General features: G+C 37.9%; 1 protein-coding gene across 1 annotated transcript; it reads right to left on the reverse strand.

Moving 5' to 3' along the window:
• Positions 1–23,341: 23,341 nt before the first annotated feature.
• Positions 23,342–110,183, reverse strand: EXOC1L (exocyst complex component 1 like). Its single transcript, XM_053700860.1, has 3 exons — positions 110,063–110,183; positions 38,452–38,582; positions 23,342–23,989 (listed from the first exon to the last, which is right to left on the reverse strand). The coding sequence occupies exons 1-3, from the start codon at positions 110,181–110,183 to the stop codon at positions 23,726–23,728; spliced, it is 516 nt and encodes a 171-aa protein (XP_053556835.1). The 3' UTR covers positions 23,342–23,725.
• Between the last annotated feature and the right edge of the window lie 33,996 nt (positions 110,184–144,179).

Here is a 144,179-nt window from a genome sequence, read left to right on the forward strand (position 1 = left end):
CGGGGGGGGAGAAAGAGAAAAAAAAAGGGGGGAGAGGGAGAGGGAAGGGGGTTTAAGGGAAGAGATTATCTACACACCAGAACATACAATTGGCCACCAATGATTGCTACTGTTGGAGTCGTAGAAAAGGGGCAAAGTTCTTTCAGGAGATTGAAGATACGTCTCTAATGTTGACAGGTTGTTGTAAAACATCTTCTTCGATAGAAAGATTTGCAAAGAAAGCCTGGGCATCCGATCCCGGTCAGAAAATAGCTGTCTTGTTATGCCAGGAGGCAATCAAGGACACGGGGAAGCCCCATCGATATGGGACCTTGTGTGCTCTCAATTTTTCCGTGACATGTGACAATTCCCTTCTCTTTAATAAGGTGGTTGGAGAGAGGTCCGAAAAAATCTCTAGCGTTTCACTGGCATGGTGTATTGGCTGTTTGACACGTGCACACCTGAGGATTTCCTCTTTATTCTTAAAGTTTAAAAAAACGGACAATAATGTCTCTAGGAGGCGCCTTAGGGGGAAGCATTGCCCTAGGTGCTCTATGTGCTCGTTCCAACGCTATCTCAGGTGAAGATGGAGTGTCTTTTAGAGTGCAACAATTCAATAGATAACCTTACAGTAACAGGGGGTGTGTAATGGGCAAACTTTATGGGAGGGGGGAGGGGGAAAGAGGGGAAGGGGGAGAAGGAAAAAGGAGGTGGAAGGGGGAGGGAGGAGGAAGGGGGAGGGAGGAGGGGGGGAGAGGGGGAGGGAAGGGGGTTTAAGGGAAGAGATTATCTACACACCAGAACATACAATTGGCCACCAATGATGGCGTTGTTACAAAAGATATTGTAGTGTTGAAATAAGTACGTAGGAATAAGAAAAGATTCAAACATATTATATGTAGTTAGGCATAAACTGTTTCAACAACAATTCAACAGATAACCATACAGTAACAAAGGGTGCGTAGTGGGTAAACTTTATGGGAGGGGGGGAGGGAGGGGGGGATGAAAGAGGGAGAGGGAAGAGAGTTTGAGGGGAGAGATTATCTACACACCAAAACACTCAATTGGCCACCAATGTTGGCATTGTTACAAAAGACATTGTAATGTTGAAATAAGTACGTAGGAATAAGAAAAGATTCAAACATATTATATGTAGTAAGGCATAAACTGTTTCAACAACAATTCAACAGATAACTTTACAGTAACAAGTGGTGCGTAGTGGATAAACTTTATGGGGGAGAAGGGGAGAGGGGATGAGAGAGAAAGGGATGGGAGCATGAGAAGAGAGATCATATGCGCGCACCTGATCCCATAAGTAGCATCAAAATTGACAGTAGTGCAAAGGACATTGTGAAATCCGAGTATTGCACAAGACAATGTGATGTCTAAATAAGTATGCAAAAGTAAGAAAAATACAAACATATTAGATGTAAGTAGACATAAACTGTAACATCAACAATTCAACAGATAACCTTACAATAACAGGGGATGAGTACCGAGCAGACTTTATTTTTCATCAAATGTTATTTAATGTGGAGAACAGGATTAAGCTGGAAGACTATCTGCCAGGTTGGAAGAATAAAATACTGCGTTTGGATTTTAAAGTTTTACGTGGCGCCCATAAAAGGAATATAAGGAACCTCAGGGGGAAGACAACACCCGCAAAAAAAAAAATATTCAGCATCTCAGAGGACTAAGCAATGTTCATATTTCCCCTCAGCATTGGGGGACCACATGTATGTTCAAAGACCCCTATAATGTGAGACCCTTTTGAGAGCGGCCTTATGGTGTAAGCTCTAGTTAAGATAAACTCAAGCCACAAGGGACCCCACCACAAAACGATACCAGATCTTGCAGATTCAGGAAACAGTTCTGTCCATTGCTACTGTTGGAGTCGTAGAAAATGGGCAAAGTTCTTTCAGGAGATTGAAGATACGTCTCTAATGTTGACAGGTTGTTGTGAAACATCTTCTTCAATAGAAACATTTGCAAAGAAAGCCTGGGCATCCGATCCCGGTCGGAAAATAGCTGTCTTGTTATGCCAGGAGGCAATCAAGGACACGGTGAAGCCCCATCGATATGGGACCTTGTGTGCTCTCAATTTTTCCGTGACATGTGACAATTCCCTTCTCTTTAATAAGGTGGTTGGAGAGAGGTCCGAAAAAATCTCTAGCGTTTCACTGGCATGGTGTATTGGCTGTTTGACACGTGCACACCTGAGGATTTCCTCTTTATCCTTAAAGTTTAAAAAACGGACAATAATGTCTCTAGGAGGCGCCTTAGGGGGAGGCTTTGCCCTAAGCGCTCTATGTGCTCATTCCAACGCTATCTCAGGTGAAGATGGAGTGTCTTTTAGAGTGCAAAATAGGCTCTGCAGATAGCCCTCAATCGCCGGGGGTGAATGGATTCAGAAACCCCTCTAATTCTTAGATTATTACGACGGCCTCTATTGTCGAGGTCTTCTATTTTATCAGACATTAGTTGGATAGTGTCTGACTGCTGTTGCATTTCTGATTGCATTTGTAGGATAGAGGTAGAAGTCTCAATGTGTTTTGCTTCAGACTGTGTAACTCTAGTGTCCAAAGAGTTGATGTCTTTCCTCAGCTCATGAAAAAGATTTCTCATCTCCTTGACAGCATTTTTGATATCCTCCTTAGATGACAGGAGCTGCAGATCCTCCTTAGTGATAGGCTGTATAGTTGGCGGATCAGTGTTTTGCAGAATAGGTGGAGAAGCATTTTGGCTGTTATCTATGCTGTTAGATGACTCTAAGCTAGAGTGGTCTATTTGCTTAAAGGGCCATGAAACCCACATTTTTTCTTTCATCATTTAGAAAGAGAATGTAATTTTAAACATCTTTCTAATTTACTTATATAATCTAATTTGTTTTATTCTCTGCTGAAAAGCATATCTAGATATGCTCAATAGCTGCTGATTGGTTGCTGCACATAGAAGCCTCGTGTGATTGGCTCACCATGTGCATTGCTTTTTCTTCAACTAAGGATATCTAAAAAATGAAGCAAAATAAATAATAGAAGTAAATTGTAATGTTATTTAAATTTCTAGTCTCTATCTGAATCATGAAAGAAAGATTTTCGGTTTAGTGGCCCTTTAAGGTATCCACTAAGTGTGCGCACAGGGGTATGTTTATCAGGCTTGGATTGCCTTTTACAAGGCATATCTTTACTGCTAGTGTGGATGTCCAAAAATAGTGAGGCTGAACAAGATTGCAGTAACGTGTTAAAATTTCCCACGTGGGGATTAGTCCTAATCCCAAACAGCAAGTGTTCCTCAGTAAATTTCACACTTTATTTAGTGCATTAAGTTGACTGGAGGATTACCTGTTATAAGGCACCTCGAGGTAACACAAAGGGTGTATATATAGAGAAGTATTAGGAGCGAAGTGTTCTGAAATCTCTCATCAATAGCCCACTGTGTCTGTGATACGCTGTTACAATATGACGCAGCAGAAATATAATAACGCTTCCCTCAATTAATATCCTATGTGCAATGGCATTATAAACAGGCAATTACCCCAAGTCTCCCTCTAGTACCAGCCTTTCCTGTTAGGACTTGTTTGCAGCTATCTAACGAAGACTGGGATGTTAAAGGTCAAAGTGTGCAACATGCTGGAGTCAATAGCGTGACCGGTCGTGTGGGCAGTTAACTGTACCTTTTAGGTGCTGTCCGCAGATGTCCTCTGACCCCTCCGAGCTGGCAATGTAAACAAGATGCGTAGCGTTATCAGGTACGGCACCCGAGTGCTCTCTTACGATACAAGAGGCTTCTGGCCTCCACAGAGGCAACGGCTGTATGCGTCTCCACTTACCCACCGGCCCCAGACGGTCCAAACTGTTCAAATCTTCACACTATAAGCTGATAGACAGGTGGACTATGTGCTCCCACTATAAATTGAGGGGTTTGGGAAAGGAAAAAGCCATTAAGATACAACGTACTGTCTAGGGATTTAGGAGCCTTCTCAAAAGTCAGCCATCTGCCTGCGTGGCTTAGCTCCGCCCCCTTTATTATGGGTTTTTGATAAATTTTATCACGTTGATGGTATCCTGCTTTAATTACTTTGCCTAATATAGCACTATTGGAAATAGAGCATTATAATATATGAGTGTGCTAATGAATAATCTTTGACATTGTCCTGGTATACTCTTTTGATTTATCCTGGAGAGGATCGTAAAAGGGCCTCAAGTTCCTGTATGGCAGAGTTTCAGCAAGCAGGGAGACTTAGGTTCCTGGCCTCCTATACAGCACCAGGTGGTTCACTCCTTTTTTGAGTATATTATATCTGAATCTACAAGATTATTTAATGAAGGAAGACACAATGGGGCCTATCTATCAAGCTCCGAATGGAGCTTGATGCCCCGTGTTTCTGGTGAGCCTGCAGACTCGCCAGAAACAGCAGTTATGAAGCAGCGGTCACAAAGACCGCTGCTCCATAACCTGTCCACCTGCTCTGAGCAGGCGGACAGACATTGCCGGAAATCAACCCGATCAAGTATGATCGGGTTGATTGACACCCCCCTGCTGGCGGCCGATTGGCCGCGAGTGTGCAGGGGGTGGCGTTGCACCAGCAGCTCTTGTGAGCTGCTGTGCAATGCTGAATATGGCGAGCGTATTGCTCGCCGTATTCAGCGAGATCTGGCGGACCTGATCCGCACTGTCGGATCAGGTCCGCCAGACCTTGATAAATAGGGGCCAATTAGTTTTATAAAGATGAGACATTATTTTAAAATAATATATAAAATAATGTCTTGTCTTTATAAAAATAATATTCATGCTATATCATTTGTTAAAGATTAAAGCCTTGCTGAATGATAGACGTTTGCAAGGCAAAAACTATATTTCTTTTAGACATCTAATATAATGTTACTTCTAGTAATATAGTTTCTAAAGAACTTTGCTATACTGTTGCATTAAATAGTATCAAATAACATCAGAGTTAGCGACTATGTATGAAAATACTTAAAGGGACATAATACTCATGCTAAATCAATTGAAACTGATGCAGTATAACTATAGAAAGTTGACAGTAAAATATCCCCTGAGCATCTCTATGTAAAAAAGGAAGATATTTTACCTCACAATTTCCTCAACTCAGCAGAGTAAGTTCTGTGTAAAAAGTTATACTCAGCTGCAGCCCAACTGTAGGTAAAAAAAAAAAAAATGAAGAAATGAACAGCAGCCAATCAGCATCAGCAGTGCTGAGGTCATGAACTCTTTTACTGTGATCTCATGAGATTTCACTTAACTCTCATGAGATTTCATTGTAAACTTCCTTATAATGAATAGGGAAATAAGATGAGTGTGCACGAATGCTCGCTCCTTCCGCTGTCCCGGGACAGACATACTGATTTGCTGCTAAGAAGTCCTTTACAATGGGATGTGGCTACTGAGAAACTTTTGAGGTAAAATATATTTCTTTTTTACATAGAGATGTTTAGGTGATATTTTCTAGTCAGCTTTTTACAGCTATACTGCATCACTTTCAAGTGTTTAAACTTTTGGGTATTATGGCCCTTTAATTATGAGGCTGCTGAGGGATTCCCACTTTACCTAGCAACAAGTGACTAATATCAGGTGTTAATTTATGGTTGGCTTAAGTAAGACGACACATCACCTCTGGTATGAAAAATGAATGAAACAGAGATTGTGTCCAACTAACCATAAAGATTATATTTAATACTCTTGCCATAATGGCAAATGGATGAATGGTGTCGAAGCTATCTCTATGTTTCGAGCATATCAATTACTAAATCCAAATTAGGGTTATTGTAGTTAGTGAGGCGGATAATGTCTCATGTGGGGTCTGGTGATTGGCTAATAAGCTATATGATGTCATGCCTTTACCGGTTTAAATTTGTAGTAACTGACAATTTCTCATAATCTTTGATAAAACGCTTGCTTTGTAGCGCGAAACGCATCAGTGTTCTCTAACTATGGTGTCCTTTTGGAATATTAAATTTAAAAAAATAATAAAAACAAAGCGCTAAAAAGTATTACCATTCCAATTTGAACAACTCCAAAATAATACAGCAATCTGTCTAAATCAATAAAATTTACGTTACTGGTATAATAGCAGCAATCAAATTGTTCATAAAAATATGCCTAAATACCACCTTAAAAAATTGGCATTAGAGAATGATTAAAAAACATTATATATATATACAGGGAGTGCAGAATTATTACGCAAATGAGTATTTTGACCACATCATCCTCTTTATGCATGTTGTCTTACTCCAAGCTGTATAGGCTCGAAAGCCTACTACCAATTAAGCATATTAGGTGATGTGCATCTCTGTAATGAGAAGGGGTGTGGTCTAATGACATCAACACCCTATATCAGGTGTGCATAATTATTAGGCAACTTCCTTTCCTTTGGCAAAATGGGTCAAAAGAAGGACTTGACAGACTCAGAAAAGTCAAAAATAGTGAGATATCTTGCAGAGGGACACAGCACTCTTAAAATTGCAAAGCTTCTGAAGCGTGATCATCGAACAATCAAGCGTTTCATTCAAAATAGTCAACAGGGTCGCAAGAAGCGTGTGGAAAAACCAAGGCGCAAAATAACTGCACATGAACTGAGAAAAGTCAAGCGTGCAGCTGCCAAGATGCCACTTGCCACCAGTTTGGCTATATTTCAGTTTGGAGTGCCCAAAAGCACAAGGTGTGCAATACTCAGAGACATGGCCAAGGTAAGAAAGGCTGAAAGACGACCACCACTGAACAAGACACACAAGCTGAAACGTCAAGATTGGGCCAAGAAATATCTCAAGACTGATTTTTCTAAGGTTTTATGGACTGATGAAATGAGAGTGAGTCTTGATGGGCCAGATGGATGGGCCCGTGGCTGGATTGGTAAAGGGCAGAGAGCTCCAGTCCGACTCAGACGCCAGCAAGGTGGAGGTGGAGTACTGGTTTGGGCTGGTATCATCAAAGATGAGCTTGTGGGGCCTTTTCGGGTTGAGGATGGAGTCAAGCTCAACTCCCAGTCCTACTGCCAGTTTCTGGAAGACACCTTCTTCAAGCAGTGGTACAGGAAGAAGTCTGCATCCTTCAAGAAAAACATGATTTTCATGCAGGACAATGCTCCATCACACGCGTCCAAGTACTCCACAGCGTGGCTGGCAAGAAAGGGTATAAAAGAAGAAAATCTAATGACATGGCCTCCTTGTTCACCTGATCTGAACCCCATTGAGAACCTGTGGTCCATCATCAAATGTGAGATTTACAAGGAGGGAAAACAGTACACCTCTCTGAATAGTCTCTGGGAGGCTGTGGTTGCTCCTGCACGCAATGTTGATGGTGAACAGATCAAAACACTGACAGAATCCATGGATGGCAGGCCTTTGAGTGTCCTTGCAAAGAAAGGTGGCTATATTGGTCACTGATTTGTTTTTGTTTTGTTTTTGAATGTCAGAAATGTATATTTGTGAATGTTGAGATGTTATATTGGTTTCACTGGTAAAAATAAATAATTGAAATGGGTATATATTTGTTTTTTGTTAAGTTGCCTAATAATTATGCACAGTAATAGTCACCTGCACACACAGATATCCCCCTAAAATAGCTAAAACTAAAAACAAACTAAAAACTACTTCCAAAAATATTCAGCTTTGATATTAATGAGTTTTTTGGGTTCATTGAGAACATGGTTGTTGTTCAATAATAAAATTAATCCTCAAAAATACAACTTGCCTAATAATTCTGCACTCCCTGTATATATATATATATATATATATATTAGTTCGTTGAGAAAGTCGTTGAAAAAAGATAGTTCATATGTCCGCAATCAATACTATACACTCCTTGACAAAGTTGTGACAAGTAACAATATACAACTAGCAATTGTTACCTTTGGGTGTCGACTCGCAATGTGATGATACCTTACCGTTCCTGTTGCTGTTGGTGATTGGTAGCCCTTCAAACCAGAACCTCCTATGATAAGTCCGGTATTGGCAGCATTTATAATTACAAAATTATTGTTTTAATCTTGCACTGCGTGTAGTGGTTCATTATCCTCCACTGAATCTGGTCTGTCTGGAGCGTTCACTGGTGTCTCATGTCACTTGTCATGTGACTCAGCTATTGCCAATCCTATACACTCGGAAACTAAAATTGGGGTTGTGGTTAACGTGTATTATTCTTTTTAAGATTGATGTGTAAGTAAAAAAAGGGTCCTTAAAGCATCAACTCAGTGGGGGTTGCTAATAATATATCGGGAATTGGGAAGAGGGGCCACCACTTATGAGCTTTATCCTTATACTCTGCCCAGAGTTATTTTAAGTAAAATCATTGGGTTATGTTGACCTCCAAACTTATCAACGTGTTTCGCCTGTCAAAGGCTTTATTAAGACTGATATTTTGAGGGTCCCATTCAGCTTTAAATACCCTAACGTCCATTATGATTGGATTTTGGTTCTAGTCACATGATCATTCTCAAAAGGTTTAAGGTAGTATTGTTTTTTAAATACCATTTATTATTTTCTCATTTTAAGGTGGTATTGTGGTATTTCTGCATATCTCACAGTCATTATGTTTGACAGAAAACATATTTATATATTACAACAATGGTAGGTTAAAATTTAGCGTATTTCCTACATATTCTAATTTAGTGAAAAAAGAGGTTTAGATCTAACTTTAAAGGGACAGTCAAGTAAAACAAAACTATCATGATTTAAATAGGGCATGTAATTTTAAACAACTTTCCAATTTACTTTTATTACCAACTTTGCTTTGTTCTCTTGGTATTCTTAGTTGAAAACTAAACCTAGGAGGTTCATATGCTAATTTATTAGACCTTGAAAGCTGCCTCTAATCTGAAAGTATTTTGACAGTTTTTCACCACTAGAAGACGTTAGTTCATGTGTTTCTTATACAGGTATACGTCACTTTACAGTGCTTCACTTTACAGTGATTCGCTAATACAGCGCTTTGCTAATACAGAGCTTTGTGGAGTTGAAGTTCAACCTCCAAGGATTTTGAAACAGTGATGTAATCTTCGTAAGATTGCAAGAAAAGTGACTGGCACCATTTTGTGATGCACAGTTCACTCTGCTTAAAGCATTATAGTGCAATCTGTGTCTCAGTGTTATAGTCTGGCAAATTTTACTACAGTAATTGTCACTATTTTACAGGTACAGTATTTATTGAATACTAACTGAATGCTGTGCTAGTGTTAAACTAAATGTAGCACTATTACACCCCTAATATATGTTAGTTCAAACATGTTTTTAAGTTTTTAAACACACTCGCAAGTGAAAAGAATGCTAAAAACGCCTTGTTTCACATTAAGGTGGTTTTCACTTTACAGCGGGGCTCCGCTCCCTAACCCGCTGTATAAGCGGGGTATACCTGTAGATAACATTTAGCTCAGGCACGTGAAGCTCCTAGGAGTCAGCTCTGATTGGCTAAAAATACAAGTCTGTCAAAAGAACTGAAATAAGGGGGCAGTTTGCAGAGGCATAGATACAATGTAATAACAGAGGTAAAAAGTGTATTATTATAACTGTGTTGGTTATGCAAAACTGGGGAATGGGTAATAAAGGGATTATCTACCTTTTTAAACAACAACAATTCTGGTGTTTACTGTCCCTTTAAGATTGGCTGAAAAAAGCATAACAACTGCATATTCACTACATATTTTAATCGAGTAGGAATGGGTTTAGATCTAACGCTGAGTTTAGACCACTTGGGAAAAGAGTCCCCATATAATATATTAGTTCAGCCTCTTTTCTTGATAATTGTTTTTTATAATTTCCTCCCCTCCATTGTTTTTCAACTTTTTGATACCCCAGTAGGAGAGATCTTAAATATTATTATGATTTACTTTCTTAAACTGCTCATACAGGTGGGTATCTTGATCCCCTTTCACTATATTCCATAGATGTTTAAGGATCTTGACAAAGGCTGACATGCCGAAACGCATAGATTACCTGATTACTTGATCGTTCACAGAGGAAAACTAACGGATTCCATACTGAAGGTGAAGCTGGTTGAAACGGAGGTCCTATGGGGAATAATGTAAGCCCTTACATCCCTATCAGAATACTCCACGAGTGGAGTTCACCACGGATGTACAAATCTGCGTTTCTCGCAGCAACTTTTCCACACCAAGAAAAGAACTGCCTGACTCACTACTACAACTACAACTGATGTAACAAGCTACCCCAACCTTATGTCTCTGCACCCTAAACCTGTAGACTGTGAGCTCTCCGGAGCAGGGCCCTCTTCCTCCTGTACCAGATTTGTTTAGTTTTATGTTTTGTATTTTTATCAAAATGTTGTCATTGTATACCCCTATCATTGTACCCAGCGCTACGGAATTTGGCGGCGCTATACAAATAAATGATAATAATAATAATACCAAAGCAGTGCACGGCTTAGAAACAACAAGTATCGCAACTGCAATCGGAAAAAAGAAGAAACAACGGAACACTGCGATCCACGTGAGTAATAGCACATTACGGGGGATCAAGAAGATACTAGCAAACAAGGTAACTTTTTGCTAGCAAACACTGTTTGCAACATAATAAAATTGCCGCTCCATCTCAAACCACACAGGGATCCCTGCTCAAAGACATTTCATATTCCCCTCACTGCTTTATTGATAAAAGACTGTTTAACTTGGATTCTATATGACCGTTAAGGCTCCAGATTATATATATTATATATATATATACAGGGAGTGCAGAATTATTAGGCAAATGAGTATTTTGACCACATCATCCTCTTTATGCATGTTGTCTTACTCCAAGCTGTATAGGCTCAAAAGCCTACTACCAATTAAGCATATTAGGTGATGTGCATCTCTGTAATGAGAAGGGGTGTGGTCTAATGACATCAACACCCTATATCAGGTGTGCATAATTATTAGGCAACTTCCTTTCCTTTGGCAAAATGGGTCAAAAGAAGGACTTGACAGGCTCAGAAAAGTAAAAAATAGTGAGATATCTTGCAGAGGGATGCAGCACTCTTAAAATTGCAAAGCTTCTGAAGCGTGATCATTGAACAATCAAGCGTTTCATTCAAAATAGTCAACAGGGTCGCAAGAAGCGTGTGGAAAAACCAAGGCACAAAATAACTGCCCATGAACTGAGAAAAGTCAAGCGTGCAGCTGCCAAGATGCCACTTGCCACCAGTTTGGCCATATTTCAGAGCTGCAACATCACTGGAGTGCCCAAAAGCACAAGGTGTGCAATACTCAAAGACATGGCCAAGGTAAGAAAGGCTGAAAGACGACCACCACTGAACAAGACACACAAGCTGAAACGTCAAGACTGGGCCAAGAAATATCTCAAGACTGATTTTTCTAAGGTTTTATGTACTGATGAAATGAGAGTGAGTCTTGATGGGCCAGATGGATGGGCCCGTGGCTGGATTGGTAAAGGGCAGAGAGCTCCAGTCTGACTCAGACGCCAGCAAGGTGGAGGTGGAGTACTGGTTTGGGCTGGTATCATCAAAGATGAGCTTGTGGGGCCTTTTCGGGTTGAGGATGGAGTCAAGCTCAACTCCCAGTCCTACTGCCAGTTTCTGGAAGACACCTTCTTCAAGCAGTGGTACAGGAAGAAGTCTGCATCCTTCAAGAAAAACATGATTTTCATGCAGGACAATGCTCCATCACACGCGTCCAAGTACTCCACAGTGTGGCTGGCAAGAAAAGGTATAAAAGAAGAAAATCTAATGACATGGCCTCCTTGTTCACCTGATCTGAACCCCATTGAGAACCTGTGGTCCATCATCAAATGTGAGATTTACAAGGAGGGAAAACAGTACACCTCTCTGAACAGTGTCTGGGAGGCTGTGGTTGCTGCTGCACGCAATGTTGATGGTGAACAGATCAAAACATTGACAGAATCCATGGATGGCAGGCTTTTCAGTGTCCTTGCAAAGAAAGGTGGCTATATTGGCCACTGATTTGATTTTGTTTTGTTTTTGAATGTCAGAAATGTATATTTGTGAATGTTGAGATGTTATATTGGTTTCACTGGTAAAAATAAATAATTTAAATGGGTATATATTTGTTTTTTGTTAAGTTGCCTAATAATTATGCACAGTAATAGTCACCTGCACACACAGATATCCCCCTAAAATAGCTAAAACTAAAAACAAACTAAAAACTACTTCCAAAACTATTCAGCTTTGATATTAATGAGTTTTTTGGGTTCATTGAGAACATGGTTGTTGTTCAATAATAAAATTAATCCTCAAAAATACAACTTGCCTAATAATTCTGCACTCCCTGTATATATATATATATATATATATATATAGCCTAAAAACAGCACGCTATTAGGAATACAGATTTTGTATTATAAATAAGGCCCTTTTTGAGACCAGGAATATATGCTTTTTAAGAAATGTTAAGCTAATGCTTTTTTAGGACACCAGTATCTACTTGTTATATATGATTTCTAACCATTGTGATATTAAATAAATTTGAATATATATATATATATATATATATATATATATATATATTATACATTTGCATTTGGGAGTGATTACTATTAAACAGAGATATATGGAACAAGCAATGCAGTTGCGCCACCTTTTGACATTTTTAGCTTTTACCTTTTTTCTGGTAAGAATAGTTTTTAAGGTATCTCTCTCCAGGACAGATATACCAATTTAGTTTTTACCAAGTTTTTTTTATCTTGTTATGGAATAGCAAAAATATTTATACATATAAAAGTCAACCACTTTTTTTTCTTGTCTGTTTTCTGTTGGTGATATATTAAACTTTTACGTGTAATTTGCCCCATTTTAAACCCCAGTAAAACTGAAAGCATTGGAACACTTTATTTTGTTTTCTTTTTATTTATAAGAAACTCAATAAGTGCCAATAATTTTACATTGCTCTTTAGAACATACATTTTAAAAAATGAGACACATAGAATCAATACATCAGTAAAGTACAATATGGCTCATTACCTGTGTTGTTACTTTAATGCATATCTTTCACATCTTTATCAAGAATACCAGTAGTTTTAGAGGTAACTATATATGAATAAATTAAAGGGACATTATACACTAGATGTTTCTTTGCATAAATGTTTTGTAGATGATCCATTTATATAGACTATACAGCTTTTTTATATATATATATATATATATATATATATATATATATATATATATATATATATATATATATATAGTTTTGCTTATTTTTTAAATAACATTGCACTGATTTTCAGACTCCTTTCCAAACCCCATAGTTTTAGGAGAATACTGGTGTATACCTACTTCAGCTTGCTCCTGTTTGTGTAAAGAGTCTTTTCATATGCAGAGGAAGGGGGGGGGGGTGTCTGCTAAACTGTATCTGTGCATATTCTTTTTTATAGTCATGTCTATTACATACAGTTAAATGAAAATTGGTGTATACTGTCCCTTTAAAGTAACGACATAGACACTTATGATTGCATGTTCTTTAAATAGCATTCACTAATGTAACTTCATAGGTCCATTTGCAATATGCTATCTTTATTAAAGCCTTTTTTACAAATCACAATTATTGGACTTAAATGGTAAAGTATTTTTTTTTCTTTGTTACGTTTAAAAAAAAAAAAAAAAAAAAGGACATTCTAAATGTATTACAGTTTATTGTTTTCTGTAGGGCAAACCATCTGTCCCTAGAGATGAATAGGGCAAACAAAAATGTACTTCTTACTGATTCAGAATAAACGGATTTAACTTTTTTCATGCAAAATAGTTTTAATATATAAATTTGCTACACTTTTATATGGACAACAGAATATTAGATTATAATCAAGAGTCCTTGGTTAGTATGTGCAAAATGTTTGTATTTCAACCAACAAAAAAATCATGCTCAAACAACTTATCTCTACTTCCTTTTATATTGGTATATTACGTGTTGTCTAAAATGTATTGCTTGAATCTTTTTCTACATTAGACTGTAAACTTGACAGCCTGTTATGTACAGCACATCTACGCCTCTCACCGTATAGGTAATGAACCTCTAAATAGTGCTGTGGAATATGTTGCAGGTTATAAAGAAAAATAATAATAATCTACTCTCACACTGTAGCCATATAGTAATAATTTGCACCTCCAATCTCAAGTTAGAAGTTCTCTGAATATCTAACACTATAATGCAAATATTACAGAAATATGAATATATAGACAATAACAGTGATACTTACACTCAGCATAATCAGGGCTGGCTCATTACATTGTGTTGTCTTGGTCTAAGAATTAAATGGTAGCCTTCCAACTCTCTGTCCAATACAATCTAAACGCAACCATAGCCAACAGACTCAAGATTAAAGTCCAACAGATTTAAATTTCACTCAAGAGCATGCTGACACGCAGCTGATTGACTTCATATGAGAATATGTTTTCATAAAGGAGCATTATTAGCCTACTCTTCATATGTGCCATGCTTGTCAAATGCTGCCTGTGGTCCATGGTCCCACCCGGTCCAGTAATGGAGCCAGCCCTGAACAAAATAGATCAATTTCACTTTTCGCATTACCTATTAGTCATCATACATGTGAACAATTCTAATGTAATATCTATGGTAAATCTATTATCCTTACTACCTTATGAGAACACTCCATTAAAATAGTTGACTATCCTCTTTGTGTTGATTTGAGCAAAAGGAGCATTATTTTCACCCTCTTAATGAAAAACATTCATATAGATTTAGTTTTGCCAAGAGATCTAACTTATAGTACAGAAAGCAGAGAAAATGACTGAAAACATTTCCCTCTACTGACCACATCACCTCTTTCACAGCACAACTCAGAATTCTGTTCATCACCCTATTTTTGCATTTCTCCTAATAACATCTTCTGAGCACAAAGTCTGCATCCTATTAGTTTTATTTTTTTCTCTTATGGACAATTATTTTACTGTAGGAACATGTTTTTATTTTTATTTATTTCATAATTTTAGTAGTCCATTAAATAATTTACAAGAGATAAAGCTAATGATAAATATAACACATTGCACTATAAGTAAATTGTTCATAAGAAGCCATACCACCTGCTCCATTGACTTTGTGTTGTGTGCACTCTCCTGGTTACACACAATATAGATACATATGTATGCTAACTTGCTCCATTCCTCCGGGTACAGCTATGCCCTGTGCAAGATCTGTATCTTGTCCATTGTGCCTGTATCTCACTTTGAACGTCCTCTCCTCTCAAACTCTCTGTCATCTGCTGTATCTCTGCCTTTGTTTCACTAATCCAGTCCCCAGGCTTGAGGCCTAATGCACAGTAGCAACATGCTGAAGGAAAAGGGAATGTGAGCTCCACTAACCTATTTGGCGAAAGGTAGGTATTGCAAGCTGATAAAGTTAGAGTGCAGTTATTACCAAAGTTTCTATACTTTGTATTGAATCTCGTCCTGTGTATGTGATTCCGGACATTCTGTGTTTGCTATTTCCCTTGATCCCTATTTGTGTTTGGATCATTGACCCCTGTCTTGGCCATCTGGACTGCTCTATTGCCTTGTCCTTACCTTCTGTGTTTTCTGATTGGACCGATTACTGGCATTGACCCCTGGCTTGGCTATCTGGACTGCTCTTTTGCCTTGTCCTTACCTTCTGTGTTTGCTGAATGGTCTGATTACTGGCATTGACCCCTGGCTTGGCTATCTGGACTGCTCTTTCGCCTTGTCCTTACCTTCTGTGTTTGCTGAATGGTCTGATTACTGGCATTGACCCCTGGCTTGGCTATCTGGACTGCTCTTTTGCCTTGTCCTTACCTTCTGTGTTTGCTGAATGGTCTGATTACTGGAATTGACCCCTGGCTTGGCTATCTGGACTGCTCTTTTGCCTTGTCCTTACCTTCTGTGTTTGCTGAATGGTCTGATTACTGGCATTGACCCCTGGCTTGGCTATCTGGACTGCTCTTTTGCCTTGCCCTTACCTGCTGTATTTGCTAATTAGACAGATTTATGGTTTGGTCCTAACCTGTTCTGTCTTGCTAACTGCAAAAAAAACCTCTCCACTACCTCTGCACATCAGGTCCCACAATAAACAGTACAAGAGATATGTTTACCCCTGACAATTGCAAAGATAAATTGAGGGTGGTATGGCTTTGTGTTGGCAGTACATTCCACTGAAAAAAATAAGAAAATAAAAAACGTTCAGCTGTGGGGCAGTGAGGATGGCCACTTTATAAGGTACTATTTAAAGGCTGCGCTGCATTGCATAGTTACTCTCAGGGATGTGTTCAAGGCACACACACAGCTATTAGTTTTTAGTATCCAGTTTCCCATCTCAAAACATTTCTGATATGGAAAATTTAAAATGTTTTGTTTAAATATGATCTATACCATGCTTGAAAAATCATTACTTGGGGAAAACAAAATTTGTAATTTTGTCTCACCTTAATTCTCAAACTAAACTAAAGTTAAATAGGTAGATAAAGAAAACTAGACTACCTATAAAGTGATGGTAAACTATAAGTGTTGACTTTCTATTCAGAGAATTAGTTTGCAAAATTCTAAGCATTTTTATTTTCGGTGTTAGTGCAGTAAAAGTTGTTATTTACATACTGCTTCCTCATTCCCTTCTTGCGATCCTCCACCTGCCCCCCTTCATACTCTCTTTTTGTTTCCAATAATTGGGTGTGGCATCCAATCAGCATCATAGCCATAAGGTACACTCAGCTAGATTACGAGTTTTGCGTTATGACTCAAAAAGCATCGTTATGGCCCATAACAATGCTTTTCCACTAACGTCGCTATTACAAGTCTTGTCAGAATAGCTGTACCGCACACCTTTTTGGCCGTCACCCAACGTCAGTACCGCACTTTAAGAAAAGTCCTTTTTCAATGGGACTTCCATATCGCTGGTATTACGAGTTTTGTGTTGAGGCCAAAAAGTGAGCGGTACAGCCTAAAATGACAAGATCCGTACATCTAAAGTCAGTAGTTATGAGTTTTATGCTACAAAGCTGTAACATAAAACTCATAACTTAAGTGTCACAAAGTACACTAACACCTATAAACTACCTATTAACCCCTAAACTGAGGCCCTCCCGCATCGCAAACACTAAAATAAAATTATTAACCCCTAATCCGCTGCTTCCCGACATCGTCACCACTATAATAAAATTATTAACCCCTAAACCGCCGCCCTCCCGCATCGCAAACACTATTTAAATATTATTAACCCCTAATCTGCCGTCCGCCCAAACCGCCGCTATAATAAACCTATTAACCCCTAAACCACAAGCCCCCCACAACAAAATATACTAAAATAAATTATTAACCCCTAAACCTCTGGCCTCCCACATCACTACATAAATATATTAACCCCTAAATCTAACCCTAACCCTAAGCATAACCCTAACGTAACCCTAAGTCTAGCCCTAACACCCCCTAACTTAAATATAATTCAAATAAATCTAAATAAAACTTACAATTATTACCTAACTAATTCCTTTTTAAAACTAAATACTTACTCACCTGTAAAATAAAACCTAAGCTAGCTACAATATAATTAATAGTTACATTGTAGCTAGCTTAGGTTTTATTTTTATTTCATAGGTAAATTTGTATTTATTTTAACTAGGTAGTTATTAAATAGTTATTAACTATTTACTAGCTACCTAGTTAAAATAAATACAAAGTTACCTGTAAAATAAAACCTAACCTGACTTACGCTAAAACCTAACATTACAATAAAATAAATTAAATTAATCAAATACATTTATCTAAATTACAAAAACAATAAGCACTAAATTACACAAAATAAAAAAGAAATGATCAAAAATAAAAACGAATTACTCCTAATCTAATAGCCCTATCAAAATAAGAAAGACCCCCAAAATAAAAAAAAAACCTAGCCTACACTAAACTGCCAATGGCAATTAAAAAGCCTTTGGTGGGACATTGCCCCAAAGAAATCAGCTCTTTTACCTATAAAAAAAATACAAACAACCCCCCAACAGTAAAACCCACCACCCACACAACCAAACCCCCCAAATAAAATTCTAAATAAACCTAAGCTAACCATTGCCCTGAAAAGGGCATTTGGATGGGGATTGCCCTTAACCCCTTAATGACAGAGGACGTACCAGGTACGTCATAGGAAAAGCTCCCCTTAATGACAATTGACGTACCTGGTACGTCCTCTGTTGTTTGAAGTGCTGGAAGCGATCATGATCGCTTCCAGCTGCTTACAAGGGATTGTAGTGATGCCTCAACATTGAGCCATCACTGCAATCCTCTCAATTGCGTTGGCTTTTTTTTTTTCTAAGTTCTAGCCCGATCGGCTCAAATGTTGTACTGTCGGCGGTTGCGGCGGGGGGGGGGGGCGGGGGGTGTTTGTGCGCGCGCACTCCTGTTAAAAAAGAAGATGATGCAGTTGAAGGAAGGGATCTCTGTTGTCAAGTAAGGGTTCTGGGAGGGGAAGGGATGTAGATTATTGAGGGGGGCCAGCTACACTACAGAAAACTAATGTTTTAAATAAAAAAGTAAAAAAAAACTATTTTTGGGGGCAAATTGGGTACTGGCAGACAGCTGCCAGTACCCAAGATGGCGGCAAATAGGTAGGGGGGAGGGTTAGAGAGATGTATGGGGGGGATCAGGGAGGTTGTAAGGTAAGGGGGATCCATCACTGCAGACTGTATGAAGAAAATAATAATAATAACAAAAAAATGCTTTTTTTTCAGTACTGGCAGACTTTCTGCCAGTACTTAAGATGGCGGGGACAATTGTGGGGTGGGGGAGGGAAGAGAGCTGTTTGAGGGGGGTCAGGGGGGATCAGGGGGTGGGATTTGTCAGATGGGAGGCTGATCTCTACACTAAAGCTAAAATTTAACCCTACAAGCTACCTAATTAACCCCTTAACTGCTGGGCATATTACAAGTGTGGTGCGCAGCAGCATTTAACGGCCTTATTATTACCAAAAAGCAACACCAAAGCCATATATGTCTGCTATTTCTGAACAAAGGGAATCCTAGAGAAGCATTTGCAACCATTTGTGCCATAATTGCACAAGCTGTTTGTAAATAATTTCAGTGAGAAACCTAAAATTGTGAAAAATGTAACAGTTTTTTTTTATTTGATCGTATTTGGCGGGGAAATGGTGGCATGAAATATACTAAAATGGGCCTAGATCAATAATTTGGGTTGTCTACTACACTACAATAAAGCTAAAATTAAATCTAAAAGCTCCCTACAAGCTCCCTAATTAACCCCTTCACTGCTGGGCATAATACACGCGTGGTGTGCAGTGGCATTTAGCAGCCTTCTAATTACAAAAAAGCAACGCCAAAGCCATATGTCTGCTATTTCTGAACAAAGGGGATCCCAGAGAAGTATTTAACACCATTTATACCATAATTGCACAAGATGTTTGTAAATAAATTCAGCAAGAAACCTAAAGTTGGGAAAAAATTGGTGAAAAAGTCAACAATCATTTTTATTTGATCGCATTTGGCGGTGAAATGGTGGCATGAAATATACCAAAATGGGCCTATATCAATACTTTGGGATGTCTTCTAAAAAGAAATATATACATGTCAAGGGATATTCAGGGATTCCTGACAGATATCAGTGTTCCAATGCAACTAGCGCTAATTTTGAAAAAAGGTGGTTTGGAAATAGCAAAGTGCTACTTGTACTTATTGCCCTATAACTTGCAAAAAAAGCAAAAAACATGTAAACATTGGGTATTTCTAAACTCGGGACAAAATTTAGAAACTATTTAGAATGGGTGTTTTTTGGTGGTTGTAGATGTGTAACAGATTTTAGGGGTCAGAGTTAGAAAAAGTGTGTTTTTTTCAATTTTTTCCTCATATTTTATATTTTTTTTATAGTAAATTATAAGATATGATGAAAATAATGGTATCTTTAGAAAGTCCATTTAATGGCGAGAAAAATGGTATATAATATGTGTGGGTACAGTAAATGAGTAAGAGGAAAATTACAGCTAAACACAAACACTGCAGAAATGTAAAAATAGCCATTGTCATTAAGGATAAGAAAATTGAAAAATGGTCCGGTCATTAAGGGGTTAAAAGGGCATTTAACGCTTTTACATTGCCCAAACCCTAATCTAAAAATAAAACCCACCCAATAAACCCTTAAAAAAACTAAACACTAACCCCTGACAATCCACTTACAGTTTTCGAAGACCGGACATCCATCCTCATCCAATCGGCAGAAGTCCTCATCGAAGCCGGCAGAAGTCTTCATCTAAGTGGGCTGAAGTCCTCATTGAAGCCGGCAGAAGTCTTCATCCAAGCGGGCAGAAGTCCTCATTGAAGCCGGCAGAAGTCTTCATCCAGACGGCATCTTCTATCTTTATCCAGACGGCATCTTCTATCTTCATCCATCTGGCGCGGAGCGGGTCCATCTTTAAGACATCTGGTGCGGAGCCAATGTAGAATGAATCCGATGGCCAATATAGAATGAATTTTCCCTTTAAGGTCGTCATCCAAGATAGCGTCCCTTACATTCCGATTAGCTGATAGAATTCTATCAGCCAATAGAAATTAAAGGGGAAAAAATCATATTGGCTGTTGCAATCAGCCAATAGGATTGAGCTTTCATCCTATTGGCTGATCCAATCAGCCAATAGGATTGAGCTTGCATTCTATTGGCTGATTGGAATAGCCAATAGAATGCAAGCTCAATCCTATTGGCTGATTGCAACAGCCAATAGGATTTTTTCCCCTTTAATTCCTATTGGCTGAAGAGGATGCTCCGCGCCGGATGTCTTGAAGATGGACCCGCTCCGCGCCGGATGGATGAAGATAGAAGATGCTGTCTGGATAAAGATAGAAGATGCCGTCTGGATGAAGACTTCTGCCGGCTTCGATGAGGACTTCTGCCCGCTTGGATGAAGACTTCTGCTGCCTGGATGAGGATGGATGTCCGGTCTTTGAAAACTTTAAGTGGATCGTCGGGGGTTAGTGTTAGGCTTTTTTAAGGGTTTTTTGGGTGTTTTTTTTTTAGCTTAGGGTTTGGGCAGTAAAAGAGCTAAATGCCCTTTTAAGGGCAATGCCCATCAAAATGCCATTTTCAGGGCAATGGTTAACTTAGGTTTATTTAGATAGGTTTTTATTTGGGGGGTTTGGTTGTGTGGGTGGTGGGTTTTACTGTTGGGGGGTTGTTTGTATTTTTTTTTACAGGTAAAAGAGCTGATTTCTTTGTGGCAATGCCCCTCAAAAGGCCCTTTTAAGGGCCATTGGCAGTTTAGTGTAGGCTAGTTTTTTTTTTATTTTGGGTGGCTCTTTATTTTGATAGGGCTATTAGATTAGGAGTAATTCGTTTTTATTTTTGATAATTTCGTTTTTTATTTTGTGTAATTTAGTGTTTTTTTTGTTGTAATTTAGATAAATGTATTTGATTAATTTAATTTATTTTATTGTAATGTTAGGTTTTAGCGTAAGGCAGGTTAGGTTTTATTTTACAGGTAACTTTGTATTTAGTTTAACTAGGTAGCTAGTAAATAGTTAATAACTATTTACTAACTAGTCTACCTAGTTAAAATAAATACAAACTTAGCTGTGAAATAAAAATAAAACCTAAGCTAGCTCCAATATAACTATTAGTTATATTGTAGCTACCTTAGGTTTTATTTTACAGATAAGTATGTATTTAGTTTTAAAAATGAATTATTTAGGTAATAATTGTAAGTTTTATTTAGATTTATTTTAATTATATTTAAGTTAGGGGTTGTTAGGGTTAGGGTTATGCTTTGGGTTAGGGTTACGTTAGGGTTAGGTTAAGTGGTTAATATATTTATTTAGTGTTAGTGATGTTGGAGGCCAGAGGTTTAGTGGTTAATAACTTTAGTATAGTGGCGGCAGATTAGGGGTTAATAACTGTAATGTAGGTGGCGGCGATGTTAAGAGCGGCAGATTAGGGGTTAATAAGTGTATTTAGGTGGCGGCGATGTTAGGGGCAGCAGATTAGGGGTTAATAACTGTATGTAGATGGTGGCGATATCGGGAGCGGCAGATTAGAGGTTAAAGGGACAGTATACACTCATTTTCATATAACTGCATGTAATAGACACTACTATAAAGAATAAGATGCACAGATACTGATATAAAAATCCAGTATAAAACTGTTTAAAAACTTACTTAGAAAAGGCAGCTGGAAAGCCCACTGCAAGTGTCAAATAAGACACTCCCCCCTCCCCCTTCTTTTACATATGAAAAGACCCTTTACACAAACAGGAGCAAGCTGGAGAAGGTAGCTGACAGTATTCACATAAAACTTTGGGGCTTGGTTAGGAGTCTGAAAATCAGAACAATGTTATTTAAAAATAAGCAAAACTATACATTTATTTTTAAAAAAAACTTTATGGGCTATATAAATAGATCATCTACAAAACATTTATGCAAAGAAAAATTGAGTGTATAATGCCCCTTTAATAGTTTTATGTAGGTGGCGGCGATGTTAGGGGCAGCAGATTAAGGGTTAATAACATTATGTAGGTGGCGGCGATGTTGGGGGCAGTAGATTAGGGGTGTTTAGACGTGGTTTTTATGTTAGGGTGTTAGGTTTAAACTTAACTTTTTCTTTCCCCATAGACATCAATGGGGCTGCGTTACAGAGCTTTTATTTCCGTGATTGCAGGTGTTAGACCTTTTTTTGCCGGCTCTCCCCATTGAAGTCTATGGGGAAATCGTGCACGAGCACGTCAAAGCAGCGCTTGTATTTGGGTGAAGCATGGAGCTCCACGCCACCATATCGCCCACACAAGCCTGCTTTTTGCAAACCTGTAATAGCAGCGCTATGAAAGGTGAGCGATGAAAATAACATACACGTTATTAGCGAGCAGCTATAACGCCATAATTTGTAATCTAGCTGGCTGTTTCTAATGTAAACTACACATGCACTTTAGCTATGGAAGTGTATGAAGCGCTCTACATGTGTGGCTATACAGCATTTGGGATCGCTCTACACATCACTACAGTGAATAACAGAGTGGTATAGGGGGTGGTGGAAATTATATTGTGATTGTTAACTTGAAAAACATATTTTAATAAATATATTTAAAATAAGAAATTATATAGTGGTTTACTTTGGGATATTAAGATTAATCATTTCTGATGGTTTGCTGTTGGTATCATTTACCATCACTTTAAGGAACCTGTCCTTGCTCTAGGCTTGATTCTCTAAAGCTCTCTCTTGGGGAATACTCTAAAGTAAATACTCAATTTTTACCTGAGAACTTTTTTTCTATATGAAGAAGAGACACTTTGATTACAATATAAGCTTTGAGGAAGTAAGCTCATGATATCTCTCCGTGCCAGTGAGTTTTTGAGAGCTGAGCTGAAATCCTACAAGATTTCCCTTTGCGCTTATAATTATATTAGCAGCTACATGTATATTAAGGTTGAAGATAAACTTTTTCAAATTATTTCTCAACAGTTTACTTTTTTGTATGTAAAATATGTTATGCCTTTACATAGGAACCAACAGTCCCACAATCCCTAGGCTTTTAAAATGGAAACACAATGTATTCTAATTAAATTTAGCACACAGTGCTACTGGTGTGAAAATATTTAAAAGAACCAGGAAATTACATAACAAAATTACATTGTTTATCACATCATATCAGTCCTGTTAAAATAAAAACAAGTTATTAATTTGTTTTAATATAAAGAATATGATTACATTTGCTGATGAGGTGCCTTTAGCAGCTATGCAAAAATGATTCTGTTTAACAGAAAATCTTACAAGATATCCTGAATCATGACTGATGGGATGCCATCCTCTGATGGAACTTGTGTTAAGGCATAGGGCACAAGGAGAGGCAGAGGAGGTTGGAAGCATAGAAGCAAATCCTCATTAACACCAAGCAGTCTCCATTGTTTGAAGCCCAGATCACACCATCTTCTATATAGGCAGAGTCAAAGTTAAGCACTTTAATGTCCCTTTTGGTGTAGAGTGTATTTAGTTTGATTACACTTCGAGCAAAGGCGTATTTCGAAGCGCAGCTGTAAGCTTCCACATTGCAAACCTCCTCGAACATCATATCAAAATGTGAGTTGTCCTACAGGATGAAATAAAGAATGTTATTTACTGGACATTATTTTTTTTTCAAGTAAAAACGCTAAGTGGTCTACAAGAGACTTATAATTGATAGCACAGATTTATTTTTCTAAAAAAGGAAACAGCATGTATGCTATAATCATGACAATAAACGAGCGGTGACAAATGTATGGCATGAGCACTCAAATGCTGTCACTATGGGGCATATGTATCAAGCTCCGTATGGAGCTTGATAGCCCCTGTTTCTGACGAGTCATCAGACTCGCCAGAAACAGCAGTTATGAAGCAGCGGTCACAAAGACCGCTGCTCCATAACCTGTCCGCCTGCTCTGAGCAGGCGGACACACATTGCCGGAAATCAACCCGATCGAGTACGATCGGGTTGATTGACACCCCCTGTTGGCGGCCCATTGGCCGCGAGTCTGCAGGAGGCGGCATTGCAACAGCATCTCTTGTGAGCTGCTGGCGCAATGCTGAATACGGCAAGCGTATTGCTTGCCGTATTCAGCGAAGTCTGGCGGACCTGATCCGCACTGTCGGATCAGGTCCGCCAGACTTTGATAACTAGAGGCCTCTGCCTTTAGACTAGCACCATACTGCTTGGTTTCATTGGCTATGATTGTAGTATGGATTTATTTTTTTCTTATCAATCCATACTATATATAAGTAATTGAGCTTTATTTATTTATATATATTATGGATTTATAGAAAAAAATAAATGCTTTCTTATGTCTCTTCAAATTTTTAAAAAGGTACCATGGATCTTTCATGAAATAACTTATTTTGAAATTTTCAACTTAGATACCACCCTCTGCCTAAACTGAGCTGTAAAACCTTTCCCACATTCAGCTGCATAGAGTCTATTTTTATAAAACATTGTACAACCTTAAAGTCCAGAACAAAGCTAAAAAAAAACAAATGTTTTGTAAAATGTATTTGTATGTATAATTTATCAGCCCCCCTAAATTATTCTTATTAAGTGTAATAGTTATATTTCTTAGTATAAAAAATATTCTAGCAAAGTAAATATTTTAAATGTTTACTACTATCAGTACTTAAAATACTATATTCAAATTTTAACAAATTAAAACATTTTGGCCCAAATTACAAGTGGCGTGGGTATTATAAGTTGAAAGTACAAAGCTTGTGAGCGAACAATGTGCACTGACTGCAGGATTTAGGATATCGCAGCCACACGAACCCCTACTTCCCATAGACTTATATGGGGCACGCTAAAAAACTGCGCTAGATCAACTGCATATATTTTTAGATGATATACTGTATATATATCTATATAGCTACAGTATATATAAATATATATATATATATATATATATATACACAGATATTTTTAGAAATATATATTTAAAAATAAAAAGAAAATTTTTAGTAAAGAACCAGTGGAGGCTCCTCCATATGTGCACTGTCGCACGTGAACCCCCAGGGGGCAGAGGAGGGGAAAAAAATGAGCAGGAAAAAAAAAATGAGCAGGAAAAAAAAAATATGAAAAATTTTATTTTTTATTTTTTATGTATATTATTTTATATTGTATTTATTATATTTATTGTGCAGTGTGCAGTGTATGCTATCAGTATCATGATCATGATGCCAGGCTGCCAGCTTAAGCTGCTTGCAATGCTATCACATCAGATATTTTCATTTTGGTACCAGGTACATTTGAGTTTATTAGGCAGGAGGCAGGAGCTAGGAACGGGTGGACACTTCAGTGTGTGCTGACGTCTGTGTCGTCACACACACCACAGCACCATGGCGCTCGTCGCACTGCTGCCTGAGGGGGCTGAGAGAGGCTGAGTCTGTGAGTCATAGATTGACAGTCAGGCTCCAGTCTCCACCCCCCACTCACACGTGCGGTAAGGAGCTCTATATGCCTGCACAGTGATCGCAATGCATTCACTGTGCAGGCGTAGCTCCTCCCCAGCTTCATGCCGATAGAGGCTAAATCGCACAGGCTGAACTGTGCGGTCGTTCAGCCTGTGCTCTGTCTCCTCCCCCAGCCTCTCGATCCGGACTGTGTGATAGGCTGAGAGGGCTCCCTGGCTCACGTGATGGTCCCCACGAGGCTCCTCCCGGCTCAACAGCGCGAAAATCTTTGTGGAGATAGCCGTTGAGCTGAGAGGAGGGGTTTTGCATAGCTCTGTTGTGCAAAAATCTGTTAGCAAAAAACGAATTTGTTTTGCTGCCTGCTGGCAGCCATCAACAGTCAACACAGTCATATTTGCTGCTGCTGAGCCTGAGCTGCAGTGTGCAAATAGCCTTAGGGCTCCTTAGGCTAATTAATAAATATAGGCTAATATAGACAGTGAGTGAGTTAGAGTTCAGTTAGCCATTATTACATTTAGCTTAGCTTAGCAATAGAGTTTAGAACTTAACTTTAGATTCAGCTCTGTTGTGCAAAAATCTGTTAACTGCAAAAAATGATTTTGTTTTGCTGCCTGCTGGCAGCCATCAACACAGTCATATTTGCTGCTGCAGTGTGCAAATAGCCTTAGGCTAATAATAGACAGTGAGTGAGTTAGTTAGAGTTAGCCATTATTACATTTAGCTTAGCTTAGCTTAGCAATAGAGTTTAGAACTTAACTTTAGATTCTCAGTCACTAACTACTAGTATTCTATTATCTATCTAGTAGAACATAGTTACTAATTAAATTTTATAATACTATATTATATTAGTTCAGTAAGTTGTTTGACAGTTTGTGGGCAGATATTTTAATGATTTTTGCTGCAGGCCTGCAGTTTTTTATATAGAGTAACTGAGTGAGTTGAGTCTTGAACTACTAGTGTTAAAAAAAAATCTTTTTTTTTTCTACTTGTAATTTAAACAACAAATACAGTCTGAGTCTGAGATTGCTTTTTATATAGAGTAACTTGAGTTGAGTCTTGAACTTGAACTAGTGTTTAAAAAAAAAAATTTTTATTTTTCTACTTGTTATTTAAACAACACATACAGTCTGAGTCTGAGATTGCTTTTTATATAGAGTAACTTGAGTTGAGTCTTGAACTTGAACTAGTGTTAATAAATAAATAAATTCATTTTTCTACTTGTAATTTAAACAACAGATACAGTCTGAGTCTGAGATTGCTTTTGATATAGAGTAACTTGAGTTGAGTCTTGAACTTGAACTAGTGTTAAAAAATAAATTTATTTTTCTACTTGTAATTTAAACAACAGACATAGTCTGAGTCTGAGATTAGCAAGTTTAGGAGTATACTGGACTTTTAGGGAGTTCTTTAACAATTTAGTTCAACTTCTAGTTGATATTTTCTAATAGCTGCAGAGCAGCAGAGCTACCTACCTACAAGTTATATATTAGATAACAACCGCCAAACTATTTAAACTATTACTTCAAGTTGAGTTGTATATTTTCTAACAGCTGCAGAGCGACCTACCTACAAGTTATATATATAATATTAGATAGCAACCGCCAAAATATTAAACTATTACTTCAAGTTGAGTTGTATATTTTATAACAGCTGCAGAGCTACCTACCTACAAGTTATATATATAATATTAGATAACAACCGCCAAAATATTAAACTATTACTTCAAGTTGAGTTGTATATTTTATAACAGCTGCAGAGCTACCTACCTACAAGTTATATATATAATATTAGATAACAACCGCCAAAATATTAAACTATTACTTCAAGTTGAGTTGTATATTTTCTAACAGCTGCAGAGCTACCTACATGCTACCTACAAGTTATATATTACATAAAAACCGCCAAAATATTAAACTATTACTTCAAGTTGAGTTGTATATTTTATAACAGCTACAGAGCTACCTACCTACAAGTTATATATATAATATTAGATAACAACTGCCAAAATATTAAACTATTACTTCAAGTTGAGTTGTATATTTTCTAACAGCTGCAGACTGTTGCAAAGGGGTGTGGCTTTTAAAAATGGGTGTGGCTTGTTAAAAGAGGCGTGGTTTTTAAAAAGGGTCATGTTTTTCAAAGGGGCGTGGCTTTCTAAAAGGGGCAGGGTCTTGTGCACCCCCATTCTAAAACTTCACCAGCCGCCACTGTAAAGAACACAGGAATTTCAAAAATTTCTATGAAAACATATTACAACTGATATTGCATGGGAAGGGCACAAACGTGTGTATATATATATATATATATATATATATATATATAGAAACTTTCATGTAGAGAAGAGGCACACACAGGGCTTAGTTAACATAGCTTTTATTAATAGTTCATTAATTCAGTCAGTCAACGTTTCGGTCCTCGCATGGACCTTTGTCAAGATTGTTCTATGTGAAAAAATGCAAACAAATAAAAGAAAACACAAGTAAATATTAACAATGAAAGAAAAATAGAAAATAACCAGAGAAAATAATTGATTCCCAGATAATACTTAAAAGCATGGTAAATGTAGTCTCATGAGCTATGCATAGGAAACCCCACTTGCGCTAGTAAAGTATATATATACTAAGGTCCAAAGGCTACAAGCACCGGTTGAATATGAGCATGCAATTATAATTAGCAAAAGACATTTCAGTTCATGTATACAGAAGCAATAGAGTATGCAGATCAACCAAGATGAAACCAAGAACAAGGTCATAGGACTCTGCGCTTGGATAGTGCACTTTATATACTACTAGTACCTAAGTACTCATCATAAAGTGAACCAATGCACAACTAGATGCTGATAGAATGCATCACTAAATCTAGCTAAACAGGAGGGGACAGGAACATAGCGCTTAATAAGTAACTTCTGAAAGCAATTTGAGAAAAGAAAAAGAAAAAAAAGAAAAATTCAAAGGAATCAAACAAACGGACCTATAGATTCAATACAAGTTAAACTATTTAAAATCAGACTCCTATCCTCACTAGGGGATGTTCACACATTCTTTCTCAATATATTCACACTGGTATAAGTATATGCATATCCATTAGGTGTAAATCTGCTGTTTCAGACAATATCATACATTTATTTGCTGTACTCAGCATGTAGAAAACCCAATGCGTTTAAGAGTGGCACTTTGTGATATGTGTACCTGTATATCATGTCTTGTGTATCATTACAGGGCCCTGGGAAGTTTATGGGAGCTGTGGCTCCAGAGGTTATCTTGTAAGGCCCAAATATCAGGAACCCATGTGCCCAAAGTCAGGGTGACTATCAGACCAGCTGTCCGCATGTTTTAATGGGTCATGCGCAAGTTTGTACGTGTGGAGTGACCAGGTGGTCACGCATGTGGGTTAACTTACCTCCGTTAGAGGTTGTGTGTAGCTTTCAGCGGTGAGCAGATTGTGGTCTGCGCCGCTCTTAAGTACCGGGTAGGTGCCGACGTATATGACGTCATAGGTCGGGCGATTGAGTCCTGTAGTTGAGGTTGTCATGGTTACAGTTGTAACCAATCTTAACTGTATCGCAGTTTAGAATTACGATACTACAGGCTATTACGAAGGCGAATGTTTCCAAGATATTACACTGGTTATCATAGGTGTAAAAAATGTAGCAATGTGTTTGAAAAATTGTCATAAGGGATAAAGTCAAACCCCAAGAGAAAGCATAACGAGGAGTGTAGGTATGCATAGATGCAGTTTAGAATTGCAAATATCTCTGCATCAAAGTGATTTGTCCCTAATAGGTGATGTGTTCTATGTTACCCAGAGATAATGCTAGCAGGGGTATATCATCAAGGTTATTGTGATAAATGTTACACAAAGCAGGGGCAATCAGAAGATGTGTATGAACAGGGTGGGGAGGGAGTCTGTGAAATGTGTACTGTAGGTGCTATGTGAATGTGTATAGAGGCATCACAAGAGCAAGTATGCATAATGTTGTAGGTGTCTGGCTGTTGTGTGTGACACACTATGTTACAGGTACTATTGGTTTGAGTTACAAGTTAGCATTAGGTATAATAGGGAATGCAAGAGTGGTATATGGCCCAGAGGGAGCGACTGTTGTTCCATATGGGAAACAAGAGGTTCATAATGTTGTGGGAACCCATTCAGGTCCAGGTAGTATAGCAATAGTTAGGAATACAGAGTTACACAGATAATATGTTAGTGCAATATACATTACATTGTTCCATATGGGAAACAAGAGGTTCATAATGTTGTGGGAACCCTCTTAGGTCCAGGTAGTGTAACAATAGTTAGGAATTCAGAGGTACACAGATAGTATGTTAGTGCAATATACATTACATTAGTAAAACAGAGCATAGTCAATGCTGGTGTTCAGTCACTTGGGTAGTAGTGTTTCCAATCGGTGAATCCACCTTGCTTCCCTTTTTAGTAGTTCAAGGTTTCTGTCACCACCTCTTCTTAGTGGTGGTATTCAGTCAATGAGAATTGTTCTTAACATGGCTACTGGGTGTCCCTGTTGCATAAAGTGGCGTGCCACAGGTTGGTCACTCTTTTTGTCTTTGATGGCCTTCCTAATTGCACTGCGATGATTTGCTAGTCGTTCACGGAAGGACGTGCTCGTCTTACCTACATAGTATAGGCCACATGGACAGATGATTAGGTAGACCACAAATTCTGTTGGGCAGGTTAGTCTGTGTTGTATCTGTATGGTCTTTCCGTTATGTGGGTGGTGAAACTTTGCACCTGTTATAAAAGAATTACATGTGATGCAATTCCCACAGCTATAACAGCCTTTCTTGGGTGTTGGTAGCCATCCTTTTCGTATCATATCCAGCTCAAAGGTTGTTTTGACTAGTACATCATGAAGATTATTGGTTCTATTGTACACCATTCTTGGCGGCGGCTGGTTGTAGAAGGGAAGGGTTAGATCTTGGTTCAAAATGAACCAATTCTTCACTATGGTTTGTCGGATGGATCTGCTGCTGGGGTTAAATGTAACCATCATGTTCATGCGTTCTTCTTTCATTTTCTTTCCAGTTCTTCTGTTGAGGAGATCAGTTTGTGTCAGACTCCAGGTATCCTTCATGACTTGTTCAACTTCAGTTTGTTTATATCCTCTTTGTATAAATTTCAGGCTCATAGCTTCTAGTTGTATTTCTTTATTGTTTTTGTTGCTATTGTTGCGGATCACTCTCATCATTTGGGATCTGATGATTCCTTTCTTAAGTGCTGGTAGATGGAATGAGTTGGCCGTCAGTAGAGAATTCCGGTCTGTTGGCTTAGAGTAGAGGGTTGTACCAATTCTGATCTCCGGGTTGGTCAAATCTTTGTATATCTCAATGTCTAGGAAATGGATGGTATGTTTACTGTGTTCCATCTTAAATTTGACATATGGCAGTACATTGTCAATTCTGTTGAAGCATTGTAATAATTCCTCTTCATTTCCATTCCAGATGAGGAAGATGTCATCTATGTATCTGCGGTAAATGTTAATGTTATCCATGTTGCTTGAGTATATGTACTGTTCCTCAAGTCAGGCCATAAATAGATTGGCATAGGCTGGTGCCATGTTCGAGCCCATTGCGGTGCCCATTTGTTGTAGATAATATTTATTTTTAAACTTGAAATAGTTATGAGTCAAGCATAGGTGTATAAGGTCCAGAAGGAATTCTATTGGAGGGCCGCAGTACATGGTGTCTTTCGTGAGAAATTCTTTAGTTGCCTCAATGCCTATATTGTGTGGAATAATGGTGTATAGGCTGCTGACGTCAAGGGTCACAAAGAAGCTATCCTGGTTGATGCTTGGAGTGGAGTTCAATGTTGTGATCAGAGATTTGGAGTCTAAAAGAAAGGATGTAGTCTTGTGCATGACCCATTAAAACATGCGGACAGCTGGTCCGATTGTCACCCTGACTTTGGGCACATGGGTTCCTGATATTTTGGCCTTATAAGATAACCTCTGGAGCCACAGCTCCCATAAACTTACTGGGGCCCTGTAATCATACACAAGACATGATATTCAGGTACACATATCACAAAGTGCCACTCTTAAACGCATTGGGTTTTCTACATGCTGAGTACAGCAAATAAATGTATGATATTGTGTGAAACAGCAGATTTACACCTAATGGATATGCATGTACTTATACCAGTGTGAATATATCGAGAGAGAATGTGTGAACATCCCCTAGTGAGGAAAGGAGTCTGATTTTAAATAGTTTAACTTGTATTGAATCTATAGTTCCATTTGTTTGATTTCTTTGAATTTTTCTTTTTTTTCTTTTTCTTTTCTCAAATTGCTTTCAGAAGTTACTTATTAAGCGCTATGTTCCTGTCCCCTCCTGTTTAGCTAGATTTAGTGATGCATTCTATCAGCATCTAGTTGTGCATTGGTTCACTTTATGATGAGTACTTAGGTACTAGAAGTATATAAAGTGCACTATCCACGCGCAGAATCCTATGACCTTGTTCTTGGTTTCATCTTGGTTGATCTGCATACTCTATTGCTTCTGTATACATGAACTGAAATGTCTTTTGCTAATTATAAATGCATGCTAATGTTCAACCGGTGCTTGTAGGGCTTTGGACCTTAGTATATATATATATATATATACTTTACTAGCGCAAGTGGGGTTTCCTATGCATAGCTCATGAGACTACATTTACTATGCTTTTAAGTATTATTTGGGAATCAATTATTTTCTCTGTTTATTTTCTATTTTTCTTTCATTGTTAATCTTTACTTTGTTTATTTTTCAAAAAATATGTTTTTGTTAGCTAGCCTTGCTTAGTGGTGTGTTTTACACTTAAGTGGAACTAATTGTTTTTTTCTTTTATTTGTTTGCATTTTTTCACATAGAACAGTCTTGTCAAAGGTCCCTGCGAGGACTAAAACGTTGACTGACTGAATTAATGAACTATTAATAAAATATATGTAAACTAAGCCCTGTGCGTGCCTTTTCTCTACATGAAAGTTTCTGCCTATCTACCATAGAGAGCACCCAGGCAATTCAGCATACAGTGCTTGGATCCCAAAACTAGAGTATATATATATATATATATATATATACTGTATATATGTATGTATGTGTGCACATACATATTTACACATATAATCATATAATAACATAACTACACACGTATATATATATATATATATATATATATATATATATATACAGTATATAGATGTATATAATTTCAAAAACTTTTTGTCAATATTATATATTTTTTTTTATTAAAATGGTTTATTTTAATATGTTTTGGATATGCTTTGTGATTTTCTTTTAACCCTTACACTTTACTTCAGGTCTCAAGTCGCGCAACCTACAACTTTCAACTTTTAATATTTAACAGGGTTGCGATATCCATTGAAAGTATAGGTAGCGCTAGAGCAATGTTGGTCGCACTAACTATTCTCTGGTAAATCAGTGTTACTATGGTCTTGAAATAAGTTGTGCATTAATGTTAGCGTGGCCAATCGATACTGTTTATCGCCTCCCACACTATCAGCGTGCCCTTTTTGTTGGTATGCCATAGCAAATGTTATATCAAATGGCAGAGATGGGCTTTACTGGGAATCAGAAGCATGTACAAGCTTACTTTTGGATCATTTGATGTTTCCATGCTCTGCTTGCAGAATCTGACTAATACCTAGTACCTGAGTGGCTCACCTCAGTATCCTATTAAAAAAAATCCATGGAATCTTGGAGCTATAGTTAATTTGACTGTCACTCATTTTTATCAACGCAAATGAGGATTATTACTCCCTGTATACAATAAATAGAACACATTGGAGCCAATCAGATTGCAGAGTTAAGGATCCTGATTTCTAGGCAATACCGACATACTGAAGACTTTTTTTGTTGTTGCTGTGGCTGTAAGGACATCCTGCAGCATGATTTAAAAGTGGTATGTGCTTCCAAGAGGTGACCTTGCAGTTTAGCCTCCTTTGCCTAATGGAAAGTGCAGCCCTGAATTTTACTACTATTAGCAATGAGGCATATGTTAGTGCAACATTTAACCCACCTGACCTCTAAATCCCAGTCTTGTTGGCAAGCCTGTCAGTGCAGTAAAGCTATGAAATATAAGGAACTTCATGAAGGAGAAAACATACAAATTAGTGAAAAGTAGCAAATTTAATAATTATGATTAATGCAATATTCTAATTATACTTTTCCTTTAACCAACAAAAAACTGAGGGTACGTTTACATAGTTAGCCCGTAAAGCATCAATATTTCCTGTTTAATGCTTAACATTCCTCTGCTTTAAAGGGAACACTTTTCATATCCTTCTAACTCTCGATCACAACAAAGCAATTGCTGAGAGAAACTGCTTTTCATTACACACCTGAAAATGTGAGTATGATATAAAGAATAAAATAAGGTTCTATAGATCACGTATATATGTATATTAAATACAAATAAATACATGTATAATTATCAGTTTTGCCCTCTACCTACAGACTATACAAAAGCAATCATGCATTGTGTAACTGAAACAAAGGGGGGAATGTCCAATTTGCTCTTAAAGGGACAGTCTTCCAACATTTTTATTGTTTAAAAAGAAAGATAACGCCTTTACTACCTAGTCCCCAGCCAGTGGTGGACCTAATGAACAAAGGGACCTGGTACAAGAATTTTTTTTTGTCCCTAATACACATTTAGTCATTGAACTTCTTTGATTAAATCATGTCAGACTAGAATTTGAGTGGACTCCTAGCCAGGTTAACTGCTCTCTCCTGATGTTAACTTTTCTTCTCCTGTTAATATTTATCTTCAGTTCACACCAGGAGAGAGCAGATAACCTGGCTAGGAGACTTCCCAAAGTGGCACATTTGACTTATGCTGGCAGCTGGCTTACAGTTACAGGGGGCCCTGATGTTAAAAAGAGACTGCAGTCTAAGTCTTCACTGACTGGTGCCGGCCAAAATCAAGTGACGTTAAGGCACACATTTGATTAGCTTTGGGTGGCTGAGGCTTACAGGGGAGCTTGTTGTCAAGATTAGAACTTAGCCTTCCCAGACTGTTGCTGGGCCAAGCCGACGTTACGTGGCGTTTTGCGGTACACATTTGATTGGCTTTGACTGGCTCACAGGGGGACTTGTCAAGAGCAGAGCTTAGCGTTGAAGGACTGTTGCCGAGCCGATGTCACGGGATGTCGGCTCAACCCAGCAACAGTTTGGGAAGGCTAAGCTCTGCTCTTGACAACAAGCCCCCCTGTGAGCCAGCCAAAGCCAATCAAATGTGTACCGTAAAACGTAGTGGTGACAGACTGGCACCGTGACCCACTGTAACCTCTCTGCCTTGCCTTTCCTGATGCCATTCTGTTGTGTCCTTGGCCTCCTGCAAAAACATTAAAGGGACACTGAACCCAATTTTTTTCTTTTGTGATTCAGATAGAGCATGAAATTTTAAGCAACTTTCTAATTTACTCCTATTGTCAAATTTTCTTCATTCTCTTGGCATCTTTATTTGAAATGCAAGAATGTAAGTTTAGATACTGGCCCATTTTTGGTGAACAACCTGGGTTGTCCTTGCTGATTGGTGGATAAATTCATCCACCAATAAAAAAGTGCGGTCCAAAGTTCTGAACCAAAAAAAAAAAGCTTATATGCCTTTTTTTCAAATAAAGATAGCAAGAGAACAAAGAAAAATTGATAATAGGAGTAAATTAGAAAGTTGCTTAAAATTGCATGCTCTATCTGAATCATGGATTCAGTGTCCCTTTAAGCCTAGTCTGGTCAAGGAATAATATTAATTTTAAAAAAGACACTTTATAAAAAAAACTTTTTTTTTTTTTTTTTGAGTCTCTAAGCTGTTGTTTTTTTTTTTGTTTAGACTGTGTGGGCCCCCTCCCTAGCTTGGGCCCCGGTGCAGTCATACCACTTGCACCAGGAATTGGTCCGCCCTTGTCCCCAGCTTTGCACAACCAACTTTCTTATATTAATATACTTTATAACCTTTAAACCTCTAAATATCTGTCAGTTTCTATGCCCCTGCAGGCTGCCTTTATCTCAGAGCATTTTTAACACTTTTCACATCACACACTGCTAGTTCATGTGTGCCATAGAGATAGCATTGTGCTCACTCCCATGGAGTCATTTATGAGTCAGCACTAGTTAGCTAGAATGCAATTCTGCAAATAGCACTAAAATAAGGGGTCAGTCTGCAGAGGCTTAGATACCAGGTTATCACAGAGTTAAAAAGTAAAAAGTTTTTGCAAGCTGGTAAAAACAAATGCAAACGTATGTAAACTGGGTAGACGATGCAGGATTTAATTAACCCAAAATTATTAGCACTTTACAACTGCGGATTATCAGCAACAATGTAAATACAGCTACAATTAACTGTTAAATAGGAATAATAACATTTTTCTTTGTATTATTATTCCAGATAGTGGCAACAAAAGATATTGTAGCTATTCTAGGGAATAAAAGCACTTCCAACTGAATTTGGATATTGTCATCATAATTTCATAGTAAATCTATTTGGACAGGTCTCTATAAATATATACTATTTATTTCACTCCCACCCAAAAAATGTTATGAAACATATTTAGCAGCGTCACTCACTCGCTACATCATGAATGTTACTAACATCTTTACATTAAGGAATATGGAGCGTTGCAATATATTAAGCTTCAATTCTGCTTGCATTTGTTCGCTACCAATTTAAGTGCATGGTTAATATTTATTGCACAGGCGTTAGTGTGTGCTGAGCTAGGCATGATACATTACTCATGACAGTGCAGATGAGTAATTTCCCACAAGTAATAGATTTATACTAAAGTCATTCATGTGGAATAATGCAAATGTGAAAAGCCTTATGAACATAGAATCTCATTCAGGTAGTGGAGTTTTTTTTATTTATTTCTATAGCATTTTAAGGTTTATATAAATACACAATAGCAAGTGACAAAAGTTAATACCAGGTTTTTAAATGGATTAAAGGGTCATATAGGGCATGTAATTTTAAACAACTTTCCAATTTACTTTTATCATCAAATGTGCTTTGTTCTCTTGGTATTCTTTGTTGAAAGCTTTGCAGACTTTCCCCCTTTATTCAGTTTTTGTAACAGACATATTTTAGAAAATATGAGCCCAACTAGGTTTAGCTTTCAACAAAGAATACCAAAAGAAACAAAGCACATTAAAAGGTAATCACAGAGGTAAAAATGTATTAATATAACAATGTTAGTTATACAAAACTGGGGAATAAGTATTAAAGGATTATCTCTTTTTAACTATACAAATTCTGGAGTAGACTGTCCCTTTAAATAAGAATAGATGAACCATAACGACTTGTAATAGGATTACAATGAGCTTGCTGCTACAGTTTTGCTCGATTCATTAAAAGTATAGGGCAAGTTATAAATTTTATCAGGTGCGATGAAAATGTTCTGGTTAAACATTTTAACCAACATTTAAAATACCTTATCAGGCATTATTGATTGTGTTTGGCCGAGGATAAAATAATGCGCTGATCGTTATTAGTTGTGCTGCACTTGTAATCTAAGTCTATGTGGCCGAATTATCAAGCCCTGAATGGAGCTTGATGCCCCTTTAGGCTCGCCGGAAACTAAAGACCGCGGCTCCATAACTTGTCCGCTGCCTCTGAGGCTGTGGTCTTTAAACCGCCCAATCCTATGCGATCGGGCTGATTGACACTGCCTGGTAGCGGCCGATTGGTCGTGAATCTCCAGGAGGCAGTATTGCACAAGCAGTTCACCAGAACTGCTTGTGCAATGATAAATGCAGACAGCATATGCTGTCTGCATTTATCGATGTACGGCGGATATGATACACTGCATCGTATCATGCCCGTCCGCACCTTAGTAAATCGGCCCCTTTATGTCAACAGTCTCTTCAATTCATGTATTTCCAGTTCATGTCAATTAATTGCCTTAATAGTCTCTCACTCATTTTCAGTTAATAATTTATTACTTGTAATTTACCCTTTCAAAGAGAGTTTATATAAAGTACATTATGTTATTTGTCACCCTTTTGGTTTACACTGTCTATGCTGTATTGATATTGTAAATCTTTCTAAAAGAACTGTTGCAAGTTGAGGGCTACCTGTATAGAAAACTGAAACTTTAAGGAGTGGAAGAAAAATGAACACAGGAGTATATTCCAGTCCTTTAGAAAAGCTTGTCAAATGACAGAGATCAGTCTCGATAATTATTAGTTGTATTTACACTAATGCCGAATTGTATGAATGGGGAATTGAAACTTTGAATGATAAAAAATATCACATAATTAAAATAGCAATAAATACACCTGCTTGACCGCTGACTGTGATGTAATTAAAATAGCAATATATGCATCCGTCTGACCCCTGACTGATGTTATGCGTGCTCCTGCATTCAAATTGCTTATTTCTGTAAAAGTAAAGGCATTATTCTGTAACTTTTCAGATACTCTCTGTTTGTCAATCACCCAGATAGATTCCAATTATAGTAGTGAAATACAAAAAGTCTAAGAATTGTCTAAAGCTACTCAATGAAACACAATGATACTACCATAAATATGGAACATATAAATTAAGTTAAAAAAAAATAGTTCTCTCCATTATTTTTATTATGTTTATTTAGACAAAATAATTTTCAAAACTTACTGTTTCAGCTTCTTTCCCATCAATGAACTCCATATCCTTAAGAAGCCATATCTCTGCCACTTCGTACTTTTCATCTAGACATACTCTGTAGTGCTTTACCAAGGTTATGTGCACTTCCTGTTGTTTCGCCACTGTAAGAGATGTTTCCATTTAGTTACCTGGTAGCTTTAGAGATGATTTACACATTAATCGATTGGTTAAAATGTACACAAGCTTTGATCTCACCCAGGGGGCTCTTTGTAATGTCAGTTTGGAAAAATGACTTGATTATGTATGGATGTTTTCCATTTATAATTTATCTTACTCTGTTGTGGCAATCATGTTTGTGAGGAATGTCTAAAGTATTAAACTGGAGCTTGTAGTTAAGTGAAAGTTCTTACTCCTAATGATCTTGTATATGATATTATACAGTAGATAAACAAAAAGTGATATTTTTCAATACTAACACTAATGGGATGCATATCTAATGTAAATATTCTGTATGCTTGTATAGGATCCAAACATAAATACAAAGGGCTATATTAAATCTGATGAAAGAACATTTGCCAGATTAATACGGTTTTAACATATTTAAAACTGTGTTTACTGTGGACAGGTGAGATGTTCTTTACGACCTTGCATCTTGTCTACACCTTCATATTCACTAAAAATAGTTGTTTGACCTGTAAGTGCTGTCAATATGTAAGATTCTTTTGAAATTAATGTGTCAGTACATACATTGCGCAGGTACTTACTAGTACAGGATTTTGTGATACTGGTACTGTCTGATGCTTTCCATTTGAATAAATGTGTTTTATCTTCTTACACATCCAATATCATGTAGTATAGAGCAATTGTTTTTGCCTTGAATAATGTATGTTTAATTAGTCAATTGTTTCGCAAGCTACTTAATGTTGCCAATGGTGCCACAATTTACAAAATGTAGTGAACGCCAAGTGTAAATTGACAATAAAGAGACATTTAGCAATGTGACCATTATAAAAAACTAGTCATGTATACAGACAAAAAAAATGTTTCATATGATTCAATCGTCACAAAACAAAATGGTTTTGTTTTCTCTGATATTCATTAAGGGAGACATTCAGAATTTGTATGTTAACCCCTTAATGACCACATCACTTTTCCATTTTCTGTCCGTTTGGGACCAAGGCTATTTTTACATTTTTGAGGTGTTTGTGTTTAGCTGTAATTTTCCTCTTACTCATTTACTGTACCCACACATATTATATACCGTTTTTCTCGCCATTAAATGGACTTTCTAAAGATACCATTATTTTCATCATATCTTATAATTTACTATAAAAAAATTTATAAAATATGAGGAAAAAATGGAAAAAAACACACTTTTTCTAACTTTGACCCCCAAAATCTGTTACACATCTACAACCACCAAAAAACACCCATGCTAAATAGTTTCTAAATTTTGTCCTGAGTTTAGAAATACCCAATGTTTACATGTTCTTTGCTTTTTTTGTAAACTATAGGGCCATAAATACAAGTAGCACTTTGCTATTTCCAAACCATTTCTTTTCAAAATTAGCGATAGTTACATTAGAGCACTGATATCTTTCAGGAATCTCTGAATATCCATTGACATGTATATATTTTTTTTTAGTAGACAACCCAAAGTATTGATCTAGGCCCATTTTGGTATATTTCATGCCACCATTTCACCGCCAAATGCAATCAAATAGAAAAAATTGTTCACTTTTCACAAATTTTTTCACAAACTTTTGGTTTCTAACTTAAATTATTTACAAACAGCTTGTGCAATTATGGCATAAATGGTTGTAAATTCTTCTCTGGGATCCCCTTTGTTCAGAAATAGCAGACATATATGACTTTGGTGTTGCTTTTTGGTAATTAGAAGGCCGCTAAATGCCACTGCGCACCACACGTGTATTATGCCCAGCAGTGAAGGGGTTAATTAGGGAGCATGTAGGGAGCTTTTTGGGGTAGTTTTAGCTTTAGTGTAGTGTAGTAGACAACCCCAAGTATTGATCTAGGCCAATTTTGGTATATTTCATGCCACCATTTCACCGCTAAATGCGATCAAATTAAAAGAAACGTTAATTTTTTCTCAATTTTAGGTTTCTCACTGAAATTATTTACAAACACCTTCTGCAATTATGGCACAAATGGTTGTAAATGCTTCTCTGGGATCCCCTTTGTTCAGAAATAGCAGACATATATGGCTTTGGCATTGCTTTTTGGTAATTAGAAGGCCTCTAAATGCCGCTGCGCATCACACGTGTATTATGGCTAGCAGTGAAGGGGTTAATTATGTAGCTTGTAGGGAGCTTGCAGGGTTAATTTTAGCTTTAGTGTAGAGCTCAGCCTCCCACCTGAAACATCAGACCCCCTGATCCCTCCCAAACAGCTCTCTTCCCTCCCCCACCCCACAATTGTCCCCGCCATCTTAAGTACTGGCAGAAACTCTGCCAGTACTAAAATAAAAGGTATTTGGCCCTTTTTAAAAAAAAAAAAAAAGCATATTTACATATGCTGATGTGTAGGATCCCCCCTTAGACCCCAACCTCACTGATCCCCCACCATACTGCTCTCTAACCCTTCCCCTCTGCAATAATGGGCGCCATCTTGGGTACTGGCAGCTGTCTGCCAGTACCCAGTTTTGTAACAAAATGAGCCTTTTTTTTTTTTAAATTCCCTTTTCTGTAGTGTAGCTTTCCCCCCCCACCGAGACCAACCCCCAACCCCTTCCAAAACCCTTAGATTGCATTTAAGTTTTTTTTTTTTTTACTTTTTAACTTTTTTTTTTCTGTAGTGTAGCGGTTCCCACCCGCTCCCGCCCCGTGCACGCGCCCGCCCACCACCCCCGTGCACGCGCGCGCTCCCATGCGCGCCCCCGTAGCTCCCGCCCCCCCCCGATCCCGCCCCCCTCCACTCCACATAGCGCACCGATGGCCGCCACCCGCCTCCCACGTAAGCTCCCACCCACCAACGATACCGGCCATCGATGTCCGGTGCAGAGAGGGCCACAGAGTGGCTCTCTCTGCATCGGATGGCCAAGGGGGGTTATTGCAGGATGCCTCCATATCGAGGCATCACTGCAATAACCGGAAAGCAGCTGGAAGCGAGCAGGATCGCTTCCAGCTGCTTTCCACACCGAGGACGTGCAGGGTACGTTCTCAGGCATTAACTGCCTTTTTTTTGAGGACGTACCCTGCACGTCCTCGGTCGTTAAGGGGTTAACAAAAATTCATGTGACTGTTGTTTTCTATTGAAAACATCTTCAAGGCAGCAGAGAAGCAGTTGTACAGCAGTGTAAACTTAAATAAAGTTAAATCAGTAATTAGTGCTACTGCTACAAGCAAGTAGCAGCACCATTTTTTTTAATGGGGTCAGGACTGACTAAGAGCAAAAGTGAAACTTTTGTACTTATTGGCTGACACCTGAATCAATCAACTGACAATCACTAAATAGTGTTAATTTAAACTCTTTTTAAGCCTTTCCTGTCTTTAGCATAATTGTTTTAACCTCGCAAACAAATCAACTACACTTTTTTCTAGCATGCATTCGGTTCATTCTGGTTTTCTTAAAGGAATGTTTTGTTTATCATTTTCAGATGATTGCAACTAATATGGAAACATTTGTTTTTTTTTACTTCATGAATTCTGAAGCTGAATTTTTGAATGCCTGGTATATCAATAGTTTTGTTTTTGTTTGTTTTTTATAGCAAGATCACATGATAAATACAGAAAGGAAATAGTAAGTAGTGTCTAAAGTTTACCTATAATGTTTTTTTTTTTTTTTTTACAGATCAGCATATATTTGAAATAACAAGTGGTGGTTCTAGGCCATACAGTTTTTGGGTGCTGCCAACTGTATAGGATGCTACTGTTGGGGGACATCATCTACTACTATCAGTTTCTACTTGTATTTTTAAATATAAGTATAATACCTTATACGTGGCTTGATTCATGTGTCCTTCACAAAGATAAATCTGCCCATTTCCAGGTCATTTTCTCTGATGAGTCCAATTTTCAGCTTTGCCCAACACATGGATGCCTAATGGTTAGAGGGACACCTAGAGAGGCCTACAAGCCACAGTGTCTTGCACCCACTGTGAAATTTGGTAGAGGATCTATGATGATCTGAGGGTGCTTCAGCAAGGCTGGAATTGGGCAGATTTATCTTTGTGAAGAATGCATTAATCAAGCCACGTACAAGATTATCCTGGAAGTAAATTTGCTTTCTTCTGCCCTGACAATGATCCTCAACTCTGAGGATTGTTTTTTTCCAGCAGGACAATTCTCTGCACCACACAGCCAGGTCAATCAAGGTGTGGATGGAGGATCACCAAATCAAGATCTTGTTATGGACAGACCAATTACTAGACCTGAACTCCATTGAAAACCTCTGGAATGTGATCAAGAGGAAGATGGATGATCACAAGCCATTAAACAAAGCCGAGCTGCTTGAATTTTTGTGCCAGGAGTGGCATAAAGTCACTCAACATTGATGTCACTGGTGGAGAGCATGTCGTATAGAAACAAATATGTTCATTTTACTCAAATACATACCTATAAATAGTAAAACCAGAGAAACTGATAATTCTGTAGCAGTGGTCTCTAAATTTTATCCAGAGCGGTGTATATATATATATATATATATATATATATATATATATATATATATATATATATATATACACACACACACAAAACACACACCAGAAAATTTCTGGAATACCAGGAAGGGAGGTGCAAGGTGTCTACCTTAGTTTTTAACCTAATCTCATTCTAACCCTTCCCACTATATAATTTGTTCGCAATTCATTAGTGAACACAGCTGTGATTTTATGCCCAGCTGCTAGTAATACACACAGAGCACAAATTTGACTCCATATGACTGTAAATAACACTAAAATGCACATTTTATTTATTGCCTTAGTTCCAGTAACACACAGACCCATGTTAATGGTGCTTACTTATTCTCTGCCTTTTTCTGGTGCCATGTATGTAAAGGAATTAAAAGGAGACATGAAAATTGGACATTTAAATGTTTACTGGATAGCTGGTGGAAATACTGTAGTGTCCAGTTCAATACTGGAGTCCTAGCAACCCTATTCAAAAATGCATTTACAGTGATTATGTAAAAATGGAAAAAAAAGTTATTGTTTTTCTGTAATATTTTAATTACTATGTTTCTGCTTTTGAACAGGTTCATATAGTCCCATCTAATCATCTGATTTTGATAGAATCATTTAAATCCTTTTGAAACCATTCAAATTTTGTGGATGCATAAATTACCCATAACCCCCATGCCAATGTTACTTTGCCTACAGCAATTTTCTTTTAATGGACAGTATTACCTAGATTAGAAAACATATTAAATCAATAAAAGTAAAAGCCCCAGGCGCGCTAACATCTGGAGGTCAGGTAGTGCTGCCTCACTAGGTTCTTGTCCCCATAGACTTCTATGGAGCATGCTACAAACCATGTTCTGGATTTCACTTGAACCCTAACCCAAAGGTGCAATAAATAAGAAATAGTTTAAATAGCATTGTTCTTTACTCAGAAGAAAATGTTATTTGTATTCTATGTATATATACTGTTTTGAAAACTCAAATTGTCTACACTATCTGCTTCTTTCTAATTTCTTACTAGTCTAGGATTAGGGGAAATGTCAAGCTCTGTGTATATATATATATATATATATATATATATATATATATGTGTGTGTGTGTGTGTTTGTGCATTTAAAAAGTGAAGAACAATGTTATTTAAACTGTTTTTATTTTAAAAACAAAATGTGCTCAAATGTGTGTGTGTATATATATATATATATCTATATATATCTATATATATATCTATATATATATATATATATATATATATATATATATATGTGTGTGTGTGTGTGTGTGTGTGTATATATATATATATATATATATATATATATATATATATATAGAAAGGAAAGCAAATTGCCAGCTCTACCTAATTTAATATTGTATTGATTGACCTCTGATATATAAGTAGATGTATCAGGGGGTGCACGGGGGCATAAAAATTAATATTGTATGGGTATCAGAAATTTAAAGAAGAGGACAGACAGAATAAGATAGAAGAAAGTATGCCCTATGCCAGCACAAATCATAAAAATAAAGAATTATGTTAAGTCAAAAAAGCTGGATATCAAACCTGCAGGCACAGAAAGGATAAGCCCCTCTCCTATAAACATGTAAAAAATACTAGTAATGCCATAGTACAGAATTATCAATTTATTACCTTATCATACTGATATATTAAACATCCTAAGAACAAGTAAATTAGTAGCAAAAAAAGCTAAAACCTGACTATCATAAAAACCTGGTTACCAATGGCCATTGGAAAAAACATATATATATATATATATATATATATATATATATATATATATATATATATATATATATATATATATATATATATATAAAAGAGAATGTGCACAATTCACAATGAGGCATTAATTTGATGTAAAGACAAGGGGACTATGTTACAAGTTCAGAGTTAATGCAAGTCTCAAAGGAAAAGCAGTCTCAAGATGCAAACAATCTCCAGGTAGTGACCAAGCAATAGTAGTGGTTAGCAAATAGCAGCAGTTCACGTAAGTAAAGCCAAGCAATGGAGAGAGGCAAGGGCGAAACTACAGGGGGTGCAGAGGTCGCAGGTGCGACTGGGCCCCTGAGGGTGGGGGCCCAGCTTAAAATTTTTTTTTTTTTAATATTTTTTTTTATAATTTTTTTTTAAAATAAAAAACTTTAACCTACCACTGCCTGCACTGATATTATGTGAGTGTGTGTGTATTTATGCATGTATGTGTGTATGTTTGTGGAACCAGCAAATTACAGACCTTGTTACTACAGCAGGGGGTAAACAGTGTCACTATACAGTACCACTATATACAGTATGGGGGATGGACCATGTCACTGACTACTGTGGTCACTTTATAAAGTACTGGGTGGGTAGGGACAGGCCAGCCATCTCACTGGCAGATTACAGACTGTGTCACTAACTTACTATATACAGAACTGGGGGGTTAAACAGTGTCACTATATGCAGTAATAGGGGGTCACATCATCTCACAGACTGTGGGCACAGGGTACCTCCTTTTGCAGACATGTAATCTGATTCACATTTTTTTTCTGTGTTAAATGTAAAATTAAAAAAAATGTATTAAATTCACCTTTTTTTGGAGGGGGGAGGGGCGGTGGGGGGGCCCCTTCTTAGATTCTTGCACCTGGGCCCTGTGGTTTCTAGTTACGCCTCTGGAGAGAGGTAGTTGTACAGTAGTATTTTAGCGGTCAAATAGTTAGCGGGGATATAGTCTATTAATATAGCAGCTGTTAGTAAATACTTCCAGGGATTCCTGGGAATGATCGTTATGGGGTACAACCTTCTGAGGGATATACCCTCGCTCCAAGGGACCCTTACAGCAAAACAGTGTTATAGACTGATCTCACCCGTCTTCAATGACGACCGTAATTCATATATGCAGCCGTATTCCGGTAAAGTGCTGATGCTGACAGTCTCACTCCTCCTCAATGCTATGGCCAAGTCCGATTAGATGGCTGTTACCTCTATGCTTAGGTCACCTCCGTAGATGGAAATTGTATGTATATTTTCTCCAGCGGTCAGTGAATCCAGGACCCTCATCTGGCCTAGCTGGGGTATGCTTGTAAGTAACGCTACAAGTGTTTCGCCGCCAGGGATACTCCGTGCGGCTTCTTCATGGCTTACATTTCCTGTCTGTGTATTGTCCCTGGCGGCAAAACACGTGTAGCGTTACTTACAAGCATACCCCAGCTAGGCCAGCTGAGGGTCCTGGATTCACTGACCGCTGGAGAAAATATACATACAGTTTCCATCTACGGAGGTGACCTAAGCATAGAGGTAACAGCCATCTAATCGGACTTGGCCATAGCATTGAGGAGGAGTGAGACTGTCAGCATCAGCACTTTACCGGAATACGGCTGCATATATGAATTACGGTCGTCATTGAAGACGGGTGAGATCAGTCTATAACACTCTTTTGCTGTAAGGGTCCCTTGGAGCGAGGGTATATCCCTCAGAAGGTTGTACCCCATAACGATCATTCCCAGGAATCCCTGGAAGTATTTACTAACAGCTGCTATATTAATAGACTGTTTCCCCGCTAACTACTTGACCGCTAAAATACTACTGTATAACTACCTCTCTCCCTTACTTGGCTTTACTTACATGAACTGCTGCTATTTGCTAACCACTACTATTGCTTGGTCACTACCTGGAGATTGTTTGCATCTTGAGACTGCTTTTCCTTTGAGACTTGCATTAACTCTGAACATGGAACATAGTCCCCTTGTCTTTACATCAAATTAATGCCTCATTGGGAATTGTGCACATTCTCTTTATATATATATATATATATATATATATATATATATATATATATATATATATATATATATGTTTTTATGATAGTCAGATTTTAGCTTCTTTTGCTACTAATTTACTCGTTCTTAGGATGTTTAATATATCGGTATGATAAGGTAATAAATTGATAATTCTGTACTATGGCATTACTAGTATTTTTTACATGTTTATAGGAGAGGGGCTTATCCTTTCTGTGCCTGCAGGTTTGATATCCAGCTTTTTTGACTTATTAACATAAATCTTTATTTTTATGATTTGTGCTGGCATAGGGCATACTTTCTTCTATCTTATTCTGTCTGTCCGCTTCTTTAAATTTCTGATACCCATACAATATATATATGTGTGTGTGACACTGTGTGGTTGTGTCTGTGTGTGTGTGTGTATATATATATATATATATATATATATATATATGTGTGTGTGTGTATATATATATATATATATATATATAGAGGGGTCAAGCCATACATATATGCATACATACACAAACACACATATACACACACTGTATTTATATGTATAGAATCTATACACTTTGGTTAATGAAAGCAAATTAAAACCAATGAAGGGTTGCATGGTTGCCTTTAGGTCTGAGACTCCTCCTCTGTCACAGAGTCTCACCTACTTAAGGTGCAACAGTCCTATTTCTGCTGAGGGGAGCTAAATAAACCCAGAGCAAGCCACACAGAGATATAAGCACCCTTCCACACTGTGCAGGGTGATCACACAGCAGGGCTGCTGACAGGCTTACATTTAGTGTATTGTAGGAAGTATTACTGGCCATTACTAGAAGATCTCACTATCCCTCTAACCAGACTGTGCTCCAGCTCCTCTCACCAGCAGCAGTGTTTACTGAAGTGTTCCTGTTCTGTGGTAGGTAAAAGAGTTGCATCTTTATCTGCCTCAAAGCAACAATTGTTAAAATCGTTAATGCTCCTTAGAAGGGTAGTATAAATTAAATGTCTGTATATGAGTGTTAAGTGTATGCCACTAAAACAATCCTTTTATGCTGTAATGCAATGTCCGTTTCGCAAGGCGTATTGAATACCTTAAATCGAAGTAAGGGGAGTAATGTGATGATTAAGTCCTGCTTGAGACACAAACGCTGCACGGCTGTACTTTCTCCTGCCATTTCCATGTTGGTCTCCCCGGACTGGAAGTGATCTCACTTTGTGGGCGTGTCCCTTACACATTTCGTAAATTGAATTCACTTCGTCGGAGGGTATGCCCACAATGCATCATCACTCCCTTTACATAGCCAGAAACGCCTTCAGTTGTGTATTAGTTACAATGTGTTCTATGTTTGATTAGAAAGATTTATATCACATTGTACTAATGCTGCCTGACAAAACATTAAAGGGACATTAAACACTAAATAAATGCTAGATAAGAATGCTGCATTCAAAGAAAAGATCAGTCTGAGAATATCATTTTGATGTATTTTTTTAAAGTTTCATTAGCTGTTTAAATATTGAAAAAATAAGTGTAACGTTTTAGTGTCTATAAAATAATGTGAGCTGCCATGTTGTAACTTAGGTTACATTCTCTGCTGTGGCCAGTTAGGGACAGTTATAAATAAGTCACTAGAGTGTGCAGCCAATAGCTGTGTGGAATATAACAGTGTTCTGCACTTTAATTTCTAACAGTAACTGAAAGCTCACAATTTCAGAATGTAAAAACAGAAAATAAATAATGAAAGTATATTGCAGACTTTATTTTATATATACAATTTATCATTTTATATTACCATATCAAACTGTTTAATGTCCCATTAACAGTGACTTAAAACAGTTTTAAAGTTATCTGACTGAAAACATATATGTAACCTTTGTTTAATTAAAACATTTCATTGGAAAGATTTGTATCACATGAAACTATTGGTGTCTGTCAATACATTAACAGCAACTTAACTGACTAAATAAATGTTTAACCCTAATTTAATGAAAACATTATTTTAAGATCCAATACTTTACTGACAATTATAATTATGTAAAAAAATCCTTAACTTTCAAAAAAGGAAATAAAATGAAACTACAATACGATAAAATAAACCACTTGTACAAATATTATTACTCAAAGCTAGGTTAATCAACATTATAAAAACTATCTGGGGTTTTGATTATAAATTCTATACACATTTTTAAAGAGAGTAGTGGAAAAAGAAAAATTCTACTTTGTTTTTAATTGTATTAATCTCAGTGATTTTTGATGTGATGTGTTTATAATACTAGAGGAAAGCTGCTAGGTCAATATCTTTAATTCTAGAGGTTGTAGAGTTTTCAAAAGATTAATCCAATAGGTTTCCCTCTTCCTAAGTTCCAGAAGTCTTTCCCTGCCTTTGGAAGAGGGAATCTGTTCAATTTCTTTAATTATAAAATCATTGCTGTTTTGATTATGAAAACATTAAAAAGAAATCCCTATTCCATACTCTGAATCTTCTTGTTTGAAATTGTTGTGTTCTAAAACTTTTCTTTTGAGACTTCTTTTTGTACGACCGATATAGAATTTCTTGCACAAACATTCTAGCAGATATACAACATATTCGGATTTGCAGTTCAAGAAATCCTCTTTCGGTATTTGTGCTCATTATTTATGACCCATTTGTTCATTGCTCTATTACTGTCTGAGTGACTGCAGCACACACAATTTTTTTTTACCACATTTAAGCCCTTTTATAACTGTTTTTGCTTTCTTTAGGGAAGTTGGCGCTAGAATATTTTTCATACGCCTATTTTTCTTATCAGTGACTTTTGGTGGCTCTGTTAAAGGGACATTAAATACAAAAATGTTCCTTCATGATTCAGATAGAGAATACAATTTTATACAACTTTCCAATTTACTTCTATTTTCTAATTTGCTTCATTTTTCAGATATCCTTTGTTGAACAAATAGCAATGCACATGGATGAGCCAATCACACGAGGCATCTATGTGCAGCCACCAATCAGCAGCTACTGATATGCTGTTCAGCAAAGGATATCAAGAGAATGAAGTGTATTAGATAATAGAAGTAAATTAGGAAGTTGTTAAAAATTGCACCCTCTTTCTAAATCATGAACGAAAAAAAAAATATGGGTTTCATGTCCCTTTAATGTAGTTAGGATTGGATCTTTTTTTCAAAAGAAATCCAGTGAGTGCGACCTTGTTCATGATATGAATATTGGATGGACCGAACCCTGGTTGTTGCAGTTTACTTAAGGTGAGATCTTAAAGGGACATTGAACCCAATTTTTTTCTTTTGTGATTCAGATAGAGCATGCAATTTTCAGCAACTTTCTAATTTACTCCTATTATCAAATTTTCTTCATTCTCTTGGTATCTTTATTTGAAAAGCAAAAATGTAAGTTTAGATGCCGGCCCATTTTTGGTGAACAACCTGGGTTGTTCTTGCTGATTGGTGGATAAATTCACCCACCAATAAACAAAAGCTGTCCAGGGATTTGAACCAAAAATTGCATGGCTCCTTAGCTTGGATGCCTTCTTTTTCAAATAAAGATAGCAAGAGAACAAAGAAAAATTGATAATAGGAATAAATTAGAAAGTTGCTTAAAATTGCATGCTCTATCTGAATCATGAAAGAAAAAAAAAATTATGTTCAGTGTGCCTTTAACACCTTAATGACCGTAGCACTTTTCCATTTTCTGTCCGTTTGGGACCAAGGCTATTTTTAATTTTTTTGCGATGTTTGTGTTTAGCTGTAATTTTCCTCTTACTCATTTACTGTACCCACACATATTATACACAGTTTCCTTGCCATTAAATTGACTTTCTAAAGATACCATTATTTTCAACATATCTTATAATTTACTATAACATTTTTTATAAAATATGAGGAAAAAACTTTGACCCCCAAAATCTGTTACACATCTACAAACACCAAAAAACACCCATGCTAAATAGTTTCTAAATTTTGTCCTGAGTTTAGAAATACCCAATGTTTACATGTTCTTTGCTTTTTTTGCAAGTTATAGGGCAATAAATACAAGTAGCACTTTGCTATTTCCAAACCACTTTTTTTTCAAAATTAGCGCTAGTTACATTGGGACACTGATATCTGTCAGGAATCCCTGAATATCCATTGACATGTATATATTTTTTTTAGAAGACACCCCAAAGTATTGATCTAGGCCCATTTTGGTACATTTCATGCCACCATTTCACCACCAAATGCGATCAAATAAAAACAAAACGTTACATTTTTCACAATTTTAGGTTTCTTACTGAAATTATTTACAAACAGCTTGTGCAATGATGGCACAAAGGGTTGTAAATGCTTCTCTGGGATCCCCTTTGTTCAGATATGGCTTTGGTGTTGCTTTTTGGAATTAGAAGACCACTAAATGCTGCTGCGCACCACACGTATATTATGCCCAGCAATGAAGGGGTTAATTAGGGAGCTTGTAGAGTTAATTTTAGCTTTAGTGTAGTGTAGTAGACAAACCAAAGTATTAATCTAGGCCCATTTTGGTATATTTCATGCCACCATTTCACTGCCAAATGCGATCAAATAAAAAAAATTGTTCACTTTTTCACAAATTTTTAACAAACTTTAGGTTTCTCACTGAAATTATTTACAAACATCTTGTGCAATTATGGCATAAATGGTTGTAAATGCTTCTCTGGGATCCCCTTTGTTCAGAAATAGCAGACATATATGGCTTTGGCGTTGCTTTTTGGTAATTAGAAGGCCGCTAAATGCTGTGGCGCATCACATGTGTATGATGGCTAGCAGTGAAGGGGTTAATTAGGTAGCTTGTAGGGAGCTTGCAGGGTTAATTTTAGCTTTAGTGTAGAGATCAGCCTCCCATCTGACACATCATACCCCCTGATCTGTCCCAAACAGCTCTCTTCCCTCCCCACCCCACAATTGTCCCCGCCATCTTAAGTACTGGCAGAAAGTCTTTTTGGCATATTTACATATGCTGCTGTGTAGGATCCCCCCCTTAGCCCCTAACCTCTCTGATCCCCCCAAAACAGCTCTCTAACCCTCCCCCTCTAACTTATTAGCAGCTATCTTGGGTACTGGCAGCTGTACCCAGTTTACAAAAAAAGATGATTTTCTTGATTTATTTTTTATTTTTTCTGTAGTGTAGCTTCTCCCCCAAGACCAAACTCCCCACCCCCTCCCAGATCCCTTAGATTAATTTTATTTTTATTTCCCTCCCCCCTCTCTCCCACTTTTCTGACCTGCCCATGATCCCACCTCCCACGTCGGCTCCCACCCACCAACAATACCGGCCATCGATGTCCGGTGCAGAGAGGTCCACAAAGTGGCTCTGCATCAGATGGCCAAAGAGGGTTATTGCAGGATGCCTCAATATCGAGGCATCACTGCAATAGACCGCTTTCCAAGACCGACAACGTACAGGGTACGTCCTCAGTCGTTAAGGGTATTTTTTGGAGGACGTACCCTGCACGTCGTCGGTTGTTAAGGGGTTAAGGTGAGAGTGTAGGCCCTTCAGGACTATGTTTTATATATATATATATATATTGGCGAAAAGAGAACTAAATGGAATTTGTGAGCGCTGTTTCTATAGAAACAAATGTTTTTTTACATCAATGGAACCTATATATAACCATTGATAAAAAAATAGAAATGTTTGAATGTGAAACTGGGCACTTTATTTATTTTTATTTTTTCTGTAGTGTAGCTTCCCCCCCCAAGACCAAAACCCCCACCCCCTCCCAGATCCCTTAGATTAATTTTATTTTTATTTCCCTCCCCCCTCTCTCCCACTGAATTAACTTATTCTTCCCATAGACTTCAATGGAGAGCGCAGAAGAAAAAAAACTTTTTGTTCGTGAGCTAACCCAACAGGAGTTGTTAATATTTAACATTCCAATGTTCTTCACATACAGAAAAATTATATTTTTATTGTAAATATATATTTCTAGATTCATTTTTTATACCTATACCTATATAGCTATTCCTATAAATACCTGTTTTACATTAACATTAACAGATATATATAGAAATATATATTTAATAATAACAATTTAAAAAAAATCTATGTGAAGAATAGGAATGTAAAATATGCATAAAGCGATTTGTGTTTAGTGCTTTAGGTATAATGCAATGTTGGGTTAGTGTACGTGAAGAATGAGTGCATTATTGAAATATAAAATATAAAATACAACCCCAATTCTGAAAAAGTTGGGACAGTATGGAAAATACAAAAAAAAACTAATAAAAAGAGGCATTTGAAAATTCAATTAATCATGTACTATACTGGAAACACATCATTAACATTATTTGATGTTTCACTTTGTGCATTTAATGTATTTTTGAAAATATACACTTATTTCAAATCTGATGACTGCAACACACTCCAAAAAAGTTGGGACAGTACTGCGGTAAGCAGGAACACTGTGTCACTGGAACATAGCCATCAACTCGATAATACTGTTTGGTAGCTATTTTAAAAGTTATTAAATGCAAAATAACGGAAAGACCCAGAGAAAATAGCTACCAAACAGTATTATCGAGTTGATAGCTATGTTCCAGTGACACAGTGTTCCTGCTTACCGGAATACAGCTAGCTGGTTTGCTGTCAAATATCTAGCCTGCCTCTAATAGCACATTTGGGTGCTCTTCCGAAATGTGAGTACCCTGTCACCAGATGAGTGTTTGTCAATATCCTCTTCTGTTATTTGTATGTTTGTAGACCTTCTTATTTCAACTTATCACATTGCTATTAGTCCTTAATTGCCCCTGTCCCAACTTTTTTGGAACGTGTTGCAGTCATCAGATTTGAAATGAGTGTATATTTTTAAAAATACATTAAATTCACAAAGTAAAATATCAAATAATGTGTTAATAATGTGTTTTCAATATGGTTCAGGGTGAATTGAATTTTCAAATTACTCTTTTTGTTTGTTTTTTGCATTCTCCATACTGTCCCAACTTTTACAGAATTGGGGTTGTATTAAAAATTAATAATTATTAAAAAAAAATTATTATACATAATGTAACAAAATGAAATATATTCTACGGATATTTAGAATTTTTACAGTATGTGTAATAATTTGTAATACGTATTCCCTAATTGGATCTCCATTTTCCCATAAGAGCACTGTTAACAGAAATGAGTTTATAGGGTTTATGGAGTCCATGTGTGTGTTTTGCATTTGTATAGAGAGGCTTTTTGGGACTTCTTCTTACTTTAAAACTTATGCAAATGATCTTGGTTGCCAATAAATAAGATGGAATGGCAAACAATTAAATCCTGATCATGAAGACCTGATTACAGATATAAATCTCTTTAAGAAGTTGAAGTTACTGTAACTTACATTCATAAAAATGTGAATATGAAATAAAGTAAGAACAGGGTTACCAAATTCCATTTCTAGATGTTGCATTTCGTACAGATCTTGTTAGCTGTACAAGATATCACATATATGTCTATTAAGTACATATACATATTTAAATTGCTATCCTGTCCACTACTAGTGGACTTAATTGAAGTAATGAATATTGATTTAATGAGATTATTCTCTCTTTCTCTTTCTTTCACTCTCTCTTTCTTTCTCTCTCTTGTATTCTACTTGCGTTAGTTGATAAAATTATTCCATATTGTCTTGGGATACTCACAAACATCCTGAAAAGGTGTCTTTGTCCATTTTGTTTTCTTTATTTAGTCAATAACATGTGGTTGGGCAGATTGTGATGGCCAAATTTATTTTATTATTATTATTATTATTATTATTATTATTATTATTATTATTATTATTATTATCAGAGCTTGTGGTACCCCAACAGAAAGTGGTAAAGAGGCAGATGATGCACCAGAGAAAGCTACACTAAAAGTAGGGTTAGACAGGTAGGAAGAGAACCACAAGAGGGCTGTGTTGCAAATGCCGAAAGATTGGAGGGTTTGGAGCAAAAGAGGGTGGTCAACAGTATCAAAGGCTGCAGACAGGTGAAGAAGGATTAGCAGAGAGAAGAGGCCTTTCAATTTTGCTGTAAATATGTCGTTGGTAACCTTAACAATTGCTGTCTGTGTGTTGGGGGCGAAATCCAGATTGCAGTGGGTCAAGAAGGGAGCTTAATGTAAGGATATGTGATAGATGTGTGAATACTAGCTTTTCAAGATTATTGTGATTATCACTTACAGTACTAGTGAACAGAAGGAAGCAGCACCACCAATTCTTTTTAAGCAGGTTTATTCAGCATTCAGCTATCAATAGCCAGACCACAAATGCACTAAAACGTTTCGGACAAAGTCCTTAGTCATGTCTGACTATACCTCTAGAAAACATGCCTTAAATATCTCAACAAACCCCATACCTAGACCAACCCCTCCTAGTAAATGCAAAATAAGATAACCATTTACAGAAATGCACCCTCTTATAGCAATCCAACAATGTATAATATTCTAAAGACAGGAGTATAAAAATATATACAACAATCAAAATCAAAACTCATAAAAATATCAAATGGGATACAATATATATATAAAAGGGAAATCAAAAACAGACAGGTCAAATTCCTTATTCATTCCATTTGGGAGGAGTTGTAAACTTATACTGTCCTGCAAAAGTGAAAAGTAAACAACTGTAGCCGTCCTTTAGGCTAAGGGCATAACCATAAAACACAATACCATGTGCAGGAGCTCATTGTAGTGAAGTAGCTGGTGCCATGCACAGACCAACTAATTGCAAACAACTAATCGATTATGAGAGTTGACAACTATTTTCATAATCGATTATTATCTATTATATTGATTAGTTGTTGAAACTCTTACCCATTCCCCAGTTTTGCATAACCAACTCAGTTATAATAATATACTTTTGACCTCTGTGATTACCTTGTATCTAAGCCTCTGCAAACTGCCCCCTTATTTCAGTTCTTTTGACAGACTTGCATTTTAGCCAATTAGTGCTGACTCCTAGGTAGCTCCACGTGTCTGAGCACAATGTTAACTATATGACACACAGGAACTATGACCTCTAGTAGTGAAAAATTGTCAAAATGCATTCAGATAAGAGGCGGCCTTCAAGGTCTAAGAAATTAGCATATGAGCCTACCTAGGTTTAGCTTTCAACTAAGAATACCAAGAGAACAAAGCAAAATTGGTGATAAATGTAAATTGGAAAGTTTTTTAAAATGACATGCCCTATTTGAATCATGAAAGTTTATTTTGGTCTTGACTGTCCCTTTAAGTTTTCCTATAGCAGTAGTATGATCAGAAGATTGGATGCAATAGTATTAACCATTCAATGAGGGGCATGGAATGGAAAGTGAGGATTTATTAGAAATGCAGTGATATTAATTGTATGTAAGAGAGAGTCTTATCCCATACTGACTTTGGTCAAAGCATTTAAAAGAAAGTGTTTTTATTTGACTTGTGATCAAGGTAGGTCCCATATAAAATAATATATATAAATAAATATATGTATATATATATATATATATATATATATATATATATATATATACATATAATGTGCATGTGTGTGTAGATAGATAGATAGATAGATAGATAATGTGACAGGGTATGTCTATGCGGAGGTTTGCATGATGCAGTCTAACCAAGATAAAGATAAATGGGATTGCCATTAGAGGAGTACAGAATAAATTTGGCTGTATTGAGATGTATAATTGTTAGGAAATGTAATGTTAATGTATTTAGAAAGTTCTATTTCTAGATATAATTTTGGTCAAGCACACATAGTAAGGGGATATCTACTCCACCTGTCTCTGGATGTGGTGAGTAAGAGTTATGGATTTATTTCATTATTATTATTTATATAAATTTACAAGAAAATTGGAAAATAAACCATGTTTTTTTTTTTTTTTTACTAGCGCAGAAATAAATTAATGGAGGAGTTAATGAAAATAGGACATCATATGCAATTGACCTCTACATATGCCTTGGATATTTATATTGCCCATTATTTTTAAGCCAGTATTTCCATATTTAAAACAAAAATCAGGAGGGACAGAGGGCAATCCTATCTTTTACTGTATTAATTAGGGAACAGGTCTGAAAGCTCTGCATTTGTCCTGCCCCTTACTTAGGGGCCCTCAAATAATTTAAAAACTCAAGTGAGAAACTTAAAGCCAAAGTGTGCCAGTTCCCCTTGTCAAAAGCTTTTTCCACGCTGAACGACAATATAAAAAAACAAACCTAATCATTGGTGGCTTGTGGACTGGGTAATATTTTTAAGATTTTAATAGTATTGTCCTTTGTTTCCCTACAGGGATGAAAACAGACGGATCCTTATGAATTAAGTTATGTAAAATGTATTTAGTCACTTGGCTAAGATCTTAACATAGTTTTTAACATCTACATTTAAAGGGACATGAAACCCAAAATGATTATTTCATGATTCAGATAGAGAATACAATTTTAAACATTTCAATTTACTTCTATTATCTAATTTGCTACGTTCTTTGGGTATCCTTTGTTGAAGAAATAGCAATGCACATGAGGCATCTATGTGCAGCCACCAATAAGCAACTACTGAGCCTATTTAGATATGCTTTTCAACAAAGGCTATCAAGAAAATAAAACAAATTAGATAATAGAAGTACATTGGAAAGTTGTTTAAAATGGCATGCTCTTTCTAAATTATGAAAGAAAAAATGTTGGTTTAATATTCCTTTAATAAAGAAATAGGTTTAAAGTTCTGCGGACAGTCCGGAGTCTTCCTGGTTTTAGCAGCACTGTTATGTGAGCTTTTAGCATGTCCAGGGTAAAAGATGTACCATCATCATGGGAGTTAAAGAGTAAGCCGAGTTTTGAAGAAAGTATATTATTAAAGAGATGGTAATATCTAATAGTGAAGCTGTTTGGATCAGGAGCTTTGTGTATGAATATGTTCTTAATGACCTTTATTAGATCATTAAGGTTCTCCCTGTTTCTGTGAGGGTAGGGACCTTTACACTTTTAAAATATGTATTTATCTGGAAAAAATTAAGAGACCGAAATTGTAAGTCCTACTATTTAAAGGTATGTGTTTAAGTAAAATAGTAGTTCTATAAACTACTGACAACATTTCTCTCAAATTCCAAATAAAAATATACGGCTAGATTTAGAGTTCTGCGTTAGCCGTCAAAAGCAGCGTTAAGGGGTCCTAACGCTGGTTTTGGCCGGCCGCTGGTATTTAGAGTCAGACAGGAAAGGGTCTAACGCTCACTTTCCAGCCGAGACTTTTCCATACCGCAGATCCCCTTATGTCAATTGCGTATCCTATCTTTTCAATGGGATCTTCCTAACGCTGGTATTTAGAGTCTTGGCTGAAGTGAGCGGTAGACCCTCTACCGACTAGACTCCAGCCGCAGAAAAAAGTCAGTAGTTAAGAGCTTTATGGGCTAACGCCGGTTTATAAAGCTCTTAACTACTATGCTCTAAAGTACACTAACACCCATAAACTACCTATGTACCCCTAAACCGAGGTCCCCCCACATCGCTGCCACTATAGTAAATATTTTTAACCCCTAATCTGCCGACCGCACACCGCTGCCACCTACATTATCCCTATGAACCCCTAATCTGCTGCCCCTAACATCGCCGACCCCTATATTATATTTATTAACCCCTAATCTTCCCCCCCCCAACATCGCTGCTACCTTACCTACACTTATTAACCCCAAATCTGCCGACCGGACCTCGCCGCTACTCTAATAAAGTTATTAACCCCTAAACCGCCGCACTCCCGCCTCGCAAACCCTATAATAAATAGTATTAACCCCTAATTTGCCCTCCGTAACATCGCCGCCACCTAGCTTCAAGTTTAAACCCCTAATCTGCCGACCGGACCTCGCCGCTACTATAATAAATGTATTAACCCCTAAAGCTGTCTAACCCTAACCCTAACAATCCCCTAAATTAAATATAATTTTAATCTAACGAAATAAATTAAATATTATTAACTAAAGTATTCCTATTTAAAACTAAATACTTACCTGTAAAATAAACCCTAATATAGCTACAATATAACGAATAATTATATTGAAGCTATTTTAGGATTTATATTTACTTTACAGGCAACTTTGTATTTATTTTAACTAGGTACAATAGCTATTAAATAGTTATTTACTATTTAATAGCTACCTAGTTAAAATAATTACAAAATTACCTGTAAAATAAATCCTAACCTAAGTTACAATTAAACCTAACACTACACTATCAATAAATAAATTAAATCAATTAACTACAAGTGCATACAATTACCTACAATTAAATAAACTAAACTAAATTACAAAAAAAACAAACACTAAATTACAAAAAATAAAAAAAGATTACAAGTATTTTAAGTTAAGTTACCTACTCTAAGCCCCCTAAGCCGGCTGGTTGAACACGACTCAAGGTAGGGAGATCTTTAGGGGGGCAGTGTTAGGTTTATTTAAGGGGGGGTTTGGGTTAGAGTAGGGGTATGTGGGTGGTGGGTTGTAATGTTGGGAGGTGGTATTGTGTTTTTTTTTTACAGGAAAAAGAGCTGTTTACTTTGGGGCATGCCCCGCAAAAAGCCCTTTTAAGGGTTGGTAAAAGAGCTGGTTACTTTTTAATTTAGAATAGGGTAGGGACCTTTATTATTTTGGGGGGCTTTGTTATTTTATTAGGGGGCTTAGAGTAGGTGTAATTAGCTTAAAATTCTTGTAATCTTTTTTTTTTTTTGTAATTTAGTGTTTGTTTGTTTTTGTAATTTAGTTTAGTTTATTTAATTGTAGGTAATTGTAGGTACTTGTAGTTAATTGATTTAATTTATTGATAGTGTAGTGTTAGGTTTAATTGTAACTTAGGTTAGGATTTATTTTACAGGTAATTTTGTAATTATTTTAACTAGGTAGCTATTAAATAGTAAATAACTATTTAATAGCTATTGTACCTAGTTAAAATAAATACAAAGTTGCCTGTAAAATAAATATAAATCCTAAAATAGCTACTATAAAATTATTCGTTATATTGTAGCTATATTAGGGTTTATTTTACAGGTAAGTATTTAGTTTTAAATAGGAATACTTTAGTTAATAATATTTAATTTATTTTGTTAGATTAAAATTATATTTAATTTAGGGGGTTGTTAGGGTTAGACTTAGCTTTAGGGGTTAATACATTTATTATAGTAGCGGCGAGGTCCGGTTGGCAGATTAGGGGTTAATACTTGAAGTTAGGTGGCGGCGATGTTAGGGAGGGCAGATTAGGGGTTAATACTATTTATTATAGGGTTTGCAAGGCGGGAGTGCAGCGGGTTAGGGGTTAATAACTTTATTATAGTAGCGGCGAGGTCCGGTCGGCAGATTAGGGGTTAATAAGTGTAGGTAGGGTAGCGGCGACGTTGGGGGGGCAGATTAGGGGTTAATAAATATAGGGGTCGGCGATGTTGGGGGCAGCAGATTAGCGGTACATAGGTATAATGTAGGTTGCGGCGGTGTACGGAGCGGCAGATTAGGGGTTAATAATATAATGCAGGTGTCAGCAATAGCGGGGGCGGCAGATTAGGGGTTAATAAGTGTAAGGTTAGGGGTGTTTAGACTCGGGGTACATGTTAGGGTGTTAGGTGCAGACTTAGAAAGTGTTTCCCCATAGGAAACAATGGGGCTGCGTTAGGAGCTGAACGCTGCTTTTTTGGAGGTGTTAAGTTTTTTCCAGCCCAAACTGCCCCATTGTTTCCTATGGGGATATCGTGCATGAGCACATTTTAGCTGCTTACCGCTACCGTAAGCAGCGCTGGTATTGAGGGTTGAAGTGGCGGTACATAAGTCTGAACGTTCACTAATAAAGTGACCACTTCTTGATAAGACCTTTGGAGTGCTATTCTGTTTCCTGTTTATGTTGTTTTTTGAACAGCACCCAAGGTGGCTGGTATATATTACCTGGAGTGCACATTGTCTTGACTATATATATATATATATATATATATATATATATATATATATATAAATATTTAAAAAAAAGATCAGCACTCACCAACATTATAACCACTCAGTGCACGGCCAAAAGATAAATACAACAATGTGTATTGCATAAGGACAAGACCTGGTGATGATCCCTGTAGTCCCTCGCAAAAGAAGCCAGCACACGAGAATTAGAGCAACACACCTTCCTTTAATGCAAATGTAGCATAACGTTTCAGCTCCCACTGGAGCTTTGATCACATGCAGCAGTTCATGAAGATAAGTCAGGCATAAAACAACACACACAAATAAACCCTTAAATACCCCCACCCACCAATCAAAATGCAACACAAAAAACCGCCAAATACAAAGATAATCAAATCAGCTGTGTGTCATAATGTCGGGCATGGACCACAAGCAACAATGCGTGTCCATGGAAACTCAATGGCATATCTTGCAACTGCGCATGCGTAAATGACGTAATGGCGTGTGCGTGCGCAGTAACGTCATGGCGTCTAAGCTGGTTGTCATGGGAACCATAAACAAAAATAGAAGGTCAGCGGAAAACACACCGCAATAACAAAGGCAATATATAACCATCACCTTCACCCAAGAATAGGCACCAAGACAACACTGCGCATTGCCCACCACTATAAAAACATAAAATCTATCAAAGACATAGCTTTACGCCAACAGGCATATATCTAGTGAATGACGGAGCTAAACAACCTGTATACAGGTTGCACAAAATTAAATTGCATATGATCAGTTAGGGAAACTAATTTAAAAACAAAACATCCATATTCATAGTCAACCACCAATATAGTAATGCATAAAAAATCTACTTACAAACAATGAGCTCAATGTGGCCCCTAATATAGTCCGATCAGGACTTAACTGTAAATTAGATTGAAATACGTCATTATAAACATATAGTGGCTACTAGAAAAATAACTAAACATATTTACAAAATTTTGCAGCGCGTATCTAGGGTATGGTAAAAACATCCATAATCAGATGAAAGGAAACCCACAGTCATTTGTAGAAGCAGCTGTAGTCAATAGACATATTTAAGCCTTTGGGTGCTATAGTGTCAATTCGATAGATCCAACGAGATTCTATTTTTAGCAAAGCCTTGGCTCGATCTCCCCCACGTCTACTCTTTGGTACGTGGTCAATGAGAATAGTCCTCAATGTAGAAATGGAATGTCACGCTTGAGCAAAGTGGCGTGCCACTGGCTGATCCGAGGTGCCCTTATCCAAAGCCAATCAAATGTCTGTCTTATGGTTGGCTAACCTCTCTCTAAAAGATGTAATGGTTTTACTCACATAATATAGCGAGCAAGGACAAATGATCACGTAGATCACATGATCCGAAGTGCATGTGAGTCAATATCGTATATTGAAGATTGGATTCGTATGTGGATGATGAAACCTATTCCCAACGATCATGCCATTACAAGTGATGCAATTCCCACATCTATGACATCCCTTCTTCTTAGGGGGTAACCAAGTTTGACTTTGGTAGCTTGTGATGGGGTCGGTCTTCATCAAAATGTCACGGAGATTTCGTGCTCTCTTATAGACCAATCTTGGTGGTGGTATCTCTCCAAACGGTAATGTGTTGTCTGTTGACACAATCGGCCAGTGCTGCTTAATTGCATCTTGTACCTTACGTGATGCTGGAGTGTATGTGGTAATGAAATTCATGCGTTGTTCAACTGGCTTGAGTGGTTTAGTTAGTAGTGATTGTTGGCTGAGTGCTATTGCTTTATCACCTTGTTCCATGATAAGCGATTTAGGATAGCCTCTGTCGATAAATTTCTGTGCCATTGCTTCTAGTTGAACCTTCTTGTGGGTCTCCTCGGTGTTATTGCGTGCGACCCGCAGGAGTTGAGATGAACTTTTTTACCATACCCTAGATACATGCTGCAAAATTTTGTAAATATGTTTAGTTATTTTTCTAGTAGCCACTATATGTTTATAATGACGTATTTCAATCTAATTTACAGTTAAGTCCTGATCGGACTATATTAGGGGCCACATTGAGCTCATTGTTTGTAAGTAGATTTTTTATTCATTACTATATTGGTGGCTGACTATGAATATGGCTGTTTTGTTTTTAAATTAGTTTCACTAACTGATCATATGCAATTTAATTTTGTGCAACCTGTATACAGGTTGTTTAGCTCCGTCATTCACTAGATATATGCCTGTTGGCGTACAGCTATGTCTTTGATAGATTTTATGTTTATATAGCGGTGGGCAATGCGCAGTGTTGTCTTGGTGCCTATTCTTGGGTGAAGGTGATGGTTATATATTGCCTTTGTTATTGCGGTGTGTTTTCCGCTGACCTTCTATTTTTGTTTATGGCTCCCATGACAACCAGCTTAGACGCCATGACGTCACTGCGCACGCACGCGCTATTACGTCATTTACGCATGCGCAGTTGCAAGATATATGCCATTGAGTTTTCGGTCCATGCCCGACATTATGACACACAGCTGATTTGATTATCTTTGTATTTGGCGTTTTTTTGTGTTGCATTTTGATTGGTGGGTGGGGGTATTTAAGGGTTTATTTGTGTGTGTTGTTTTATGCCTGACTTATCTTCATGAACTGCTGCATGTGATCAAAGCTCCAGTGGGAGCTGAAACGTTATGCTACATTTGCATTAAAGGAAGGTGTGTTGCTCTAATTCTCGTGTGCTGGCTTCTTTTGCGAGGGACTACAGGGATCATCACCAGGTCTTGTCCTTTTTTACATTACTTATAGAAATAATCATATTTACGTAATCTAACCATTTTAAGTTTTTTTCACATTTTCATATTTAAGTTATACATTAACAATTTGAGACTCTATTCCAATGCTATGGTAGACAAATCTGTTTTTGGTTGATAAGCATAAGGGTGTGAACTCTCTTCCTAGTCAACTGAGTCTCCATTTATTCCCCAAGGGTATACAATTTTAAGCCAGAGTGTCTATTGTTGTTTAACAAAACTCAGTGGGTGTGCATTTTGGAGTTTCTTGCTCCTCATTGATCTCTGTTGTTCTATATAAAGTTTAGATAAAACATTTGATCCTTTAGATCAGGTAACAGCTTTTAGCTTACATGACTTTTGCCTTTGAATTTACACATGGGATACAATCTTACCATGAACGGAGTTGTTTATGCAATGTTCAAAGATTTGTGTCCAGGTGTGGTCTCTGCCTATAAATTATTTCTTGTATAAATAATAATATCAAAGTTTCCCCGCAGATGATCTGACAAGTTGGAGTTGTCATCAGATGATTTAAACATATGTATAACAGTTTTATATTTTTCTTTCATGAGGTTCTACCCAAAAATGTCTCTGCTTTATTACTTACTACGTAATATTTAGAATTTATCTGTAGGGCTTTTTTTTACTAACTATGGTCAGCAAAAACTGATTGCATTTGTGTTCAATGCATTCTCCTTTAATAAAGCACTTATGGGCTGCCCAAAGATTGGCAATGGAAGTATTCTTGGGATTATTAAAAGGGAAATATTCTTTAAAGGACCAGTGTAGTTACTGGATACAGTAAGGTATCCCAGGTATTAAATGGGAAAATCATCAAAATATACCAAAAACATAAGTCCTTTGAAAACCTACACAAGCGCATAATTAATTATGTATAGTCCAGTGAAGACAGTATAATGTTTATCATGCTAGCTAAGCAGTGGCACAGATTGGGTTGTCAGCGGTACTTACCATATTGCTGCTCAGTCTTGTGTATTGTGTGATTGCTCAGCATAGGAGCTCCCCAGAATTGATGCACTGATTGTATTCACCTGTCCTGCATTGCAGACATTAAGCCCTACAGATCAAGAAGAGCTGTGCTTGCTCCCATTGTCTTTAGCGAATCTATGCCCACTATCCTCTTGAGTCTGGAGTAATGTAGGGAGGCATTATACCATGGGATCACAGGCAGTTAGGTGAAAGAAGCAGCTCATTTGCCCATATATTTGCCTACTGTGATGACTCTCCCAATGCACAGCAGGAGAGAAAAAATGGAAACTGCACCAGTTCCTTCTGCCCAGTACCATGCCCCGCTGTATATGTGTGGTAAAGTTGGTACTAGTGTAGGTTGTATGTATCACTGAATAGTAGAGTCTTTAGGGAGCTCAAAGTTTTCAAAACTAGGGGAGAGTCTTATGGAGCAGGGCAGAGAGTTCCACAAGATGGGAGCCAGTCTGGAGAAGTCCTGTAAATAGGAATGTGAGGAGGTAACAAGAAAGGAGGAGGGTAGGAGATCATGAGCAGAGTGAAGGGGATGGAAGGGAAAGTATCTGGAGACAAGGTCCGAGATATAGGGGGAGCAGTGAAGTTGAGGGCTTTGTATGTCAGATTGAGAATTTTGTGTTTAATCCTGTAGGCAAGAGGAAGCCAGTGAAGGGATTGGCAGAGAGGTGCAGCAGATGAAGAGTGACGTGTAAGAAAGATGAGCCTGGCAGAGGCATTCATTATGGATTGTAAAGGAGCTAGGCGAAGCAAGTAGTCGAGGCGATAAAGGATGAGAGAGTGGATTAAAATCTTAATTGTGTCTTGTGTAAAGAAATGTCTAATTTTAGAAATGTTTTTAAGGTGGAAGCGGCAGGCTTTAGCCAAGTACTGAATGTGAGGAGTGAAAGAAATATCTGAGTCAAGTATGACTCCAAGACATCAGGCATGCGGGGTAGGGGTAATGATGGAGTTATTAACAGTTATAGAGAAATGGGGGGTGGAGATTTTGGAAGAAGGGGGAAAATGAGGAGCTTAGTTTTGGAGAGATTTAGCTTAAGGTAGTGAGAGGACATCCAAGATGAGATATGAGAAAGACAGTTAGTGACACGGGTCAGCAAGGAAAGAGATAGATCTGGTGCAGAGAGGTAAATTTTGGTGTCATTGGCATACAAATGATAAGGAAACCCATGGGACTTTATTAAGGAACCTAATGATGACGTGTAGATTGAGGAGAGAAGGGGACCGAGGACAGAGCCTTGCAGTAACCCCAACAAAGTGGTAATGGGGTAGAGGATGCCCCAGAGAAAAAGTAGATAATATAAAATTGCCTAAAGCTTATGCCAAAATTAAAAGGCTATATCGGTGTGGATCTTATAATAATACAATATAATGTCAATGTACTGCGTGATAAGTAATGATAAGTAATGCAAGTTTGGTCACAAGTAGAATGCAAGACTTATATAAAGATAAAGATAAATAAATAGAATGTATTAAATAACATAATAGGATTCTACCATGAATAAAATGAGACACCGGTGTCAAATAAATAAAATACAATCTACTATAAAATGGCTAAAATAAAGCACCAAACGATACAAAGACTATAAGACAAATATAATAATTGACCTGAGAATATTAGCGTCCATTGGGTGTATGATATACACTGTAATTGATCCTAAATCTAGTCCTCATAGATCTATGATGTTATACAAGTATGCAGTTAGCTAAATTCCAGCGTGTAGTATAAAATATGGTGTACATTCAAGTGGTGGATAATAGTGATAGCATGCAATGCTCACAGTGCACTGCAGTGTTTTCCCGGAAATTCTCCTGTTCCAATCTGATGTGCCTTACCGGCTTCTGATGTCTGTGCCTCCTTAACAAGACCTGTATGACGGTTGAAAGTTACCAGGTGAAGTGCTAACTTCTCAGCCTCCGTTCTCTCCTTGGAGTGCTCGTTGCATTCATCGGGTTTTTAGTGAGGTGTTCTTAATCAACCTTGGGTTTAGCAGAGTAATGTGTTCCTCTGCTCTCCTTGTAATCCCATAATCGAATGCTCAGGAAGACATTGAACCACTATTCACCTGAACACCCAGGTACTTTTGGGCTAATTAGCCAAAGAACACTCTTACCCAGCACAATACAATTGCATACTATCACTATTATCCACCACTTGAATGTACGCCATATTTTATACTACACGCTGGAATTTAGCTAACCGCATACTTGTAGCCATATAAACTCAGTATCAACTAAAAGTTACAACATTTGATGAACATTTTGATACATCTTGACTAATAACATCATAGATCTATGAGAACTAGATTTAGGATCAATTACAGTGTATATCATACACCCAATGGACGCTAATATTCTCAGGTCAATTATTATATTTGTCTTATAGTCTTTGTATCGTTTGGTGCTTTATTTTAGCCATTTTATAGTAGATTGTATTTTATTTATTTGACACCGGTGTCTCATTTTATTCATGGTAGAATCCTATTATGTTATTTAATACATTCTATTTATTTATCTTTATCTTTATATAAGTCTTGCATTCTACTTGTGACCAAACTTGCATTACTTATCACACGCAGTAAATTGAAATTATATATTGTATTATTATAAGATCCATACCGATATAGCCTTTTAATTTTGGCAAAAGCTTTAGGCAATTTTATATTACCTACTTTTTGAAATCATTAGGTATATATTTATTTGCATTTTGGAAAGCAGCATTTATTTGCGCCACCTTTGATATTTTTTGATGTTCTTTGATGTTTTTTTGGGATTAAATGTTTTGGAGGTGTGCAGTATTCCCTCGTGTCCAGGACAGTTATATTATAATTTCTCTTGCGATGTCCCAGAGAAAGCTACACTAAAGGTACGGTTAGACTGATAGGAAGAGAATCACAAGAGAGCTGTGTCGCAAATGCTGAAGGATTGGAGGTTTTGTAGCAAAAGAGGGTGGTTGGCAGTATCAAAGGCTGCAGACAGATCAAGGAGGATAAGCAGAGGCCCTTGGATTTTGCTATAAGTAGGTCGTTGGTAACCTTAACAAATGCTGCCTCTGTGGAGTGATGGAGTTGAAATCCATATTGCAGTGAGTCAAGGAGGGAGTTTAATGTAAGGAAATGGGATAGACGTGCATATACTAGCTTTTCAAGAAGCTTTGAGGCAAGAGGAAGTAGGGAAATAGGGCGGTAGTTGGATGGGGAGGTTGGATCGATAGAAGGTTTTTTGAGGATAGGTGTGACCAGTGTGTGTTTTAGAGATGAGGGAAATATACCGGTGCTGAGGGAGAGGTTGAATATGTGTGTGAGTATAGGAGTAAGGGTAGAAAAGAGGGAGGGTTAGTAGCTGTGAGGGGATGGGATCAAGGGGACAGGTAATGAGGTGAGAGGACAGTATAAGGGCAGAAACTTCTTCCTCGTTAAATATACTGTAAGAGTTGTATGCTTGAAAATGCACAGTGAATATATAGTGTCCTGTTCAGGGATACCAGATCTTATCTTCACTTTATTGACACACATAGTAAAGGTGCAATCCGTTTAAGTATTGATTACAACATATTGTGGATTTTGTAAGCTTGTTTAGAATGTTGCAAAGATCTTGACACTAATGATTTGACATTGATGAATTAACACGTAACAGATGTATGAATTTGATAGATTGATTTGCTAAGCATTTTGATTGGTCATGGGTCTGTGGTTGTGGTTTTGTACTTAGGTTATATATGACTCAGTTTGTTTACTGTATTTTTGTATGAGGAAGGGGTGCACTACCCCGAAATGTCACATCAATAAACCCTGTTTGGCTAAATTCAGAGAGTGCTGTTTTTATACATATAATGTGTGTTTTTTCAGCACCCTGGTCTGAGGATATTTTGGTTAGTGATGTTTTCTACTATATATATATATATATATATATATATATATATATATATTATATATATATATATAAAAGGCCAAGTGTGTTTGTCCGAAGCTGTCATGCGCAGTAGAGACTGCACGAGGACAAACACATCTGGCCTTTGAGATCCCTACCTGATCTGCAGCAGAGGTGGGCATGGCCAGGCGTGATCGGGGGCGTGGCCGGATGTGAAGGGGCGTGATGGGACATGAAGGGGCGTGGCTGGGCGTGATGGGGCGTGGCCAGACGTGAAGGGGGCATGGCCGGGTGCGGTCGCTCGCAAGGTAAAGGGGAGAGAGATAGAGAGGGGGAGAGATAAAAAGAGAGGGGAGAGAGGGGAGAGAGAGAGGGAGAGAGAGAGAGGGAGGGGAGAGAGAGAGGGAGGGGAGAGAGAGGGAGGAGAGAGAGAGGGAGGGGAGAGAGAGAGGGAGGGGAGAGAGAGGGGGGGAGAGAGAGAGGGGGGAGAGAGAGAGGGGGGGGAGAGAGAGAGAGGGGGGAGAGAGAGAGGGGGGAGAGAGGAAGGGAGAGAGAGGGGGAGAGACAGAGAAGGGGGGAGAGAGAGAGAGCGCAAAAGAGAGGGGGGAGATAGAGCGCAAAAGAGAGGAGAGAGAGAGAGAGGGGGGAGAGAGAGAGAGGGGGGGGAGAGAGAGAGGGGGGGGAGAGAGAGAGGGGAGAGAGAGAGACAGCTAAAGAGAGGGGGAGAGAGAGCAAAAAAGAGAGGGGGAGAGAGAGAGCGCAAAAGAGAGGGGAGAGCGCAAAAGAGAGGGGGGAGAGAGAGTGCAAAAGAAAGGGGGAGAGAGAGAGCGCAAAAGAGGGGGGGAGAGAAAGAGAGCACAAAAGAGAGGGGGAGAGCACAAAAGAGAGGGGGAGAGAGCGCAAAAGAGAGGGGGAGAGAGAGCGCAAAAGAGAGGGGGGGAGAGAGCGCAAAAGAGAGGGGGGAGAGAGAGCACAAAAGAGAGGGGAGAGAGAGAGCACAAAAGAGAGGGGGAGAGAGAGAGCGCAAAAGAGAGGGGAGAGAGAGGGGGGAGAGAGCATAAAATAGAGGGGGAGAGAGAGAGCGCAAAAGAGAGGGGGAGAGAGTGCAAAAGAAAGGGGGAGAGAGAGAGCGCAAAAGAAAGGGGGAGAGAGCGCAAAAGAGAGGGGGAGAGAGAGAGAGCGCAAAAGAGAGGGGGGAGAGAGAGAGCTCAAAAGAGAGGGGGAGAGAGAGAGCAAAAGAGAGTGGGGAGGGAGAGAGAGTAAAAGAAAGGGGGAGGGAGAGAGCGCAAGGGGTGGGACCGCTGTACTGCAAAAAATGGCCTGTGCGAACGGGCTTTAGGACTAGTATATATATATATATATATATATATATATATATATATATATATATATATATATATTTATACACACAAAACAAGCTAGTCACCTGCAATGATACCCACACAACAGAACACTGAAAATTTTGCTAATATACTGGGGGATACTTTCTGCAGCATGTGGGAAAAAGGTTAGCTTTAACTTTATTAGTTATACAGTCCTGGCCAAAAGTTTTGAGAATGACACAAATATTAATGTTCACAAAGTCTGCTGCTTCAGTGTTTTTAGATCTTTTTGTTAGATGTTACTATGGTATACTGAAGTATAATTACAAGCATTTCATAAGTGTCAAAGGCTTTTATTGACAATTACATTAAGTTTATGCAAAGAGTCAATATTTGCAATGTTGACCCTTCTTTTTCAAGACCTCTGCAATTCACATTGGCATGTTATCAATTAACTTCTGGGCCACTTCCTGACTGATGGCAGCCCATTTTTGCATAATCAATGCTTGGAGTTTGTCAGAATATGTGTGTGTGTGTGTGTGTGTGTGGGGGGGGGGTTGTTCACCCACCTCTTGAGGATTGACCATAAATTCTCAATAGGATTGAGGTCTGAGGAGTTTCCTGGCCATGGACCCAAAATTTAAATGTTTTGTTCCCCAAGTCACTTAGGTATCATTTTTGGCTTATGGCAAGGTGCTCCATCATGCTGGAAACGGCATTGTTCGTCACCAAACTTTTCTTGGATGGTTGAGAGAAGCTGCTCTTAGAGGATGTTTTTGTACCATTCTTTATTCTTAGCTTTGTTCTTAGGCAAAATTGTGAGTGAGCCCACTCCCTTGGCTGAAAAGCAACCCCACACATGAATGGTCTCAGGATGCTTTACTGTTGGCATGACACCAGACTGATGGTAGTGCTCACCTTTTCTTCTCCGGACAAGGTTTTTTTCCGGATGCCCCAAACAATCGGAAAGGGGATTCATCAGAGAAAATGACTTTACCCCAGTCCTCAGCAGTCCAATCCCTGTACCTTTTGCAGAATTTCAGTCTGTCCGTGATGTTTTTCCTGGAGAGAAGTGGCTTCATTGCTGCCCTACTTGACATCAGGCCATCCTCCAAAAGTATTCGTCTCACTGTCCATCTGTCCGTGCAGATGCACTCACACCTGCCTGCTGCCATTCCTGAGCAAGCTCTGGACTGGTGGTGCCCTGATCCTACAGCTGAATCAACTTTAGGAGACGGTCCTGGCGCTTGCTGGACTTTCTTGGGTGCCCTGAAGCCTTCTTCACAACAATTTAACCTCTCTCCTTGAAGTTCTTGATGATCCGATAAATGGTTGATTTAGGTGCAATCTTAGTAGCTACAATGTCCTTGCATGTGAATCCCTTTTTGTGCAATGGAATGATGACAGCACGTGTTTCCTTGCAGGTAACCATTGTTAACAGAGGAAGAACAATGATTTTAAAACTTCCAGTCTGTTATTCTAACTCAATCAGCATGGCATAGTGGTTTCCAGCCTTGTCCTTGTCAACATTGACACCTGTGTTAATGAGAGAATCCCTGACATGATATCAGCTGGTCCTTTTGTGGCAGGGCTGAAATGCAGTGGATATATTTTTGAGGGGATTAAGTTCATTTTCATGGTGTAAAGGTCTTACCTGGATTGGAGTCTGTAGCAGAGATATATGCTCACCCTTACAGACATCACAACCTAAAGTGATCAGGTAAGAAAACCACCTGGGCTGTGAATAAATGCACGGGGGCTGTGTGCAATAACCAAGGATCCGAGTATGCTGTACAAACAAGGGTAAATCCAAGAGAGTAGTCAAGGTATCGCAGAGATCAAAGGAAGCCAGAGGTGCAGGTAAACGATGAACAGAGCCGGGGTCACAAGCCAGGGTCAGTCTTAGGGATTCAGTAACAAAGACACCTAAACAGGAAACATGAAACAAAGAACTGGCACTGAGCACAGGAAAAGGCAGGGTTATATAGCAAGATAATTCTCTGCTAATTGGTAGGAAGTCCCAGGTAAGCCTGACTGACAGGTTGTAAATGAGCACAGGTGATCTAGGTAAATCAATATCCAGAGTCTAGCCCCAGTGCTGCAGGCAGGATAAGGAAAGGTTATGAAAGGCTTACATACACACACAAATAGAGAAAAGCAGCTGTGGCTTAGAGGCAAGAGAACAAGCCTAGGATAAGAGAGAACCCAGGTTCAAGTCCCTCGCTTGCCCCCAAAGGGGCGACCATGCCTAGCTGTCTGCATGGAACGGTGGGAACTGTGACAGTTCCCGACCCTTAAAATCGCCCCCCCCCCCAGGCATGAACAGGCTGGGTAGATGCCACTTTGAGTTTGGGAGCAAAGTCAGCCTCATCTTCGGTCATGTCAAAGATGTCATCTGGCAGAATGGCGACTCTCCCGTGGGCATCCAGACCTACAATTTGGTCGTCCTTTACATTACTGAAAAATACTGTGCCTTAGTATAGTGGCCTTAGCAGCCTTCTTCCTATTCTTTTTCGTCTTAGCTGCTGTCAAAGTACTCGCAGGTGAGGCATTCACATCTTGTAATGCTTTCTCAAGCATCACAAGATCCTCCTTGCAGACAAGGGTACCATTCGAGGCATAAGTGCAGTCAGGTGGCTGTACTTTGGCAGGGCAGAAAGTAATGCTGGTGCTTGTTTGTGCAGAGGTGATGATGGTTTCTGGATTAGGCATATCATCTGTAAATTGAGAAGACACTTCAGGAGCAAGAGGTAGCGGCATAATCTGGGTCTCAGGGATTTCAGGACTAACAAGAGCAGGTTCCGTAGGTTTTCAGGAAATAACAGTCTCAGAGGTTAGTAGTCTCCTCTGAACAGCAGAACCTGGACAGCCATAACAGCAACCTTGGCAGCTCACATACTAGTAAAAAGCATTGCAGTCACAAGGAAGCCGTGATCTGTGGGAACAGTCCTAGGAACCTTAGTTTGCCTTGTGGTAGTACACTGAGTGGCCATGGCTGTTATGAAAGCCCCCCAGTTGTCTAGGACAGGACTCTTAGCTAGGAGCATCTGGTGTGCCCATTTTTTTATTTGCCCAGAAAGCAGGTTGATGGCTGAGCTGACCATGATGAAGTCAATGGCATACGTAAGGGGCTTTAAGGCAAACAACAGCTCACACTCTACCTTAAAGGACAAGAAGGAGGAACAGTTACCATCAAATCTCTCAGGTAATAGTACAAAAGGTTCACGATATGCTGGTTCTGGGTGTACCGTACCTTTAAGAGCACAAAAGTCCCGCTGCAAATACAGAACAGTCTGAGCCAAGATGGATACTTGCTGGGTCAGGGCAGTGAGCATCCTGTTCATCTCTGCAGGCTCCATAATGGTCAGTTCTTATGTAAAGGTCTTAGCTGGATTGGAGTCTGTAGCAGAGATATATGCTCACCCTTACAGGTATCACAGCCCAAAGTGATCAGGTAAGAAAACCACCTGGGCTGTGAATAAATGCACGGGGCTGTGTGCAAAAACCAAGGATCCAAGTATGCTGTACAAACAAGGGTAAATCCAAGAGAGTAGTCAAGGTATCGCAGAGATCAAAGGAAGCCAGAGGTGCAGGTAAACAAGAAACAGAGCCGGGGTCACAAGCCAGGGTCAGTCTTAGGGATTCAGGAACAAAGACACCTAAACAGGAAACATGAAACATGAAACAAAGAACTGGCACTGAGCACAGGAAAAGGCAGGGTTATATAGCAAGATAATTCTCTGCTAATTGGTAGGAAGTCCCAGGTAAGCCTGACTGACAGGTTGTAAATGAGCACAGGTGATCCAGGTAAAGCAATATCTAGAGTCCCCAGTGCTGCAGGCAGGATAAGGAAAGGTAATAAAAGGCTTACATACACACACAAATAGAGAAAAGCAGCTCTGACTTAGAGGCAAGAGAACAAGCCTAGGATAAGAGAGGACCCAGGTTCAAGTCCCTCACTTGCCCCCAAAGGGGCGACCACGCCTGTCTGTCTGCATGGAACGGTGGGAACCGTGACACATGGCAAAGAGGGACTTTGCAATTAATTGCAATTGATCTGATCACTCTTCATAACATTCTGGAGTATATGCAAATTGCCATCATAAAAACTGAGGCAGCAGACTTTGTAAAATTAATATTTGTGTAATTCTCAAAACTTTTGGCCAGGACTGTATGTACCACCTCTTCAAAATGAATCAAACAAGCACTAAGACCTAATTAAAAACAGTGTATTAGAATGCTGGTCTATTCCCTCTCATAATTCTATGGTTATTTCATGTCCATTTCCCAGTGCCCAACAAGTCATGCAGCCAGAACTCATGCTATGCCTAATTATGTTATACTGGAGGTATGCAAATGGATGTTATAAGTATTATTAGATAAGGTTCATTATAAGAAAAGAAAATGGATGTTCACATAGCTTACAAATTACTACACAATGGAAAACTGGTACTACGTGCATTGTATTAGGGAAATGCATAAAACTAATTCTAATAAAACCATGTGTTGTACCTGTTGTAATGGTCCCTGCTATGCATCATACTTATGAACCGTAGTGGCATGTTATTTACAAGGAATCTTACTATGTGCTTGCTCTATAAATATTATTAAAGGGAGGTGTAATTCCATTCTCCATTTCTTTAGTGCAGTTTTTACACTAAAATATTCTGCTAACATAACCGCTGCAAAGTCAAGTTGATAATAAACTTACATTAAACTATGGTTTGTTTCTTTGTTTTTAACATGAAAATACTTTCCTTTATAAAACTAGATGATAAATAGACAAATAAACCTGTCTTCATAGGCATACACATCCTATAGTAATACACTTTCTATAGCTTGCCATTTTAGGGTGCTAACATTTTTCTCAATATCATTTATGAAATGGGAGGCTAGGGCTGAGCATTCTCTCCCATTGTCAATATTATTGAGATGTTCCCTCATCCTCGACCTCACCTCCCTGATGGTGAGGCCCACATATTGTTTTTTGCAACATGTGCATGTGACAAGATATACCACATAGCTCATGGAGCAATTACTACATTGTAGGGTAGTGTACTCCTTTCCTGTAGTACAAGAAATACATTTATCAGTAACTTTAATGTGGTCACAGGCCTTACACCTGTTTTTGCCACATCTGAATGTGCCATTGTGTGCTAACCAAGAACTGCTTATACCTGTAGTAATAGGTGGAAGATGTGTTGGTGACAAAATATTCCCTAACGTTACTCCCCGTCTGTATAAAAACCTACATCCACTTTCCACATAGGGTTTAAGCTTATTATCTGCCAGGAGAATTGGAAGAAGTTTTCTCACTATCCTACACACACTAGAATATTGTTTACTTAAATTGTTGTCTTATTTGTATCCGAGACAGTTTCTTTACGTTTATCCAATAACAGATATTGCAGTTGAAAAGGTATAATAGTTTTATAATGTAAAATATTGTCATTTTTGGGGACGCAATGTTGGTGCTGATTGTAGATTATAATATGTGAACTGTGATATACGATATATTTTTTGTTTGAAGAAATGCAAGACACTAATATGTAAGTACTTTGCTTTCAAGAGCAATGGTGAAAGATATCCATTTGCTGACTGCACGGTGTTCTCTAATGAGGCTAACACCTGGAACTCACCTTTTTAAGGAAGAGGGAGGCACAGTGATGTGAACTATGACTACGGGAAATACCTGAAACGCAACAGTGACATCATTCGGCCGAGGTTGTAGCCTCAGTATTTTGCTTGGCAGCAGCTGTTTGTTTGTTAGTGATCTTTTGTGTAAATTTTTTAACGAGAATCGAAATAAAGCCTTCATTTTATTTGTACCATTTTGGAGCCGGTGTGTGTATTTTTTGGTCAGCATGCTTATCGTTCATTTTACGACACCCACAGGGCACCTGGAACACTAGCGTGAAGGAGGAGGTTACAGATTCAGCATGCAGGCTACAAAGAGACACAGTCAGCCTTATCTTGGATGTTTGTTCACACGCTTCACAAGTGAGTTGAGAGACGATGAACATCTTAACTGTAAGTGTGTGTCTTTTTTGCAAACGTTAACACTACAATGTTGTAGATCCTTACTGAGGAATTGGCAGAGCAGACAGAGTTTATTAGGTGTTAATTAAATACTCCTAACTAATATGTTCTAATAGATTTGGTTCTTTGATAGAACACATGCTGCCTGCACCTCACAGCAGTTTCTAAGTCTTCTCATTACGTCTAGGGCAGTAATTTTTCTTTGTGGATTGATGTTTTTATTCTTACAGTCAACAATAATGCTGGATGAATAAGGAATATTGCAATAAGTAGTATCTGTTTTTCTTAGTTTGCCTAATCTCTGTATTTTTGCTAAAAAGCAAACTATTGCTAAAAAGAATGGCTTTTAAAATATTTCATACAATATTGTCTGTCTATCTATCTATCTATCTATCTATCTATCTATCTATCTATCTATCTATCTATCATCTATCTATATTTTGAGACTTTTTGGAATATGTACAAACTCTGGTTTGAGAGTGTAGTTCACCTCTATCCGACATGCAGATGTTAGCACGCACTAGACTTTCACTCAAGCGCAAATACATTAATATGAGTGCAAAAATAATATGAGTGCGATATTGATTAGATTAAGCGATTTTAGCGCACAACAGGGTTAAAAAAAAAATTGCACTCCACTTGTAATCTCTGCCGTTTTTAGGTCTTCAGTACACTGAGATTATAGTACTACAGCTAGCAATTTCTTCTCTGTGGTAGAATATTGGCTGGAGGGGTTAGCCCTGAAATTTAGTGAAGAACCAAGGAGCAACTCACATGTTCCACCTCAATTACTGTGCTGAGCGCTCCATTCTTAGTACTGTAGCACCTCCCTTTCTGTCCCCTGTGGTAACTTTCTATGTTGAGTGACAGTGGAAGGCCAGCACCAGAGAAATGAAGAACAAGGACAGAGCAGTACTGAACAGAAGGAAAACTACTGCGCAATTCCAATAACTGCCCCAGCATATGTGTGTGCCATTAGTAAAAGGAGGTTCTTAGCCAGGTGTCTGTAATATAAGCAGCAGATATATTCCCTATACTCCCAGGCCCTTTCTTTTAATGTCAGCACAACAGTTAAAGGGATATTAAACCCAAATTTTTTCGTTCACGATTCAGATAGAATGCAATTTTAAGCAACTACATTTAGCCACCAATCGGCACGCGCTACTCAGGTGGTGAACCAAAAATGGGCAGGCTCCTAAGCTTATATTCCTGCTTTTCAAATAAAGATATCAAGTTAATGAAAAAAAAATAATAAAAAGAAAAAAAATGGGTTTCATATCCCTTTAAGAAATATGGATAAGGTCAAGGGTGGACTGCGGAATGGTGGTGAGTAACTTTTTCATAGGGTTTAATCTATCTCAAGTGGTCCAACATAGGTTGCTTGACCATTTTTAATTTTCCTGACTTTTTTGAAGTGATTACCTCTATGTGTTGGTATTACAAAACCACCAGTTTGTTATTTTTATTTTACATTGTTTAACCACAGCAGCCATTTTTGTGGCATAGCTCATAACACATTTTGGTTATACAGATGTTTACAAAAACCTCAATATGTCATCTCAGGATGGTCCTAGCTCAATGGAACAAAATTGAACCCCACATCACATTACAAGTTACATGTACAAATACAATCATTTTGCACATTCTTTATCCTTAGACTTAGAACTCCAAATGTAATGATAAAAATCACTGAAAGTTTCACTTTTAGGGTCATTTTATAATGGGAAGGGTTCGGGTCTCAGTCCTAAAATTTTTGGGGGTACCTAGATTATTACAGTGTGCATGCAGAACATTTCAGGTTTGTGACCTCTCTTATTTTTTCTTTATGGGCGTGAGAAAGTGCAATTTTGTTAATATTTCCCCTCACTTTCAGATTGGGGTACAAGATCAATTTCACTGATATAATTCCTCTATGGTAGTGAAATTTCACTGTTTACAGAGCTAGGTCTATGATAAATGTAAGGAAAAACCGACTTTAGTCATAAATTTTGAGAAATGACAAGATGTAATATAAGCATAACCAATAATTAAAATGAACAGTATTTTACAACTATTATGTTTGTGATTGACATACAATAGCTTATGATTGTCAAATACCTCTAAAATGTTGCTACATTTGATATTGGCAACAGTGAACATGACATTAGGTAGGAATATTTGTTACTGGTCATGCTTGTCAGTTTGTTGGCTGCATTCTTGTAAGTTAGATGTTTTTAGCTGAAATGTGTTAGCTTCAAGTGATGCGGGAATATATTTTATCCAAATATGTAAATACTGTGTTCAAGTGGGTGTTTTACAAATGAACAATGTCATAAACAGAGTTAGGATGTTGCTTCTCCTGTGATTAAAGCAGTAAATAACTACAGTTCTGAAGAAAAGGAGTTACAGTGTTTAAGGGTAGGATCGGATGTAACATCAGTTTGTAAGTACCATGACAAACTTTCAATTGAAATACCATAAACTATTTGGAAACAGTTGTTGTAATCCCTTGGAATATCACCTATTACAAAAGTACTACAAGAAATTTGATTACAGCACATATCAAAGGAAAGAACTATCCTCTAAAATTTGTCTCTGTTTACATTTAGCCACCAATCAGCAAGTGCTACCCAGGTGCTGTACCAAAAATGGGCTGGCTCCTAAGCATTGCATTCCTGCTTTTCAAATAGAGAAAGCAAGAGAATGAAGAAAATTTGATAATAGGAGTAAATTAGAAAGTTGCTTAAAATTGCATGCTTTGGGGTAGATTTAACAAGGGCCCTTGATCCCCTTGTTTCCGCACGAGCCTTCAGGCTAGCCGGAAACTGCTGCTTCATAACTTGCTAATTGGTCCCCCTGCTAGCGGCCGATGGGCCGCGAATCTGCAGGGGGTGGCAGTGCACAAGCAGTTCTGGTGAACTGCTTGTGCAATGATAAATGCCGACAGCATAAGCTGTCGGCATTCAGCGATGTCTGTCGGACATGATACGCTACAGTGTATCATGTCGGACAGACATTGGTAAATCTACCCCTTTATCTGAATCATGAAAGAAAAAAATTGTGTTTAGTATACCTTTAATGGTTGGATTGCCCCCAAGTTTTTTGTATAGGTATCAGTATCATTAAATCGAGATTAATCTCTTCAATGTAATATTACTTAGCTAAAATACTGTTCTTTTTTGCGTTCTCACTGCATATTGCAGTTAAATCTCCCAACTGGCACTGTCTTGTCTCCAGCGGCTGGCTCGATTTCTTTCTGCCCCAATGCTTCCTTAGTCTGAGCTGTGGCCCAAAAAAGATAAGCAAGAAAAGGAGTCTGATGTGGTCTCTCCTTTCATATCACATGATCGCATCCTTGTATACGTCTTGGTTTTATGCTTTCCTCTGGGTGGATTCCTATTCTTATTACCATGGTAACCAGCATGCCACTTATAAACCTTGCCCAATAAATAATTTTGTTCATCCCTGAAGAATTTAATTCTCTTCTTATCTTTCAACTCTTTTTGTAGATTTTAGATTTTATTGTCCACATCTTTAATCAGCTTCTCAATATCCTCTGTTGACATTAGCTTATCCAAATCATCCTTGTTACATTTAATCATCATTTTTTGTTTCTTGATTTCTTTTAACAAGAACTCTACTGTGAGGACAATGGAATCATACAAGCACTTATTCAAGATCGCCTCAAACTTGTCACAGTACTCTTTGTAGTTCTTCAGTAAGGTAGGGCAGGTACTCATTCGCAACCCTCTCAGTATTGTTTCACTCGTTAATATTCTTGAAGGGTAGTAGCATGCAAGTCCCAAGCGACATTCTTACATCTTAACCGATCATATTCATTACTTAAAGGGACAATCAAGTCCAAAAAAACCTTACATGATTTAAATAGGGAATGTAATTTTAAACAACTTTCCAATTTACTTGTATCACCAATTTTGCTTTGTTCTCTTGGTATTCTTAGTTGAAAGCTAATTCTAGGAGGTTCATATGCTAATTTCTTATACTTTGAAGACTGCCTCGAATCTGAATGCGTTTTGACCACTAGAGGGCATTAGTTCATGTGTGTCATATAGATAACACTGAGCTCATGCCCGTGAAGTTACCCTGGAGTGAGCACTCATTGACTAAAAAGCAAGTCTGTAAAAAGAACTGAAATAAGCAGGCAGTTTGCAGAGGCTTAGATACAAGGTAATCACAGAGGTAAAAAGTGTATTTATATAACAGTGTTGGTTATGCAAAACTGGGGAATGGGTAATAAAGGGATTATCTTTCTTTTTAAACAACAAAAATTCTGGTGTTGACTGTCCCTTTAAATTCTCTATTGGGCTTTCCACAAAAAGTCTCTAGAGCCCGCAGTGATTCTCACTGCATCAATATCAGTGTAGGCAAACATCATACGTTTTCCCTTTATCTCCTTCAGCTGTATGTGTTAGAGCAGAGCAAGCAATACTCAAATACACACAGCAGCTCCTCAAGCTCCTTCTCCCCTCCAATACAGAAATATATAATGTGCCCATAACAGCTTAATTCAAATCCATTTTAATGGGATAAAGGAATCAACAGCGACAAGCAAAGAGTATGTGAATTTCATTATCCTGATTAATGGCATAAGCCCGCATTGTGCCTATATCCCAATAAAATGGATTTTAATTAAGGTGCTTTGGATGCATGATATGTTTCTGTATTTGAGGGGAGAGGGACAGTTCCCCTGTCTTAAAATCAATTCCCCTAATCAATGGAGGAGCTGGTGTTTCATTCAGTATATGTGTGTGTGTATGTTAGTCTGTGTATATATATATATATAATTGGATAGAAAGTTAGCAGATATAGGCAAGTATCCCAGAAGTATCCTGTTTACACTATACCAATGCACCAGGGAACTCTGGGTAATATATGCAAATGAGATATTCAATATATCACAGTTTTTGCTTCCAAGTAATGTATAATCACAGCAATGCCCTTTATGAGGTAGCATGCAGAAAGTGAAGCCACTTCTTAAGTAAGCAAGCAGGGATACTTGCCTAGATCTGCTAATTTTCTATTCAATAATTTTATATCTCTTACTTTATATATCTTATTTTAATGTAATGGAGGATTTTAATCTCATGGTTTTATCTCCACCATAACTCAAAATATGTATATATATATATATATATATATATATATATATATATATATATATATATATATATATATATATATGTGTGTGTGTGTGTGTGCATATATATATATACAGTATCTCATAAAAGTGAGTACATTCCTCATGTAAAGTGGTGAGTCTACAGCCTGTATAACAGTGTACATTTGCTGCCCCCTCAAAATAATTCAACACACAGCCATTAATGTCTAAACCGTTGGCAACAAAAGTGAGTACACCCCTAAGTGGAAATGTCCAAATTGGGCCCAATTAGTCATTTTCCCTCCCCGGTGTCATGTGACTCATTAGTGTTACAAGGTCTCAGTTGTGAATGGGGAGCAGGTGTGTTAAATTTGGTATTATCGTTCTCACACTCTCTCATACTGGTCACTGGAAGTTCAACATGTCACCTCATGGCAAAGAACTCTCTGAGGATCTGAAAAAAAAGAATTGTTGCTCTACATAAAGATGGCCTAGTTTATAAGAAGATTGCCAAGACCCTAAAACTGAGCTGCAGCACAGTGGGCAAGACCATATAGCAGTTTCACAGGACAGGTTCCACTCAGAATAGGCCTCACCATGGTCGACCAAAGAAGTTGAGTGCACATGCTCAGCGTCATATCCAGAGGTTGTCTTTGGGAAATAGACATATGAGTGCTGCCAGCATTGCTGCAGAGGTTGAAGGGGTGGGGGGTCAGCCTGTCAGTGCTCAGACCATACGCTGCACACTGCATCAAACTGGTCTGCATGGCTGTCGTCCCAGAAGGAAGCTTCTTCTAAAGATAATGCACAAGAAAGCCCACAAAGAGTTTGCTGAAGACAAGCAGACTAAGGACATGGATTACTGAAACCATGTCCTGTGGTCCGATGAGACCAAGATAAACTTATTTGGTTCAGAGGGTGTCAAGCGTGTGTCGCGGCAACCAGGTGAGGAGTAAAAAGACAAGTGTGTCTTGCCTACAGTCAAGCATGGTAGTGGGAGTGAGTGCTGCCGGCACTGGGGAGCTACAGTTCATTGAGGGAACTATGAATGCCAACATGTACTGTGACATACTGAAGCAGAGCATGATCCCCTCCCTTCGGAAACTGGGCCGCAGGGCAGTATTCCAACATGATAATGACCACAAACACACCTCCAAGATGACCACTGCCTTGCTAAAGAAGCTGAGGATAAAGGTGATGTACTGGCCAAGCATGTCTCCAGACCTAAACCCTATTGAGCATCTGTTGGGCATCCTCAAATGGAAGGTGGGGGAGCTTAAGGTTTCTAACATCTTGATGTCGTCATGAAGGAGTGGAAGAGGACTCCAGTGGCAACCTGTGAAGCTCTGGTGAACTCCATGCCCAAGAGGGTTAAGGGAGTGCTGGAAAATAATGGTGGCCACACAAAATATTGACACTTTGGGCCCAATTTGGAAATTTCCCCTTAGGGGTGTACTCACTTTTGTTGCCAAAGGTTTAGATATTAATTGCTGTGTGTTGAGTTATTTTGAGGGGATAGCAAATTTACACTGTTATACAGGCTGTACATTCACTACTTTACATTGTAGCAAAGTGTCATTTCTTCAGTGTTGTCACATAAAAAGATATAAAATATTTACAAAAATGTGAGGGGTGCACTCACTTTTGTGAGATACTGTATATATAATTAAGCACAGTAAAATAAAAACTCTTTGCAATATTTTTTATTACTTATTTTGCCATCTTTTCCTTTATTTCAACTCTGGAAATAATGGACTTCACAAGCCTAACCCTCCAAATAAGGCAAGTGGTAGGGGAGGTTTGACCATTGAAAAATAATTGCAGCAAATAATGCTAAAGCTTTCAAGGTTTCTAATTTGGACTGCAATTTGCAGTTTCCGACAGTCCTTAGCAGTTCCTGGTTTAGTGAATAAGAATCACCCTGCAAGTAAAATGGCTGCACTCCCCACAGATAATTTTAGGGTTCCTACACCCATGTTTGTCACATCCCAGACAAACTTCCATGCACACTGCAAATATATTCTCCCATGAATTGTAATTCTCAGAAAACAAATAATTCCACAATAATTAAAATCTGATATATCCATTCCACTGTCATTTTTCTAAATTCACTGAACATAAATGTTGTAAGTACACATAAAATGGAAAAATCTATTTATTTTTTTCTCCAATAAATGTAAACATTAGAGTTTATAATAAATATATAATGGAAAAAATATTTTTCTCAAATAATCATTAGGTCATGTATGAAAGTTGAAATAGCAATGAAAGAGCTGAAAACTTTAAAGAGTCATTGAAGTAAGCTGACCAATTTTCCCAGACCCAAATTCAGGACACACACACACACCTCAGTAAGAATATGGGAGGGCTCTGTTAAAAAAAAAAAAAACAGCCATAAAACTAATTGCAATTTCTTACCCTAAGTTTAGTGTAATAAAAGGGGCAAGGGAGATAAAACTGTCTTTTCCTTGGAAACCACAAACAGCCAGATTACGAGTTTTGAGCGCTGCTATTACAGGTTTTAAAAAAGCAGGCTTATGCGGGCGATATGGTGGTGTTGAGCTCCATACCGCACCGAAATCAAGCGCTGCTTTGACGTGCTCGTGCATGATATCCCCATAGATATCAATGGGGAGAGCCGGCAAAAAGAGTCTAACACCTGCGATCGCGGAAAGAAAATCTCCGTAACGCAGCCCCATTGATGTCTATAGGGAAAAGAAAAAGTTACGTTTAAACCTAACACCCTAACATAAACCCCATGTCTAAACACCCCTAATCTGCTGCCCCTAACATCACCGCCACCTACATTACAGTTATTAACCCCTAATCTGCTGCCCCTAACATCGCCGTCACCTACATTACAGTTATTAACCCCTAATCTGCTGCCCCTAACATCGCCGCCACTTACATTACAGTTATTAACCCCAAATCTGCTGCCCCTAACATCGCCGCCACCTACATTACACTTATTAACCCCTAATCTGCCGCCCCAATGTTGCTGCCACTATACTACAGTTATTAACCCCTAAACCTAACCCTAACGTAAGCCTAAGTCTAACCCTAACACCCCCTTAAATATAATTAAAATAAATCTAAATAAACTTTACAACTATTAAAGGGATACTAACCTCAATTTTTTTCCTTTCATGATTCAGATACAGCATGCAATTTTAAGCAACTTTCTGATTTACTCCTATTATTTTTTTATCAATTGATGTCTATGGGGAAATCGTACACGAGCACGTCAAAGCAGCGCTTGATTTCGGTGCGGTATGGAGCTCAACGCCACCATATCACCCGCACAAGCCTGCTTTTTTAAAACCTGTAATAGCAGCGCTATAGGGAGGTGAAATAACTCTGAAAATGTTGCGGTCGTTAATTTCCCTATAGCGCTCAAAACTCGTAATCTGGCTGTTAGTTATTTGCGTTGTGAGGGTTTGGCGGTTTAGGGGTTAATAGTTTTATTAGGATTATTGCGTTGTGTGGGTTTGGCGGATTAGGTACTTTGCGATGTGGGTTAATGGCAGATTAGGGGTTAATAGTTTTAATAGGGACTTTGCGATGTGGGTGATTGGCGGATTAGGGGTTAATACTTTTATTAGGTAGATTGCAATGTGGGTGAATGGCGGATTAGGGGTTAATAATTTAATTAGACATATTGCGTTGTGGGGGGTTTTTGGTTTAGGGGTTAATACTTTTATTATTAGTTCCGATGTGGGTTTTACATGTCAGGTTTATTTTTGGGAGGCGGGTTAGATATTTATGGGAGATTTTACTTTTTTTTATTTTCTTAGGTGCCGGCAGTTTCTAACGTGCAGTAAGTCACTGGCGACTCCAGAAATGTGTATTTACGCTAATATCTGGACATCGCTAGTTTATCCGACTTACGGTACATTATTAACTGCCGGTGCCGTATATGTGATACCCCAATGTGCGAGGTGAAATTATGGGCGGCGCTGGTTTCAGCAGTTACGCTGAAGCCTGCGCCGCATATGTAATCTCGCCCTTTATAAGAAATATTTTAGGTTTTGCTGCTGCAATTTATATTGAGGTTTATTTAAAGGTTGTGCAGTGACTTGTACAGCTTACACACCCTTACACAGGTGCTGGACTTTTTATACTATTGGATAGACCTTATATTTGAAATCTTTTTCTGCTGTAAATTAACATAATGGGTGAGTGTTAACAAATGTAATACATTAACACCTTGTTTACTGCAATACAGTATACTTGCATAAATAACAAATACAATGCAATAGCACTTAGTTTTAACTTCAAATGAGTAGTAGGATTTTTTTCTGACAATTTTCAAAGTTATGTCTATTTCCAATCCTCCTGTGAGCCAATCACAAATGTATACACGTATATTCTGTGAATTCTTGCACATGCTCAGTAGGAGCTGGTGACTCAAAAAATGAAAATATAAAAAGACTGTGTACATTTTGTTAATGGAAGCATATTGGAAAGTTGTTTAAAATTGCATGCTCTATCTGAATCATGAAAGTTTAATTTTGACTTGAGTGTCCCTTTAAAGGGACACTATACCCAAACATTTTCTTTCATGATTAAGGTAGAGAATACAATTTTAAACAACATTCCAATTTACTTCTATTACCTAATTTGCTTCATTCTTTAGATATACTTTAATGAAGAAATAGCAATGCACACGGTGAACCAATCACAGGAGGCATCTATGTGCAGCTACCAATCAGCAGCTACTAAGCATATCTAGATATGCTTTTCAGCAAAGAATATCAAGAGAATAAAGCAAAATAGATAATAGAAGTAAATTAGAAAGTTGTTTATAATTGTATGCTCTTTCTAAATTGTGAAAGAAAAAAAATTGGGTTTCATGTCCCTTTAAGTTAGAATATATTATACATAATTAGCATATTCTTTTAGTGTAAATAGGTAACATAAGCCATTTTTACTTCTGACATCTGAAGTGGAATGCTCCCTGAGGTGTCAATCGAGTTTGAAAATTGATTTAGTTGTGTCCCAGACCATTAGTACACATAGGCCAAGACATGCCTATATCCCTCCTGGCACAGTGGGTGAGGTATCCATATGTGATTATAACAAATCTGTCTGTATTAGCCATACAGAACCACAGCTCCATCACTATAATGCAGAATAATGTGTTGATTGGCAGTACAATTCCACCTGCTTGAGCAGCAAGCTATGGATTCTGTGCCCTAGAAATGAGGCACTCTCTATACTGATTACAATAACGGAACAGTGGGATGTATTTTAGATTATTTAGGTGCTGGCAAAAAGATCCCAGGAGTCTGAAATATCTATTCACACTCTTATCGCTGCCAATAAAATAGCAGCTTTCAGCCCTCTGGTACTAAATAAATAGCAGACTCATCTGGCAGCTTTTATGAGTGAATTATTAAATATTTCCCATACTATATTTATTTATAGTCATTTTGCCACTGTCTTTTCTCTATAGTTATGTGGCCCTTTTTGGCATTCTACTGTGAACATTATTAATTCATTTATTCTAATGCTCCTTCTTACTTTAATATTGGAAATTGATTTAATATGACAGCTAGAGTAAATCATGTCAGTCTAGCTGCGGCAGATAAGTAAATAATTGAAGGGTGCAGCTTGCTAGTGAGTTCTATCAGTGCAATGACACTAAACATATTTTGCTGCCCCTTGATATCAGTAATATAAGGATCATTTTCAAATGTAATCATTCTCATTTTTCTCCACCTATTTGTTAATTTCATTCTTTCAGGGACCTTTGGTAATGCTAAATTTCTAGCACCAAAATAAAAGAACATAATTTATGAATCTGATATCAAAATTAAAAATACAGTGAACACCCTTTAATTACTAGTGTGCAAGGTGTGTGTGGGGAGCGCTCGAAAAGAGCTGTGAGTAAGGCTGTGGTTCTATTATAAATTTATTAAAAACATTTTCTCACAAATCTTGTGTTTGAGGTGTATTAATTGTCTTCTTAATAAGTGTGTATTAATAATATTGGTGATAAGGGTGTATGGTGATTGTTCTTCTGATTGGCAACTTTATAATTATAAAGTGACAGATTGAAGTTTTATTTTATTTCTTTTATTTCTTGTATGATTGCGACTTTCCATTATATCAATAAATTGTATTTTATATTGTGTTAACTTATAGCTGTAGCAATTTGCTTTATTTATATACCGAAGTCTTCATTTATATACCAAAGTCTTAGTAAGCTACATTTTTTATATTCCCAATAGTCAGAGAGCCTTGATTGGCGCCACTTCCAAAACTTTGTTACTTTTTAGATACCCTAATCGATTGCTCAGGTGGTGAACGAAGCAATCAGGAGGTTGGCAAATCTGACATACACTTATTTACAGCTTGCACACTCTTTGCTTGTAATTGTCCAACTTTATAATTGCCTGATGTGACTGTTGTGTCGTTTCAAATATTAGGTGTTTAAAAGAAAAGTGTGCGTTTCTAATTTATCAGTCTATATCCGGTGTTACTTGAATACTCCTATTCCTTAAGTTCTTGCTGGTGTGTATAAATAACTGACTTGCAATCCTCTTTTATTTAACTTGCAATACTCTTCTATTTCTCTAAACTCTGAGGTTGTTACAATGTTGCATGATAACAGTTGAAATTTCAGCTATACTTTATAAGTAAATAAATAAATAAAATCGGACTTTGTATATAAAAAAAGGTTTACTAAGATCTTGATTAAAAAACTGATTCTATTAGCATATACAATTCATACCATGTGAGCATATGTATTAGATTTTGAGCATATAGGGGTACATCCTTATATAAAAAAAAATGTTAAAAATTAGTTGTTATGCAGAAAGTTCGGATGTTATAATCCTGTGTTATAATCTTATATTGTGGCCACAACTAGTCCTGAGACTGTTAAAATCCAAATATGGTATTTGTTGGTTAAAAGTTTACAGCTGTACTCCCCCTAACCGGACCTCCGATACTTCTTACCGCCGTGTTTTTCTTTGTTTTTCTTTGTGATGCCGTTGGTTCTGGGAAGAGTGCTTTGTGAACAGGCTGAGTTCTCCAAGCGGCTTTGCCGCTGTTTGAATTTCCTCCGCAACTACTTCCTACCCGGGTGTACGTATGACGTTGTACACGGAGGACCTATCGGGCAACCGGATCGTGGGGGGAGTGTTTCCTGAACTGGAGCCAATCGTATCCACACTCGATGTCGGGTTTTCTACGCGTTTCAGCGCCGTGACTTGCGCCTTTATCAAGACTTGTAAAGTTACAATAGTTATTTTCATTCCCATCATTTAATTTCATTTAATTAAACAGTACATTAGACTAAACAAAACTGTATAGATATAGTTCAGCATTGACATCTCTTGGATGTAATGTATTGAGCCTATGAATTAATTCCTAGTTTCTTAACCTGTGGTACGTGTACCCCTGGAGGTAGTTGGGGCATTGGCAAAGGGTACTCCAGGGCTTGACCTTATTTTGTTTCCTGATGTAGCTATTGTAAACATGATATATCAAAGTGTTTCTCATTTCTACCCTCTCCTAACATGGCAGATTGTGAGTAAACTGCCTAGGTTAGACCACTGCTCAGTCACTGATTCACTGAGAGAATGTTAACACTATTGTACCGACATGAAGGGGTTAAATGTAACATATATGATTCCTATATATTTACTTCATTAACATATCTGATACAAGCTTGTGAAATCAAGGGATACACATGATTTCCATGTTTGCATGTGTAAAAGATCAATAATATTTGTGCTACAGTTGGGGTACATAGAAACCAAATGTATACCTACGGGGGTACTTGCTACAAAAAGGTTGAGAAACACTGAATTAATTTATCCTCTCTTAACAATAATTGTTTTTCAATATTCTCATTTATGTCACCTGATATAGCTTTCAATATCCCCCAAAAATAATTAATTTGCATTATTGGGATGTTTTTTTTTAAAAAAGCTTATTTAAAGCCGTATCATTCCTACCATGTTTTATGAAATCCAAATTTTTTTCTTTCATGATTTAGAAAGAGCATGCAATTTTTAACAATTTACTAATTTACTTCTATTATCTAATTTGCTTCATTCTCCTGATATCCTTTGCTGAAAAGCATATGTTGATGGGTTCAGTAGCTGCTGATTGGTGGCTGCACATAGATGCTTTGTGTGATTGGCCCATCCGTGTGCATTGTTATTTCTTCAACAAAGGATATCTAAAGAATGAAGCAAATTAGAAAATATAAGTAAATTGGAATGTTGTTTAAAATTGTATTCTCTATCTGAATCATGAAAGGAAAATTTTGGGTTTAGTGTCCCTTTAAGAAGATGTTACCTTATCCTGTCCCTTAAAAGTCTACTCATTTGCCATAAATATTGTAGGGAACATTTACATTGTAATACATAAATTACATATGATCCGTTGGCAGGGCCGCCACTAGAAATTTTGGGGCCCCTTACTTAAAGGGACACTGAACCCAATTTTTTTCTTTCATGATTCAGATAGAACATGCAATTTTAAGCAACTTTCTAATTTACTCCTATTATCAATTTTTCTTCGTTCTCTTGGTATCTTTATTTGAAAAATAAGGCATCTAAGCTTGTTTTTTTAGGCTCAGACCTCTGGACAGCACTTTTTTATTGGTGGATGAATTTATCAGGTTGTTCACCAAAAATGGGCCGGCATCTAAACTTACATTCTTGCATTTCAAATAAAGATACCAAGAGAATGAAGAACATTTGATAATATGAGTAAATTAGAAAGATGCTTAAAATTTCACAATAGAAAAAATTTGGGTTCAGTGTTGCTTTAACCATTGATCAGGCCGCCCCCCCCCCCCCCCACTTTGACATGTGCAATTTTTGACCAAGTGACTAAAACTTATATGTACTTTATTCTTAACCGTAGTCAAACTTGGAAATGTTGTAAAGGTAGGAACACACAGACACACTCATACACTGAAACACACACTCACACATAAGGATTCACATATAGACACTCTAGCTGACACGCAAAGAAACACACAAACACACTCAGACACTCAGCACTTGTTTACATTGACCTGACAAGTAATGAGGTAGACTACAGTTGTGTCAAAAAAGGAGATTTACAAGACAAAATATGGAGTTCTGATGATCTTTTTTGTCAAGGAAGATGCCAACAATATGATGACAACAGCATGCAGTGGCTGAAAGGAAAGACCCTGAACTGCCTAAACGATAATTTAAAGGTTAAGTGGTGGATTGGTGTCATTAGTCTCAAAGTCTGTAGAAAGATGTGAATAATCAGCAGTAAGGTCAAAATGTCCTACAAAGGAACAGACATGGACACCCACACACAAACTCAAACACAAACTTGCAAATACACCCAAGGAAACACCCACAGAGACAGCCTCAGAAAACACACAAAGACATACCCACTCACAGACACCCACAGAAAACACACAAAGACATACACAGACAGAGAGACACCCACAGAAAACACACAAAGACATACATACACACACAACCTCACAGAGACACCCACAGAAAACACACAGACATATGCACACCCCCTCACAGAGACACCCATATAAAACACCCAGCAACTCATTGACTGAGAGAATTGGATGAGATGGTTGATTTGGATATATATGACACAGATACTGAATTCCTTGACTCTGAAGGAGAAGTCATATCCTACCCGGAGGTACTCTACCCATCAGCCAGTCCATTACAAGCTGCTGGGCATAATCAGGAACCTCCAAATCAGACAGATCTTTGTATTTCAATTCTTGTTATGCCTACAGTGGAATCTTCTATGGGTCCCCAAACTCAGGCAGCTGTTCCAAGGAAAGAATCAACTTCATCTGAATGTATTAGGGCTTCAAATGGAACCCTGGTTCGCAGGCTTTGAGCATCTGGAGTGCGCTCTTTGGAGGGGGCGTCTGTCATGAACCAAGCCTCCAGACTAAAAATAAAAGGTCTGGGAGGCATTCTGCTCGAAAGGGCTGTCCAGGGATTCTTCCAATTCTAGCAGTTTAAGAGTTTCAAATGCAACTTAAAAGATCTGTGAAATGAGTACTTGTCTTACTTGTAATTACACCTGTGCAAAACACAGTTGCTCTCAATTTTGGTTTTACTCAAAACCAATCCTGTACAAAACCTCCCTATTTAAGGCTGGCTGTTAGGCTGCATATTGTCTTGACATTGTTTCTGTTTTTTCACAAGCCAGAACCTGTTTCCGGTACTTCAGTACATATTTGGAGGAAGAAATCACCTTTGCATATGTTTACAAGTTTGTTTCCTGTTTTGTGCAAATCCTGCACTTCAGTTATTACCAGGACAAAGACTTTACCTTTAAACCTGTTTACACGGTTGTTTCCTGCTTTGTGCAAATCATGCACTTCCGTTATTACCAGGACAAAGACTTTACCTTTAAACCTGCTACCTGTTTACAAGTTTGATTCCTGCCTTTGTGCAAATCCTGCACTTCAGTTATTACCAGGACAAAGACTTTACCTTTAAATCTGTTACCTGTTTATAAGGTTGTTTCCTGCTTTGTGCAAATCCTGCACTTCAGTTATTACCAGGAGAAAGACTTTCCTTTTGAATCTGCATCTGTGCTTACTTGTTAGTTTGTTCCTTTCCACTCCTGGCGTATGTGGGCATAACATACCTGAATAATATATATTAAAAATACCTTGCAAGTATTTGCTTAATCAAAGTATTTTGTTATTTAAATAAATCTGTTATCTTTTCAATCTATATGGCTTCTACTAATCTTCATTTAAAGCAACTGTTCCAGACAATGAGGCTCTCACAAAATATCCTGAGACAGAACATGACAGTAATTGGCTACAAATCAGGGTAGGATATTAAAGTAATACACGCACAATAAATATGTTACGCTTATATAGACTTAGATATTGTTTAGGGAACAAAACATGTTTGGTTGAATATACACATTTTGAATGTTGGTATACCATTTTTAAGAAGCTGACATTAAAAGGAAACAATAACAAACACATTTTCATCCATATCATTAAAAAGAAAACGCTAATTGATCTAAACTTCCTAATATTGTAGTGGAGAAATAAGTCTATATTTCAAATAACTTTTATTATATCCCAGTATTGTTAAAGAACAATTATAATAATAGACTACCTCTAACTACTCTTAGCCTTGGATATATCATAGATGTATGTACACCTGGGAATTAGGAACATATAGCCAAGAAATGCCTGGATCACTGCCAGAAATTAATAATATCAGTTTCAATGTTGAAACCTAGGGGAACCCGAGTTTCAAGATTGAATATCCAGAATGCTTTTCTTTTTGCCAAAAATGACTGAACATCGCCCCCTCTTGGTGGCCGAGTGACCTTTTTCAATAATACACAATTTAAAATAATTTGTGAGTCCTTGATGTTCAGTGATACATTGCTCAGCTTTGGCGTCTCATTTTATCGAGTTCTCAATGTCATTTAAGTGTTCTCTAATACGTTTGTGTTCCTCATGTACATAATACAACCAACATACTGTTTTTGCAGACTTAGCACCAAGCTAAGTAGACTATAAATTCCGTTCTACAGTTGGTACATGTATCTATAGTAAAGACTTTTTGGGTAGTGTGAGCTTGAAATGTTTTACATATTAAAGTGTGAGAGAATGCCTTTTATGCTCTACCACCACACCTATAATGACCCTTACATGATAACCAATATGATTGTTTATTTTATTTGTGTTTAAGCGAAGTCATACTCGGAGCAAGAATATTGCCTAAAGTCCTATTCCTTCTACTTACAAATTTACATCCTGCCCTGATAGTGTCAGCTAAATCATCATCACCCAACAGAATGGGGAGATGTTTTTTTTTACTATATTACATACTTGGTTATACTCACTAAAAAATGTAGTAACAAATGTTAATTTCTGTTCCTGTGAACTTTTTATATTTCGCTTTTGTCAACAGTTATTAGCCTTAAGGAGAGAATCCCTGTTTAGATCTCTAGTTTCAATATACCTTTTATACATGGTAATACGACTTAAAAAGGTTAGCATAGGATGGGCAAACTTTGCCCCCATAGCTGTCCCACACCTCTGGAGATAAAAGTCTGAGTTAAACTCAAAGTAATTATGTTAGAGTAAAAGTTCAAGGGTTCTCAGTATGAAGTTTCTCAAATCCAAGGAGTAATGAGTGAAACTCACCAAAAAATAATGCACAGCATTTATACCTAGGTCTTGCGGTATAGCCATATAAAGACCCACTACATCAACAGTAAGCCATGATTCCTGCTTTGTCCAATTAATATCTATAATAAGTCATAATACATGCTTAGTATCTTTTAATAGAGAGGGCAAGATATCGACCAGGGGTTTCAACATAGTGTCTAGCCAGTTAGATAAGTTTTCAAATAATGAGCCGATGCCGGCTACTATTGGTCTACCCTTGACATCTTCAAGTGATTTATTCACCTTAGGGAAAATGTGGAATATAGGGGTTATAGGAGAAGGGCCATACAAATAATTAAGAGTATTTAAATCTATAATATTGTGAGCTAATGTTAACAAGCTTCTCTATGTGCAGCTCCATAAATACGTGAAACATAAAAAAATACAATATTTGCAGTTCATAAGAAAGTGACCATAAGTGTTTTTGATCTGCAGTATGTATATTTATGGAAAATGTAACAAGTTTTTTTTTTTTTTTTTTTCAAAAGCTTTATTGAAGTTTTGATAAACATACAGAGTACAAGCAATTATGCTGCTCATTAAACTTCACATGCACAAATAAAAACAGTACAATTCACTGAACAGCAGAGTGTGATTACGTCAATTCAATAACAGGATATTGCATACATGGTAATTATAATTATTAGTGATCATATAAGACCTTTGGTGGCACTGTCAGGTTAGTGCCACAATTGTTATCACTACAAACCAAACAGGGTTATGCATGTTATGACTCGTGCACGTGGCATGGTCTTTAAGTCTGATAAATGTCTATCCACTCCAAGAGTCCAGTAGACTTATATATCAATAGCTTTGTACCTTGAAACACTTTGCAGGAAAACATATTCATGTATAGAATCATAGAAAAGAGAGAAAGGAAACATCAATAAAAAACAACAACAAAAAACCAAAAGAAAAGGAAAACAAACAAGAAAAAAGGAAAAGCCACAGGTTGCAAATTTCAGCAGATAATATCAAGTAATTTGCCAAGGGTCTACCGACAAATTCTCTAATAAACTGTGTTAGAGTTCTAGAGTTTCACTCCACAAGGGCACAGCCCCTAGAGGGAAACCATTTGCACCTTAAATTTTAACTTTATCTGTTATCTATTAGTCACCTCCTGTGTATATATATACTGCTCCCAGAGAAATATCATATCATGATAAACATTCAGATTGCCCATTCTAAGATAATGTAGCCTCTCCAAGATTAAAGTGTTCTTGACTAGCTCAATCCAATTGCTAAGTGTTGGCGCGTGTACTTTCTTCCAAAGTCTTGCTATAAGTCTTTTTGCTGCATTTATTAATATGTGGTAAAGACCCTTCCTAATCCTGCAAGAGATTCCTGGAGCAGCATTAAACAAAATTCCCTCTGGAGAGGGTGGCAGGTCAGCCCCAATAATTTTACTGATTTGTTGGTATATCTGAACCCAAAAAGTGTGTATTATCCCGCATTCCCACCATATGTGGAACATTGTGCCTTCTCGGTTGCATCCCCTCCAGCATTTGTTGCTGGCGCTCCTGAACATGTGTTTTAATTTACAGGGGGTGAGATACCATCGGGTAAGGATTTTGATATTCGTTTCAAGTGCTGTTGCTGAATGTGCTGACTTAGCTGTTGCCTGAAACCATGTGGCCCATTGTTTACTGGGGTATTCCCTACCCATCTCAGCTTCCCATCTATATGAATAGTTTGGCTTAGTCGGGAGATATGACTTAAGTATATCTCTATACATAGTAGAGATTACTTTTTTAGGGTGGTGGGGTTGTATGCATATTTTTTCAAATGTTGTAAGTGGTCTAGTCATGTCCTTCTTACTTTTATGTGTGGCTATAAAATGTCGTACTTGGTGGTAGATGAACCATGATTGAAAGAGGTTGTGACCTTGTGCCAGGAGAGTATCTTTTTTCGCTAAATCGCCCCCTCCAATAATAGATATATTGGAATATGATCCATTAATCTAGGTATTGGGACTGTGTCTAGTTTTTCCTCTAGCCGATGTAACAAGAGTTCCTTGTTTGGATATGTTTCTTTGATGATAGGGAAGTCTTCTATTTTGTCTATGGGAGGTTTTTGGGGCGCCCAACACATTGCTCCTAGCTGTGGAACTCCCAACAGTTGGGATTCTAGATGGACTCCTCTCTTGCAGGAGCCCCCCCCTGTCTGCACCATTCAACTACCCTATTCGCGGCTATCGCCAATTTATAAAAGTGTAGGTTTGGTACCCCCAACCCACCGTCTTCTCTATGCCTATAAAGTGTATGTTTAGCCAACCTTGGTGGCCTTCTATGCCATATATATGTATCTATGATCGCTTGCATTTTACTGATATCTACTGCAACTCCTGATATAGGCAGTGTCTGCATTACATATAAAGCTTTCGGCAACAGTGTCATTTTCGCCGCAGCAATTCTTCCAAGCCAAGATATATGTGTTTTCAGCATCCAGGAGGAGGCCAAATGCTCAAATTCCCCCACCAAGCGACCATAATTTAATTTTCGCAAGGTTAAAGGATACTGAGTCAGAACAATCCCCAGGTATTTCAACGCCTGATTCTGTATTCTGTAGGGGAACCCATTTTTTATTGCCGATAGTTCCGCATCTGAAAGATTTATCGGGTATAATTCCGATTTGTTTGCATTTATCAGAAAGTTTGCAACAGCCCCGTATTTCTCCAACTCTACTTGTACACTGGGGAGGGACTGTAGTGGGTCTGTTAAAGTCATAAGTATATCATCGGCAAACATTGCCAACTTATATGTCTGCCCCTGGATAGTGATACCTTTGATTTTAGGATGGTCACGTAATTTTATGGCTAGTGGTTCCAAAGACAATATAAAGAGAATGGGGGATAGTGGGCAGCCTTGTCTCGTTCCGTTCCGAATTTCTAGGTGATCAGTTAAAACCCCATTTACCCGTATTTGGGCAGATGGGGTGGAGTATAGGGCAAAAACTTTCTCAATAATTTTCGTGGGGAAGCCAAATTCTTTTAGGGTGGGTGATAGAAAGGTCCAGTCTAGTCTATCAAATGCTTTTTCAGCGTCAGTTGAAAGATATATTGTGGGTATTTTATGTTTTTTAATATATTCCATCAAATTTAATACTCTACATACATTGTCTTTGGCTTCCCTCTGCGGGACAAACCCAACCTGATCTTGGTGTATTAACCTTGGGAGGACTCTATTTATTCTATTGGCTAGGATTTTAGAGTATAGTTTGAGATCCACGTTCAGTAAAGATATTGGCCTAAAGTTAGCTGGGGTATCTGGCTCTTTGCCAAGCTTGGGCAGAACAGATATATGGGCTTGAAGCATTGTCTCGGGGAAAACTACCGAATCTGGAATCTGATTGAACAAATTGAGTAAGTATGGAGTGAGTTGGTTTTTAAAAATTTTATAGTATCTATTGCTGAAGCCATCCAGGCCCGGAGCCTTTTCCGGCTTTAGATCCTTTATGGCCTCTAGAATCTCCCTACTGGAGATTGGGGCTTCTAGCAGACACGTCCTCGTCCGTTAATTTGGGAAGATTTATGCCCTCTAAATATTTTTCGCATTCTGCTTGATGTATGGTTGGCGATCTATTAGGGAACAAGTTATATAATCTGTGATAGAATTTTCTAAAGGTTTCCCCAATGGACTTTGTATCCTCAATAATAGTGTTGGGAGGTGACTTGAGAGAGTGAACATATGAGTTGGCATTTTGTTTCTTTAGCGCTCTTGCCAACAATTTCCCGGATCTATTTCCCTCTCCATAATATTTCTGTCTTACAAACAATTGGATTCTTTGTGATTCAAGTTGCAAATATTTATTTAAATTTTCCCTCTTTTCCCGTAAGCCCTTAGCTAATTCCTGATCTCTGGGGTTGAGTTTCAGCGCCATGTCAGCCTCAGACACCTCTTGTGCTAATTTAACATATTCGCTAAGGGATTGTTTGCGTTTAGAAGCTTGTAGTTTAATAAACTCGCCTCTAATATAGGCTTTATGTGCCTCCCATAGAATTGCGGGGCTAATGTCTGGTGTATTATTAATAGTAAAATAGGTATCTAAGTGTTCCGCAAATGTGTCGACCACTTTTGAATCTGCTAACAACTGATTGTCTAGACGCCAATAAAAAGGTTTGGTGGGAGCCGAGGGCCATGTCATCTCGCATTCCACTAAAGAATGGTCTGACCATACAGTGTGTTTAATGTTTACATATTTAACTAATGCTAGCGCTACATGGTCCACTAATATGTAATCTAATCTTGAGTAGCTTTTTTGAGGGTTTGAGAAAAAAGTATAGTCACGAGTTTGTGGATGGGCATAACGCCACGCATCGTGAAGTGTCAAGACTTTGATATCTCTCCATATGGAGTGAAGCATTTTTTGATGTTGCCTAACGTTGGGGTTGGAGCTATCTAATTCAGGTTCCAAAGGGACATTAAGGTCGCCAGCAACTATTAGCGGGCCTTTAACTAGATCTGAGATTCTCTCTGAGGCATATGAAACAAAACGGCCCTGCCCCATATTAGGAGCATATAAATTTACGATAGTCACGGGTCTACCAAACATCAAACCCATGATTCCCAAGTACCTTCCCTCTTTGTCTTTGTCTATTTTTTGGAGTTTAAATGGGACTGATTTATGTATCAGGATACTGACCCCGTTAATTTTTTTTGTAGCGTTCGTGCAATGAAAGTGTTGTGGGAATTGGGAGGAAATATACTTAGGTACTCCTCCCGTTTTAAAATGTGTTTCCTGTAGTAGGAGGACCTTCCCTCCTCTCTTACTTAGGTCCCTCACAGCCATAGCCCTTTTATTGGGGCAGTTAAAGCCTTTCACATTTTGAGTGATAATACGTATGGTAGGTATGTTAACTTTTGTCATCCTATATTTCGTGTCTCCTATCTAGATAACTAAGCCTGCTCTACCAGACTATCAGTATAGCATCATAATTTCCAACCCAGATCATATTCCTCGGACTAGTGTAGACCCAGTGGCAGCCTGTAGCATAATAAACATAACATAACTTGAACAATGTAAACAGTGCACAACTGGTGCAAATAACAAAAACATTAACTAGCATTTTTCTCTCTTTCTCTGTCCCTTTAAACAGAAAAAAAAGGGGAAACACATAAACCCCTATTGGGCTTTTAATTATAAACAGCAAATGTGTGTAAAATGCATAGGTTATCTGTTGCAAATTGCTTATCTGAAACAGTGTGAGTACATAACACCTAATATCTAATTGTGTAGATTAAACAATTCGACCAGCCGTGTATTATATACAGAAAAAGTATGTGGTCTATTCTATTGTCTGTTCTTTGCATTTTAAGAAACTGTACGGAACTAAATTCACACAATTAACACATAACAAACAGATAATGGTCACATGTCTTACCTCGCCCCATTTCTTCCACAGATACCCCTGAGCAGTCATTTAATGGGGGCATCCCCTTTCAGAAATTTTCTCTGGGCTCATCGCACCGTGGCGCACCCCCCCAAGAATTCACAGGGTACACCAAGGCAGATGGCCTCTGCAAGGTATATCTGTCGCTGCTTTAATAGCAGCCTAAACCTCACAATGAAACCTAAGTTCGGGGTTTATCCTGTCAAGAGAGTTCACCTTCCTGAGGCTTCAGCAATATCAGGTCTTTGGCTGTCTTTATTTACTGATCTTGCCGGTATCTTTCTCCATTCCGTTCTCCTGGGAAGTGGTGGGGCTTGGCCCGTCGTTTCCAGACTGTCACCATGCACCTCTTCTTGTTGCGTTGGGGTGACAATGTCTAGGTCTTTACAGATCTGTTTGATGTCTTCTGTGTTGTGGCATATGAGTCTCTTTCCTTTCCATGGGATTTGCAGGTTGAAGGGGTATCCCCATCTGTAGGGGATATTGCGCTGCCGTAATGAGGTGGTAAAGAATCTAAATTCTCGCCTCTTCTGCAGTGTTCTTGGGGTCAAATCTTCATATAATTGGATGGGGTCAGCCTTAAATTTGAGAGGGAATTTCTGTCTCGCTTTTTTCATTATTTCTTCTTTAATTTGGTACCTTGTGACCTTAACGATCACGTCCCTTGGGGGTTGATCCCCCAGAGGTTTTGCCCTCAATGCCCTGTGAAATCTGTCCAGTGCAATAGTGGCTTCAGGATCAACTCCCAGAATAAGTGTAAACAGGCCCTGCAAGTAATCTTCCAGCTCAGATGGTGAGACGGTTTCCGGGATTCCTCTGACTCTAATATTACTGCGGCGACTATGGTTCTCCAAGTCGTCCAGTTTATTCTCCATCTGAAGAAGTATATCGTCTTGAGAGGCAACTTTAGATCTGAGAAAATCTATGTTTGAGTCAATAAGGTCGTTGCTGTCCTCCAGCTTTTCTACTCTCTGGCCTATTTCTGAGAGGTCTTTTTTAATCTCGGAGATTTCTTCCCTGATGCATTGTTTAACTTGGCCTATTAGTTTTGAAAAGTCTTTCTTAGAAGGCAAGGAGTCCAACAGGGCCTTAGGGACTGAGATGGCAGATGTTAGGCTCTCTCCCTCTGACTCTGACGAAGAGGAGGAAGCTTCTGCTCTAACCTCATTTGTGGTTGTCAGCGCCTTACTAGGTGTGTTCACATGCTTAAAGAAATTATTGACAGAGGGGGGTGCCATTGTTTGCTTCTTATTGCTTTTGTCTGGCTTGCCGCCTTTTTTAGGTGACATTTTGGCTCTAAAAATGGGAAGTGATTTTTCCTGCAATGCTTCCTTATTATGTAGTGTCCAGCTTCACCAGCAAATATCTGCAGGGATCCAGAGTTATGTGAATGTTGGCGCTGTATTCCTAGGTAGTCCCTTCAGCTTTAAGCAGTGCAATTATCTTTCTCTATAGGTCTGGTGTTATTTACCTTGTGCTGGGTGGTATGCGATATCAAAATTAGTGTCCCTGGAATGTGTGATACTTTATACCCTTGCTATTAGCCAGAGGTTCCCCCTGCTTACCTCCGTTATAGAGTTCACTGCAAATTCAAAAAGACTGTGGAGTTGTGCTCTCATGCACGCTGTGTGTAATGGCGGCTGGTTTCAATTATGCTGATTTTTTGCACTGGGTCCTCTCACACGCTGAGTATCTCCATAGTGCGCTCTCCTCAACTTTCCGCTGCTTAGATATAGTGTCCCTGGAATGTGTGATACTTTATACCTTTGCTATTAGCCAGAGGTTCCCCCTGCTTACCTCCGTTATAAAGTTCACTGCAAATTCAAAAAGACTGTGGAGCTGTGCTCTCATGCACGCTGTGTGTAATGGCGGCTGGTTTCAAATATGCTGATTTTTTGCACCGGGTCCTCTCACACGCTGAGTATTTCCATAGTGCGCTCTCCTCAACTTTCCGCTGCTTAGATATTGCTTTAACAGCTCCCCTTGGGGCACCACAAGAGTTCCCCCCGATCTCACTCTTCTCCGGCAACTAGAAGCGCTTCACTCAAATGGCGCCTAGGCATTATGCAGGCCTCACTACGTAACGGGACCCTCCGCTGTCCCGATATCCGTCTTAAGTAAGTCCCGGTCAGAGGTGGTGATCTTGAAGTTATAGAGCTACATTTCAGAACAAATTAGCTCATGTACCCTAGCATTCAACTAGCTTTAGCCCTTTAGGAAGATCGGAGCTCACTAACGTGCAGCCATCTCTCCTGAGCGCTGGCTCCGCCCCCCTCGGAAAAATGTAACAAGTTTTAAGGAATACGTTTAACAAATATACCAAACATTTATGGTATGAGATAATCTCTTTATATATTCAGATCTGCAGCAAATGTTCCAGCTGGGTTTAGTATGTGTCTCTCTTTTGCCACTTGAAATGTTGGAAGGTATGAAAATGTATTAATTAATAATTAACGTAAAATGAATTAAATGGACAATAAAAAAAAAGCTCAGCAGATGACTCTTATATAAGACCAAAAATAAGAAACTAATGCAATTTTTAACTTAGCCTTTGTCAACCCTCCTACCCTTCTAGATTGTAAATTCCCATGGGAATAGGGCCCTAAATCCCTCCTGTATGTGTTTGTAAATTTTGTCCTGTATCTTACAAGTCTTGTATTGTTTTATTTAAATGAATTGTATCCATGGACAGCGCTGCGGAATATGTCGGCGCTTAATAAATAAAGTATAATAAAAAAATAATAACTCTTTCTAATCCACAATTAAGGCCTGTGTGACTGATCTTAGCAAAAGCCCTTTGCCTTGTACAAAATCTACACAATAAACAAGTCTCAGTGTTATAAAATTTGGCTTCTAATAGGCCTAACAAAGAATCAACATGGAATCTGGTTTGAAATTAATGACATTTCAGGCATCTTCTAGATTATCTTTTCCCGACTAGAATAGAGAAGGATTATAACCTTCAATTGAAAGTGAAGATTCTAACTTATTGATATTGCCACATAATTTATGTGTGTGGATTTATTTATTCTTGAGAGAGAGAGAGAGACGTACATTGATTACTGTAAACTTGGTGTCTAATAGGTTTTAAAACGGCAATTTTCACATAAATTACATGAAAACCAGAGGGTCTATGACTCCTCTTTTAGAATGACATGAAAGTGGAAATTCTCTCTCTATTAGGGTTCTCATACTCCCTTTTTTTTATTTATTTGCAAGGGGGGTAGTCAAGATCTGTTTTACTAATTGTAACTAGGTGCAGATCAGATAGTTATTAAAAAGGGGGTATTTGCCCTCACTTGCCCCCCTTTTGAGATGGATGGACTTAAGTTGTTAATGGCTACCCAAAAAGTTTATAAAGGAATGGATGCAATGTATTATTAATTAATACTAAATAACTAAATAAATTCAGTACCAAATATATATATAAGCATCAATAAAATATTTTCCAACAAACAATACTATCTTATTTAAATTTACACAAGAACAAGATGAGAGCTGTTAGTACAATTAAGTTTTTGGGGCAGTGTCAGTAACTGTTTACTTAGGTTTAGGTGTATTGCACCTTATTTAAGTGCTGCAGCTAGATGTTGTATACAATTTAATCAGTGATGTAAATGGTGATATTGACATTGACATTACAATTTTTTTTAAAAGGCCTCAACAAAACCAAGGAGGATCATGATGTTCTCTTATCTGTCAGCTTCATAGATGAGAATTGTCATTTGCACTTTTAGTATTGCAGAGAGAAAGTGGTAGATGTGGCATCACAATGAAATGGGGGGGGGGGGGGGCATGGACGCTAACATTTAACTCCATTCAATACTTTCAGTTGTGTGTAATGAGGATGTTTTCTAAAACAAATTATTGTTCCATAACTTTGAGAGCAACATAGGACATGCTTACAATTCTTTACATACTGTACCACCTGCATACAATGCTTTTGTGTCCAAATTCACTAAGGAAGCAGAAATGCAAATTCTGTCATTTCAAAAGGCTGGAAATCAAATAGCTAGTGCAGGCAATTTGTAGCAATTGCTGTAGAATTTGCTTTGTGGACACTCTAAGGAACATGGGACTTGCATACTTTATACACAAAAGCAAGATGTGTTTAATGTACCTTTACCTCTGGAATTTTTTTCTGAACAAAGTAGGCTGCTTCAGTATAAGGAGTACAATGCATTACGTAAACGCTAATAAAATCCCCAGCTAAGCCTCAGACCTGGACTATAGGGTACAAGCTACACATCATCAAGCAGACCTACTGGTCCCACAGGTTTAAAAGCCACAGACAAAATATATATCAGTACAAGTATCAGAATAGAATATTCTTACACCAAGGGCAGCTGGTAAATATTATCACAAAGACCATTAAACTAGCAAAGAGGGGGCCAATCAGTTTCATACAGTCACACTAAACCACTAACTTCTCTGGGTTAAAGTTATGCACCCTCATTAACCCCTTCACTGGTATGTCATTTCAAACCCCTGTGCTGAGCTGGTTTTGAGCCTTTAGAGGCTGCTCACATTGAAGCACTACTGTAATCCATTTTTCAGCAGATGCATGAGATTTAAAGTAAACCATTATTTTATGTATATATCATGATGTGAGAATTCTACAATAAAGTACATATTTTTATTAAATTATAAATATAGTTGTAAATAATCATTGGTGGGTGTAGAATTGTAGTAACCTTTCTAAAATAAGGAGAAATTGAGATTAATTTACAGTTATTTTCCATAGAAAAAAGCTATTACATTTTAAAGGAGAAAAACCCCCCATATTTCTTTTACATTTCAGCACAATGCGTTTCATGCAAAAATTTGTACCTATGAAATAGTTAAATAAATATTTATGTTGCATCCCTCAGCCACATGAGTCTATCCTAATCCAGACAAGGGCTTTTTTGAGGCCTTTTGCACTGTTGGTGCTAATGTTCACTTGTACACCTAGTCAATTTGATTTCCAGCTAGGGAAACATAGTCTCCTAGGTGGTAAACTGACCATAATGCCCTCTATTGTAAATAGATTTTTAAGAACAGTGTATTATCCTATCAATAAGGGTCTTTGGGCATATTTATTTAACTTTGATCTGTAGATAGGGGCCCCATGAGGTACTATTCAAAAATATGCACATGTTATTGGTGCCAGGCTATTACTTATTGTCTTGAAATAAAATTACAAAACGTGTTGGGTGTTTTTTTATTTTTTTTAATCTTTTTACCCCTAGACACAAATAGCTTGAAAAAGCCTTTCAAATATTTTTTTTTGAGTGGAGATTGTAGGCCATAAGGGGTCTGAAATTATAGGCACCCCTCATAAAGCTCTCTTCTGCCTGAAACATCCTGGTACATCCGGGTTTCTGGATCTTGGTGACATCACCACGCCAACATCATAATTCCCCTGCAGATGCTGAGCACTTTGGCCACCATTTAAGCTCCTTGAAATGCAGAGAGGACATGATCCACTTTGAAAACAGGACCCACCCAGGAGGATGACACTTAGTCATCCTTTAACTATTTCCTTACTCTGAGTAGAGCACTACATTGTAAGTAAATTCAGGACAGCTGGTTCCTTTCTGGACTGCACAGTAATTAACCCTTAGAGTTCAAAGTAAGAAAAATGAGTAATGAAAAATAAAAGCAGGAACATGAAGTGGAAGTCAATGTGCGCCACCAGTTTCTACAACACCTTTGATATTAAGGTATGTGGGCAAATGATTGTGCCCTCAAACGTAATGGTCTAGAACCACCCCTGAGTGCAGTGTTGATTCCAACCTTAGGCTTGGGGTGGACACAAAGACTCATAATCCAATCAACCCATATAGGTGTGATGGTCAGGTATTCTTATACTTTTGGCCAGAGTGTATATGTACATATACACCATATAAAGTAATATTCTAAGAGCTTATACTATTCCATCCAAAATATATGTCCCCTGGTTTGACCTTTAAAAAAAGGGGTTCATTGTTCCTCTAGGACACCATACAAAATATCAGTCTTACTAGACATCAGGGAGAGCTGAATGAGACTCCTTATTTGAAAGTTAGGATTTTTCTCTCTTTGTTGAAGGGGGTCAAACACACCTCTAAATTGCAGATAGATACAATGGTGAAGGTAATCACCTTCCCAAACTAAGCATCCAGAATGTGTATAATATGGAGGACAAGGCTGTTGCCATATGAAATACAATCACCTATTATTGATTATTATGGTAATCTGGGTTTTTAAAGGACATCTACACATCCCATCTAAATAAGTGAGAGATAAAAGAGATTCACCAGTTTCATATTGGAAGAGCAACATACTAAAGTGTTTTTCATATCATCACCATCTCAGCAGTTCTGCCCTAGTTCCCTTTACAATATATTATGTTTTTTGTTTGTTTTAGTATGTATTGTATTTTTCTTTTCTTTTTTTCTCTTCTCCCTCTCCTGTTTACTAGCTTAGTCTAACTCCTACCTGCCCTCATTTGAACATACAATCCTTATGCTAACACACCCTTCTGTCTTCACACTATCCTCAGGTGTACTCCTCTCATACCTGTTTAACCCCCTTCTCTCTCTCACTTTGTCCCTATCCATCTATTAATCTTCCTGTTCATCTCTTTGTACCCTTCCATCTATTAATCTTCCTGTCCCTCTCTTTGTCCCCTCCCATCTATTAATTTCCCTGTCCATCTCTTTATCACTCTCCTCCTCTCTCTATCACTACCTTGCCCCACATTTTATCACCACAGACTATACCTCTATCAAATTACCCCTTCTCTTTTCTCACACTCTTTCTCAATGTTGTCTTACATTCCCCCCCCATAACTCATACTGAGTTTGTATGTGTTTGCATGCTTATACAGTTGTATTTTTGTGTTGAGTGTTGAATATGTACTATATGTGGATGCAGTGTTAGTATAGCAAGATTGTTTAAAAAGAATAAAACAATTAAAAAAAGCAAACATTTAAAAGTTTTTTTTGTATCTTAGATGTCTCACTCTCACATTACAAGAGCACAATTAAAATGCATCTAATGAACAATGCATACATTTGTTTCACTATGAAGTGGTTTAATGCTTATAACATCCTTTCATGATGGTCTGAGAAACTCCATGAAGTTCAAAGTAAATATTGCTTCTAATTGTAACTAAAAACACCTAGATATAGCACATACTTCACTCACTAGATTTATAAACTGGTGGATATTAAAATGGATTTGAATGGTTTAGAAGATGAAGACAAAAAACATCTAAGCTTGCATGCAATGTTTTTGTAAGGCTCTTCTAATTGAATGGGGAAATATGGTTTGTTTAAAATTCTTTCCAATGTACCAGAATAATTTAACATAAAATAATTCATTACTAATTTTAGACTTCCTAAACTTCTTTTGAAGATTTAGAGCACTCTAGATCAGAGGTCGCCAAACAGTGGTTTGTGGACCACTGGTGGTCCACGAGAAGATGTTGGTGGTCCTTGACACCATCAAGCAGGAATGAATCTCCTTTGATGGCGTCAACTCCCTAAAGTGCCTGGCTGGACATCAGTGAAAACTGACAAGGAGGAGTTAAATTACAATCTCCCTACGCTTGTTGCGTAGCACTGCGCAACTTGCGCAGCTAGATTGTATTTTTAACTCCTCCTGCCCGGCGCACTGCTCAGAGGAAGATGCCAGGAGAGGTTGGTATAGTCTTGGCTTGAAATAGTGGAATTAAAGTATATAAAAAAGAAAATATTTAAAAAAATGTCTCTTATATTTCATTCCTTTTCTTCCCTTTACCTGTCTCTTTGTAGTAGTTTTCCTAATTCCTTCAGATGGACTTACATCACTGTTTGTCTTCCTCCCCTTCAGCTTCTTTTTTTTTTTTATTAAATATTAATTATTTTTCATTATAATAATTTTCCAGCGTACAAAGACATTCCACCTGAACTCCAGTAATTGCCATCCAGCAGATCAGCCATATCCCACCAGTATTATAGTATTTGCCAGTAACATCAGTCATGGTTAGCTCACATCCATATTGAGAGCTTTCTGATAAAAACTTAATTTATGACTCCAATGTCTTTCCATGATCATAAGTAGTTTTTAATAATTCCTAACTGGGGAGGTAACTTGGAAGTCTTGTGGTCCTTTTAAACATAATTCTTTTTTTCCCACTTTCAGCCTCTCTGTTTCCAGCTCAAAAATTGTCACTCACCCTTCATCTGTTATTTGGAAGTATTCTCTTAGTTCTGTCATTCAGTTAGTTACTTAATTCCAAAAAATAATTCTTAAAAATATGTAAATACTGTATATACATAATGCAAACTTAGCTATGGTTATACTAGTTATGTACAGTATGTATGTATATATATATATATATATATATATATATATATATACTGTATATATACACATTATAGAGGTTTGTACCTTTAAAAAAAAAAAAATCATGTTAGTGGTCCTTGAGGTCTGAAAGGTTGGCGACCCCTGCTCTAGCTACATGCAAGTATTCACATCAATACAGGTGTTGAACCTAGCTCTTTTCTAATGGTTTTCAATTTCAAGGTTATTCTACAAAAAGAAAACCTGTTTTTCTTATGGTCTCCTAATGATTTTCTTATTACAACTAAATATCTTAACATGTCAGATACTTTGCATTGAGATCCTTAAAGGGACAGTATACTGAAAAATTGTTTTTCCCTTAATGTATTTCCAATTACTTTTTTTTAACAACTGTAGAGTATAAAATATATGAGAATTAGCTTTTTGAATTAGCTGGTTTTGTGTTTTGAAGCCACAGCCTAATAAAATGGGTTGAGCTTGTAGATAATCTGATATCATTACTCAATCACATTGTGTACATATCCATGCTTCTTTATCTTATATCTGTCCGTAAACCAAAGACCAATATTGGGAGAGAACTTATCTCTTCTATGCCCCACTGGGAGTGTAATTTCTTCTGCTGGCTGTGTTTAAACAGCTTATCTATAGATTGGACCTAAGGCCAGAAACTTTTAGAATAGGCGGGAAAATCACAGGCTAAATCAACTATTTCAAATGGCAATATAAGGGTAAAGGAAATACTTGTAAATAATTTAATACACTCCAGCAGGTAAAGTGGATCATTGGAACAAATTAAAGGGACATTAAAACCAACATTTTTCTTTCATTATTTAGATAGAGAATATAATTTTTAAAAAGTTTCCAATTTACTTCTATTATCAAATTTGCTTCATTCTCATGTTATTCTTTTTTGAAAGGATACCTGGTAGGTAGAGTTCACATGCCTGAAGCACTACATGACAGGAAATAGTGCTGCCATCTAGTGCTCTTGATAATGTATTACATTGTTTTTTTTAGTTTCTTGAGAAATTGAAAATCCTTTTTTAATGTTTTTGTTTTTGTACAGTTTAAGTTAACATTTTCATAAACAATAAAATCCTAGTTAATTAAAAAGTTAACGATGATGAATAAATCATATTTTTAAATGATAAAACTTACAAAATCATACTTTTAAATTATAAAATGTACACAAATGAAATATAAGCATCAGAATGTTCAAATGTAATTACAAGGACTAGTTTGGCAGTTTTAATAATGCTAATTAATAAATGACCTAAAATGGTTTATTGCACACATCTTACATTAATATTATTACAAGGTGAGCCCTGATCAACACTAGATTGGTGAATCCCTTTGTTTTACTTTCTGATTGGCTGCTTGTTTTTGCTACCATGTGCAAAAGCCTTGGTAAAGCCTACATGAAACATTTTGTATTCACTGAATCTAAATGAAAGAAGTAGTAGATGTTAAGCAATGTAACTAATTCAGACAGGTTTTCACAAGGCAGATCCTAATGGATTAGAAAGGACCAATTTCCTGCAAATTACTTTGTATTCTATTTGCTAATATCTGCACATAAAAACTTAATCCTGCACTTCAAATAGAAGGGAAAACATTTTTTTTTTGCTGGTAATGTCCAGATTGTTATAGAACTTAAAGGGACATCCCAGCCAAAATTGTAATTTGCATGGATGCATTTGATTTTTAAATAGACGCATTTTTGTAATAGACATGTATTAGGAAAAATGCTTCTAATAAAAGCTACAGCTGTTTCAAAAGTGTATTTAAGTATGCACCGTGCACCAGCATTTCAAACACAGCACTTGCTCAGAGAGCCTATTGTGCTTGTTCCCTCTGGTAATGACTCAATTTGTTTATTGCTGACATGATAAAAGCCCCACTGGTGCTCTGAGCAGCTGTATTTAAAATGCTGGTGCACTGAGAATATCTAGCTATGCTTCACATGCACGCGCAGAGAAAAATGTTAACACTGAAACAGCGATAACTTTTATTAGAAGCATTTTTGACAATACATGTATATTACAAATATTTTTCTATTCAAAGATGTAATTTGTCTATGTGCATTTAAATTTTGACCGGAATGTCCCTTTAAAGGACCAGTAAATACAGCTGATTTGCAGAATCAACACATACATGATACAAAGGCAATGGAATATCACTTAGGCTAAACTTCAAATGAGTAGTAGATTTTTTTGCTGACAAATTTCAAAGTTATGTATATTTCCACTACACCTGTATCATGTAACAGCTAATCACAAATGCATGCACTTATATTCTGTGAATTCTTGCTAATGCTCAGTAGGAGCTGGTGACTCAAAAAGTGTAAATATAAAAAGTCTGTGCACATTTCCTTAATGGAAGTAAATTAGAAAGATGTTTAAAATTGCATGCTGTATCTGAATCATTAATTTAATTTTGAGTGTTTTATTCTGAGCTTCAACAGTGGGTAAAGTTATTAGTGAGCGGAGAAAATTACTTGCCTGCTAATGTGTTGCACCTAAAAGCAGCCTTATTGCACATATGCATTATTGCTAGCCACTGAATACTGTAATATTTTAAGACGTTTAGCATAATTGGAGCTGTAGCAAAGTGTTACATTAATAAGGATACATCTAACATCTACAGAAATGCACAGTACCACTGTTCTATGTATAAAAGATTTAAATACATTATTGTGCCCTTTGTAACTAGAGCTTTAAGAAGAGTATTTCAGACAGTGAACTTTGACATTTTTTTATACCTGACAAATAGAGATACATTTATTTGTTTTATCATGTACATTTTTACATGGAAATTCTGTGAATAAATCTAGTAAATATACTAATAAAAATGGATAAATATCTCCCAGAAAATACTTTTGGGATTTTATTTTAATTAATTGACAAACATATCAGTTTTTAAGGACAAAAAGTAACCTGCTTTATTCCATACAATCCTTGCAAAAACATACATACAATTCTTTAGACATTCATGGGATCAATAGCACATTAAAAAGTGTTCCTAACTAATTATTTCATTTTTCTTTAAAATACTGATGTGCTAAGACATTCTTTTCAATATAACACTGTAATATATATACCTAGAAAAGCAAAGATTTAATACGTGCAAACTAATAAATGCAGAGGGTTTCTGCTATTTGTATATGCCTTTTATTGTTATACAATATGTAATATCCTTGTACTAAATAATCAAGTTTTTGATAAGAGCTAAACATTTGTAAAAGGGTTAACTAGATAAAAGAAAACAAAGTAATCAGCAACATAACACAACTATATAGGTTGAATAAGAAGCCATATTCTTTTTGCATTGCAGTTGATTGAAAGTAAATGTACGTAAACCATACCTGATGTACATAGATAATACCTTTCCTTGGTTTTGGATTTAGTCTCTATGAACTCGTACAAAGTATGTCCTCTTGGCTTGAATAACTTCTTCTCCATGTCTTCTTTTATCAGTGATGACATATCCTCTTCTTAATTCCAAAAACTCTCTTTTGATGCAGATCATCAAGCACATGAAATAATTTATTAGATTCCTCTTCTTCGCCCCAGACGTTCTTCTTTTGGCACTTACATATTATAGAGCAGTATGGCTTACTATCTTGTTCGGCTCGTAACGCAACTTCATAAACCCTTTTCAGATCTTAATTCCCTGGAGATCTGGTTATCTCTATGTGCAGTCATGTTTACACATTTACAGAAATATAACATTTATGCTCTTTTCATTTCTGAGGATTTTTTTTTTTTCAAACTTTAAAACGTAATAAAAGAAAAGTCATTGCAGCTCCATTATATAATCTGTTAACAGCTGTCTTGTTTTATTGATTGTTCTTATCTTCCATTAAGACTATTATTACAACTAGCAAGTGGAAGCAGCATCGCTCTCTTGAACACTTAACGCTTCCCACAAGTCTATACCCATGACGTTGCCTTATAAGTAGGAGCCAGACTATTCCCAGTTCAAAACCACTTTTAAAACCATGCAGAGTCCCCCCTGCATTAATGCTAAGAGCACCACTTCATGAAAAGAACAGTATTCATTTATGCATTGCTTTCAGAGGTGCCCACGATTTAGTTATTAAAAGAATCTAAGCCTTTACAATTGTTTTTCATTAACCAAGCACAAAAACATACAGTATTGTCAAACACAGTATTGTCAAACACCAGACATAGTCACTGTGACATAAATGTTGATTTATGTCTCTTGAGGTCTACCCACTGTAGAAGTACAAGGCTATTGTGTTCTTGGATTTATTAAGAATGTATTAAAATGAAATATTCCTCAGAGGAAACTCTTTACACTGGTGCACCTAAGAAAGGGAAGGTAATGTCCCCAAAATATTCTGTCATAGATCTTATGTAATCCCCAATTGCTAGTGATAGTTCTGCAACAAATTTTAAACAACCCAAGTAATGTGGCCCCCTCAGTTAATACAGATGTGCATAATTTAGTATTGGAGCTTATATGACAAACCAACATTGTTCAAAACCATTAGTACTTCTGCTGAGCCTTTTTTATGTTCCTCCTTAAAACAGTTTAAGGCCCAATGAGGTAACCCCTTGGTGTAAATCAGCCCTACAATACAAATAAAACTAACTCTAACCTCCCACTGCATCTTAAAGGGATAGTCCAGCCAAAATTGGAAACCACATGGGTGCATTTCAGTTTTGAACAGAAGCAATTTTGTAATATACATGCATTAGCAAAAATGCTTCTAATAAAAGTTATAGCTGTTTCAAAAGTATATTTAAGTATGCACCGTGCACCAGCATTTTAAACACAACACTTGTTTGGAACGCCTAAGGTACTTGTTCCATCTGGTAATGACTCAATTTGTTAATTGCTGACATGATACAAGCCCCACTGATGATCAGAGCAGCTGCATTTTTTTAAATGTGGGTGCAGTGAAAATATCTAACTATGCTTCACATGCACGTGCAGAGAAAAAAGTTAACACTAAAACAGTGATAACTTTTAATAAAAGCATTTTTGCCAATCAATGTATATTGTAAATATGTTTCTTATCAAAGGTGCAATAAATCTATGTGCATTTATATTTTGACTGGAATGTCCCTTTAACCTAACTCAACCCCCCACTGCACTTTTACTGATCTGTCTTAAACCCTCCTTAAAGGGACATATAACCCAATTTTTTTCTTTCATGATTCAGATTTAACATATTATAATAACTTTCCAATTGACTTCTGTTATATACTTTGCTTTGGTCTATTTGTATCCTTTGCTGAAAAGAATATATAGGTAGGCTAAGGAGCAGCGGTTTACTACTGGGAGCTAGCTGCTGATTGCTGGCTGCACATAAATGCTTCTTATTATTGTCTCGCTCAGTGTGCACAGTTATCTCCCAGTAGTGCATTACTTTTCCTTCAACAAAGGATACCAAGACAATGAAGCAAATTTGATAATACAAGTACATTGGAAAGTTGTTTAAAATGTTATGCTATATCTGAACCATGAAAGAAACATTTTGGGTTGCATGTCCCTTTAAATGACTCTATCCTGAAAATCCATACTAACCCCTGCATCTTAACGCTAACATCCCCTTAGCAAGTGACCATAACTGACGTGACCCAATCTCACCCATTTTAATTAACCCTTACCTCTACCTTTTTACCATTGCAATGCTTTTCTATAGTTGCCCCAATCCCTCCTTATTGTAATTAACCCTAAGCATGACCTCTTCATTACAACCTCAACTCTAACATCCCTCAGATGTGACCAGCCCATGATAATTTCCCCTATAATTACCTCTGGCATTAAATTTATATGCAAATTACCCGATTGTATGTGATCCAATTCTCATCAGCAATACTTCCCAACACATAACAAAAAAAGTTCAATTTCTGGGTTTTAATGTATGGTGTGAAATAAAGTCTAACAGGCCCATTTATCAAAGGGCTTGCGGACCTGATCCGACACTGCGGATCAGGTCCGCAAGACCTCGCTAAATGCATTTAACATTGCACCAGCAGCTCACAAGAGCTGCTGGTGCAACGCCGCCCCCTGCTGACTCGCGGCCAATCGGCCGCCAGCAGGGGGGTGTCAATCAACCCGATCGTATTCGATCGGGTTGATTTCCGGCGATTCCTGTCCGCCTGCTCTGAGCAGGCGGTCAGGGTTATGGAGCAGCGGTCTTTAGACCGCTGCTTCATAAGTTGTGTTTCTGGCGAGTCTGAAGATTTGCCAGAAACACGGCCCTTCAAGCTCTGTACGGAGCTTGATAAATGGGACTGCTAAACTTTACCAGAATTTTCTTTGGGAAACCGGAGTGATGGCATTCATTAGTTAAGTTGAGTGGATTAGAATTTGTTACATCGTTTATGAAGAAGTGACAAAAAGAGACATTTTTAAGGGGCATGATTTATAGAATGACCGAATGTGAGGAGCAAATTAAAGTTCTGAATTATTTGTGCTTTGACAAAAGTAATTAAGATTGGACAGTGGATGAAGTGGGGAGAGGAGGAGCACAGTTTTGAAGTGTTTGCCTTGGATAGACACGTGGATTGGTGTGCAAACATATGTACACACTTACACATGCATATATACCCCCATATACACATACACACATACAATTGGACACACATTCACCTATGAGCCCTTCCCAGTTCAGCACCTTGTCAAATACCATATCCCTTTAATTTACTGTTAAAACATTTATTTTAATAAACAAAAACTCTGTGTGCATGAAATACTTTATTTTAATGTATTATACATGTGTTTTGTTATGCATATATTCTAGCCTTAGCACTTTACTTCAGGTTTCCAGGCTAACTACATTTTTGAGGGGTACACATGACTTACCACTTGTAATATGAGTGATAATAGCGCACCCTGCACTATCCATTTAAAGTATAGGGCTTTTTTTTACCATTCACTTTTAATACCACATTGTGCACTATTCTTCGTTCAGCGTTGCAATATGGATAGCTCACCCTGCGTTTGCGCTCCACTTGTAATGTAAGCCTATATATTATACTGTATATGAATTCAACCTCCAATACCAACTGAAACATATCCCTGCTGCAAGTATTTTTCTAATGTATCCCTTTTCTACAATGAGTTATCCACCACAAGTAATTCTCCTACCAAAAAGCCTGTGACTTTTTCCAAAACTCAACCCTGTACCAGTGTATTATCCCAACTAACCCCCAACCAAATATACATCCTTCACTACCCCCTACCACAAGCACCACACTACACCATCTATCCACTGGTAAATCTCCCCCCTACATGATCCCCTCGCCCATCACAAATACTTTCTATTAAATATAACCCCCTACACATTTCTCTCTAGGTGATCTTTTTTCCATCTTAATGTGACCATTAACTTTTTGTTATCAGAAATTTGGTTTAAGAATCTTAATTTTTCAGATGGTTCTGGCCAGTAGAATTGCAGAGGGGTGAACTCAGTCAAAATTGAGCTTGTCTAGTCTATAACTCTGTCAAACTCCCTTATTCTTCCATCAACTTCTGTGTTCCATCATTCATGCTGGCATTCATACCCTGATACACACCTAGTCACACACAAACTCAAATTATACAGCCAGGCATGAAGTACAAAGGTAAAAACTCCTGGGTACTTAATTTCAATGAATTCATGAATGCCATTTTTTGTGCAACTATAATTTGTTTGATGAGTAATGTTAACACACTATAGTATAAAACAAAATGTGTTATCTGAAACCAAGTGCACACAAATAAATTACAGATATAGGCATGCAATCATAAGTTGCTTTTTAGTTCCAATATAGTTAAAGGACCAGTAAATACAGTAGCTTTGCATAATAAACAAATCCATGATAAAAAGACAATGCAATAGCACAGAGGGGCCGAATTATTAAGGGCCGAACGACCCTGATGCCCATGCTTCGGCTCACGGGAAACAGCAGTTAAGAAGTAGCGGTCTTAAGACCGCTGCTCCTTAACTGGTCCGCCTGCTCTGAACGGCAGACAGCAATCAACCCGATCGAATACACTAGCCAATTGGTCGCAAATCTGCAGGGGGCGGAATTGCGCAAGCAGTTCACAAGAACTACTTGTGCAATGATAAATGCCGACAGCGTATGCTGTCGGCATTCAGCGATGTCTGTCGGACATGATCGATGAGCGGATCATGTCGGACAGACCAACGATAAATTGGCCCCTTAGTCTGAACTTCAAATGAGTATTAGATTTTTTTCTAACAAATTTCAAAGTTATGTGTATTTCCACTCCCTCTGTACCATGTGACAGCCATAAGCCATTCAAAAATGCATATACGTATATTCTGTGAATTCTTGCACATGCTCAGTTGGAGCTGGTGACTCAAAAAGTGTAAATATAAAAATACTGTGCACATTTTTTTTAATGTAAGTAAATCGGAAAGTTGTTTATAATGGCATGCTCTATTTGAATCATTAAAATTTCATTTTACCTGAGTGTGCCTTTAAGTGCAAAGAAATTCAAAGTGGCTCTCTTCCATTTCCTCTGTAAGGCATGTCTCTCAAAGGCAAAGAGAACAAACTTCCATAATGAAATTCCATATGACAATGATTTACTAGAACAGCTCGAGCAGGTATACTCACATGTACCAGAGCTTCCACAGCTCTGGGTTTTAAGCGCTTTATACAATACGGATGTGTAAAAATCTTTTAACTTTTATTTTACATTAAAATCAATGAGCATAACAGGTACTTGGGGTTTATGACTTATTAGTTTAAACACATAAGCCTAGACTACAAGGGGACTACAAAGATATCAGTGCTAATGAGCGCAAACACAGCACAAGTTAAATCAATAGCACTCCTATTTATGCACTCATACTTCAAGTTGAAAGTAAAATGTTTGCTCGTGAGTGAAAGGCTCAGGCGCACTAACAACTGGAAGTCATTCCATTCTGGCTTTCCCTCATGCGCTAAACCAACTGTGCTAAACATGAATGTGCATAAAGAAATATTTCAACTAAGTTTTGCTGTTTGTGGGCTGCAGGCATCTGCCTTCATAGGGTAACAAAGTACGATCAGTGCTCCGTTACCATATAAAGCCAGATTTCATGATCGTTACAGACAGTGACACTATCTGTAACAATCATTCATTGATGCCAGTGGGAGAAAAGGTGGGAGACGGGTGGTTACCCCAGCTGAGGAGTAAAGGGCAGGACCCTACTCTACGCAAAAGTAGTTTGAAGGTAGAGGGGGGTATGGGTCCCTACGCTGCTGGGCAAGGGTAAATTAGAGTGGAGGGGGTCCCTACATAACAATTGTGTGAAGGAGGGTGAGGGGGGATCCCTACACTACAGAAAAATATTAATAAAAAAATAATAATATATATAAAAAAAGCCCTAAACTGCATACTGACAGACTTGCCAGTATTTAAGATGGTGGTGAAGAGTGTTGGGGAAGGGGAGAGAAGAGAGCTGTTTGGGAGGGATCAAGGAGTTGTCATGTGGGAAGGTAATCGCTACACTACAATAATATTACCATTACTAACTAACTAATTAACCCCTTTCACTGCTGGGAATTTCAGAAGTGTGGTGCGCAGCTGCAATTAGTGACTTTCTAATTACCAAAAAGCAATGGTAAAGCCATGCATTTCTGCTATTTCTGAACAAAAAGTTCAACCATTTGTACTATGACTCCACAAGTGGTGTGTTAATAATTTCAGTCAGAAATCCAACTGCCTATTCGCAGACAAACCTGATCGCATATTCTCAAGTGGGCTAACCCAACATGAAAATATGAATATTTCACATTCCAATGTTCAGCACATAGAAGAATATGTTCTATTTATTCATAATACATATTTCTACATATATCTGATGGTATTTTGGTAAAATATATACTTATACCTAAATATATAGATGAATATATGTATATATATATATATATATATATATACAGCAGGTAGTGACAGGTGCACTCTCACTAACACTTTAATTCCAAATGCCAGGGTGCTAGAATATGGTGTAGAATATGGAAATCAGGAGACAGCACTCACTGGTCTTGACAATACTGCATTTATTCACTGACGTTTCGGGGAATACACCCCTTCATCAGATGAAGGGGTGTATTCCCCGAAACGTCACTGAATAAATCCAGTATTGTCAAGACCAGTGAGTGCTGTCTCCTGATTTCCATATATATATATTGTGACAGAACCCAAGGCATAGTAATGGAAGGTGTCTATATTCCCTCAAAAGTGCTGCAGTGCGGGGTATGGTCTGACAACCCCAGGGAGAATTGTTATGTTTGTTTGCCACATAGAGAAAATATGTGATTTATTTCTGGGTCCCTGGGGTGGAGTATTTGGAGAGTAGGGTGGGCCAGTGCTCCACCCCGCAGTTTGGAAGTAGCACATTATGTCAAAAAGTCCAGTACAGGAATTCTGTCTGACTCAGCTAGCTACTCACCTGCATGTGGTAATTAACAGCAGGTGCTAATAAAATCCCCAGTCAGGGGTTGAGAGGTAGATTTGCCAGCAGTAAAGGGAAACTACATACACTCTCCTGAGAGACTGAGAGGAATTATCTCTAAAGGACAAAGTTTGAAAGGTCTGTGCAATATTACTTTTGTGAAAAGCTACTTAGTGCAGACAGTTGTACTTGTTAGTAAGTGCTCAGTGGAGCAAGCCTCTTTTGTTTTGTTTATGTTTATTTTGCCTGTTTTTTTGCCAGACCTGATAAAAAACAGACTGTATTTTATAAAGCTACAACCTTGAGTGGTGTTTCCAGCTTTGAGGACTGTGTGTTTCCAAGATCCCAGGTCACATATGGTGGAGAATGCGGGCAACACACTAATAGACTGTTAAGGAAACAATACCACACTTAAAATGGAGGAAGTTGTAAAGGCTTTACTACAGGCTACGGCCTCACAGCAACAGGCCACTGCCACACAGCAGCAAGCTACTGCCAGCCAGCAAGAAAATATTGCAGTGCTACAAAAACTGGTATTAACACAAAGAGAGGAACAGCAGAATATCACACGTACCATGCAGCAGGAGATTCAAGGCCTATCTGAAAGACTGGGCAGGTGTGCTGCAGAAATTCCACACAGTTCTAAGACTCTGAGAGTGAGTAACTATTTGCAAAAGATGGTGGCTACAGATGATGTGGAGGCTTACCTGATGGCTTTTGAAAGGACAGCCGAAAGAGAAGGGTGGCCTGCGTCTGAATGGGCAAGTCTCCTTGCGCCATTTCTGAGTGGAGAACCTCAGAAGGCATATTATGATTTGGAGCCTGAGCAGGCCAGTGACTATAAAAAGCTAAAAACAGACATCTTGGCCCACCTGGGAGTAACGACAGCAGTAAGGGCCCAGCGATTTCAATCCTGGACTTACAGTCAAGACAAAGCCGTGCGGTCACAGATGTTTGACTTGATAAATCTTGCCAGGAAATGGCTACAGCCAGAGGTCAACTCAGCTAGTCACATTGTGGAACAGCTCGTGATGGACCGGTTCCTGCGAGGATTGCCTGTTTCCCTGCGGCGGTGGGTCAGCCAGAGTGAACCTAAAACTGCTGACGGTCTAGTTGCCCTGGTGGAACGCTATTTGACTGCCGGAGAGTTTCTACAAATCCCCAACCAGGAAAGACCTAGAATCCCGAAGATCCAGAGTCCCAGTAAATTGGGTAAGACTGTTCCAGGGAAAAGGGGGTATTGGGAGGAGCAGATGGGTTTTTACAACCCGAGGGACATTACTGCAAGGGACAAGAGTTTTGTGAGGCAGGAAGGGTCCACAATAGCCTCAAAGATGTTGTCTAATGCTAATATTAAATGTTTTCAAAGTAAAGAGTATGGACATTTTGCAAAGGACTGCCCTGAGAATGATGTTGCTATGGAATGTAATGTTGGCAATATGAGAGACAATTATTCATTGTACACTCGCTGAGTATATGCAATTACCAAAATGATTGTAAGGGTGGAGGGAAATGAAATTAAAGCTTTGCTGGACTCTGGTAGCATGGTTACGCTCATAGACAGGGGTCTGTTGAGAAATACTCCTATTGATAATTACCAGAACCTAGATATTGCTTGTGTCCATGGGGACATACACAAGTATCCAACTGCTAAAGTACTTATTGAAACTCAAAATGGCCCTATAAATCATAGAGTTGGTTTAGTGGATAAATTAGTCCATGAAATGATAATAGGCAGAGATTTTCCCCATTTTTTTAATCTATGGGATGCTGCTGAGGAAAATTCACCGGATTCAGTAGAGGGCGCTGTTTGTGACTTTCCTTTTTCTGATTTATTGGGGGATGACTTAGACAAAATAACTCCTGCTAGAGGGAAACACTCAACCCCTATGGAAACCCTAGTTGGAGGTAATACTGAACAGAATAATACAGGTCAATCTAATATATCTGAACCTGATGTAGAAATAACTGACCTAGAGGTTAGCCCAAGTAACTTTAGGGCTGCACAATGGGAGGATCCAACTTTAGCTGTGGCTAGAAACTATATTACCCCCATTAATACTGATAAAGCGCTCACCTATCCATACTTTGAAGTGGAAAATGATTTATTGTACAGAGTTGGGAAAAAGGAGTCTGTCAAACAGCTGTTAGTACCCCAGGCATATCGACACACTGTATTAAATCTGGCACATAGCCACATACTTGGGGGGCACTTGGGGATTGAAAAAACCAGAGAGAGAATTCTTAGGAGGTTTTATTGGCCAGGTGTAATGGCATCTATCACAAACTATTGTTTTTCTTGTCCTGAATGCCAATTAACTGCCCCTCTTACAGCATACCGTAGCCCCTTGGTGCCCTTACCCATAATTGAGGTCCCATTTGAACGCATTGGTATGGATTTTGTGGGTCCTCTTGTAAAGTCTGCAAGGGGGCACCAGTATATATTGGTAATAGTAGACTATGCTACACGTTACCCTGAGGCAATACCCATGCGTACTACTTCAGCAAAAGCAATTGCTAAGGAGTTAATGTTAATGTTCAGCCGTGTTGGGATTCCCAAAGAAATATTAACAGACCAAGGCACTCCATTTATGTCGAGAATTACAAAGGAGTTGTGTAATCTTCTTCATATAAAGCATCTGAAAACATCCGTATATCACCCACAAACTGATGGTCTTGTAGAACGATTTAATAAAACAATAAAGGCTATGCTCAAAAAAGTAATTGATAAAGATGGGAAAAACTGGGATTTCCTTTTGCCTTATTTAATGTTTTCCATCCGAGAGGTCCCTCAAGCTTCTACTGGGTTTTCGCCCTCTGAACTTTTGTATGGAAGACACCCCAGAGGGTTGCTAGACATAGCTAAGGAGACTTGGGAACAGGAGTCAACCCCTCACAGAAGTGTGATTGAACATATAACTCAGGTGCAGGATCGGATGACAGCCATTATGCCCATAGTTAGAGAACACATGGAAAATGCCCAACAGCACCAGCAGAACAGTTATAATAGAAATGCCAGGGTTCGTGTGTTTAATCCAGGAGACAGAGTACTAGTCCTGGTTCCCACTGTAGAGAACAAATTTTTGGCAACATGGCATGTGCCATATGAAGTCATTGACAGAGTGGGGGAAGTAAATTACAAAGTAAGACAGCCTGGAAGGCGAAAGGAGGTACAGATATACCATGTGAATTTACTTAAACCGTGGAAAGAAAGAGAAACACTTGTGGCTATAAAAACAGCAGACCTCCCTACAATGGAGGAGAATGAACCCATAGTCAATATCTCAGAAACCCTGACTATCCACCAGAAGAGGGAGGTAAAAGACTTCATCAGATTAAATAAAGATGTTTTCTCCTCAATCCCAGGAAGAACTACGATAATAGAGCATGACATTGTCACTGAACCGGGAAAAAGGATAAATCTAAAGCTATATAGAATACCTGAAGCCCGGAGGGAAGCAATCAAATTGGAAGTAAACAAAATGCTGGACCTTAGGGTAATTGAAGAATCCCAAAGTGACTGGAGTAGCCCAATTGTGCTTGTACCAAAGCCTGATGGCACAATCATGTTTTGTAATGATTACCGGAAGCTGAATGCAATATCCAAGTTTGATGCATACCCCATGCCAAGGGTTGATAAACTTGTGGAGAGACTCGGGAGAGCCAGGTACCTTACCACATTGGATTTGACCAAGGGTTATTGGCAAGTGCCGCTTACAGGACCGGCAAAGGAAAAGACTGCCTTCTCTACTCCAGATGGGCTCTTCCAATACAAGGTGTTACCTTTTGGCCTACATGGTGCTCCAGCAACATTTCAAAGAAAGATGGACCGGATCTTAAGGCCACATGCTCATTATGCTGCAGCTTACTTAGATGATGTGGTCATACATAGCGAAGATTGGGAGTCTCACTTGCCAAAAGTGCAAGCTGTCCTTAATTCCATAAGAAATGCCGGTCTGAAAGCAAATACGAGTAAATGTACCATTGGTTTGGAGGAGGCCAAGTATCTTGGCTATTCCATTGGAAGAGGAATAGTAAAGCCACAAATTGCTAAAGTTGAAGCCATAAGGAATTGGCCACGACCTATGACGAAGAAACAGGTCAGAACATTTCTTGGGCTTGTTGGCTACTACAGAAGGTTTATCTCCAACTTTGCTACTATAGCAGGTCCTTTAACTGACCTCACTAAAGCAAAAGCTCCAGTAATAGTGAAATGGTCCTCTGAAGCTGAACAGGCATTTCAAAATCTCAAGGAAGCCATCTGTAGACAACCAGTGTTAGTCACCCCTGATTTTTCAAAGGAGTTTGTTTTACAGATGGATGCCTCTGATGTTGGGCTTGGAGCAGTGCTTTCCCAGGAAACTCAAAGTGAAGAGCACCCAATACTACACCTGAGCCGGAACCTTCAACCTAGAGAAAAGAACTATTCAATTGTTGAAAAGGAGTGTCTAGCAATTAAATGGGCTGTTGAAACTCCCAAATATTATTTGTTGGGCAGAAAATTTAGACTAGTTACTGATCATGCACCTCTCAAATGGATGAGTCAAAATAAGGATAATAATAGTAGAGTTACACGCTGGTTCCTTAGTTTGCAACCCTATCTCTTCTCAGTAGAACACAGGGCAGGAAGTAAGCAGGGTAATGCTGATGGCCTTTCACGTATGCATACGCTTTTTGCCATGGTCGCTCACCCCACTAGGTCTGAGCTGGCGGGGAGGATGTGTGACAGAACCCAAGGCATAGTAATGGAAGGTGTCTATATTCCCTCAAAAGTGCTGCAGTGCGGGGTATGGTCTGACAACCCCAGGGAGAATTGTTATGTTTGTTTGCCACATAGAGAAAATATGTGATTTATTTCTGGGTCCTTGGGGTGGAATATTTGGAGAGTAGGGTGGGCCAGTGCTCCACCCCGCAGTTTGCAAGTAGCACATTATGTCAAAAAGTCCAGTCCAGGAATTCTGTCTGACTCAGCTAGCTACTCATCTGCATGTGGTAATTAACAGCAGGTGCTAATAAAATCCCCAGTCAGGGGTTGAGAGGTAGATTTGCCAGCAGTAAAGGGAAACTGCAAACACTCTCCTGAGAGACTGAGAGGAATTATCTCTAAAGGACAAAGTTTGAAAGGTCTGTGCAATATTACTTTTGTGAAAAGCTACTTAGTGCAGACAGTTGTACTTGTTAGTAAGTGCTCAGTGGAGCAAGCCTCTTTTGTTTTGTTTATGTTTATTTTGCCTGTTTTTTTGCCAGACCTGATAATAAACAGACTGTATTTTATAAAGCTACAACCTTGTGTGGTGTTTCCAGCTTTGAGGACTGTGTGTTTCCAAGATATTTATATATATTTATATATATAGATGCAGTTGTAATCAAAATTATTCAACCCCTATTGCAAATCAGGTTTATTGTCAACAGCCTTTCAGCTGTTTGCAATGAACAAAGCAAACAAAAGTAATTGAAATAGCTCTACACAATGAATGCTTCAAGTGGTTTACCCAAATTCAACTGAAAATGCAACTTTTAATGAATTCTGCCGTCTCAAAATTATTTAACCCCCTTCATGGCAAGCATCTTTAGTACTTAGTAGAGCACCCTTTTGCTGTTATAACCTGCTGCAAACAAGATGCATAGCCAGACATCAGCTTCTGGCAGCGTTCCTGAGGAATCTTAGCCCATTCCTCATGAGCAATGGCCTCCAGTTCAGTAATATTCTTGGGTTTGCATGCATCTTGTTTGCAGCAGGTCATAACAGCAAAAGGGTGCTCTACTAAGTATTAAAGATGCTTGCCATGAAGGGGTTGAACAATTTTGAGACTGCATTGTGTTGAGCTTTTTCAATTGATCTTGTTTGATTTCTTCATTGCAAAATGCTGGAAGTCTGTACATTTTGACAATAACACTGATTTGCAATGGGGGTTGAATAATTTTGATTGCAACTGTGTATATATATATATATAGGAATATCTATTTAGAGCCCTTATAACTTTGTTTTGGAAATATTTTTTAGAAATAATTTTTATTAGAGGGTGTTATTATGAGTGTAACTTTATTTTGTAATGTATTTCTCATGTGTTTTGTGAGACATTTTTGTTTCGCAAAACAGTTAATCACAGCTCTGAGGACTTGCTAACTCTTATATGTATATGCTTATTCAGTAATGTCTAATAAAACATAACACTATTGTTAAAAACTTTACCCAGGGTTCAAATATATATATATATATATATATATATATATATATATATATATATATATATATATATATATATATATGTATATATATATATATATATAAAAAACAAGGCCCTAAGTATGTTATAAAGTGAGTGAATTGTAAATGCCCTTCTGTGTCCGGGCCACCCATTTGTGTTGCCCCTGAGCCCAGCAATCTTATTCTACCCCTGTAAGCTCTGCCCCCTGTATGGCCCACCCATGTCCCAATATTTAGTGTTACTTGTATAAAGCATAAGACTACATTTTACACTTCCTGATACCATAAACACTTCCTTATAAACTAAATACAGGATGTACATTGCACCTTTTTCATACCTTCACCTCTGATTCTGCAGGGCCCCCAAATTGTAGAGCCCTGGGCAGGTGCCCCTATCGCATCTTCCAAAGGGCAGGCCTGTTCTGTCTATTGTAAATTTGAGATATAGGGGCTGATTTATCAAGCTCCATATGGAGCTTGATGCCCCTGTTTAATCTATCCCATAAAGTGCATTTCTATCTAGGTTTTACCTGCTTATGTCTTCCATTTTCTAATTATTGCTCCCACAGTTGATTTCTTCACACCAAGCTGCTTGCCTATTGCAGATTCAGTCTTCCCAGCCTGGTGCAGGTCTACAATTTTGTTTCTGGTGTCCTTCGACAGCTCTTTGGTTTTCACCATAGTGGAGTTTGGAGTGTGACTGTTTGAGGTTGTGGACAGGTGTATGTTATACTGATAACAAGTTCAAACAGGTGCCATTAATACAGGTAATGAGTGGAGGACAGAGGAGCCTCTTAAAGAAGAAGATCCAGGTCAGTGAGAGCCAGAAATCTTGCTTGTTTGTAGGTGACCAAATACTTATTTTCCACCATAATATGCAAATAAATTCTTTCCAAATCAGACAATGAGATTGTCTGGATTTGTTTCCACATTTTGTCTCTCATAGTTGAGGTATACCTATGATGAAAATTACAGGCCTCTCTCATCTTCTTAAATGGGAGAACTTGCACAATTGGTGGCTGACTAAATACTTTTTTGCCCCACTATATATATATATATATATATATATATATATATATAAAATTATGTAGTGGATCAGCACTCACCAACAGTAACAACCACTCAGTGCTCGGCCAAAAGTTCAAATAATGTATCATGCAGTGAGAATGAACTCAGTGATGATCCTTGGTTACCCACCACAGACAGCCAGCACACAAGATGTAGCAAAACACCACTTTAATGTGTAAGAAGCATAACGTTTCGGCCGCAAACTGGAGCCTTGGTCACATTCAGCAAGTCACAACAGACAGGCATAGAATATGACCCAGCACAGATACCTTAAATACCCCCACCCACCAATCAAAAACGTTGCACAAAAACCGCCAAATCACAATGGCATACAGCTGTAAACATTAACTAGTCAAGATAGACCGAGACCGGCCTCACATTACCGTTGCAATACTGTAAAAAGCTATAATCACATCACAGCGTGTAGCAGCGTAATGACATCATCTTGCCAGACGTGCGTCACCATGGTAACCTGATAGGACACCGGGTCTAACTCAGCCCATTCACAAGTGAGCAATCCGCTCAACTAAGCCCTAGTATAGTCGTAACCATGGCAGCAACATGGATACGCAATGTAAGCTATTAGATATATTACATCAAGAACGAACTAGATTCAACAGATATTTAGAACATCACATCAAATTTGTATAGGTATACTGAGCTAATAGCATAATGCAGAAACAAGAAACAGTAACAGAAAATGTCAGAAAATGTCATGACTTGTAACCATGGCAACCCAAGTGTTTAACCCGTGAATTAAAAAAACAAATTTGATCACACAATATCAAAAAAGAAAAAATTAAAAACAAATACTGAATGAATACATGGTCACAATTCAGATGACCCATAGTTATTGCTACAAAAGAGCAAACAATCAAAACAATATTGCGCACCACTGGTCCAATTGCATAAATCAAGGGACATTAAAATCATGTGACAACATGTACTCAGTCAGTGTACATTAAACTGAACATTAACTACAGCGTGCACAAGGAACAGGTAGAAACTGTTAAGTTGGATGAGAGGAAGCCCACAGTCACTTGTAAAAGCAGCTATAATCAATCGTCATATTGAGACCTCTCGGGGTGATAGTATCCAAACGGTGGATCCAACGTGACTCCAACTTTAATAAGGCCTTAGCCCGATCACCCCCACGTCTGGCTTTAGGGACATGGTCAATCAGTATTGTTCTCAAAAAGGAGATGGAGTTTTCAGCTTGTTGAAAGTGGCATGCCACTGGTTTGTCAGAAGACCCTTTGTCAAGCGCTAACCTAATAGCTGTTTTATGGTTAGATAAAGAAGTGACAGTGATATAAGGATCACAGTGCTTCTATAGGAGGCGCTAACAGGCGTGAGGTATATATAGTATAATGTGGTTCTCTATATATATAACATTTATGTGGTTAAAATAACAATGAATACACTGGTATAATAATAATAAAAATGGGGCAGATGATGCACAGTTGACAAATATGAGTAAAACAATAAAACAATATAACCATAAAATAAGAGAAAATTAAAAGTATATATAAGAACCAGCCAAACAAAGCCGGAGGAAAAGTCCAAAGGGAGTCTTCAACTTCCCAACACTGGATAGGCAGCTCTCTGTGGTCACCCAAGGTGATGATGTGCTTCTGTAAAGATGAGATAAGAACAAACACAGAGGCGCCACATGTGTAGGTCAATAAAACCAAGAAAATCCAATTAGCGACAGAATAAGGGTACTCACGAACAGGGCGGCACTCTCTTGTGCCGGCAGAGGCAGGCTGGTATTTACAGCAAACCAGCTGGCTGTGTGGCAGGTCTGTACCGGATGTGGTCAGCGCTGAAGTTTGCTGGTTGTATTGCCTCTATCCGGTGTTCCCAGAGTGTTGTTTCTCCTCAGCTGGAGTTGTACTGGAGCAAAGAAGGGAGGGAGGGAGGGAGGCTCAGCTGCCCTAAGGTTACTGATATGGAGATTACCACAACAACACCAGACTGGGGACTACATGTTCCAAAATGCAGTTTTTTGCAGAACTGCATTTTGGAACATGTAGTCCCCAGTCTGGTGTTGTTGTGGTAATCTCCATATCAGTAACCTTAGGAAAGTGTATACTCACATCATCAATGCCGGGTCATATTCTATGCCTGTCTGTTGTGACTTGCTGCATGTGACCAAGGCTCCAGTTTGGGGCCGAAACGTTATGCTTCTTACACATTAAAGTGGTGTTTTGCTACATCTCGTGTGCTGGCTGTCTGTGGTGGTTAACCAAGGATCATCACCGGATTCATTCTCACTGCATGATACATTATTTGAACTTTTGGCAGAGCACTGAGTGGTTGTTACTGTTGGTGAGTGCTGATCCACTACATAATTTTGTGATTTCTTTTTCGATCGCGCACCAGGTGGGTCCGGAGTGGACCAATAAGTGGGGATCTACAGTGATTCTATTGTGAGACTTTGATGTATTAACTAGTCAAGATAGACCAAGACCGGCCTCACATTAACGTTGCAACTATGCTAGGGCTTAGTTGAGCGGATTGCTCACTTGTGATTGGGCTGAGTTAGACCCAGTGCCCTATCAGGTTACCATGGTGATGCACGTCTGGCGCGATGATGTCATTACGCTGCTACACGCTGTGATGTGATTATCGCTTTTTACAGTATTGCAATGGTAATGTGAGGCCGGTCTCGGTCTATCTTGACTCGTTAACGTTTACAGCTGTATGTCATTGTCTGTGATTTGGCGGTTTTTGTGCAACGTTTTTGATTGGTGGGTGGGGGTATTTAAGGTATCTGTGCTGGGTCATATTCTATGCCTGTCTGTTGTGACTTGCTGCATGTGACCAAGGCTCCAGTTTGGGGCCGAAACGTTATTCTTCTTACACATTAAAGTGGTGTTTTGCTACATCTCATGTGCTGGCTGTCTGTGGTGGGTAACCAAGGATCATCACCGGATTCATTCTCACTGCATGATACATTATTTGAATTTTTGGCCGAGCACTGAGTGGTTGTTACTGTTGGTGAGTGCTGATCCACTACATAATTTTGTGATTTCTTTTTAGATCGTGCACCCGGTGGGTCCGGAGTGGACCAATAAGTGGGGATCTACAGTGATTCCTTTGTGAGACTTTGATGTATTAACTTGGGCACAGAATATTTTCCAGTTAGGATACCCACGGTTATTCCTGCTGTTGCTTTTACTTATTTCTGATTCTACAGTGTACTACATTCTGGGACATGACTTCAGAAGCTACATCGATGTCCTTATCTCAAGATGACCCCTATGGGGAGATTGAAGATTTCGCATTCACTGATGATGATGCATTACGCATCAGGTGTGATGCTGACATGCAGGAGCTGGACGAGGCTAAAGGTGAGACTCCACTTAACATTTACCACAAATTATTATATTTGGAGAAAAAAAGAGGTTGACTATCATTTACACGCTGTGTATCTCTCCAAGTACCATAAAGATAAATTCATTCCATGTGGCTTTAGGGTTAAGAATATTCCCACTTTGGGTAGGATTAATATGGATTTCTGTAGACGGTGGTGTGGGATCCTAAACAAATGTTCCCATGATCTAATGCTTCTTGTGATAGAGGAAGTTTCTAGACTAAAGAGCATTGTGAAAAGTGATATAACACAGATCAAGGATAAATTACTTCATGTTTTGAGTAGTGACCTGACACTGATTGGTTAAATAAATTGGCTACTCAGGTTTCCAAATAAAAACAGGAATTGTTAACCTTTAAAAACAAAAAGTATAACACTGTTGAGAATGACTACAGGGATAGGAAGGTCTATAGATGGTTATATGGTAATAGTGAGACCACCTACCAGAGGAAGGGTAAGTTCAATAAGAATAAATTGGGTCAATTTTGATACAATTGATAGTAGTGGCGGTGAGTCCTCAGGAGGTGAATTAGCCAACACCACACAGAGTAATACCACTAGTAGTGGTGTTGTCACGATATCTTCACAGAGACCCCCTTTACCCGTGGGTTCGGACACCGACACCACAGGCGAGGGGGGAGGAAACATCAAAAAAGGCTCAAACCGCAAAGGGAAACAATAGTGTACAACTTAAGTTCGCATACACTTTCTGCAGATGAACTCTCGCTTCTTAATAAAGGTTTATCATTCATTCCTACACACCGATCTGATGTTTTTAACCTACGTGTCGATCTGCATCGCTTTCAGCGCCAGTTAAAATTGAAAGATTTTTTTGAAAATTCCACTGAATATGATCCTAAACCCTTTAGGGGCAAGAGTTCATTTGAACCTCCTAATACTCACTCCACGATCAAGACTTTTACACGTATGGTCAACACTGACATTAGCCAGAACGATACTCACCCTGTTGATTCATGGGATAATCTCACACCACTGGAGAGAAGGGCTCTGAAGTCTTTGTCTGACAATAGTTCTATTGTGATCAGACAAGCCGAAAAGTTTGGGGCCATAGTGGTGTTGGACTACTCCATGTGCAGGGATGAGGCTTTGAGACCGTTAGATGATGGTCTCATGTAACGCAAATTAGCATTTAATCAGACAACTGTTTTAAAAAAACAGGTTGACAATCTCTTGTGTATGGCTTTGGATGCTGTGTTTATTGACGAGGATACCTATAGGTTTTTAAGGGTGGATAACCCTATTAGTCCGATACTCTACCTTTTACCAAAAATACACAAGAGTTTTTCTCTTCCCCCAGGTCATCCGATTGTCTCGGTGAGGGGTTCGTTGTTTCAACCCCTTGCGGGGTACATAGACCATTTCCTACAACCTTTGGTCAAGCCTACTGCTTCCTATCTTAAGGACTCTTCTGAACTCATCCACCTTTTGGTTTCAATGGTGGACATCCTTCCTACTGACCTTTTGGTCACGATGGATGTCACAAATTTATACACCATCATTTATAGTCCATTGTGACAGACTGAAATAGGAAGTAAGCTGGAGAGGTTTTTTTGCAAAGGGGGCAGTAGGATTGTCAACAGAGAGGTTGAAAGCTTTGAGAATAATGGGAGGAAATAAGGTAGTCAGGCAGCAAAATGATCTAGAAATTGAGGAGCCAGGGTGCAGTATATAACTGTAACACATATAGAGAGAAGAGATAATAAGCGAATTGTGGGTTTCAAAGGAAGAAAATGTGAATTGTATTTGTTGAAAGGTGCAATGAGAGGAAAGGAAAATATCTACACCACCTCATTGTCTGTTTCCAGACCTAGGGGCTGATTTATCAAGACTCACCAGAATCAGCAGTTATGAAGCAGCGGTCTTAAGACCGCTGCTCCTTAACTGATCCACCTGCTCTGAGGCTGCGGACATCAATCCACCCGATCTCATACGATCGGGCTGATTGACACCCCCTGCTCGTGGCTGATACGTTACAGCTTGTCTGTCAGACATAATACACTACAGCGTATCATGTCAGACAGGCATTGATAAATTGGCCCCTTAGAGTGTAGTTGAAGTGGAGGTCCCCACGTGACAATGCAACAGTGGAGGCTATGGGGGGTAGTTATCAAGCCGTCAACCTCAAATACGCTGGAATTCCGCAGTGTATTTGTGGCGAGGCTGATTCGCCTTAGTATCAAGCCCTAGATACCGGCAAAAGTAGAATTTTGTGACATAAGCTTCGATCCGCCGGACTCAGTCCGACACAGATCGATTCTTACGTCACTGCAGATGTTCCGCACACAAGTGCGGCACAATCTGACTACTTTTGCTAGTTATCAAAAAACTAGCAGGTACGCTCGGCACTTTTCCGGCCCAGCGTACCTGGTTTTCAATCCACCGCCCTGAATCAGCCAATCAGATTGAGCTTGCATTCTATTGGCTGATAGGAACAGCCAATAGAATGCGAGCTCAATCTGATTGGCTGATTGGATCAGCCAATCCGATTGAACTTCAATCTGATTGGCTGATTCAATCATCCAATCAGATATTTCCTACCTTAATTCCGATTGGCTGATAGAATCCTATCAGCCAATCGGAATTGAAGGGACGCCATCTTGGATGACGTCCCTTAAAGGAGCCTTCATTCGTCGGTAGTCCGTCGGGAAAGAAGGATGTTCCGCGTCGGCGGGATGAAGATGGATCCTGAAGAAAGAAGATTGAAGACCCCACTTGGAAGATGACATCGCCCAGATGGAAGAATTCTTCAGCGCCGCTTGGAAGATGACATCGCCCGGATGGAAGACTTCTTCATCGCCGCCTGGAGGATCACTTCATCGGATGGAAGACTTCTTCAGCGCCCCTTGGAGGATCACTTCTGCCGCTCTGGATCTCCTCTTCGGTTCCATCGGTGGCTCGGCTGAGTGAAGACGACTCAAGGTAGGATGATCTTCAGGGGGTAGTGTTAGGTTTTTTAAGGGGGGTTTGGGTTAGATTAGGGGTATGTGGGTGGTGGGTTTTAATGTTGGGGGGGTTGTATTTTTCTTTTACAGGCAAAAGAGCAGTTTTCTTTGGGGCATGCCCCACAAAAGGCCCTTTTAAGGGCTGGTAAGGTAAAAGAGCTTTGAACTTTTTTAATGTAGAATAGGGTAGGGAATTTTTTTTATTTTGGGGGGCTTTGTTATTTTATTAGGGGGCTTAGATTAGGTGTAATTAGCTTAAAATTGTTGTAATATTTTTTAAATGTTTGTAACTTTTTTTTATTTTTTGTAACTTAGCTTTTTTTATTTTTGTACTTTAGTTAGTTTATGTAATTGTATTTAATTGTAGTTATTTGTAGTTAATTTATTTAATTAATGTAATGATAGTGTAGTGTTAGGTTTAATTCTAACTTAGGTTAGGATTTATTTTACAGGTAATTTTGTATTTCTTTTAGCTAGGTAGTTATTAAATAGTTAATAACTATTTAATAACTATTCTTTTTTTTTTTTTTTTTTTAATATTTTTATTTATGACCAGCAGCATATACCATTATACAGTTCAACAGCTTGCCGCATCACGCAGGATGCCAAGTCAATAAAACATCAAAACAGCCATAGAAACAAACAAAAAAAACAAAAAAAGATATATCAATAGATTAGCATAGTCAATTAAGTTTCATGCACTCAGTACCGTATATATATTGCTGCTGTTTTTTTCCTTTTTTTTAAACACATATATCACATACACAAAAACCTTACAAAATAAGGGAAAAAGGGGAAAGAGAGAAAAAAAAAAAAAAAAGAAGGGGGGAGGGAATTGGGACATGAGAACTTCAACCACCCAATCCCTCCTTTCCGTAAAGACCCCCAGGTCCCTCTCCGGCCTCTATATATCTGGGAATACGTTGTCAATAATGGCGAGCTCTAAATATACCGTGCCCTTGAAAGGGGCAATAAGTTGTTTTTGAGTTTCTATAGGATATGCTAGAATAATATTCTTCCATTTATGGAAGAAGTGCTTAATTTGAGTTTCTGAGTTAGTAGAGGTATCCATCTGTTCCATAATTATTAAATTTAATATTTTCTGTTTAAGTTACAACAAGTTGGGCACCTTTTTAGATTTCCAGTATTTCAAGATTAATAGTCTACACAATATTATTACCGCATTCATCTGTCAATTATTTTGAAGTTGATTCTCATTATGGTTATCTACTAAAAAGAAGACCTGATTCTCTGTTATTCTAAATTGATTCGAATTTACTACATTAAGCCAATAGTTTACCTTGTACCAGAATTTCTTTATTTTATAGCAACTCCAAAAACAGTGACGTAAGTCTGCCTTTCTAATTTTACATTTATAACAACACGCCCCTGCCTCATCCCAGTAAGCATGTATCTTAGGGGTGATGTAGGATCTATTTATTAATTTAAAGTGTGACTCTCTCCATGATGACGAAAATATTGCAGTATCAGCTAGTTGGACACTTTTCTGTACCATCTCTGATGTAACTTGCCAGGCCTGTGCAATCTTCTACAGGTGACTCTGGCCCATGAACCTTAAAACTAACCTATAAAAAAAGGAAATGGAGTATTTCCCAGCCCTAACTAGTTTAATTACTGGTTCCACCATACCCCAGTCCTCCTTGCCATTGGCTGTTATCATCAAAGTCTGTATATAATGACGTGCCTGTAAAAAGGCATAAAATTCTTTATTTCTGAGTCCAAACTCATTTTGTAAGTCAGAAAAGGCCCTACATCTCCCTAAGTTATGATCTATAATTTGTGATATATACTTAAGCCCTTTTCGATGCCCATTCTCTGAAAATTTTAGAATCAATTGCCGGGATAAAGGCAGGGTTGCCCGTTATATATAAATATTCCGAAAAATTGCTGTTGACATTTATTTTTCCAAGTATTTTTTGCCAAGCCCTTATAACATTGTAAATGCTAGGTATTTGCTTAACCTTGCGCGGGGCATCAATAGCTGGACAGTGAAGAAGAGCCCTAAGCTCATATGGATATACAAAATATTTTTCAAACTCCTGTGCTACATAGTACTCTGCATCCGTTAGCCAATCAAGTGCTATTTTTGCTATCGTTGTTAAGTTATAAATCTCTAAATCTGGTAGTGCCATTCCTCCATCCGCCCTAGCAAGTGTTATTGTCTTAAAGGCAACGGCTCTACGTTTATCTCCCCAGAAAAACTGGAGGCATGCTTGTTTAAATAGAGTTAAATCCTGACGTTTTATAAACAACGGTATATTTTGCATCAGGTACATCAGTTTTGGAAATATAATCATCTTAATCAAGTTTATTTTACCTGATAACGATAGTTTAAATTTTGCCCAGTTTTGGAGGTCTTTAAATAATTTTTTTAGCAAAAAGCGGGGTATAGTTAAGATTGTACCAGTCATTACTGTCTTTGGATAATTTAATTCCCAAATAAGTAAATGCTTCGCCAGCATCTTTAAACTGAGAGCAGAGGTAAGAATTTGCTTGTTTCCTTAACCAGTAGATCTCTGATTTCATTGTATTTACTTTATAGCCTGAAAAGGCACTAAACTCATACAGGATTAGTAAAAGCCTGGGGATAGTTACTTGGGAATTGGATAAAAATATAATCAAGTCATCTGCATATAATAGTGTTGTAATCTGGGTTGTGTTAAATCTGATACCTTCAATCTCCTCTCTAAGGTGAATAGCCAATGGTTCTAATGCCAGATTAAATAAGTATGGCGATAAAGGGCAACCCTGTCTTGTACCTCGAGATAATTGAAAGTTTTCCGTGATCCTATCATTAATTATAATAGCAGCATTAGGGTAATGGTAAATTGTCTCCACAAATTTTGCGAGCGCGCCCTCGACTCCAAACCTATTAAGAGTAGTATACAGATGATCCCAAGTAATGGAGTCGAAGGCCTTCTCTGCATCTAAGATTACTATTGTTGCATCCGCTATTCTGTCTCCATTTTTTTTCAGTGATATATTATAATAGTGGTTCAAGATCAATTGGATTTTCCTAATGTTGCGTGATGAATTTCTGCCCGGCATAAAACCCACTTGTTCCCTGTGAATAAGTGGGTCAATAGCTAGTTTAAACCTGCTTGCTATAATACTTGTCAGTAGTTTATAGTCATTGTTTAAGAGCGAGATTGGTCTATAAGAGCTTATCTCTTCTTTATCTTTCCCTTTTTTTTAAATTAAAGCTATTAGAGATTATGAGAAATATTTAGAGCATGGTATACCATCTATGTAATAATTATTAAATAATTTTACCAAAGTTGGAGCAATTTCATCTTTAAGACATTTATAAAGTTCTGCCGGGATCTGATCTGGTCCAGCAGCTTTATTAGCTGGTGCTTTCTTAATGGCAGACATAACTTTCAGGGAGATAGGCTTGTTTAACTCTACTAAATTTGCTCTCTCTAGCTTGGGGGTCTTTAATTATCTCCAAAAATTCTCTTTACTTTCTAAATTTAGTTCTTGTGCTGCATATAAATTCTTATAAAATTGTAGTATAAAATCGTCTATTCTTTTACTATTAGTGATTTTGCCATGGGGGGTTTTAAGAGATTCAATCAATGGTTTTTTTTGTTTAATTTTGATTAGGTTGGCCAGAAATTGACCTGCTTTACCCCCGTGTCTATAAAAGAAGAACCTAGTCCTTAGCTCTTTCCGTGCCTGTTTTTGTGCCAGGAATATCTCCCTTTCTTTCTTCTTCCTCTGGTAGGAGTCCCATCTTATCTGAGATGGGTCACTAATATAACTATTACATGCATTGCGGAGCTGATTCGCCAATTGTATATCTCTAGCTGAAAATAGACGTTTTTGTGTAACTAGATATCCCTTAATTTCTCCCCTTATCACAGCTTTAAATGCTTCCCATAAAGTTTCAGTGCGAATTTTATCTTAAGCCAGGCTTTAAACTGCACATTAGACGCTAAGTATTTAGGGAAAAAAAACCTATTTCCAGTTGCTTGATTACTCCGCGTTTTTATATCTATAGTAACAATAGCATGATCTGAAATTAAGATTTCTTTAATATCTGTCACTATCTCATACTTATACAATTTCTCTGCTATCAAAAAATAATCCAGTCTGGACATTGTTTGATGGGCCTGAGATTCGCATGTATACATTTTTACATCTGGGTTCTGCGACCTCCATATGTCTTTGACCCTGAGTATTTTATTAAACAATTTAGCTGTTATGTCTTCCCTTCGTATATTTCTATTTGTCTTCTGTGACAGTCTATCTAATGCAGGGTATAGAGTCCGGTTGAAGTCCCCGGCTATAATTAGATTTTTCATGCAAAATGGTAAAAGTTTAACTTGTAACCTATCCCAGAATACTATATCCGGTTTGTTTGGACCATAGATATTACATAATGTTAAGTCTATTCCCTCTACCTCTATTTGGAGAATAATAAATCTTTCCCCTGGGTCCATTTCCGTCTGTAATAACTATTCTAACTAGCTAAAATAAATACAAAGTTGCCTGTAAAATAAATATAAATCCTAAAATAGCTACAATGTAATTATTAATTAGGGTTTATTTTACAGGTAAGTATTTAGTTTTAAATAGAAATAATTTATTAAAGTATAGTGTAGTGTTAGGTGTAATTGTAACTTAGGTTAGTTTTTATTTTACAGGTACATTTCTGTTTATTTTAGCTAGGTAAGCTATTAAATAGTTAATAACTATTTAATAGCTATTGTACCTAGTTAAAATAAATTGAAATTTGCCTGTAAAATAAAAATAAATCCTAACATAGCTACAATATAATTATTATTTATATTGTAGCTATCTTAGGGTTTATTTTAAAGGTAAGTATTTAGCTTTAAATAGGATTAATTTATTTAATAAGAGAAATATTATTTAGATTTATTTAATTAATATTTAAGTTAGGGGGGGTGTTAGGGTTAGTGTTAGACTTAGGTTTAGGGGTTAATAAATTTATTACAGTGGCGGCGGTGTAGGGGGTGCAGGATAGGGGTTAATAAATGTATTATAGGTGGCGACGGTGTAGGGGGGCAGATTAGGGGTTAATAAGTTTAATATAGGTTGCGGCGGGGTCCGGGAACGGCGGTTTAGGGGTTAAACTATTTATTTAGTTACGGCGAGGTGCAGGATTGGCAGGATAGGGGTTAATAACTTTATTATAGAGGGCGGCGGTATAGGGGGGGCAGGATATGGGTTACTAGGTGTAGGTGGCGGCGCTGTCTGGGAGAGGCGGTTTAGGGGTTAATACATTTATAAGAGTTGCGGCGGGGTCTAGGAGCGGCGGTTTAGGGGTTACTAACTTTATTGAGTTGCGGGGCGCTCCGGGGGCGCCGGTATAGGGGTAGAAAAGTGTAGTTAGTGTGGGTGCTTAGTGACAGGCTAGCAATAAAGCTGTAAAAAGCCGAAGAGCAGCGAGATCGGATGAGTGATAACTCTCACAATCCGCTGCTCATCACCCCGTACTTGGTGCGCGGCTTTTTGACAGATTTATTGATAACTTAGGCGAATTTTTTCAGGTCCGCGGCGGCGATAGTAGGCGAGCTTAGGCGGGCGTATTGGGCTGGCGAAGGCAGGAAAGTTGACCCGTTGATAACTAGGCCTCTGTGTCTGAAGGTGAGAGCCAGGTTTCAGTGAGAGCCAGAAGGTTAAGGGAGTGGGTGATAAAGAGCTCATGGAATGAAGTGAGTTTGTTGCAAACAGAGTGAGAGTTCCAGTGCACAAGAGAAGGGAGTGATGGCTTTAGTAACAAAAGGAATTTGAATAAGGTTTCCAGAGTTTTGATTTCTAGGCATACATGGGTGGACGAGGCTAGAAAGATGTGGGGAGGGGGGTGCAGGATTAAGGGAGATATTACCAGCAGCTAGTATGAGCAAGAGGGAGAGAAAGATAGGATAAGATACAGAGAGTGTTTTTGGGATGAGGTGCAATGAGGAGAGTTTAGGAATGTGTGACGTTCATGAGAGTAAAAGTGATGTGAGGGTAAAAGAGATGGGCCAATGGATGTAGCAGGTGGTAATGGGTAAATTAATAAAGTAAATTGTTATAGACACAAGAGGTAGCAAGAAGGAACATGACAAATGGAACATTTTTACAAGAAGGGAATCAGTGAAACACGTAAAACACATTTTACATTACAACAGAACTTTCCTCTTGTCCTTTGTTCAATCCTTGTTCAATTCTTGTATAATTCTTTTGCTTAATTCCTATTACCTCACTTATAAAATGTTCACTTAAGAAATGCAAGCAAATGATATTACAGTAATGCTTCTGCCTTGCTATGCTTCTCCCTTGTGTTCTGTCTGAATCATGAACGATAAAATGTGGGTTTTAATGCCCCTTTAATTATTCTGTAGAGGCTCTCAGCTTCTCTAGTTGTCTGCATGTAGGGTGTCATAAAAAGAAGCTAATCAATAAATTACAGAGGGAGAGGCTGAAAACACTAAGGGCTAGATTACGAGTGGAGCGGTATTTAGAGATTCACACTCGTATTATTTGTTGAAAGTAAAACTTTTGAGCTCTTGCGTTTGTAACATTTGCAGTAACAAATAGACTTTGAGCAGTCAAGAACACAAAATCCCATTCCCCTATAGACATCAATGGAGCCGAAAAAGTTGAAATATTTATATAAACACTTTTTTTTTTAAATCACATTTTTATTAGATAATGTGATAATTGCAAAGAGGAGGTAATGTAAAACAACAAAAATAATACACCTACTGTATCACCAAGAACTAGTTTGTAAAGAAAAATCTTACACAATCCTCCTTAGGATGTATCTCTCTTCATCCCATAAATAAAATTAATTTAAAATCAATAGTGGGAGCCAGTTTGACAGTTGCAGATACATTAAACACTTTTTAAAGCTGTTTTTTTTTAAAAAAAAAATGCATTCCAAAGTATACACAGGAGGCACAGTAAAACAAAAAAAGCACCTAGTGTAACACTAAGAAATTGCAAAATCCTCTTTAGGATGTGTCTCTCTTCATCCCATAGATAAAATTACACACAAAGCAACCACCAATTATAAAATTTCTTGTTCCCAAGTCACCTCAAAAGATCACAAATACATCCACATTAAGGCAATATACAACTTTATTCACTAATAAATCTCATATTAAAACCAAATTAAGTACACCTGTATCCCAGCAAAACACAGCTATTGCAGTCTTGTAACTCATTTAGTCCTGTACACCTGCTGCTTAGGTTTCTTCAAGATTAATGCCTAGATTTAGAGTTCTGCGGTAGCCGTCAAAAGCAGCGTTAAGGGCTCCTAACGGTGCTTTTGGCCGCCCGCTGGTATTTAGAGTCAGTCAGGAAAGGGTCTAACGCTCACTTTCAAGCCGCGAATTTTCCATACCGCAGATCCCCTTACGCCAATTGCGTATCCTATCTTTTCAATGGGATCTTCCTAATGCCGGTATTTAGAGTCTTGGCTGAAGTGAGCAGTAGACCCTCTACCGACAAGACACCAGCCGCAGAAAAAAGTCAGTAGTCAAGAGCTTTCTGGGCTAATGCCGGTTTATAAAGCTCTTAACTACTGTGCTCTAAAGTACACTAACACCCATAAACTACCTATGTACCCCTAAACCGAGGTCCCCCCACATCGCCTCCACTATAATAATTTTTTTTTAACCCCTAATCTGCTGACCGCACACCGCTGCCACCTACATTATCCCTATGAACCCCTAATCTGCTGTCCCTAACATCGCCGACACCTACATAATATTTATTAACCCCTAATCTGCCCCCCCAAAGTCGCCGCTACCTACCTACACTTATTAACCCCTAATCTGCCGACCGGACCTTGCTGCTACTCTAAGAAATGTATTAACCTCTAAACCGCCGCACTCCCGCCTCGCAAACCCTATAATAAATAGTATTAACCCCTAATATGCCCTCCCTAACATCGCCACCACCTAACTTCAAGTATTAACCCCTAATCTGCCGACCGGACCTCACCGCTACTATAATAAATGTATTAACCCCTAAAGCTAAGTCTAACCCTAACCATAACACCCCCCTAAGTTAAATATAATTTTAATCTAACGAAATAAATTAAATCTTATTAACTAAAGTCTTCCTATTTAAAACTAAATACTTACCTGTAAAATAAACCCTAATATAGCTACAATATAACAAATAATTATATTGTAGCTATTTTAGGATTTATATTTATTTTACAGGCAACTTTGTATTTATTTTAACTAGGTACAATAGCTATTAAATAGTTATTAACTATTTTATAGCTACCTAGTTAAAATAATTACCACATTACCTGTAAAATAAATCCTAACCTAAATTACAATTACTTTGGGGCATGCCCCGCAAAAGCCCTTTTAAGGGCTGGTAATAGAGCTGTTAACTTTTGTAATTTAGATTAGGGTAGGGAAATTTTTTTATTTTGGGGGGCTTTGTTATTTTATTAGGGGGCTTAGACTAGGTGTAATTAGCTTAAAATTCTTGTAATATTTTTTTATTTTTTGTAATTTTGTGGGGTTTTTTTGTAATTTAGTTTAGTTTATTTAATTGTAGGTAATTGTAGGTAATTTATTTAATTGATTTAATGATAGTGTAGTGTTAGGTTTAATTGTAACTTAGGTTAGGATTTATTTTACAGGTAATTTGGTAATTATTTTAACTAGGTAGCTATTAAATAGTTAATAACTATTTAATAGCTATTGTACCTAGTTAAAATAAATACAAAGTTGCCTGTAAAATAAATATAAATCCTAAAATAGCTACAATATAATTATTCGTTATATTGTAGCTATATAAGGGTTTATTTTACAGTTAAGTATTTTTAAATAGGAAGACTTTAGTTAATAAGATTTAATTTATTTCGTTAGATTAAAATTATATTTAATTTATGGGGGGTGTTAGGTTAGGGTTAGACTTAGCTTTAGGGGTTAATACATTTATTATAGTAGCGGCGAGGTCCGGTCGGCAGATTAGGGGTTAATACTTGAAGTTAGGTGGTGGCGATGTTAGGGAGGGCATATTAGGGGTTAATAATATTTATTATAGTGTTTGTGAGGTGGGAGTGCGGCTGTTTAGGGGTTAATACATTTATTAGAGTAGGTGAGGTCCGGTCGGCAGTTTAGGGGTTAATAAGTGTAGGTAAGGCAGCGGCGACGTTGGGGGGGGCAGATTAGGGGTTAATAAATATTATGTAGGTGTCGGCGATGTTAGGGACAGCAGATTAGGGGTACATAGGTATAATGTAGGTTGCGTCGGTGTACGGAGCGGCAGATTAGGGGTTAATTGTGTAATGCAGGTGTCAGCGATAGCGGGGGCGGCAGATTAGGGGTTAATAAGTGTAAGGTTAGGGGTGTTTAGACTCGGGGTTCATGTTAGGGTGTTAGGTGCAGGCTTAGAAACTGTTTCCCCATAGGAAAAAATGGGGCTGCGTTAGGAGCTGAACGCTGCTTTTTTGCAGGTGTTAGGTTTTTTTTCAGCCCAAACTGCCCCATTGTTTCCTATGGGGGAATCGTGCACTAGCACGTTTTTCCAGCTAGCCGCTACCGTAAGCAACGCTGGTATTGAGGGTTGAGGTGGCAGTAAATTCGCTCAACGCTCCCTTTTTGGAGCCTAACACAGCCCTTCAGAGAACTCTCAATACCAGCGTTGTTTAGAAGCAGCGCTAGAAATAAAAGACGTGTAGCTAAAGCACCCCTTTTGCCGCAAAACTCTAAATCTAGGTGTAAGATTTTTTTTACTAATAAGTGTCTTTATTTGCCATGGACATTCCATGGACATTTACTTCTGATGAGCCAGATTCCATATTATGCTTGTAAATGTTTTACATAGCATTTGATATATGAAAGCACAAGAAATTGCACCATTGGTGGTTGTTTTATGTGTTTTTAAGATTTATATCCTCCTACTTTTGATTCTACAGGAGACATTGGGGCCTATTTATCAAGCCGTCAACCACAAATATGCTGGAATTCCGCAGCATAATTGTGGCGAGCTTGATTCCCCTTAGTTATCAAAGCCTACAGACCGGAAAAAGTAGAATTTTGTGACGTAACATACGATCCACCGGTCTCAGTCTGACACAGATCGATACTTACGTCACTACAAATGTTCCGAATGCAAATTCGGCACTATCTGACTACTTTTGCTAGTTAACAAATAACTAGCAGGTACGCTCGTCACTATACCGGCCCAGCGTACCTGGAGGCGGCGGATGCCATAGGAATCAATGGGAGTCTGAAAGCAGCGAAAGCCCATGTTCGCTGCTGCCCGATATCCCATTGATTCCTATGGGAGAATAAGAGTAATGTTTACACCTAACACCCTAACATGTACCCCGAGTCTAAACACCCCTAATCTGCCGTCCCCTACACCGCCGCCACCTACATTATACTTATCAACCCCTAATCTGCTGCCCCTACACCGCCGCCACCTACATTATACTTATTAACCCCTAATCTGCTGCCCCTACTCCGCCGTCACCTACATAAAGTTATTAACCCCTAAACCGCCAGCCCCCCACATCGGCATAAACTAAATTAGCCTATTAACCCCTAAACCTAACAACCCGCTAACTTTATGTTAAATATTAACTCATCCCTATCTTATAAAAAATGTAAACTTACCTTTAAAATTACATTAAACTATATTAAAATAAAAATTAATCTAACCTAACTATTATACTAAAATTACATTAAACGATATTAAAATAAAAATGAATCCATCCTAACTTTTATACTAAAATTACATTATACTAAAATTACATCATCACAATGATGCTGCATCATTGTGATGATGCAGCAACGGAGGCAACACTCACCTTGTGTCTTTGAGATTGCAAATGTTTTTTAATATCACACCTCCCTCCTCATGGCACTGAGAACTCCTCAAAACATTGAGCACATTTTATCCTGTTCAAACAAAGCTTTTTTTTTTTTTTTAAAAAAAGGGTAATCCTGTTCTAGTTCTTAGGCCATTCTGAGGAAATAGCTGCACTCCAAAGTTTAAAAATTATTCTAAAAAGAAAACCAAAATATAATAATTAAATCATTACTACTAAGGCTCTATTGGTACAAATACATGGGGAGTCTGAGTGCTGACCTCTTAAAAACCCTTCCAGCTGGGTGGAGGGATTCAGTGTATAAACCCCTCCACCTGCTGAGCAGCAGGGGAGGTGTTAAGTATAAATAGGGAAGCACCAGGTGCCTATCTCCTATAGCAATATATGTAGATGAGGGGGTCACTTTAGTAAGGTGACTCCCCAAAGCCACATATATCATGGGTTGAGTAGTCATCTGCTCAATGTAACCCAGCAAAACCACCACCCCCACCCTATTCAAGTTAAGTATACTATTATTAATGTGCATTGTCCCATAAGTTCAGTATAGAATTATCAGGGTGCATTCCCCCATAAGTTCAGTATACCATTATCAGGGTGCATTCCCCCATAAGTTCAGTATTCTATTATCAGGGTGTATTCCCCCATAGGTTAAGTATACTATCAGAGTGCATAGCATTCCTCCATAAGTTAAGAATACTATTATCAGGGTGCATTCTCTTAGAAAACTCAGTATACCAATATCAATGTGTATCCCCCAGTAATTTAAGCAAACGATTATCAGGCTACATTTCCTTATATAATCAGTATACCAATAGGGATGGGCGAATGTTTCGCAACATTCGAAAAACGGCACGAATTTTAACATATTCGTTCGTTCGAATCGAATTTCGAATGTTTACATAACATTCTAACATTCGATTTTCGAATGTTCGGTTTCGAATTTTACGATTACATTCGAAAATATTCGAATTCGAAAAATTTGAATTTAGATTGTAATAGTATTTCTAATGCTTTTTCTTTAAATGTAATATTCGAATTATGCAATATTCAAATTCGAAAAATTCGAATTTAGATTGTAATAGTATTTCTAATGCTTTTTCTTTAAATGTAATATTCGAATTATGCAATATTCGAATTTGAAAAATTCGAATTTAGATTGTAATAGTATTTTAATGCTTTTTCTTTAAATGTAATATTCGAATTATGCAATACGTGTATTCGAATTCGAAAAATTCGAATTTAGATAGTAATAGTATTTCTAATGCTTTTTCTTTAAATGTAATATTCGAATTATGCAATATTCGAATTCGAAAAATTCGAATTTAGATTGTAATAGTATTTCTAATGCTTTTTCTTTAAATGTAATATTCGAATTATGCAATACGTGTATTCGAATTCGAAAAATTCGAAATTAGATTGTAATAGTATTTCTAATGCTTTTTCATTAAAGGTAATATTCGAATTATGCAATACATGTATTCGAATTCGAAAAATTCGAATTTAGATTGTAATAGTATTTCTAATGCTTTTTCTTTAAATGTAATATTCGAATTATGCAATACGTGTATTCGAATTCGAAAAATTCGAATTTAGATTGTAATAGTATTTCTAATGCTTTTTCTTTAAATGTAATATTCGAATTATGCAATATTCGAATTCGAAAAGTTCGAATTTAGATTGTAATAGTATTTCTAATGCTTTTTCTTTAAATGTAATATTCGAATTATGCAATACGTGTATTCGAATTCGAAAAATTCGAATTTAGATTGTAATAGTATTTCTAATGCTTTTAAATGTAATATTTGAATTATGCAATATTCGAATTTGAAAAATTCGAATATATATTCAAATTAGAAAAATTCGAATTTCGAATGTAGACATTTGATATAATTATAAACATTCGAATTCGAAAGTGACATTCGAAAACTGTAAATAACATTCGATTTTCGAATTTTTTATAATATTCGTTCTTATCGACATTCGAATTTAGAATTCGAATTTCGATAATAACATTCGTTCTACATTCGAAATTCGAAAATTTGCACATTCACCCATCCCTATATACCAATATCAGCTACATTCCCTGGTGTGATCAGTATACCAATATCAGCTACATTCCCCAATGTGATCAGTATACCATTATCAGGAGCATTCCCTGGTAAGCTTAATTTACCATTATCAAGAGACAAAGTCACCTTTATTCCTGCTTGATGAATCCGTCTGACTCCTGCATTTTCTCTTTCTTCTTCCCTCCTGAGTGCTTGGAGGAAGTGACGTTTTTTAAGGTTAGTTTCTCCCAGCGATGCCACGGAAGGAGGAAAATGTAGTGCTAAGAAGAGGAGCAAGCAGCTGCAGAGCGGCACTTGCCGGGACAGAATTAACAATCTGGGGGCGCTACAGCATATAATGGGAGGAGCAGTGACACTTCACACTGATCTATGGAAATCACAAGAAGCAGCTGACTTTGGCAAATGTAGGTGGAAGAAAGGCACTGAGGTCAAAATTGCTCAGAGACTGCTTTGTTGCCTCGATCAATAATTTGCTTTTACCAAATTGCAAAAAACAAATAGAAAAATGTATTAGATCCATTTAAAATA

The sequence above is a fragment of the Bombina bombina genome, chromosome 2 (assembly GCF_027579735.1).
Source record: "Bombina bombina isolate aBomBom1 chromosome 2, aBomBom1.pri, whole genome shotgun sequence".
NCBI classification, from domain to species: domain Eukaryota; kingdom Metazoa; phylum Chordata; class Amphibia; order Anura; family Bombinatoridae; genus Bombina; species Bombina bombina.

What these genes read in the sequence shown, in the direction of transcription:
- EXOC1L (XM_053700860.1), bottom strand. Translation starts at nt 110,183, where the DNA reads ATGTCATCACTGATAAAAGAAGACATGGAGAAGAAGTTATTCAAGCCA. An exon ending in GTATTATCTATGTACATCAG is followed by an intron (nt 38,583 to 110,062) that starts GTATGGTTTACG and finishes CATCTCTTACAG; the next exon opens with TGGCGAAACAACAGGAAGTG. An exon ending in ATGGGAAAGAAGCTGAAACA is followed by an intron (nt 23,990 to 38,451) that starts GTAAGTTTTGAA and finishes TTCATCCTGTAG; the next exon opens with GACAACTCACATTTTGATAT.